This window comes from Chiloscyllium punctatum, chromosome 24 (assembly GCF_047496795.1).
Source record: "Chiloscyllium punctatum isolate Juve2018m chromosome 24, sChiPun1.3, whole genome shotgun sequence".
In the NCBI taxonomy this organism is placed as follows: domain Eukaryota; kingdom Metazoa; phylum Chordata; class Chondrichthyes; order Orectolobiformes; family Hemiscylliidae; genus Chiloscyllium; species Chiloscyllium punctatum.
Window position 1 is genome coordinate 81,571,847 of NC_092762.1, and position 129,117 is coordinate 81,700,963.

The 129,117-nt window shown below is 42.0% G+C and overlaps 1 protein-coding gene across 1 annotated transcript; it reads left to right on the forward strand.

Annotated features, from left to right (window-relative positions):
* Positions 1-42,243: 42,243 nt before the first annotated feature.
* LOC140494432 (semaphorin-4E-like) lies at positions 42,244-116,426 on the forward strand. Its single transcript, XM_072593615.1, has 15 exons — positions 42,244-42,258; positions 43,469-43,631; positions 44,934-45,079; positions 73,669-73,731; positions 84,024-84,122; positions 85,583-85,682; positions 88,149-88,259; positions 95,376-95,524; positions 97,219-97,394; positions 102,493-102,649; positions 103,776-103,998; positions 108,271-108,386; positions 108,471-108,637; positions 108,810-108,862; positions 114,900-116,426. Exons 1-15 carry the CDS (start codon positions 42,244-42,246, stop codon positions 115,691-115,693), a joined length of 2,532 nt encoding a protein of 843 aa, XP_072449716.1. The 3' UTR covers positions 115,694-116,426.
* Positions 116,427-129,117: the final 12,691 nt, after the last annotated feature.

Below are 129,117 nucleotides of genomic sequence, written 5' to 3' on the forward strand. Positions count from 1 at the left end.
CTTCATCTGCGTGCATGTTTAAAGTTCTCAGTCCGAATGCATCCAATATGTCAATTTTTATCCTACCCTAGAAGAGTCATAGAGTCAGAGAGATGTACAACATGGAAACAGCCCCTTAGGTTCAACTTGTCCATGCAGACCAGATATCTTAACCTAATCTAGTCACATTTGCCAGCACTTGACCCAAATCTCCTTAAACCCATCCTATTCATATACCCATCCAAATGTCTTTTAAATGTTACAACTGTACCAGCCTCCACCACTTCCTCTGGCAGCTCATTCCACACATGCACTGCCCTATGCATGAAAAAGTTACCCCTTAGGTTCCTTTTATATCTTTCCCTTCTCACCTTAAACCTATGCCCTCTAGTTCTTCACTCCCCAACCCCACAGAAAAAACTGTCTATTTACCTATCCATGCCCCTCACTATTTTATCAACCTCTGAGGTCACCCCGCAGCCTTCAACGCTCCAGGGAAAACAGCCCCAGCCTATTCAGCCTCTCCCCATAGCTCAAATCCTCCAACCCTGGCAACATCCTTGTAAATATTTTCTGAACCCTTTCTAGTTTCACAACATCTTTCCAATAGGAAGAAGACCAGAATTGCATGCAATATTCCAAAAGTAGCCTAACCAACGTCCTGTACAACCACATGACGTCCCAACTCTGACCAATGAAGAAAAGCACACCAACCGCCGCCTTCACTATCCTATCTAACTGTGACTGTACTTTCATGGGGCTATGAACCTGCACTCTAAGGTCTCTTTGTTCAGCAACACTCTCTAGGAGAAAGTGAGGTCTGCAGACGCTGGAGATCAGAGCTGAAAAATGTGTTGCTGGAAAAGCGCAACAGGTCAGGCAGCATTGAAGGAGCAAGAGAATCGACGTTTTGGGCATAAGCCCTTCTTCAGGAATGAGGAAGGTGTGCCAAGCAGGCTAAGATAAAAGGTAGGGGGGAGGGGCTTTGGGAATGTGATGGGTGGAAGGAGGTTAAGGTGAGGGTGATTGGCCGGAGAGGGGGTGGGGGCAGAGCGGTTGGGAAGAAAATTGCAGGTCAAGAAGGCGGTGCTGAGTCTGAGGGTTGGGACTGAGATAAGGATTTAGATTAGATTAGATTACTTACAGTGTGGAAACAGGCCCTTCAGCCCAACAAGTCCACACCGCCCCGCCAAAGGGCAACCCACCCATACCCCTACATCTACCCCTTACCTAACACTACGGGCAATTTAGCATGGCCAATTCACCTGACCTGCACATCTTTGGAGTGTGGGAGGAAACCGGAGCACCCGGAGGAAACCCACGCAGACACAGGGAGAATGTGCAAACTCCACACAGAGAGTCGCCTGACCCGGGATTTAAGGATTTAAATTCTTGGATCACTGGGGTATGTTTTGTGGTAAGCATAAATTATACAAGAGAGACGGTTTGCATCTTAATAGGTTAGGGACCAGCATTCTGGCAGGCAGGTTTGCTACTGCAACACAGCTATGTTTAAACTATGTAGTGGGGGGTAGGGGACAAACTGGATGTTTAAGAAGGAAATTGAAAGGAAAGTTAGAACAAGGGAAGTCAAGAAAGACAACTGTATCAATGAAGCAGAAAACTCAAAAAGGAATCATGCTGTAAGGTTGAGTGAAATAGGAGTTGATGGGAAGGGTGAGGGCAGTAAATTAAAAATACTATATATGAATGCACGAAGCATTAGAAATAAGATGGATGAGCTTGAGGCTCTTTTGGAAATTGGCAGATACGATATTGTGGGAATAACTGAGACGTGGCTTCAAGTGGACAGGGCCTGGGAAATGAATATTCAAGGCTACACGTGCTATCGTAAGGACAGACTGACGGGCAGAGGGGGTGGGGTGGCCATGTTGGTAAGGGATAATATTCAGTCCCTTGCACGGGGGGACCTAGAATCAGGGGATGTAGAGTCAGTATGGATAGAGCTGAGAAATCCTAAGACCCTCTTGGGAGTTATCTACAGACCCCCAAACAGTAGTCTGGATGTCGGATGTAAGTTGAATCAGGAGCTGAAATTGGCCTGTCGCAAAGATGTTACTACTGTTGTTATGGGGGATTTCAACATGCAGGTAGACTGGGAGAATCAGGATGGTATTGGACCTCAAGAAAGAGACTTTGTGGAGTGCCTCAGAGATGGATTCTTAGAGCAGCTGGTGCTGGAGCCTACCAGGGAGAAGGCAATTCTGGATCTGGTATTGTGCAACGAAGAGAATTGATCAGGGACCTCTAAGTGAAGGAGCCATTGGGAAGTAGTGACCATAATACAATAAGCTTCAATCTGCAATTTGAGAGGGAGAGGGTACAATCAGAAGTGACAATATTTCTGTTGAATAAAGGGAACTATGGAGCTATGAGGGAGGAGCTGGCCAAAATATAATGGTGCAATACCTTAGCAGGGATGACAGTGGAGGAACAATGGCAGATATTTCTGTGTATAATGCAGAAGATGCAGGAAGAAAGATCCTAGGAAGAGGCATGGGTGGCCGTGGCTGACGAGGGAAGTTAAGAAACATATAAAGTTAAAAGGGAAAAAGTATAACATAGCAAAGATAAGTGGGAAAACAGAGGACTGGGAAGCTTTTAAAGAACAACAGAGAATGAGTAAGAAGGAAATATGCAGAGAAAAAATGAGGTGCGAAGGTAAACTGGCCAAAAATATAAAGGAGGATAGTAAATGCTTTTTTAGGTATGTGAAAGGCAAAAAAATGGTTAAGACTAAAATTGGGCCCTTGAAGACAGAAACAGGGGAATATATTACAGGGAACAAAGAAATGCCAGAAGAATTGAATTGGTACTTCTGATCTGTGTTCACTGGGGAAGACACGAGCAATCTCCCTGAGGTAACAGTGGCTGAAGGACCTGAACTTATGGGAATTTATATTTGCCAGGAATTGGTGTTGGAGAGACTGTTAGGTCTGAAGGTTGATAAGTCCCCGGGGCCTGATGGTCTACATCCCAGGGTACTGAAGGAGGTGGCTCGAGAAATCGTGGATGCGTTGGTGATTATTTTCCAGAGTTTGATAGATTCGGGATCAGTTCCTGCGGATTGGAGGGTGGCTAATGTTGTACCACTTTTTTTAAGAAAGGTGGGAGAAAGAAAGCAGGAAATTATAGACCAGTTAGTCTGACTTCAGTGGTGGGAAAGATACTGGAGTCTATTACAAAGGCTGAAATTACGACATCTGGATAGTAGTAACAGGATAGGTCAGAGTCAGCATGGATTTATGAAGGGGAAATAATGCTTGACTAATCTGGAATTTTTTGAGGATGTAACTCTAAAGATGGACGAGGGAGATCCAGTAGATGTAGTGTACCTGGACTTTCAGAAAGCTTTTGATAAAGTCCCACACAGGAGTGAAGTGAGCAAAATTAGGGCGCATGGTATTGGGGGCAAAGTACTAACTTGGATTGAAAGTTGGTTGGCTGACAGGAAACAAAGAGTAGTGATAAACGGCTCCATTTCGGAATGGCAGGCAGTGACCAGTGGGGTACCGCAGGGATCAGTGCTGGGACTGCAGCTTTTTACAATATATATTAATGATATAGAAGATGGTATTAGTAATAACATTAGCAAATTTGTTAATGATACTAAGCTGGGTGGCAGGGTGAAATGTGAGGAGGATGTTAGGAGATTACAGGGTGACCTGGACAGGTTAGGTGAGATGCATGGCAAATGCAGTTTAATGTGGATAAATGTATGGTTATCCACTTTGATAGCAAGAACAGGAAGGAAGATTACTACCTAAATGGAATCAATTTAGGTAAAGGGGCAATACAAAGAGGTCTGGGTGTTCTTGTACACCAGTCAATGAAGGTAAGCATGCAGGTACAGCAGGTAGTGAAGAAGGCTAATAGCATGCTGGCCTTCATAACAAGAGGGATTGAGTATAGAAGCAAAGAGGTGCTTCTGCAGCTGTACAGGGCCCTGGTGAGACCACACCTGGAGTATTGTGTGCAGTTCTGGTCTCCAAATTTGAGGAAAGACATTCTGGCTATTGAGGGAGTGCAGCGTAGGTTCACGAGGTCAATTCCTGGAATGGCGGGACTACCTTACGCTGAAAGACTGGAGCGACTGGGCTTGTATACCCTTGAGTTTAGAAGACTGAGAGGGGATCTGATTGAGACATATAAGATTATTAAAGGATTGGACACTCTGGAGGCAGGAAACATGTTACCGCTGATGGGTGAGTCCCGAACCAGAGGCCACAGCTTAAAAATACGGGGTAGACCATTTAGGACAGAGATGAGGAGAAACTTCTTCACCCAGAGAGTGGTGGCTGCGTGGAATGCTCTGCCCCAGAGGGGAGTGGAGGCCCAGTCTCTGGATTCATTTAAGAAAGAGTTGGATAGAGCTCTCAAGGATAGTGGAATCAAGGGTTATGGAGATAAGGCAGGAATAGCATACTGATTAGGAATGATCAGCCATGATCATATTGAATGGTGGTGCAGGCTCGAAGGGCAGAATGGCCTACTCCTATTGTCTATTGTCTATAAGGTGGGGGGAAGGGAAGTGAGGAAGCTGGAGAAATCTGCATTCATCCCTTGTGGTTGGAGGGTTCCTAGGCAGAAGATGAGGTGCTATTCCTCCAGGCATCGTGTTGCTATGATCTGGCGATGGAGGAGGCCAAGGACCTGCATGTCCTTGGCGGACTGGGAGCGGGAGTTATAGTGTTCAGCCATGGGGCAGTTGGGTTGGTTGGTGTGGGTGTCCCAATGGTGTTCTCTGAAACATTCTGCAAGTAGGCAGCCTGTCTCCCCAATGTAGAGGAGGCCACATCAGGTGCAGTGGATGCAGTAAATGATGTGTGTGGACGTGCAGGTGAATTTGTGATGGATACGGAAGGATCCCTTGGGGCCTTGGAGGGAAGTGAGGGGTGAGGTGTGGGCGCAAGTTTTGCATTTCTTGCAGTTTCAGGGGAAGGTGCCGGGAATGAGAGGTTGGGTTGATGGGGGGTGTGGACCTGAGGATGGAGTTGTGGATGGAGTGGTTGCCCCCAACACCTTATCTTCACCGTGGACATCCAGTCCCTATACACCTCCATCCCCCATCACGAAGGCCTCAAAGCCCTCCGCTTCTTCCTTTCCCGCCGATCCAACCAGTACCCTTCCACTGACACTCTCCTTCGACTGACTGAACTGGTCCTCAATCTGAACAAGTTCTCTTTCCAATCCTCCCACTTCCTCCAAACCAAAGGAATAGCCATGGGCACCCACGTGGACCCCAGCTATACCTGCCTTTTCGTCGGATATGTGGAACAGTCCATCTTCCGCAGCTACACTGGCACCACCCATCACCTTTTCCTCTGCTACATCGATGACTGTATCGGCGCTACCTCGTGCTCCCACGAGGAGATTGAACAGTTCATCCACTTTACTAACACCTTCTACCCCGACCTCAAATTTATCTGGACTGTCTCACACTCCTCCCTCCCTTCCTAGACCTCTCCATTTCCATCTCGGGCGACCGACTCAACACGGACATTTACTATAAACCGACCGACTCCCAAAGCTACCTAGATTACACCTCCTCCCACCCTGCCCCCTGTAAAAACGCCACCCCATATTCCCAATTCCTTCGCCTCCGCCGCATCTGCTCCCAGGAGGACCAATTCCAATACCGAACAACGCCGATGGCCTCCTTCTTCAAAGACCGCAATTTCCCCTCAGACGTGGTTGACGATGCTCTCCACCGCATCTCCTCCACTTCCTGCTCCTCTGCCCTTGAACCCCGCCCCTCCAATCGCCACCAGGACAGAACCCCACTGGTCCTCACCTAACACCTCACCAACCTCCAGATACACCGTATCATCCTTCGTCATTTCCGCCACCTCCAAACAGGTCCCACCACCAAGAATATATTTTCCTCCCCTCCCCTATCAGCGTTCCGGAAAGACCACTCCCTCCGTGACTCCCTCGTCAGGTCCACACCCCCCACCAACCCAATGTCCACTCCCGGCACCTTCCCCTGTAACTGCAAGAAATGCAAAACTTATGCCCACACCTCACCCCTCACTTCCCTCCAAGACCCCAAGGGATCCTTCCATGTCCATCACAAATTCACCTGCACCTCCACACACATCAGTTACTGCATCCGCTGCACCCAATGTGGCCTCCTCTACATGGGGAGACAGGCCGCCTACTTGCGGAACTTTTCAGAGAACACCTCTGGGACACCCGCACCAACCAACCCAAACGCCCCATGGCTGAACACTTTAACTCCCCCTCCCACTCTGCCATGGACATGCAGGTCCTTGGCCTCCTCCATCACCAGACCATGGCAACGTGACGCCTGGAGGGAGAGCGCCTCACCTTCTGCCTTGGAACCCTCCAACCACAAGGGATGAATGCAGATTTCTCCAGCTTCCTCATTTCCCCTCCCCCCACCTTATCTCAGTCCCAACCCTCGGACTCAGCACCGCCTTCTTGACCTCCAATCTTCTTCCTGACCTCTCTGCCCCCACCCACTCCGGTCTATCAGCCTCGCATTAACCTCCTTCCACCTATCGCATTCCCAATGCCCCTCCCCAAGGATCTCCTCCCTACCTTTTATCTTAGCCCGCTTGGCACACCTTCCTCATTCCTGACGAAGGGCTTATGCTCGAAACGTCGATTCTCCAGCTCCTTGGATGCTGCCTGACGTGCTGCGCTTTTCCAGCAACACATTTTTCAACACTCTCTAGGCCCTTACCATTGAGTGTATAGGTCCTGCTAAGATTTGCTTTCCCACAATGCAGCACCTCTCATTTATCTAAATTAAACTCCATCTGCTACTCATCAGCCCATCTGATCAAGATCCTGTTGTAATCTGAGGTAACCTGCTTTGCTGTCCACTATATCTCCAATTTTGGTCTCACCTGCAACCTTACTAACCATACCTCCTATATTCATATCTAAGTCATTTCTCTGCTTTGTTCCTTTCCTCCATGACCATTTGACCAACACCCCCTCACTAGTTTAAGTCCTCCTGAGCAGCTCTGGCAAATCTCCCTGCCAGTATACTAGTCCCCTGGCAATTGAGGTGCAATCCGTCCTTCTTTACAGATCACTTCTACCCCAGAAGAAATTCCAATGATCCAAAAATGTGAATCCTTCTCCCACACACCAGCTCTTCAACCATGCATTCCCATCTGCTCTATCCTCCTATTCCTACCCTCACTAGCTTGTAGCACCAGGAGTAGTCCAGATATTACTATCTTCAAGGTTTTTAAAAAATTCCTGCCTAATTCTCTATATTCTCCCTTCAGAATCTCATCCTTTTCCCTTCCTATGTTGTTGGTACCAATGTGTAAAATGACTTCCTGCTGGTCCCTCTCCTCCTTGAGAACATTCTGCACCCTCTCTGAGACATCCTTGTTCTTGGCACCAGGGAGGCAACACACCATTCTGAGTTTTTGCTGTTGGCTGCAGAACTGTCTGTCTGTGCCCCTGACTGGAGAGTCCTCCAACACAATCGATTGCTTGGAACCCACCTTGGCTGTTCGTGCTACATTCCCCTGAAGGTCCATCACTCCCTACCTTTTCCAAAACAGCATCTTGTTTGAAATGGGGATAGACACAGGATACCTCTGTACTACCTGCCTACCTCTCCTACCTTTCTTGGAGTTAATCCACTAACCTGACTGCAATTGTGACATTTCTCCCTTCCTGTAAGTGCCATCCATCACACCCCTTTACTCTTGAGAATTATTCACTGCGTCTAACTGCCGCTCCAACTGATCCATTCAATCGGAAGCACCTGTAAAATTAGATTTCACCACAAAACCTCTCTCTAGTTCCATTATCATTCACCTATCCCTTTCTCTAATCTGCTGCCTCACAATCCTCTGATATCTGTGCTCCTCCAGTTCTGGTCTTTTGTGTGTTCCTAGTTTTAATTATTCCACCATTGATGGCTTTGCATTCCGTTGCCTCGGCCCCAAGTTCTGGGATTTCATGCCCAAACCCCTTTTGTCTCTCTTCCTTACCTTCGTCTTTTAAGACACCACTCTAAAACCTATCTATTTGACTAAGCTTGTGGCTTTGCATTATGCTTTGTTTTTAAATGCTGCAGTTATGCACCTTGGGATATTTCTTTGAGTTAATTGTACTACATAAATTATTGTTAAATATGCAATATGAATGCAAGTTTGATTTCTGGTAAGAGATTAGGAAGGCAGTATCTGTCTGGTAAAGTTAGTTAATGAGCGGCAGGGTGTCAATGTGTCTGATCTTGGCAGCGAAGTGTGTACGAGTTTTGTAATGTACAATGAACAGCTATAGAGGCAATTATGTTGTAGCAAACCATTATAAATAGGATTTCATCATTTTTTTTGAAATGCTAAGCCATCATATAACCATATTTGTGGATCAGGCACCAAAAATAACCCCTTCCTCAAAAATGGGGGCACCCAGAACATCAATGCAAAAGACTAGGCTAAAGCATTTCCAACTGACTTCAGCCAGGAGTGCCAAGTGGATGATCTGACTTGGCTTCCTCCTGAAATTTCCAATATCACAGATACTACTTTTTAACCAATTTAGTTCACTCCATGTGCTACCAGTGGATAGCTGAAGACACTGGATACTGAAAAAAAACTATTGAACCTGACACATTTCCAGCAATATCTTGAAGATGTGCTCCAAATCAAGTCTGTAGTCAAGCTGTTCAATAAAGCTATAACACTGGCATCAACCCAGAAGTATGGAAAATTACCCAGGCATGTCTTGAATGTGAAAAGCAGGACCAACCTGGCCATTTGACTCAACAGCAGTTGATTGTTGATCATCAGCAAAGTAATGGAAAGTATTGTTGACAGTGCTATGAAAGCAGTACTTACCTGCTCAGTGATTGGTGAGTGGTTTTTGAACTCACTACAGCCTTGATTCAAACAGAGGCAGAAGAGCTAACTCCAGAAATGAAGTGAGTGCCTCCCCAACCGCGTCCCTCACATCTCAAAACTGACATAAAGTTGGATTTGAACATTTGTAGTATTAAGTAGCCCTGGCAAAGTAGGCATTTCATAGGAATTAGGAAAGAACTGTCCAACAGTTGGGGCATATCTAGCACAAGGGAAATTGGTTGTAGTTCTTAAAGGTCAATCACCACAGGTCCAGGACATCATTGTTCTTCAGGTAGTGTCCAAAGCCAAAACATCTTCAGTTGCTTCATCAATGAACTTCCCTTCATGAGAAGAGAGATGTTCTCCGATGATTACACAACATGTTAATAACCTTTTGTGACAACTTGTACTCAAGCAGTATTGTGTCTTATTCCAGCAAGACTTTATTTAGGATTGGGCTGATAAGTGACAAGTAACAGTTAGCAGGCAATTGACCATCTCCCCATGACCTTTGTGGCATTGCCATAATTGAATCCCCCACTATCAACATCCTGTGGAGTTACCATTGAACAGAAACTGAATTGGACTAGCCATAAAAGATTGTGGCTACAAGAGTGGGTCAGAGGATAGGAATTCTGCAATGATTCACAAAGGCTTGTCCTCCATTCACAAATCAGGAGTGTGATGCAATGCTCTGCATTTCCCTGGATGAGTGCAGCTCTGACATCCTCAAAGCTGAACCCCTCATGACAAAGCAGCCCATTTGATTGGCAGCTCATTTGCTGCCTTAAATATTCACTCCTACTACTGACACACTGTGGCAGCAGTGTGTATAAAGATGCACTGCAACAGGACCTCCCAAACTTGCTAAGTCTACCACCCAGATGGACGAGGACAGCAAGCTCCCTCCAAACCTCAAACTTTTGATTTGGTATGATTATTACTATTCTTTCATTAGCAATGGGTGAAAATCCTGGAACTCTTCCTTACAGCAATGTGGGTACACCTACATCGCATGGACTCTAGCGGTTCAAGAAGGTTGTTTGTACCATTGTCTTGAAGGCAATTAAGGATAAGCAATACATGGTGGCCTTGCCATTCAATAAAAAAAGTGCTAATGTGGATCATTTGTTTTGAATATTTTATAAAAAAAGGTGTTGTGTTAGTACGTATTGCCAAGTGCAGGGAGAGAGCTGGTCAGTTCATATTTTCTGACAATGTATGGTGTATATTGACTATGTATCAGAGTTCTGTTATCTGTTGTATTATCTGCTCTTCAGCAAAAAATACATGTTTGGAAAATATTTGTCAAGATTCTACTAAGCATCAATCTAGGGTTGTAGAAAAGTCCATGAGTTAATGAAATAATTGGATCACACTATGTTCTGCTGCCACTCAATACTTCATCAAAGCAACAATCTTAATATGAGTAGTGTTACAACACAGATTAACCCCTCTGTTAATTAAACCAAACACCCAGTAAAGCTCTGTTAAAATGAGTGACAGAGAACTCTTAAATTCCACTATTAAAAGAAAATAGCATTTTTTTAACTCTAAAAGTGAACATTAAACAACTATTCACTTTTCTCTTAACTGCTTATTACCTGCATCCAACTCTACAATAATATGCTGTTCCAATGAGACACTTTTACATCAACTTAATTTCAAAACCACACAGCTGCTATCATCTTCTGTGACTTCACTCTTCCAGCTGCTGAATTCCCTGGGTCGTTGTCTTTCTTTATACTGCGAATATGTTTCACATGAAAAGGTACCTTTTGATAGAAATGTTCCTTTAATTTCTTGGATCTGTCATGATGGCAGTTGCTTTCTTTGCAATTTCCAAAATATCCACATTTTTATATCCCCAACATTGAATCGTCTCATTGGTTTGAAGTTGGCAAAACAATAAATTCAAACTCAATCGGGTTTTAGTACCCTGGGGCGTAAATTAAACTGGTTAAATTCAAATTATTGTCAAAACAGCAACCAATCCATTTCAAAACTAAATGTTACATATTTTCAATTTTCCAGTACACTCTGGGACTGCCAGCTAGTCATGTACAGGTGCTTGTATTCTCTGAGTTCAGAACAGTATTCACTCTCTCTTAAAGATACAGTATACACCTTCAACTTCATAACGGTAGTCCGGCTGTTTTACCACAGCATCATCATAGCTGTATCTCATCTTGCCTGGTCACCCCCTTCTATTCAACTTTCCATCAAGAATTGAATTTGTCCCCACCTTTTTTCCCTTCCTGAGCAAGGATCTAAGCTGTATTCTAATACTTCTCTTACTGTCAGTTTAAAAATAACTAATGGAATCTTAGATCTGAGACATAATCTGGAATCTTTTCAGCCTGTCCTCTATTATTGTATTATCTGGTTCATTCACCAAGCAATTGGCAAATCTTAACATTCCCAACTGACTTGGGTTATTTCATTAAAAAGAGAATTTGGGTTCATAATGGATTGATGGATAAAGGTAACTGACTCCTATTGTGGTAAGCCATAGGAACTAGTTCCCAAATGGGGAGCATTTGGAGTGCTGTAATTGATTTCAATGCTGCTGGACGAGGTGGAGGTTGTGCATCGACTCCCACTGATGCTGGCTAAGAGCAGGGTTTGCAATTCACTGATTTTCTCACTGTCTACGCTGATATGAGAATGTGTGGTTTGCGAGTCTTCAAACTCGCCTCCATCTCCCTAACTCTCTTTTCTATGCTTCTTGTTTTGACATCTCATGCAATACAACTTCATAGCTACAGCCTATACCTAAACCAAATGTTTATTACAAATTAGGTGCCAGACTATATGACAGTGAGAAGTTCTTGTCCTCTGATAATATCCACATATTTACTTCTTTCTTATTACCAGAAAGCAATCAGAAATTCCAATTACTTCTGAAAAGAGAAAACTGAAGAGCTTGCATTCTCCAAAATCTCCACTCTCACTGAAGTCAGTCCTCTCTCAGTTTAATTCACACTGTTTGATATCAAGAATTTGCTGAATGCTGTGGGGCCCCAACAAAATCCTGCATGTGCTTCTGAAGAATGATGCCTCTAGATCCAGCTGCACCTCTTTCCAAGCTGTTCCACTATGGAAACAGTACTGGCATTGATACATGGAAACAGAAAGTTATCAAGGTAAATACAGGCACAAAAGGTTGGACAATTTTAATGCAAGCAATTAGCCTACACTGACTTTCCATATTGCTGCTTAATAAAGGATCAGCAAATAGGCTATATTCCACTTGGACATTCATTTCTGGAGCTCTTTGTAGTTTTCGTCCAAACTTGAGCAAAAGAACAAAGTTTCAGAGGTGAAATGAAAGTGATTACCCTTGATGTAAGACAGCATTTGATAGAATGTGACAGCATACATGGATTTGTAAAGGTGAATCTCTGGATGTACTTTTAAATGGGCCTTCAGATGCCATTTGATGAAGTTCCTTCGAAGAGACTGTCAGCTAAAGTTAAAGCTCATGAAATTTTAAGGTAAATTATTGACTCTGGTAAGAGAATTAGCTGAGCAGCAGGAAACCGTGAGTACAGATAATGTCAGTTCAATTAATGTGAGTCCTGATGAAGGGTTTCAGTCCGGAATGTTGACTTTCCTGTTCCTCAGGTGCTGTTTGACCTGCTGTGTTTTTCTAGCTCCACATCTGGCTTCCAGTATCTGCAATCCTTACTGTCTCCTAATTGACAGGTATTCTGGTTAGTAGCATGGCTTGTCCCTTGCAAGGGTCTGTTTTGGGATCTCAATTATTAATGTATTTATTGTGTGCTTGTATAGATTCCAGACCAGACAGTCAATGTGCCTTTTTAAGACTGTAACACAACATCACAGCATGTGATACTCTGGTATAAAGGTTCTCTGTTTCAGTGCAATGGAATTAGTGTATTTCATTGGTCAGTTATGTTGAGCAAAATCTTGGGGTTTGTTTGATGTGGACGATGGCACACTTTGTGGCAGAATCAGATAAGAAGTCCAGTCAGGTTTATCTTTCCCCATCATTTACACTCTTGTCATATGACAAGGCAAGTTTATTACTAGGCAGTGGCAACTTACCATTAAGGGGGATCATTGCTAGTTAAATGCCTTGTTAATAGCCTAACTCACCTTGTTAATATTTAGCTTAAGAAATCTGGCAACATCCAATTCAATCCTTTGATGAGGTGTTGCACACAAGGCTGCTAAATGTGATAAACTGGATGTAGATTTGCTCACTGAGCCGGAAGGTTCATTTTCACCGAGCAAACCTACATCCAGAACCTCAACCTGAGCTACAAATCTTCTCAAAACTTGCTAATGATAAGAAGCTATAATATTAGGGGCAAGGCACTGACCTGGATAGAGGATTGGACGACTGCAAAATGCAGGGTGGGAATAAAAGGGTCTTCTTCAGGATGGCAGCAGTGGCGTTCTGCAGGGATCTGTGTTAGGGGCACAACTATTCACATTATACGTTAACAATCTGGATGAAGGAACTGAAGGCAAAGATGGGTGGGGAAGTACAGGTAGTGTTGAGGCAGTGGGGAGGCTGCAGAAGGACTTTGACAGGTTCAGAGAGTGGGCAAAAAAGTGGCAGATGAAATACAATATGGGCAAATGTGAATTTGTGCACTTTGTAGGAAGAATAGAGGTGTAGATTATTTTCTAGTTCGGAGAAATGGCTTCAGAAATCTGAAGCACGAAGGGACTTATGAGTCCTAGTTCAGGATTCTCTTGATGTTAATATGCAGGTTAAGTTGGCAGTTAGGAAGACAAATCAAATGTTAGCATTAATTTCAAGACAGCTGGGAAACATGAGCAGGATGTACTGCTGAGGTTGTATAAAGGTCTGGTCAGACCACATTTAGAATATTATGATCAATTATGGGCCCTGTATCTAAAGAATGATGTACTGGTATTGGAGGGGGTCCAGAGGAGTTTACAAGAATGATGGGCTTGCCATATGAGGAGTGGTTAAGGATTCTGGTTCTGTACCCATTGGAGTTTAGAAGGATGATGGGGAATCTAATTGAAAATTACTGAATACAATGAGGCTGGATAATATGGATGAGGAGAAAATGTGTCCATTGGTAGGAGAGATGAGAACCTAAGGGCACACCTCAGAGTGTAGGAGCAACCCTTTTAAAAATGAGATGAAGAAAATTTTTTTCAGGCAGTGGGTGATGAATCTGTGGAACTGATTGATTGATTGTCACGTGTACCCAGATATAGTGAAAAGTGTTGTTTTACATGGTCTACAGGCAGATCATGCCATATAAAGTGTATCTGGGTAGCAGAACAGAGAGCAGAATACAATGTTACAATTGCAGAGAGAGAGAGATTAGAATTAACATTTTGAGGTCCATTCAAAAGTCTGATAACAGCAGGGAAGAAGCTGTTCTTGAATCTATTCGTATGTGTAGTCAAAGTTTTCCAAACTCTTCTGTCAGGCAGAAGACATAAGAGAGTATAACCGGCTGGGAGGGGTCTTTGATTATATTGGTTGCTTTTCTGAGGCAGTGGGAAGTATAGATGAAGTCATTGATGGAAGGCTGGTTTGCATGATGGATTGGGCTGTGATCACAACCCTGTAGTTTCTTGTGGTCTTGGAAAGAACGCTTGTCAAACCATGCTGTGATGCATCCAAATAAGATGCTTTCTATGGTGCATCTACAAAAATTGGTCAGAGCCCTTGCGGAATGCCAAATTTCCTTAGCCTCCTGAGGAAGTAGAGATGTCGTAACAGTTGTAAAGATGGGTGGATCAGGATAGGTGGCTGGTGATCATCACTCCCAGTAACTTGATGCTTTCGACTATCTCCACTTCTGTATAATTGCAGACAGGGGTGTGCCATCCACTCTGCTTTCTGAAGTAGAGGGCTGTGGAGGTCAAGTTGTTAGGTTTATTGAAGATAGAGATAGATAGATAGATTCTTTATTTGTAAGAGGATGAAGGGTTATTGGGAGAAGGCTGGAGAATGGAATTGAGAAACATATCAGCCATGATCGAATGGCAGAGCACACCTGATGAGCTGACTGGTCTAATTCTGCTCCTATATATTTTGGTGCTTTTGTTTCGCTCATGGGCCGTGAGCATTGCTGATTGCGTCAACAATTATTGCTCATTCCTAGTTGCCCTTGAGAAGGCAAGTGGTTGGACCACTGCAGTCCATGTCCTTGCCCCAAGGGACCTCCATGCTGCTTCTCATCAAATGGTGTCTCCAGGCACAAACTAACATTGTAGGACACAGTTGCAAATAGCATTAGAAAGGTTGCAGCAGGGACACTTTGTGTGCAGACATCAACCCAGCTCATGGATTGGACCAAGCTGCATCTTGGGGCTGCTTGTTTGATCTCTTAGTGCCTTCCTGCTTGTTTGCAGCTTCCATACTTTGCATGTTATATCATACCAGTTAGCATATTGGCACTTGATCCAGAGCCAAAAACTGTCACTACAGCCCTGTTGACATGTTATTTTGTGTAGAGACACAGGCTGCTTGATACAGAGATCTGTCTGGTGGGGATGGATGCCTTGCTGTGCAGCACACCGAGATGCCAAATGGCCTTGTTGGAAACTGGGTGGGAACTTATCCTCAGTCCAGTCAAGTGTGGGAGACTACAATTGGTCGGGGGCCCTGGTACTATCAGTCAGGGGCAGAGTTTACATATCATCTGGGGACTTGGCCATGGACAGTTATCTTAGGACATCGCTGTCAAGGGATCTTTCCAACTGCAGTACAGGAAGGGAGGAATAGCCCTTCGTGTTGGGTTAATAGCAGCCTAGGGAATTGCACCTTATCAATTAGGGAGCTACAAAGATATGCGTCTGGCTAGTCATGTCTAGGACCTACTTGTCAAATCAAAGATCTGGGGGAAAATACCGTTCTGGGCTGGTCCATTGTTATGGAGGGTGATAGGGAAGTCTGTAGAGGCAGCAAGAAATCTGTGGAGGTGGACACAGTGGAAGCAGAGGCATTTGTGGAGTTGGGAACAAAGATGGTGACCAGGGAGTCCAGAGGTGGGTGAGGGGTATGTGAAACGGCATGGCAGGGCATGGTAAGCTATGGGAAGGGTGGTTTATTGGCAGCAACCACCACAGGGGCCTCGAAGGAGGGTGCCTGTAAACAGGAAGGTGGCTTGAAGTGTGTATACTTCAATGTGAGAAATATACAAAATTAGGTAGGTGAACTTCCAGCATGGGTTGGTACCTGGGGTTTCGATGTTGTGGCTATTACGGAGGCATGGGTAGAACAGGGACAGGATTGGCTGTTGCAGGTTCCAGGGTTTAAATGTTTTAGTAGGGTCAGAGGTGGGGTAAAACAGGGGGAGGTGTGGCATTGCTTGTCAAAGATAGTATTACAGCGGTGGAAAGGATGTTGGATGAAGACTCGCCATCTGAGGTAGTTTGGGCTGAGGTTAGAAATAGGAAAGGTGAGGTCACCCTGTTAGGAGTTTTCTACAGGCCTCCTAATAGTCCTAGAGACGTAGAAGAAAGGATTGCGAGGATGATTCAGGAGAAGAGTGAAAGTAATAGGGTGGTTGTTATGGGAGACTTTAACTTTCCAAATATTGACTGGGAAAGCTATAGCTCGAGTACGTTAGATGGGTCGGTGTTTGTCCAATGTGTGCAGGAGGGTTTCCTGACACAATATGTAGACAGACCAACAAGAGGTGAGGCCATACTGGATTTGGTTCTGGGTAACGAACCAGGCCAGGTGTTAGAATTGGAGGTAGGTGAGCACTTTGGGGACAGTGACCACAATTCGGTGACTTTTACTCTAGTGATGGAGAGGGATAAGTGTGCACTGCAGGGCAAGAGTTAAAGCTGGGGGCATGGAAATCATGATGCGGTGAGGCATGACTTAGGATGCGTGGATTGGAAAAGTAGGCTTCAAGGGAAGGGTGCAATCGATATGTGGAGCTTGTTCGAGGAGCAACTATTGAGTGTCCTTGATAAGTATATACCTGTCAGGCAGGGAGGAAAGGGTCGTGTGAGGGAGCCGTGGTTTAATAAGGAATTGGAATCCCTTGTTAAATGGAAGAGGGCGGCCTATGTAAAGATGAGGCGTGAAGGTTCAATTGGGGCGATTGAGTGTTATAAGGTGGCCAGGAAGGATCTAAAGAGAGAGCTAAGAGCAACAAGGAGGTGACATGAAAAGTCCTTGGTTGGTAGGATTAGGGAAAACCCAAAGGCTTTCTATAGATATGTCAGGAATAAAAGAATGACTAGGGTAGGAATAGGTCCAGTCAAGGATAGTAGTAGGAAGTTGCGTGTGGAGGCTGAAGAAATTGGGGAGATACTGAATGAATACTTTTTGTCAGTATTCACTCAGGAACAGGACATTGTTGCCGATGTGAATATTGAGTCACACTTAATTAGAATGGACGGCTTTGAGGTATGTAGGGAAGAGGTGTTGGAAATTCTGGAAAGGGTGAAAATAGATAAGTCCCCTGGGCCTGATGGCATTTATCCTAGGTTTCTCTGGGAAGCAAGGGAGGAGATTGCAGAGCCAATGGCCTTGATTTTTATGTCCTCGTTGTCTACAGGAATAGTGCCAGAAGACTGGAGGATAGCAAATGTGGTTCCCTTGTTCAAGAAGGGGAGTAGGGATAACCCTAGTAACTATAGGCCGGTGAGTCTCACTTCTATTGTGGGCAAAGTCTTAGAGAGAATTGTAAGGGATAGGATTTATGAACATCTGGATAGGAATAATGTGATCAAGGATAGTCAGCATGGTTTTGTGAAGGGCAGGTCGTGTCTCACAATCCTTATTGAATTCTTTGAGAAGGTGACTAAGGAGATGGACGAGGGTAAAGTGGTAGATGTGTATATGGATTTTAGTAAGGCGTTTGATAAGGTTCCACATGGTAGGCGACGGCAAAAAATACGGAGGTATGGCATTGAGGGTGAGTTGGAGGTTTGGATTAGGAATTAGCTGGCTGGAAGAAGACAGAGGGTAGTAGTTGATGGTAAAGGTTCATCTTGGAGTGCAGTTACTAGCGGTGTTCCGCAAGGATCTGTTTTGGGACCATTGCTGTTTGTCATTTTTATAAATGACCTGGAGGAGGGGCTAGAAGGTTGGGTGAGCAAGTTTGCGGATGATACGAAAGTCGGTGGAGTTGTTGACAGTGAGGAAGGATGTGGCAGGTTACAGCGGGATATAGACAAGCTGCAGAGCTGGGCAGAAAGGTGGCAAATGGAGTTCAATGAAGGTAAGTGTGAAGTGATTCACTTTGGTAAGAGTAACAAGAAGATGGGGTACTGGGCTAATGGGCGGATACTTGATAGTGTGAATGAGCAGCGGGATCTTGGTGTCCATGTACACAGATCTCTGAAAGTTGCCACCCAGGTAAATAGTGCTGTGAAGAAGGCATATGGTGTACTGGCTTTTATTGGTAGAGGAATTGAGTTCCGGAGTCCTGAGGTCATGTTGCAGTTGAATAAGACTCTGGTGCGGCCGCATCTGGAGTATTGTGTGCAGTTTTGGTTGCCATACTATAAGAAGGATAAGACCATAAGATCATAAGACATAGGAGTGGAAGTAAGGCCATTCGGCCCATCGATTCCACTCAGCCATTCAATCATGGCTGCTGGGCACTTCAACTCCACTTACCCGCATTCTCCCCGTAACCCTTAATTCCCCGAGACAACAAGAATCTATCAATCTCTGCCTTGAAGACATTTAGCATCCCGGCCTCCACTGCACTCTGCGGCAATGAATTCCACAGGCCCACCACTCTCTGGCTGAAGAAATGTCTCCGCATTTCTGTTCTGAATTTACCCCCTCTAATTCTAAGGCTATGTCCACGGGTCCTAGTCTCCTCACCTAATGGAAACAATTTCCTAGCGTCCACCCTTTCCAAGCCATGTATTATCTTGTACGTCTCTATTAAGTCTCCCCTTAATCTTCTAAACTCCAATGAATACAATCCCAAGATCCTCAGCCGTTCCTCATATGTTAGACCTACCATTCCAGGGATCATCCGTGTGAATCTCCGCTGGACACATTCCAGTGCCAGTATGTCCTCCCTGAGGTGTGGGGACCAAAACTGGACACAGTACTCCAAATGGGGCCTAACCAGAGCTTTATAAAGTCTCAGTAGCACAATGGTGTTTTTATATTCCAACCCTCTTGAGATAAGAGACAACATTGCATTCGCTTTCTTAACCACTCTCCCAAACTGTCTAGATCCTTCTGCAGCCTCCCCACTTCCTCAGTACTACCTGCCTGTCCACCTATCTTCATATCATCGGCAAACTTTGCTAGAATGCCCCCAGTCCCTTCATCCAGATCATTAATATATAATGTGAACAACTGCGGCCCCAACACTGAACCCTGCGGAACACCGCCCGTCACCGGCTGCCATTCTGAAAAAGAACATTTTTATCCCAACTCTCTGCCTTCTGTCAGACAGCCAATCCTCAATCCATCCCAGTAGCTCACCTCGAACACCATGGGCCCTCACCTTGCTCAGCAGCCTCCCGTGTGGCACCTTATCAAAGGCCTTTTGAAAGTCTAGATAGACCACATCCACTGGGTTTCCCTGGTCTAACCTGCTTGTCACCTCTTCAAACAATACCAACAGGTTTGTCAGGCACGACCTCCCCTTAGTAAATCCATGTTGACTTGTTCTAATCAGACTCTGCTCTTCTAAGAATTTAGAAACCTCATCCTTAATGATGGATTCTAGAATTTTACCAACAACTGAGGTTAGGCTAATTGGCCTATAATTTTCCATGTTTTGTCTTGATCCTTTCTTGAACAATGGGGTTAAAACCGCGATCTTCCAATCATCCGGGACTTTCCCTGACTCCAGTGACTCTTGAAAGATCTCAACCAATGCCTCCGCTATTTCCTCAGCCACCTCTCTCAGAACTCTAGGATGTATCCCATCGGGGCCAGGAGATTTATCAATTTTAAGACTTTTTAGCTTTTCTAGCACTATCTCTTTTGTAATGACAACCATACTCAACTCAGCCTCCTGACTCCCTTTAATTGTTGGGATATTACTCCTGTCTTCCACTGTGAAAACTGACGCAAAGTACTTGTTAAGTTCTCCTGCTATTTCCTTATCTCCCATCACTAGGCTTCCAGCGTCAGTTTGAAGTGGCCCAATGTCTACTTTTCTCTGTCATTTGTTTCTTATGTATTGAAGGAAACTTTTACTATCGTTTCTAATATTACTGGCTAGCCTACCTTCATATTTGATCCTCTCCTTTCTTATTACTCTCTTTGTTATCCTCTGTTTGTTTTTGTAGCCTTCCGAATCTTCCGATTTCCCACTGCTCTTGGCCACTTTATAGGATCTCTCTTTTTCTTTAATACATTTCCTGACTTCCTTTGTCAGCCATGGCTGTCTAATCCCTCCCTGGATAATCTTTCTTTTCTTGGGGATGAACTTCTGTACAGTGTCCTTAATTATACCCACAAACTCCTGCCATTTTTGCTCGACTGTCTTCCCTGCAAGCCTCTGCTTCCAGTCTATTTTTGTCAGGATGTGGAGGCACTGGAACGGGTGCAGAGGAGGTTTACCAGGATGTTGCCTGGTATGGTAGGAAGATCGAATGAGGAAAGGCTGAGGCACTTGGAGCTGTTTTCATTGGAGAAAAGAAGGTTTAGGGGTGACTTGATAGAGGTGTACAAGATGATTAGGGGTTTAGATAGGGTTGACCATGAGAACCTTTTTCCACGTATGGAGTCTTGGCTATTACGAGGGGATATAGCTTTAAATTAAGGGGTGGTAGGTTTAGGTCAGATGTTAGGGGTAGATTCTTTACTCAGCGAGTCGTGAGTTCATGGAATGCCCTGACAGTAGCAGTGGTGGATTCTCCCTCTATGGGCATTTAAACGGGCTTTGGATAGACATATGGAGGATAGTGGGCGAGTGTAGGTTAGGTGGGATTGGATCGGCGCAACATCGAGGGCCAAAGGGCCTGTACTGCACTGTATTTTTCTATGTTCTAAAATGGGGAGCTTAGAGGAGCATTGTTCAAGTGTAATTTCAGGGACGGGAGTATAGTTGCATATAGGTTCAGGGATAGGGAGTATACATATGTGGTGAGTCTCCACTTTGGGGCAGTGGGTGGAAATGGACTGTCTGGGTAGTACACAATACAAAGAAAATTGATGTCTGTGATTAGAGATGGGGAGTGGATGACCAGATTGTGTCATCCCATTTCTAACCACAGTCTTCAATTTTCCTTGCGTGTCTGTTGGGTAACTCAGCTCGGTGTGATCGCTTGTCACTCTGTAAGTGTGCAATGCAACTGAAAAAGGATTCGGGACAATGTCCAGATTGGGCAAAGTCAGAGTCACTTTTTGAGTGAACGCAAGATCCATTTCTGCTGAACATTAAGACATTGAAGGGGCAATATGTGAAGCGTGTTGTTTGCAAACTTTAGTTACATTTAATTTGCAAACACTTCTTTGCATTGCATATTGAGTGAACGTTTATGTGTATCCAATGTTGTTCAAAAGTGAATTGCACTATGCAATTAGTACTAACCAAATTGACATCCCATTTCAGTCAGAAGTTAGCAGCAGTAATGTAGCAAGAAGTGAATATTGGCAACTGTGCCGTATCATTTGTGAAACTACTAAGGATGGTGTGGGATGAGGAGAACCTCACCTCATCATAAATCATGGCTCTTTGATGATGGACTCTAATAAATGCATTAGAAAATGAGTGAGTCTGATGTATTTAAGGACAGTTAAACAGTGTACATGATTGTCATTTGGTGACCAGGTGAGGGAATAGGGTTGCAGGTGTGAGGGAGTGTCAACTATGCTATGTGTAGTTTGGCTTTGTGGTGCCAGTGAGGAGCAATGCTGGATTTCAGCATTTGTCTAGGTACACAGCAGCCTTTATTGTGTGCAGTTCCGGTCTCCAAATTTGAGGAAAGACATTCTGGCTATTGAGGGAGTGCAGCTTAGGTTCACGAGGTCAATTCCTGGAATGGCGGGACTATCTTATGTTGAAAGATTGGAGCAACTGGGCTTGTAAACCCTTGAGTTTCGAAGACTGAGAGGGGATCTGATTGAGACGTATAAGATTATTAAAGGATTGGACACTCTGGAGGCAGGAAACATGTTTCCGCTGATGGGTGAGTCCCGAACCAGAGGACACAGCTTAAAAATAAGGGGTAGGCCATTTAGGACAGAGATGAGAAGAAACTTCTTCACCCAGAAAGTGGTGGCTGTGTGGAATGCTCTGCCCCAGAAGGCAGTGGAGGCCCAGTCTCTGGATTCATTTAAGAAAGAGTTGGATAGAGCTCTCAAGGATAGTGGAATCAAGGGTTATGGAGATAAGGCAGGAATAGGATACTGATTAAGGATGATCAGCCATGATCATATTGAATGGTGGTGCAGGCTCGAAGGGCTGAATGGCCTACTCCTGCACTTATTGTCTATTGTCTTTCAAAGATATCACAGACATGAGGAATGCTGGTTTTTCCGCAATTGTCTGCAGAGTACTGAGTTCTGAGAATGACTTGGAGTGAGTTGGGAATACAATCAGATGTGAGAGATTACACAAATTGTATCCCCTGGAATTGATTTGATAGAAGCTGTTATTGTTGAAACTCTTACAATCAACCTTATGGACATGATTTAGAGGTGCCGGTGTTGGACTGGGGTGTACAATCTTATACTCATGATCTTCTACTCCATAACCACCTGATGAAGGAGTAGTGCTCCGAAAGTTAGTTTCCAAATAAACCTGTTAGACTATAACCTGGTGTTGTGTGATTTTTTTTTTAACATTATGGACAGTTTTAATTTCCTTAAGAAGTATACACTTGCCATAGTGGAAGTGCAAAAGAGGTTCACCAGAGTAATCCCTTGAATAGGAGGATTATTTTATGAGGAGAGATTGAGGAAATTGGCCTGTATTTGCAAGGGTTTTGAAGAATGAGAGATGATGATAATGAAACATATAAAATTCTTAGAGTGCGTGAGAGAGTGATGTAAGTAGAAACATTCCCCTGATTGGTGAGTCTAGAACCAGGAAACACTGTTTCGGAGAAAGGAGCAAGCATTTAAAACAAAGGAGGAATTTCTTCATTTAGAAGGTAGTGAATCTTTTGGAATTGTCTACCACAGTGAGCTTTGCAAGCTTAATCATTGAGCATATTCAAGCCAGAAATTGATATATTTCTGAAAACTAATTCCATCAAGGGATTTCGTGATAGTACAGGAAAGTGAAGTTGAGATGACCAGCCATGATCTGTTTTAATGGGGTGCAGGCTTGATGGACTGAATGACCTACATAACCTCCTATATTTCTGTTTCTAACATCATGAGAAGGTCATGATTGGGTAGAAACTTTATTGGGCCAGCCTCACAAATAATTGGGTTACCGGAGTAGGTTGCATATTCTGCAGCAGGTGAAGTATCTCCTGACTCTCTAGAATCATGCTGTCATCTTTAAGGTATATGTCTGCATGACAGAATACTGTAGGAGTTTGGCTAAGTCTAATACCAATAATAGTGAAGTTGTTAATTGTTCTCTTTCTGAAGCCCATCTTTTTTGGTCTATGAACTAAAATGGGAAACTGCTTCAAACTAAATAAACCACAAATTCTTTGCAGTTTAAAACAAATTATTGGAACACAACAATTGTTGTTTCTGCAGTGTTGCCTTATTCAAGTAACAAGGGGGAATTCTAGACAGAATGGTACACCACCTGTGTTGTTCAGGATAATTTTGCCCAGAAACAATCTTTTGATTTGGCTTTTTTGAATCGGGATATTTGGCTCAGGAGGGTTCAGCATACTAACAAATAGTTTCTGAGTGGTGGCTACAGCCTTGGTGTGGACAATATAGAAAAGTCCAACCAATGCAGAGAAAGCATCCATCTTCTTTCCCTTTTTGGCAAAGTAAAACAAAATCCCTCATAGTTAGCAATTCTTCTTTCACTTTCCTATGTTAACTGCTCTCTCTGTGAAATTTCATGCAACGAAGTAGGAGAAAAAAATACTTTTGAGAGGCACTGAGAGGGCAGATTCTTAACCTTGCATCATTAGCAAAGAATCAGAATCGAAAGAAGACCAAAATAAAACAACTTAACAACATTTATGATCGAGACTGGTGCCAGAACTAAACTTCTAATGTTCTTTTGTTCCTCCTTTTAACTCACCCACCATTTGTTTTTGTCTTTTCTCTTTTAGTTTGTTAGCTTGTATGTGAATGGGAATTTTGTTAAATGTTATTGTAACCAAAAATTCTGTTTTAGAGTTACAGATTGCCAATTTAATTTGTCTATTCTCTGTCATTAGTTAAACAAATTGATTACAATTAATAATTACCTTCTTGAAACTACTGTGCATATTCTTTTAACCTGAATTAGACAGTTGGGTAAAATTAGGCATTTTAATGATTTAATCAATGTGAGGACTCCAGGAAAAGTGGGGCTTGATTTCCAGTGCACTATCCCAGTGAGTTGTGACAATATAAAAACAAAGTGTCTGTCTGCTTTTGGTACTGGAGATCACATTGGCATTTCTAATTAAGAAGGGAAGCTAGTGATTTTCCCCTTCCATTTCATACTTCTTTGTGATATGCAAAAATTTGCAAGGCCTTAGTCCCTACAGAAACACCAGCAAACCGCAAGAATTTTGATCCTAAAATGTATGGTTCCTATTGATGTCCAGAATGTTTCAAGAAGTTTGTTGCGATCTTTGCCCCTGTCTTTTACATGTTATAAAAACATTAAATCTGTAAATGTAAATTTTGTTTCAAATTAGAGTTTAAAAATGTGAATATAACAATTGTAGAGTACAGAATGTTAGCAGGAAAACTAAAGATTAGTGTCTTAACTGATAAGACAAGTTCCGCCCAAGTTGCAAAACTGTTGTGGATTTCTTTGAATCTGATACTATTTAAGTTTCATTTTGGCAGGTCAGATTTTAGCTGGAACACCACTATTTTCTGGAACACCATCTGTCCTAGGGCATGCATCTGTTTCAAACATGAAGAAACCTTAGGTGAAAACTTGTTTAGCTGCCCATATTTCTTCTATGTTGGTAAAAGATAAATTTTCATTTATGTAAAATTGTACTGTGTTTTAAGTCTCCCAAAGTGCTTCACATAGAATGTTATACAGAATGTTAGAAATTTCTGAAATATTGGTTGAGGAAGCAATTTTATGAGATTACTAGAACTTCCTGTTCTTTGAACAGTTCAATAGATTCTTTAAAAAGCAATCAGATGGGCTTGGCTACGATGTTCCATCTGAAGGATGGACGAATAGACCTTTTTTTTTCAAGTACTCCTGAATTTGATCATGTAACTTATTGAAGATTCCCAAAGTATAATGGGAGGTGTTGAACAGTTCAGTTCAACTTGATATATCCCTGATACATTGCCTGCTGTATTAATGAGATGTACACACAAGGAAGGTCCCAAGTTAAACAGTTCCACAATAAAAATATCTATGTCAGGAAGTTGTGTTCTGATTTTAGGAAGTTAACATTTATGCTTTTTTGTTTTTACCCTTTGCATTGCAAAACATTCAATTTATATTATCTGCATGCTCACTAAGAACTTAATGTTGCTTTGGAAAGAGATACATCACCTTGTGCAAAATGCCAGAAGAACATACACAATATGACAGAAAAGCATTCAAAATATGTTGAAGTTTCACAATGTGCTAGAAGTAGTCAGGATGATAATCTTTCTCTAGACTAACCAGGAAATCGTCGATTTTGCTGCTCGTTGGATGCTGCCTGAACTGCTGTGCTCTTCCAGCACCACTAATCTAGTAACCAGGAAATCAGTTGGGTACACGCGAATATGCAACTGAGGCCACAGTTTCTGTTTGCTATCCATTGCTAGAAAGTGCACATAACTGGTTGTTGGGTTAGGAAAGGATTGGACCTGAAACATTTACTCATGGTGTAGCAGCGTGTGAGGAAAACAGTGTAGGTCTTATATCCTGCAATAGTTACAACGATACATCGTCTGACATCTAACTTCTTTGCCAAGTTGAATGTCTTTTTTGAGCCTCACTGAATTCTTTTATATCTTACTTTCAATTACTTCTATTTCCTCCCCTTACCCTACCCTAGTGATCTCTATTTGTGTCTACATACGCCATTCATTTCCATGAGACCGTTTACATTTACCTTCTCCACTTACTGTTCTTTCAATATACATGTTACAAATCAAAGATCATTCTTCTCTACTATTTGCAAGATATTGTACTTTACACAAGATTTTTAAAGTTTTTCTCGATGAGAACCTATTCCCTATTTTCAAAAATCCAACTTTAAAGAAAATAACATTCTTGTGCCTTAGTCGTTGCTCCATAACCATTTGTGTATCCTTTTATCTTCCTTTTGTTCAAAAAGCATTTTTCTGTATGTGAGGAGAGCTACAGAAGTGCAGATTATGATCCAGCTTTATATGCTAAAGGTGAGTAGGTTTTTTTAAAAAAACAGTTTTAAGCATTTGAAATTAAATTATTTTTTGTTCAGGTTAATGGACTGTATGAAACTTTATATATAGTATCAAAATTAAGATACTTCATATGCCAGAGACAGAAAAAGAATTTGCTGTACTCCAAGAATGTTCCTAACAAATTTCAGTTACCAGAAACCCCTATTATTATCAGTAGGATAATAGACCAGTAATTCCAGTAATCTTTGTTTTGTGGACTCCATGTGCAAAATTAAGCAAATTATTTGTGCTGTTAAACCCATTCCACTGAGAATAACATTGTGATTGACCATAAAAGCTAAATTTGGAATTATCCCATTGATTTGCATTGAATTTCAGACCAGCTCTTTTAAAGGAAAGCAGTAATTCCACCTAGTCATTGCTGATCTGCATTTGTTGCTGATCGATGTTAATATCAGACATAAGGCCAGTTAGGCCCATCTGTAAGTCTCTCATTCTGAATCAGAAGCTTATTGGTTTGAGCTCCATGTTAGGAGGTTTTAGAAGGTACAAGGAGTGCCCGTCCTAATTGTTGATGTATTTTATTATGGGAAGTTCAGCTGGATAGATGAACATGTGTTGAGATTTCCAGGATTTTGTGCCTGTCATAATTAGATTGCAGAGAAGCAAACAGCTTCTTCTGAAACTCTGCTTCATACCTGGTAGAACAATTGTTTTAATCAAGTGTGGACTCAGATTTTGTGTTGAGTTGTCTTGCATATCATCAGATTTTAGGCCAATCATAATATTTTGCAAACCAGTGACTATCATCCTTTGATTCATCCCTACTACTTGGAATCTAAAAAATTCCAAGATTACTATAATGGAAGACTTTGAACAATGTCAACCCTTTATCGGAAATCTGGTAACTAATTGTCTAAGAAAACAACTCTGCAGTACTCCAGACATAATTAGTAATTGGCCAGCGAGCCTGGGCGTTTGAGAGCTAAACATGGTAGGTTGGTTAGTAAGGTTAGGTCACATTGGCTAGTTCCCCCTGAATGCCATTGGATACAACATTGGCTTGAAGGTAGGAGACAGAGAGTGGTAGTGGATGGTTGTATTTCAAACTGGAGGCCTGTGACCACTGATTTGCTTCAAGGATCAGAACTGGGTTCATTATTTTTCTACATCTATATCAATGGTTTGGATGTGAATATAGGAGGTATGGTTAATAAGTTGCTGATGTCGCCAAAATAGGTGGTAATGTGGAAATTTGAAGAAGATTATCTCAGATGGGCAGGACCTTGATAAGATGGACTAATAGGTTGACTGGCAGATGGAGTTTAACTTAGATAAATGTGAGGTCTTGCATTTTGGTAAGGCAAACCAGGGCAGAACTTATACTGTTAATGGTAGGCCCCTGGGAGTGTTGCAAAACAAAGAGCTAGGGGTGCAGGTGCATAGTTCCTTGAAAATGGAGGCTGAGGTAGACAGGGCAGTGAAGAAGGTGTTTGATATGCTTGTCTTCATTGGTCATAACATTGAGTATAGGAGTTGGGATGTTATGTTGCAGCTGTAAAAAGCATTGGTGAGGCCGTTTTTGGAATACTGCGTACAATTCCAGATGTCATTTTACAGGAAGGATGTTGTTAAACTTGAGGGTGCAGAGAAGATTTACAAGAATCTTGCCAGGACTGGAGGGTTTGAGCTGTAGGGAGAGACTGGAGTGCAGACTAAGAGTGATCTTATAGAGGTTTACAAAATCATGAGGGGCATGGACAGGGTGAACAGCCAAGGTGGTTTTCCCAAGGTGGGGAATCCAAAACTAGAGGCTTTGGTTTAAGGTGAAAGGGGAAAGAATTAAGAAGGACCTGAGGGATAACTTTTACATGCAGAGGGTGGTGCATGTATGGAACAAGCTGCTGGAGAAAGTAGTGGAGGCTAGTATAATTACAACACTTAAAAGGCATCTGGAAGGGCACATGAATAGGAAGGGTTTAGAGAAAGTAGGAGCAAATCACTGCAGATGCTGGAATCTGTACTGAAAACAAAAAAAATGCTAGAAACCACAGTGGGTCAGGCAGCTCTGAGGAGGAGTCTTCTAGACTTGAAATGTTAGCTTGCTTTCTCTCCATGGATTTTGCTTGACTGCTGTGAATTTGAGCTTTTTTTTATTTTCAGGATTTGAAAAAGAGGCCAAATGCTGGCAAATGGAACTAGGTCGGATTGGGACATCTAGTTGATGCGGATGAGTTTCCGTGCTGTCTAACTCTGACTCTATTGTGGTCGAATGCTTCAAATTGGTGGTACATATATGTTGGTCAACTGCATGTTTTGTGATGAGCTAAGTCCATTGGCTATCTCTGTATGTACTTTATGGTAGTGGAGGGGTGTGTGGGGAAGAGTTCCTCAGCATTGCTTACAATCACTGAATTTAATTAAACTCTAGTCTGTCCCCAACACGCACCCTATGTCGGGCAAACTATGTTACTTGAGTTGATTTATTTCAGTCATTTTGGTTTGATTCTCATCATGAATGAGGCTACAAAATAATGACAGTATTTTCTTGAAGGTGAAAATGGAGAAGAGCTTTCAATTTATTTAGTGAAGAAAAGATATTGCAGATTATGGTTATAAATTGACTTTTGCAATCACAGTGCAAATGTCTTATTAGCAATCCTTCTGGATGAATGTCAACGGCACATGGGTTTCAAAAGCATGCTAGGGGACTTAAAATTGTTTGTGCGTTTATTTACATAAGAGTTTTCTTTGGCTATATTACTGGTGGGTGGAATTTTTAAATTTTGGAGGGGAATTTGCTGCACTATGATCAGAACACGCAGATTATTCGAAGGTTTTGCCAGTTCTATCGTAAGTTTACCCATAAACCGTCTTCATTTCTAAAATGGCGTATTAATGATTGATTTGGCTTGGAAAGTTAAGTGCTAAAATTCTACGATCAACAAAGTGAATGAAAACAGATGATCCAAAGACTTTAACCAAGTTAGAGCGGTGACCTAATTGAAACTCCCTTCCTGACAGCATAGTTAACCTACCTACAACACATGGACTGCAGTGATTCAAGAAGGCAGCTATCCATCACCATCTCAAGGGGCACCAATGGATGGAAAATAAATACTGGCCCTGCTAGTGATGGCCATGTCCCATGAATAGACAACAGAAATTAATGCTCATCATTTTCTGCGATCCATTTACTTTACCGAAATGGTATACTACAGTCTGCATATTGCTTAATATTGCATGCTCTTGCTGTTGAAATTAGTGAAGTAGAGTTGTCTATATATTTGTTTTTAAAAATTGTATCCACTCACCCTTACTTTTATCTTGCCCATTTATAACATCCGTGCCGATATTAACAGTAAAATCTGCCTACATTAGTTCTTCACTGAAAGTTGAAGTTGAAAAGTACAACAGTTTTAAATAAATCAGATTTTCGCCTTACAACCTTTGTAAAATCTGTAGTTATGTTCTATGGAACCTTTTGCATCGAAAAATAATTGAAACTTTTATACATTTGTAAGTTGAAATGCTGTGCATTCATACGCTTGTAAATGAAATAACAAATCAAAATAAACTCAAAGTATAAAAGAAATATGATAATTCATTCAATTTAACATTCTGCAATTGAAGTCACATACCTGCAGGCTGTGAGACACTCATTTAATCTTGAATCCCCTTGTATATTGCCACAGAATTTGCATTTCTTTAGCATGTTACACAATCCTGGAGTTTGCAAAGGTCTTTAAAATCAGTGAGTTACTCCTGAAGTATAATCACTGTAGTAATGTTGGGTTGTGACTTATGTTCATGTACATGCAAGGCTTCATTGTTCAATGATAAAAGATTCATTTTGATTATTTGCTCTGATACCAATTTAATAGCAGAATGTACATCTTTGATGAGTAGCTAATAATATTCTCTTGGCAGAAGACCAAATGGATAAAGGTACAGTACTAAGTTGTTTGAAATGAATTTGAACAGACCAGGTAATCCTTGGTTCAGTGACTGGATCTGGACTAAGGCTGATAACAGGAGAACAGCAGTTGCACTGTACAGTAAAATTAATTTGATAGTAGTGAATGTGGTCTATTGTTTGCATTGCTTTTAAGTTTGCTGAAGATTTTTCCCACCTGTATTCCACTTCTGAAGGTTCACTCTCATTTGGGTTTAGTTCTACAGATGCAGTAACTCCTCAGTGTTTCATCGAAGTGTGCCTCCATATTTCAGATGCATTGCATGGCTTGCTTTGCACACATCAGGTGGTAATTAGATTAGATTAGATTCCCTACAGTGTGGAAACAAGCCCTTTCGCCCAACCAGTCCACACCGACCCTCCGAAGTGTAACCCACCCAGACCCATTTCCCTCTGCCTAATGCACCTAACACTATGGGCAAATTAGCATGGTAGTTCACCTGACTTGCACATCTTTGGACTGTTGGAGGAAACTGGAGCACCCAGAGGAAACCCACACAGACATGGGGAGATTGTGCAAACTCCACACAGACAGTTGCTAGAGGATGGAATCGAACATGGGACCTTGGTGCTGTGAAGCAGCAGTTCTAACCACTGAGCAACCATGTCGCCCGGAAAGCCAGTGCTCTGAGTGAGGCTCGAACTCACAACCTCAGCATTGCCCACCGCCTGTACTGCTCTATAAGTACCATGCGCTAACCGATTGCGCCACTGGAGCTGCATCAGGACAAATTCAAGGTGCATTGGTGCATTTTGTAGTGGAGGTTTAACATACACCTTGCTGTCTGTCTCACTCTCTGTCTCACTCTCTGTCTCACTCTCTGTCTCACTCTCTGTCTCACTCTCTGTCTCACTCTCTGTCTCACTCTCTGTCTCACTCTCTGTCTCTCTCACACCTTTCCTTGGAGAAGCTTGGCTACATCAGCGCTGACTGCAGATTGAATGTAAAGCCTTCCTATTTGGCATGTCTCAGATGGTTGTTGTAAATGCACTTGAAATTTTAGCTGTCCAATACCCAACTCTGGTTAGAGACGAAAAAAACTTCAAATGCTAGAATCCAACATAGACAAGCAGGAGCAAGGCAGGAGGTGGAGAAATCACTGTTTTGGGTATAACCCTTCTTCATGCTTGCTGTGTTCTTCCAGCCTCCTGCTTGTGTACCTTCAATACCCAACTCTGACAATGATTTAGCAATCTTTTCAAAATTAAATTTGGCTTTCTACTGTTTCATAGCAACACAGTTATAGGAGTAAGCCATTAGCTCCTTGAGCCTGTTTCACCATTTAGTGAGATCATGGCTGAACTGTAGCCTAACACCATTAACCTGCCTTTGGCTTATATTCCTTAATATCAATGCTTAACAAAAATGACCTATTTCAGATTTCAAATTAACAACAGATCCAGCATCCATTGACACTTGTGGAAGAGAATTTCAAACGTCTACTACTCTTTACTTCCTAACATTGCTCCTGAATGATCTGGCCCTAATTCTCGGACTGTGCCCCGTAGTTCTGGAATCCTCAACTATTGGAAATAGTTTATTCTATCTACCCTGTCTTTTCACCATGACGTTTTCATTCTCGCCGATTATTTCTTCTAGCTTCAGTAGCTTTTTTGCTATTGGAAGAGTAGATTTGGTGCAATATGACATTGATCTTTTGTATTGGACTACTTTCCATTCCTTCAGCGCTGCTTCACTTGAGGATTGCCTTGTATACATCAGTGTGGGATTCGCTCTTTTTTTTAATGATTCCTTTGGCAATTTTTCATTACTGCCTCCACCCATCCACTTGACTAGGGATAGTGATAGTCTGTGTGATACATTTTGTCTTTACTTTTTCATGCTAAGTCATTATAAGGTTAATCATGCTGACTAAATCCTCTGGGATAGATAATTGATTTTATAAGTATTCTAGCCAATCCAGAGACTGCTTCTTAGCAGCAAAGTTGATGAATAAGAACTAAAATTTGAGTGAGATAGGCAATGAAATGCAGAACAGCATAGAATCTCATGATCTCTTAGAATTGATATAGGATCAATTCATAGAACTATTTTCTGTTTTACCAGTCATCATCTTTTCCTTGCTGGAGATGTAAACTTCTTCCTGAATTATTATTATTGGTAAAACTCTTTGTAGGTTGGGAAATATTTTTTGGCATCTTGTGTTTTATTCTTTGCCTTTTTATTGAAAAAGGTTTATCAAATGTTCTGTGTGACCAGTACATTGTCTCCTATCCATACTGCAGTACTGTAGCTGACTAAGAAGTTGTCAAACATAGAAATTCATTCATAAAATCATGAAGGACATGGATAGGGTGAAAAACCAAGGTCTTTTTCCCAAGGTAGGTGAGAGGGGAAAAAGTTTAAATGGGACCTGAGGGGCAACTTTTTCACGCAGAAGGTGGAATGTGAATGGAACTAGCTGCCAGAGAGGGTGGTGAAGGCAGGTACAGTTACAATATTTTCAAAGGCATGTGTATGGGTACATGAATAGGAAGCGTTTAGAGGGATTTGGGCCAAATGCTGGTAAATGGGGCTAAATCAGTTTAGGATATCAGGTTGGCACAGACAAGTTTGAGCAAAAGGTCTATTTCCATGCTGTATAATTCTATGACTCTATTTAGTTTGAATTCTGGCTTTTGTCCAACTGCACTGCTTTTTAAGAATCTGATTTTGTGCTGAAAGTTATTTTACAAGTTTGAGTAAGAACAGTCTTAACATTAACCCTTACAGGTACCAAGCTTTCAACTTCATAGATTTTTCAATATTTTCATAAGCTGAGATATTGCAGAACCAGTCTGATTATCTTTTGGTCAGTTTATCACTTGTGAACCAAACTGAGACAAACTGGGACATTTAATAATTGAACCAATCCATCTGTGTGACACATTTTGTCTTTACTAAGTTTAGCACCATGAAAGCCTCTTTCTCATGGTAAATCATTATAAGATTAATCACCCTAACTGCAGTACTTTATACTCTGTCATGAGCTTATTTTCATAACCTGAAAGTTGAACTTCTGTTCTTTTTTAGATAACTGCTTCAAATGTCTCCTATTTCACAACTCCTGTTCACCTAATTTGATGCACTATTCTGAGATGTTTTGAAGAATAATGGAATAAAAACAAGAACCTGGTAAACGTTTCTTTATAAACCAGGTTAGTAGTATTGGGGAAATAATCAGTTTTGAGAACATTACAGCTGCACAGTACTTCAGCATTTGACCAGGAAAGAGAATGACTTCAACTTTAAATAGGCCTGCTTAGCAAGTCAGTAGTCCTGCTTTCATTTGTGTCAGCATTTTGGACTAACATTCACATTTATGAATGTGGTGATAACCAGATAATCTGTTGTTGTAATATTGATTTGGGGGAAGGATGGGAATGTCTTCTCTGCTGTTCTTCTAAGTAGTGCCGTGGGTTGTTTTTGCAGTTGTATCTGCCCAAGCTGGTAAATGTTTTGTCCTGTTTCACACAACATTGACAAGGCAGCACATCCAACAGTTCATTGCATCCTCCATATTGTGTTGGAGTATCAGCCTGAAATTTTGTGGTTGGAGTTGGACTTGAACCCAGAACCATGTGGTGAGAACACTACCAACTTGGCTGCAGCTGGTGCACTGTGCCATTTCTAGCAAATTAACAGTGGCACCAATTGTAAGCTTGGCTTATTTAGTAACTTTCTGGGTCAAAGCTTAGGGGTTCAAGCCCACTATTGGACAGTGACATTAAACAGAGTGCTTTAGCCTGGCTACTGAGCAAGACATAAAACATCTTATGTTATATATACCCATAGATAAAATGTCCAATTCAAGCCAAACTTCCTCCCTAGAACAATGCTAGCAAAAATTGATCATCTGGTCATTCTATCGTTGTTGTGGGATCTTAATGTGTCCATGAGTTGGTTGCCATGTTTGTTTGCTGAATGGTGACTGAACCTCAAAGCGACCCTTCGCTGGAAATTGCTTTAGTATGTCTTTGGATATGAAAATGTTGAATCTGTTTAATAATCACAATATTGTTGAAATTAGAAGCAGAAAATGTGACTAGTCTTTGTAGAAACTTGAATTGTGAGATGAAGTTCCTATAACAATCTGGAGTGTAAATGGACTGTGTACATTTAGTTTCTTATTACTTCAACACTGATGCTGTAAAGTTTGAAAAGTTCAAGGTTTGTGTAAAGATTGTAGCTCGGGTGCCAGTTGTAGTTGTTGTGGGTATGTTTGCTGAGCTGTGAATTTGGTTTGCAAACGTATTGTTCTCTGTCTAGGTGACGTCCTCAGAGCAGTGGAGCCTCCTGTGAAGTGCTGCTGTACTGTCTGTTGGAATTTATTTGATTTTGTTCCCACTGCTTCCGATTGCCGGTTCAGGTTGTTTGTTGCAGTGGTCGGTATATTAGATCGAGGTTGATGTGTTTATTGAAGGAGTCTGGATGAATACCAAGCTTCGAGGAATTATCTGGCTGTTGTCTGTTTGGCTTGTCCTTTTATTGGTGTGCTGTTCCAGTTGAATTTGTTGTCTGTGTGTATAGATACTAAGGCTAGGTGGTAGTGACGTTTAGTGGCTAGTTGTCTGTCTCTCTCTATCCTTGATAGTGTTTCATGCAGCCACTGCATGGAATCGTGTACACTTCGTTTGTCTTGCACATGATGGGTATGGGTCTTTTGTTCTGTTGAGTTGTAAACTGACAGCCATGCTCAGATAATGTGCTGTCATAAATCTGGCAGACAACTAGCCATTCACATCCATGAACATCAACTAGCCACTAAATGTCACAACCAGCTGTCATTAGGATCTAGACACACAGATGACAAGTACCACAAATTTGGCTGTCCTCTCTTTGATTTGTCCTATTATTCTGGTGCTGTCCCAGTCAGAGAATTTCTAGAAGCTTGGCACTCATCCATGGACTCCATCAGTAAACACATTGACCTCGACCTAATATACCAATCACTGCAACAAACAACTGGAACCAGCAACTGGAAGTACCGGGAACAAAATCAAATAAATGCCAACAGATACAGTACAGCACTACATACAAGCCACCGTAGCACTGAGGATGTCACCTAGAAAGGGGATGAAAAAACTGCAAACCAAAATTCCCAGTTCAGCCATCATACCCACAACAACTGCAGTTTGAAAAGTCCATGTCAGCTCCAGCAGACCTTCTATCCTAACTATCCTGAAATTGAAGGTTCCGTGGAAACTGCCATACAGGGACTTCAGGGAAGTGTTTTAGAAAAACAAAGTAGATACTTGAATTGAATGAAAGATTTAGGTTAAAGCACACATCTCACCACTGACTGAGACATCTTGCCAAATTGCTACACTTGGGTGTACTCTGGCCAGTTCTTAAGAATCTGCTACAAGCTTTTTAACAGCTAACAGAATATGTCAGTTTATTCCTCAACTTTAAGGCTTTAAAGCATTTTAGTTCCTGTGCAATTTAAATGTTAAGGCATCTATCTTGTTTAAAGATCATTTAATGGGACACCCTTGATACTTCAAACGTTGAATAAATTTGCAGGGGTGTTGTTAATCAATACAGACAAGGTAGGTGTGAAGTTTCATTGTCACGTTGTATTGGTTTAACATAACCAATCTGGAACGAGGCAGTATTGAGGTCCCAACAGTTACCAACTTTGTCTTTGGGTCAGTTTTCTACATCACTTCTGTCTAGTAATGCTGGAAAATGAATTCATGATCAAATAGCCTGATAGCATTCATCTCAAATGTCACCGACAGTCACTTGGATTAGTAATAATATTCTGCTTGTATTTTGATTTGTGCTTAACCTGAATCACTGTCCCCAGTAGAGAACGGAGATTCAGGGAAAATACATTGAACATTGTGGATCTGTTGGTTTTCTAATATAATACCTTTTTTATATGATTTGGAGGTGCCGGAGTTGGACTGGGCTGTACAAAGTTAAAAATCACACAACATCAGGCTATAGTCCAACAGGTTAATTTGAAAGCACTAGCTTTCGGAGTGCTGCTCCTTCATCAGGTGGTTGTGGAGTATAGGATTGTAAGGCACAGGATTTATAGCAAAAGTTTAAGGTGTTATGCAACTGAAATTATCTATTGAAAAAGATCTGGATTGTTTAAGACACTCATCTTTTGGATTCAGTTCTTTTCATATGTAAATTCCAGAACTTTTTTTGAAAGTTACATTCTTCAAAGACTGCAATTTCCCCCCAGACGTGATCGACGATGCTCTCCACCGAATCTCCTCCACTTCCCGCTCCTCTGCCCTTGAGCCCCACCCTCCAATCGCCACCAGGACAGAACCCCACTGGTTCTCACCTACCACCCCACCAACCTCCATATACATCATATCATCCGTCGTCATTTCCGCCACCTCCAAACGGACCCCACCACCAGGGGTATATTTCCCTCCCCTCCCTATCAGCGTTCTGAAAAGACCACTCCCTCCGTGACTCCCTTGTCAGGTCCACACCCCCCACCAACCCATCCTCCACTCCCGGAACCTTCCCCTGCAACCGCAAGAAGTGCAAAACTTGCGCCCACACCCCCCCCCCCCCCCCACACCCCCTTACTTTCCTCCAAGGCCCCAAGGGATCCTTCCATATCTGCCACAAATTCACCTGCACCTCCACACACATCATTTACTGCATCTGCTACACCCGACGTGGCCTCCTCTATATTGGGGAGACAGGCCGCCTACTTGCGGAACGTTTCAGAGAACACCTCTGGGACACCTGGACCAACCAACCACCCCGTGGCTCAACACTTCAACTCCCCCTCCCACTCCACCAAGGACATGCAGGTCCTTGGACTCGTCCATTGCCAGACTATATCAACACGACGGCTGGAGGAAGAGCACTCATCTTCTGCCTCGGAACCCTCCAACCACAAGGGATGAACTCAGATTTCTCCAGTTTCCTCACTTCCCCTCCCCCCACCTTGTCTCAGTCCCAACCCTCGAACTCAGCACCACCTTCCTAACCTGCAATCTTCTTCCTGGCCTCTCCGCCCCCACCCCCACTCTGGCCTATCCCCCTCACCTTAACCTCCTTCCACCTATCGTATTTCCAACACCCCTCCCCCAAGTCCCTCCTCCCTACCTTTTATCTTAGCCTACTTGGCAAACTCTCCTCATTCCTGAAGAAGGGCTCATGCCCGAAACGTCGATTCTCCTGCACCTTGGATGCTGCCTGAACTGCTGCGCTTTTCCAGCAACACATTTTCAGCTCTGAACTTTACCTGATTCAACATGGCACCTATTGTTAATGCATTGAAAGTGTGAGGTGCCCTATGTGAAGCTGTCTGTGCCGAATGTACAGACTGATCCTATTTCTAAAAAAGAGACTTACAGAGTCTTACATGGATCCATGCAGTTTTCGAGCAAAATAAATTGTAATCCTGTGATTCAGCCAACACACCAGGACATCCCATCATATCAGGCAATGAGACCCTGTGTGAGAACATCTCTGGAAAGCATCTTGAAACTTGTTGTACAGGGGATCCGCAGCTTCTGTCGCAACACTACAGATTTCTTACAGAAACTTTAGCACCCACGGACCAGTCTAACAGGGAACATTCCTCGTCACAGTGGATGTTTCAGCACTTTACACCAGCATCCCCCATAATGATGGCTTTGCAGCAACAGCCTCAGTACTCAATACCAACAACTGCCATTCTTGGACACATGCATCTCCATCAAAGATGGGCACCTCGGCACCTCACTCTACCACAAACCACAGATAACCTCATGATGCCTTCCACATCCATCAAAGTTTTACCTGCACACCCACCAATATCATTTATTGTATCTGTTGCTCCTGATGCCATCTCCTCTACATTGGGGAGACTGGACGCCTCCTAGCAGAGCACTTTAGGGAACATCTCTGGGACACCAATCAACCACACCGCCCTGTGGCCCAACATTTCAACTTCCCCTCCCACTCTGCCGAGGACATGGAGGTCCTGGGTCTCCTTCACCGCTGCTCCCTCACCACCCGACGCCTGGAGGAAGAACGCTTCATCTTCCGCCTCTGAACACATCAACCCCAGGGCATCAATGTGGACTTCAACAGTTTCCTCATTTCCCCTTCCCCCACCTCACTGCAGTTCCAAACTTCCAGCTCAGCACTGTCCCAATGACTTGTCCTACCTGCCTGCCTTCTTTTCTACCTATCCACTCCACCCTCCTCCCTGACCTATCACCTTCATCCCCTCCCCCACTCACCCATTGTGCTCTGTGCTATTTTCTCACCCCCCCCCCCCCACCCTCCTCTGATTTATCTCTCCACCCTTCAGACACTCTGCCTGTATTCCTGATAAAGGGCTTTTGCCCAAAACGTCGATTTTACTGCTCCTCAGATGCTGCCTGAACTGCTGTGCTTTTCTAGCACCACTAATCCAGAATCTGGTTTCCAGCATCTGCAGTCATTGTTTTTATCCACTTCTCCAGCGTCCACCTGAAACATATTAAAACAGCCATCGCCTATGGACAAGACCTACGCATACACAGGATCTGTTCAGATGAGGAGGAATGTGATGGACTCTTGGAAGTACTCAAGAATGCCCTCATAAGAACGGGATACGATGCTCAACTCATCGACTGCCAGTTCCATAAGGACCTCCACAGGAGACAGACATGAGCTGCAACCAACAGGGTACCTTTCGTTGTCTAGTACTTCACAGGAGCCGAGAAACTATGCCATGTTTTTCACAGCCTGAAACAAATTATCAATGAGGATGAGCACCTGGCCAAGACCTTCCCCATGCCTCCACTTCTCTTTTTAAACAACCACCAAACCTCAAACAGATTGTTGTTCACACCAAACTGCCTGGCTTTCAGGACAACACTGTACTACCTTGTGGCAGACGCTGCAAGACATGTCAGTGTCGACGTGGATACCATCATTATGCATGAGGACACCACCCACCATGTACACGGCAGGTACTCGTGACTTGGCCAACATTGTCTCATACGCTGCAGGCAAGGATGCCCTGAGGCATGGTATATTGGCGAGGCCGAGCAGAGGCTACAGCAACAGATGAACAGACCCCGCAACAATTAACCGACAGGAGTGTACCCTCCAAGTCGGAGAACACTTCAGTGGTCCGGGATGTTCGACCTCTGACTTTTGGGTGACCATCCTCCAAGGCTGACTTCGGGACAGGCAAAGTGGCTGAGCAGAGGCTGATAGCCAAGTTTGGTACCTATGGGGAGGGCCTCAACCGGGTTCATGTCACACTACAGGTGACCCCACTGCACTATGCACTCTCGCACGCACACAGACACACACTCTCCTCGAGAATCAGTCTGAATACTGGGGCACAGGCAGCCTCACACCTCCAATGCATTATCTGGGCCAACATGGCTCTTATTGTGAAAGTTCACTTCAAAATGTTACTTTAGAATAAAATTTCTGGGATTTACATATGAAAGAACTGAAACCAACATGGTCATTCTAAAAGATGAGAGACTTAACAAACGATCCAGGTCTTTTCAATATATAATTTCAGTTCCATCACACTAAACTTTTGCTATAAATTCTAGTGATTACAAATAAACGTGTTGGACTAATACCTGACATTGTGATTTGTAACCTTTTACATGAAGTCTCTCAAAGCATTTGTGCAGAGAATTGCTAGGTATTTTAATGAGCAACAAACTTTAGCAACAAAGAAAAAGTGAAACATAAATTCATAATCTTAAATTGTAGAATTGAGCTTTTCTAAATGAAAATTTTTCCCTTAACATTTTTTGGTTAATTATTTGCAAAATAATGTCTAAATATAATGAAGTAACAAACTGCATGGAAAATAAATTGATTTTTCTAAATATATTTTTGGAAGTTTTTTTTACTCATTGCATATGAGTAATAATGTTCAATAGAAAGCCAGAAACATGTTGTGTATCTTTTGACCACTCTTTTTAAATATCCTTTTGATATGTAATGAATACTTGCTTTCTCTCCTCCTAACTTTCTTCCTCCATCCACACTAGATGAACACAGTTTTCAGCTAGAACCACTAAAATTGTAATCCTTACAAGACCAGAGATTTTATCCACATGCATGCAGTAGCTAACTACCTAAGGGCTTGTTTTAACTGGCCTGCTATGATTTTTTTGGGACTTTTAAAAATTCCTTTGGTGAATTGCCTGAATATGTAAAAGATGTTGCTGGGTATGTGCAGCTCAGAATCGAAACATACATCTGGGTCATTAAGGAATTGTCATTAGTTTCATTTAATTAATACTTTAACATTCAAATACCAAAGCATCAAACATAGAGTTAAAAATCACACAACACCAGGTGGTTGTGGAAGACACAATTGTAAGACACAGAATTTATAGCAAATGTTTACAGTGTGATGTAACTGAAATTACACATTAAAAAATACCTTGATTGTTTGTTGAGTCTCTCATCTGTTAGAATACTATGACAGTTTCATTTCTTTCATGTGTAAATCTCAAAACTTTATTTTAAAAGTTGCACTCTAGGTTAACTGTAACAATTGGTGTTAGCTAGACAATATGTTGAAGGTTATGGTTAAAGTGGTACTGGAAAAGCACAGCAGGTCAGGCAGCATCCGAGGAGCAGGAAAATTGACGTTTCGGGCAAAAGCCCTTCATCAGGAACACCGGTGGTTAGAGACATACCTGACACATAAGATCGTGGTTGTTGCAGGTCAGACATCTCAGTTCCAGAACATCTCTGCAGGAGTTCCTCAGGCTAGTGTCTTAGGCCCAACCATCTTCAGCTGCTTCATCAGTGACCTTCCCTCCATTATAAGCTCAGAAATGAGGATGTTCCCTGATTACGCAGTGTTCAGCATTATTTCACGATTTCTCAATAACTGAAGCAGTCCTAATGCAACAAGATCTGGACAATATCCAAGCTTAGGCTGACAAACAGCAAGCAACATTTGCGCCATACAAATGCCAGGCTATGACCATCACCAGCAAGAGACAACCTAACCACTGCCCTTGACATTCAGTGGTGTTACCATTCACTGAATCCGCCAACATCCTGGGAGTTATCATTTGATCAGAAATTCAACTGGACTCGCCACATACTTGCAGTGGCTACAAGGTCAGAGGTTAGGAGTACTGCAGCAAGTAACTCACCACCTACCTCCCCAAATCCTGCCTACCATCTACAAGGCAGAAATCAGGAGAATCCACAAGCATCCATTCCCTCCACCACTGATGCTCAGTTGCAGCAGTGTGTACAATTTAGAAGACGCCCTGCAGAAATTCATCAAAGATCCTCAGACAGCACTTCTAAACCCACAACCACTTCCCTCTAGAAGGACAAGGGCATCAGATATATGGGAACACCACCATCTTCAAGTTCTCCTCCAAGTCACTTACCATCCTGAAAATATCACCATTCCTTTACCATTTCTGGGTCAAAATGCTGGAATTCCCTCCCTAAGGGTATTGTGGGTCAACTCACAGCAGGTGGATTGCAACAGTTCAAGAAGGCAGCTCACCTCCACCCTCTCAAGGGCAACTAGGGACAGGCACTAAATGCCAGCCAGCCAGCAATGAGCACATCCCATAAAATTAATTTTTAAAAATTTATCTTGTTTCCCCTTAATGCATCTATCAAATTCACTCATTACTACCTGTGGTAAAACGTTTCATATTCTAACCACTGTACTCCTCTGAAGCCTGAGATGTCTAAGTATCCCAGACATTGGGAGAGGTGTGAGAGAATGAAATTCCAGCTGTTAACATACAGTTTTAAGTGAATATGAAATAAAATCTTACAGTTTGTAGACTTTATTTGGTCATAGAGCTCTTCAAGCAGTAGACTTTGTTAGTTGTCTAATGTTGCTCTTCCTCTTTCCCTCGTGTGAATCAGCATAAGTATTTGATGGGGGAGGGTAGGCTCCAATCAAGAGCATATTCTAAAGTTAATAATGGAGTGTTAAGTTACAAACTGTCCCCCATATAACAGGAATTAGAAGATAGTTTTTTACAATTTTACAGGTGAAGTTGAATTTAAATGTATTTCATCTAGAGATATCTGCATATAGACATAACACATGAAGGAGACAATGGTAACGTCATTGGACCAGTAATCCAGAGCCGAGGCTAATGCCTTGGCACATTGATTCAAAATCCATGGCAGCTGGTGGGATTTCAATTCAATGAATAAAATCTGGAATTGAAAGCTAGTCTGAGTAATGACTCACGAAATCATCGTCAATTGTTGAATGAATGATACTATCTGGTTCACAATCCAGGTCAGGCCTATGTGACTCCAGACCCACAACAATGTAGTTGACTCTTAACTGCCGTTAACAAGCCAAATAGTTCAAAGGAAATTATGATGGGCGATAAGTGGTGGCCTTTCCAGTGACACCAACTCCCCATTTTAAAATGAAAAGTAAGACCTTACAAAGGATCTTACACATATGTATTAAATCCATTGTACACCACATAAGTATCCAAAATCCAAATTAGCCAGACTCAAAAACCTAGGAGAATACATTTAGATTCTCTGATATTTGGAAAACAGCTAATGCTTTGCAATTTCTGAACTGAAAGAAATGTTTGAATGTCACTACAGATTTTAGAAAATATCATTGCCCCAATGTCATAGCAATTTCACCAATAATCTATTTATGGGATGAGCTGAAAGGATCTGTTCAGTGCCACATCAAGGCATTTGAAAAATTAAATGCTAATCTTTGGCTGCATACTGGAATCATCATTTATCATTCAGAAAGTCAATAGTTTAGCAGTAAGTTGGATTGATATTCAATGAAGATGACAGTAGCTTGTCTTTACTCTCTACTCTCTTTGTACCAGCAGGAGAGGCTCAGCAATGTTTTTGTTAGTCGGTCCTTATTGCATGCAGAAAATTTAAAACTGTCAAAATGTTTAAAATGACTACTTTGGGTTTATCATTGATGCGATAATGCTTAAAAAATTTACAGTAAAGGTTGCTGTAAAACTGGGATGTTTACACGATTTGTTTGGCAGGAGGAAGTAAGTTGTTACACTCAAGGATATCTAGTTGAGCAAAGATATTGAACTGCAACTTCTATTTCAGGTTAAAACTGTGCTTCATGAAGGCTTCTGTCAATCGTGTTGAAGGATACAACCTAGGAGATTCTTTCTTTTTACCACAAATGCATTTTACCTGATGATGTCGATTATTGTTGTGGACCCTGGTCTTGCAGTACAAAACTTTCTTCAGCAAAGTGGTTCTTGAAGCTTATCGAAGACATTCTAAGATATTCAATTAAGTATGTTTATCAGTAGCATCACTCCAAAACATTAAACATCCAAACATTGCTGCAAATCAACTTGTTAAAAATGCAAAAAGCTGCTGTGTTCCTATTTTCTAATCTGCTGATCAGATATCTACTCCATTCAGAAGCTTTTCTACCAGATTATACACCAAGAAAAACTGTGAATTTTGAAGGTAAGAAACCATGTGCTTTCATTATAAATTGTACTTTAATTTTAAATCGAGTAGCATTTGCTTCCAGTTTCCCCACAGCTTCCAAAATTAGAGGAGTAGAACTTAGTTTGGTTCCTTCTGTTTCCACTGTTTTCTTCAGTTGTCCTAGCATCTAGTGATCCTTACCAAAGCTGCAATAATTGCTGATCTCTTATTGCCCTGAAAATAGTGGTGGGCCTTTTACTCAAAACAAGTGAATTACTGGGCAATTTAGATTCCATTTCAGAGTCAACAATATTGTGTCAGACTGGTCTTGCTTGTACCCTTCTCCATTCACCCCACAAGTTCTCCTTCCTGAAAATCCATTTGTGTTTTTATTGGCACTCTGCAGATTTGCATGTTTTTTTTCTGCTGCTTCATTTATTGGTTAAATAATTTGCTTTAGTGATACTTAAACACTTATTTACTAGAATAGCACTATGAATTGCTGTACCCAAAATCTAATTTTTCTGTTCTATTAAAGGATTTTTTTATTGCTATCAGTCTATGTCTTGAATGTATCTCTTTTTTTTTGAAGGCATTGACCTCTGATAGAGTTGCAGCCAACAATCCTCCAATATTTTCTTCAAACAGTCAATGCTTCATTGAAAGCCAGCAAACTATTCAGTCCTGGAGAGATTTGGTTTTGCTGTAGCTGTTCAGTTCCATGAAGTAGATTTCCATACTCCACTTTCCTGTCACTAAATTATGTGTATGCAACTCCAAAATTCAATTTAGTTTAATTATATGATAGTTTCACATACGCAGTGGAGTTCCAAATAAAATTATTTTCAGGTTATAACTGGTTTGGATAAAACAGGTCGAGAAACTTGATCCTTCTTCTTGTGCATTGCTGTGCAGAAATTCTACCCGACAAGGTGCAAATCCGAGAGAAATGCACATCTAATTGTAGTTTCTAAAGGTTTCTGAGAAATGAGAGAGTGGTCACCCAGGAACCATTAGGAACACCTCTTTGTAAAATAGCTATAATTCTAAAATCTCATGTGAAACTAAGTCCAACTCTAATTGTCTTCTGACTCTCAAAGGTTCTGATAATGGCAGCAAGGATATTCAAAACTCTTGTCTTTTTTCTATGTCCGTAATTTGTTTGCACCTTTTTAAATAATCTAACTTGTTGATGGTGATTTTTTTATTGCAGATATCTGGTACAGTTCCAAGCACAAACCTGACTCTAATGTGCAGTGTATATCTGGAAATAGGGGATGACCTCTTCCTTAAATCTTTAATATTTTAACAGCTTTCCATACGGTTTTATCTTCATAGATGCAAATCTGAAAACGTTCGCTGAACAAAGAATCTCTAATTACTCAACATTGCTGCTTAGTGAGGAGCATAACCTATTGTTTGTAGGAGCCAGAGATGCAATCTTCGCACTCAATATTGACAATGTTTCAGATAGTATTTCGCAAGTAAGCATATTGAGAGAAATCTCCATATTTATTATATAAATCGTGTTTGTTGATGTGAATAAAACTGGTAATGTACTGGAAAATCTATAGTTCCACAATGCAAGACCTGTCTTTTAAAGATCATTCATTTCTAAATTGTTTCTCATGTTTACTTTTCTTTAACCCTGCTTTCAACTTTAGATCTTATCTTCCTGTGCTACTGTTTCTCACTGAAACCTATGCGAATGCTGCTTGTAGGAAATCCAAGGATCTTTCATGGCAACAGAAGAAAGAAACAGAAACAAAAATAAGTCATTCGGCATGTTACCATTTGATAAGATCATTGCTGATCTGATTGTGACCTGACCTGGATTTTCCACTTGATTTCCTCTCAACTACAACCTCATCTCCCTCATGAATCAAACAGTTTTCTATCTCAACATTGAATATATTCAATGACTCCACCTCCGTTCTCTCTTGAGGGATATACTGTACTGAATTTTTGATTCAAGTATGGCAACCAATAGAAAGCACTCTATTATGTTGTATCACCAATGCCTTGTACATATGTAACGAGACATAGAAACATACAAGATAGGACAAGGCCAGTCAGCCCTTCAAGCCTGCTCTGCTATTCATCGTCATCATGGCTGATTGTCCAACTCAATAGCTTAATTCTGCTTTTGCCCCATAATCTTTGATCCTATTCTTTTCAAGTGCTATATCTAGCTGTCTCTTAAATCCACAATGTTTTGGCATCAACTACTTCCTGTGGTAATGAATTCCAAAGGCTCACCACTCTTTGGGTGAAGAAATGTCTCCTCATCTCTAATCTAAATTGACCACCCTGAACCCTCAGACTGTGACCTCTGGTTCTGGACACACCCAGTATCGGGAAGATCTTTCCTGTTAGAATTTTGTAAGTCTCTGTGAGAGGGGAACCCCACCCCACCTCCCCAACTTGTCTGAACTCCAGTGAAAACAGTCCTAACCTAGTCAATCTCTTCTCGTACCTCAGTCCCGTCATCCCAAGAATCAGCCTGGTAAACCTTTGCTGTACTCCCTCGAGAGCAAGAGCATCCTACCTCGGAAAAAGACACCAAAACTGCACACAATATTCTCAGTGTGGCTCACCAAGATCCTGTATAACTGCAACAACACATTGTTGCACCTGTATTTGAAACTTGCAACGAAGGCCAACATACCATTTTCCTTCTTTACTGCCTGCTGCACCTGCATGCTTACATTCATCTATTGTACTATTGCTACCTTCTCCCCAGCCCCACCCTCCCCCCATTTATCTCTCCACCCTGGAGGCTTCCTGCCTCTATTCCTGATGAAGGGCTTTTGCTTGATATGTCAATTTTCCTGCTCCTTAGATGCTGCCTGACCTGTTGTACTTTTCCAGCACCACTCTGATCTAGACTCTGGTTTCCAGCATCTGCAGTCCTCACTTTTGCCCTGCTTACCTTCAGCGACTGGTGCCCAAGGACACCCAGGTCCTGCTGCACACTCTCCTCTCCCAATTTGCATCCATTCAGGTAGTAATCTCTCTTCTTGTTTTTGCTTCCAAAGTGAATAACTTCACATTTATCCAAATGAGATTACATCTGCGATTGATTTGTCCACTCACCCCAACCTCTCCAGATCATGCTGACAGATCTCTGCATCCTCATCAAAGTTCACCCTCCCGCTCACCTTGGTATCATCTGCAAACTTTGATAACCCTCTGTTATCCTACAATAAAGACCAGCATGTCTAGGATGCATGGGTTATTGCGGTAAGGCTGAGCAGATAAGGGTTGTACTTAGAATGAGAGATGATATTATTTAAGCATATAAGATCCTTAAGGGACTTTGATATGGGAGAATGTTTCCATTATGAGGAGAATTGGGAACTAGAAGACAGTTTCAAAATAAGGGGATCCTTTTAAAACACAGAGGAGAAATTTCTGCTCAGAAGGAGGAATTTCTACTCGTAAGGGTGGTTAATCTTCCTTAATAGTGGCTATGTTGAGTAAATTCAAGGCTGAGTCAGATGGATTTTTTTGAATAGCAAGGAGTCAAGCAGCAAAGTGAAGCTGGAGCCAGAATCTGATCAACTATGATTTTACTGAGTAATGGAGAGCGGTTCAAGAGTATGAATGACCTGCTTCTCTGATTTATTATGATCTGATCTGCTGAGGATTTTCAGTATCTGAAATAGTTTTCTTTTGTTCCATGTAATTTCATATCCCCTTTAATTTTATTCCTTCCTTTCCTGAGAATACAAACTTATATTTGGTATGACCTTGTGTTTTCTTTCCCAAGTCCCCTTTTTTACATATAAGCTCAGGCAGTGATGTTTGGCAAGGTAAAAACAATGACTGCAGATGCTGAAAACCAAATACTGGATTAGTGGTGCTGGAAGAGCACAGCAGTTCAGGCAGCATCCAACGAGCAGCCTGTTCAGTTAATGGGGCAGGAGTATCTCAGCCAATAGTTCTCATGTCCCTCTCTCATTGTCATTGGATGCTTACATATTTCAGCAATGTGTCATGCATTAGAGATTGAGTAGAAGTTCTCGTTGTGGCATTGTCACTTGCGTGGCATTTTTAAAAAGTGAAAGCAACATACTGCCGTTGCTGGAGATCTGAAATAAAAACAAAGTGCTGAAGAAACTCTCCAGTTTTTGCAGCATCTATTCAGAGAAGAGTTTTTGTATTTGATTAGTTGGACAGAATCTTATTGGGGCTTGAGCAACGCAAACTATGATGAGAAAATCACGTCTGATTGTAATCTGATTAAAACATTTTCAAAAATCACATGCAAAATTGGGCAAGGCCTTTCTTGATGTCAGGAGCAACTCGATGCATTTTCAAACAAAGACTTCCTGGCATCAAAGCAAGATTCTCACTAGGCAGTGGTGTGATCCCATTCATGCTGACTATTGTTTGTTGTTGGATTCATTAAAAACAAATGTCACCTTAGCAATATGCAACTTGCTGTTCTACCACTGTCCTGTGAAGAAACAAGATGTTGACAGTTCCTGATGTGAAAGTCAAAGTGAGTTCTTGAAGACATCAGGCCTGGCATATTGTCATGGTGGCTCAGTGGTTAACGCTGCAGCCTCACAGCACCCTGGACCCGGGTTCGCTTCCAGCTCAGCCACCTGTCTGGGTGGAGTTTGCACATTCTCCCCGTGTCTGCGTGGGTTTCCTCTGGGTGCTCCAGTTTCCACCCACAATCCAAAGATGTACAGGTTAGGTGGATTGACCATGGGATATGAAGGGTTACAAGATTTGGGTCAGTCTGGGTGGGATGCTATTTGGAGTGTTAGGTAGTGTTAGGTGCATTAGTCAGGGAAAATATAGAGAAATAAGGGTGGGTCTGGGTGGGTTACTCTTCGGAGGGTTGGTATGGACCTGTTGGGCCTGTTTCCACACTGCAGGAGTTCTAAGTTCGAAGTTGTTAGCAGTCCTTAGTTAAGTCAAGGAGGTCCACTTTCCATTGGGGGTTCCAGTTCAGGAAGGTAAGGCAAGCCTCTGATATCAATCAGTGGACCTTTCAGCCACTTGGGGCGATCAGACTTCCTTCATTGGGATGAGGAGTAAAATACTGGGTAGTACACCAACCGTCTTGACACTTTCTACTGTATTATGTGCTGTATTCTGCTGGAATGAGCAAAATGAAAGTAGGTGTCATAGCTGTTGGTGCTCATGCAGGTGGGGGTAAGAGTCAGTCCTTAGGCAGCGTAGAGTACCTGCAGAGTTTGTAACGTCATGTGTTAAGATGGGTGAGAGCTAATAGGGAAAATGTTGCATGCAATAGTGCAAGTGGTGGAGCTTGAGCCTTGATGGGATGCATGTGAAATAGCAGAGAAGTAGATGGCTGTTAGTCTGGCAGAGTGAAGAAGGTAATTGCCCTTCTTCCTGGACTGCTGCTTATGCTCTAGGTGGCTGAGACCACACTGACCTGGTGGCAACCTCAGACCACGCTAGCAGAGTTTGGTGGCCAGAGCTGGGTGAAGATAGTGGACAGGCTTTGGGGAGTCAGGCTGTGAGTTACTCGCTTCAGTATTCCTAGCCTCTGACCTGTCCTTGTAGCCACCTCATTATATAGTCATGATTTGGAGATGTCGGTGTTGGACTGGGGTGTACAAAGTTAAAAATCACACAACACCAGGTTATAGTCCAACAGGTTTAATTGGAAGCACACTAGCTTTTGGAGCCCTCCACTATCACCTAATGAAGGAGCGTCACTCCGAAAGGTAGTGTGCCTCCAATTAAACTTGTTGGACTATAACCTGGTGTTGTGTGATTTTTATCATTTATATAGTGAGTAAGTTAAGTTTCTGGTCAATGGTAACCCAGAGGATGCTGATGCTGAGAGATCCAATGATGGTAAATCACTGATTTCAGTGATGGTAAAATCTAACCCCTTAGATTTTCCCTTATTGGAGTCGGTCACTGTGCAGTGCAGTTCCAGACTAAAAGTGCTTGTCTATGCGCACAACAGCCTTTTAAACTTGGCACTGGTGCCAGGGATGGCATTCAACTGCAGGATATTTTCAACAGTGGCAAGTGCTTTCAAATACAATGAGTAATCAAATTGGGCTACTGTCTAATGACTGCATTGTTATGGGGTGGGGTAGGTAATTTAGCATGTTATGGATCTTGCAAGAGAAACTGTCCATGAAACTTGACAAAATTGACATTTAAACAAATTCAGCCCAATAACTCTGTTTCTCTCTTCACAGATGCAGCCAGACATTGTGAGCTTCTTCAGCATATTTTGTTTTCATTTCAGATTTTTAATATTTGACAAAATATGGCACATTTTTAAAATACTTTTTTTTTATCTCTGACAGATTAATTCAGCTCTGAATAATAAAGGGAGAATTTTTTAATTCACTTATGAGACATGGTGGTCAGCATTTCTTGCCTGTCCCGGTTACCCTTGAAGGTGGCAGTGAGCTGTCTTCGTGAACCCTGCAATCACGTGCTATGGGTAGATCCACATGCTGTGGTCAACCCATGGTGCCATTAGAGAGGGAGTTCCTGGATTTTGACCCAGCGACAGTAAAGGAATGCCAATATATTTCAAGTCAGGATGGTGAGTGGCTTGGAGGGAAATTTGCAGGTGGCGGTGTTCCCATGTATCTGCTGACCTTATCCTTCTAGATGGACGTAATCGGGGTTTTGGAAGGTGCTGTCTAAGGATTTTTGGTGAATTTCTGCATTGCATCTTGTAGGTGGCAAATTCTTCTGCTCTTGAGCATCAGTGGTGGAATGACCAAATATTTATGAATGTGCTGTCAGTCAAGCAGGCTACATTGTCCTGGATGGTGTCAAGCTCCTTGAGTGTTGTTGGAGCTGCACTCATTCAGGCAATGGAGAGTATTCCATCCCACTCCTGCCTTATAGATAGTGGACAGGCTTTGGAGAGTCAGGATGTGAATTACTCGCTTCAGTATTCCTAGCCTCTGACCTGCCCTTGGGTCAGTTAAGTTTCTGGTAAATAGTAACCCAGAGAATATTGAAAGTAAGAGATTCAGTGATAGTAACACCATTAAATGTTGAGGGGCGGTGGTTAGATCGTTCCTTATTGGAAATGGTCATTGTCTGGCATTGTCATGAATGTTACTTGCCACTTGTCAGTCCTAGGTAAAAGTGAGGACTGCAGTTGCTGGAAATTAGAGTCTAGATTAGAGTGGTGCTGGAAAAGCACAGCAGGTCAGTTTTTACAATTGGGGGAAGGGAAATTACGATGCTGTAAGACAGGATTTGAGGAGCATACGTTGGGAGCATAGGCTGTCAGGGAAGGATGTGGTGGAAATGTGGGACTTTTTCAAGGAGCAGATACGACGTGTCCTTGATATGTATGTACCGATCAGGCAGGAAAGAACTGGTCGTGTGAGGGAGCCTTGGTTGACGAGGGAGGTTGAATGTCTAGTAAAGAGGAAGAAGGAGGCTTACATAAGGTTGAGGAAACAAGGTTCAGACAGAGCAGTGGAGGGATACAGGATAGCCAGAAGGGACCTGAAGAAAGGGATTAGGAGAGCTAAGAGAGGGCATGAAAAATCCCTGGCGGATAGGATCAAGGATAACCCCAAGGCATTCTATGCGTATGTGAGAAACCTGAGAATGACGAGAACGAGGGTAGGTCCGATCAAGGACAGTGGTGGGAGACTGTGTATTGAGTCGGAAGAGATAGGAGAGGTCTTGAACAAGTACTTCTCTTCAGTATTTACGAACGAGAGGGACTGTATTGTTGAAGAGGAGAGTGTGAAACGGACTGATAAGCTAGAAGAGATATCTGTTAGGAAGGAAGATGTGTTGGACATTTTGAACAACTTGAGGATAGACAAGTCCCCCGGGCCTGACGGGATATATCCTAGGATTATGTGGGAAGCAAGAGAGGAAATTGCAGTACCGTTGGCAATGATCTTCTCGTCTTCACTGGCAACGGGGGTGGTACCAGGGGACTGGAGAGTAGCGAATGTTGTGCCCCTGTTCAAAAAAGGGAATAGGGATAACCCCGGGAATTACAGGCCAGTTAGTCTTACTTCTGTGGTAGGCAAAGTAATGGAAAGGGTACTGAGGGATAGGATTTACGAGTATCTGGAACGGCACTGCTTGATTAGGGACAGCCAGCACGGATTTGTGAAGGGTAGGTCTTGCCTTACAAGTCTTATTGAATTCTTCGAGGAGGTGACCAAGCATGTGGATGAGGGTAGAGCAGTGGATGTAGTGTACATGGATTTTAGTAAGGCATTTGATAAGGTTCCCCATGGTAGGCTTATGCGGAAAGTCAGGAGGCATGGGATAGAGGGAAATTTGGCCAATTGGATAGAAAACTGGCTAACCGGTCGAAGTCAGAGAGTGGTGGTAGATGGTAAATATTCAGCATGGAGTCCAGTTACAAGTGGAGTTCCGCAGGGATCAGTTCTGGGTCCTCTGCTGTTTGTAATTTTTATTAATGACTTAGATGAGGGAGTCGAAGGGTGGGTCAGTAAATTTGCAGATGATACAAAGATAGGTGGAGTTGTGGACAGTGAGGAGGGCTGTTGTCGGCTGCAGAGGGACTTAGATATGATGCAGAGCTGGGCTGAGGAGTGGCAGATGGAGTTCAACCCTGCCAAGTGTGAAGTTGTCCATTTTGGAAGAACAAATAAGAATGCGGAATACAGGGTTAATGGTAGGGTTCTTGGTCAGGTGGAGGAACAGAGGGATCTTGGGGTCTATGTACATAGATCTTTGAAGGTTGCCACTCAGGTGGATAGAGTTTGTAAGAAGGCCTATGGAGTATTATCGTTCATTAGCAGAGGGATTGAATTCAAGAGTCGTGAGGTGATGTTGCAGCTGTACAGGACTTTGGTTAGGCCACATTTGGAGTACTGTGTGCAGTTCTGGTCGCCTCACTTTAGGAAAGATGTGGAAGCTTTGGAGAGGGTGCAGAGAAGATTTACCAGGATGTTGCCTGGAATGGAGAGTAGGTCATACGAGGATAGGTTGAGAGTTCTCGGCCTTTTCTCGTTGGAACGGCGAAGGATGAGGGGTGACTTGATAGAGGTTTATAAGATGATCAGAGGAATAGATAGAGTAGACAGTCAGAAACTTTTTCCCCGGGTACAACAGAGTGTTACAAGGGGACATAAATTTAAGGTGAAGGGTGGAAGGTATAGGGGAGATGTCAGGGGTGGGTTCTTCACCCAGAGAGTGGTGGGGGCATGGAATGCGCTGCCCGTGGGAGTGGTAGAGTCAGATTCATTGGCGACCTTTAAGCGGCATTTGGATAGGTACATGGATGGGTGCTTAATCTAGGATAGAAGTTCGGCACAACATCGTGGGCCGAAGGGCCTGTTCTGTGCTGTATTGTTCTATGTCAGGCAGCATCTGAGGAGCAGGAAAATCGACATTTCGGGCAAAGCCATTCATTAGGAATTGTCTGTCCTAGCCTGGATATTGTCCAGGTCTTGTTGCATTTGAGCATTGACTGCTTCAGTAACTGAGGAGTCATGATTGGTGCTGAACATTGTGCAATCATTGATGAACATGCCTACTGCTGACCTTATGGAGGAAAGTTCATTATGAAGCAGTTGAAGATGGTTGGGCCTAGGATACTACCTTGAATGACACCTGCATTGATGTCCTGGAGCTGAGGGGACTAACCTGCAACAAAAATAACCATCTTCCTATGTGCCAGCTTTTGACTCCAAACAGCAAACAGTTTGTCTCCTCATTCCCATTAGTTCCAGCTTTGCTAGGGCTCCTTGACACCACACTCGATTGAATGCAGCCTTGCTGTCAAGGTCTGCCACTCTTGCTTCACCTCTGAATGTTTGAACCAAGGCTATAATGACATCAGGAGCTGAGTGGCCCCAGCAGAACCCAAACAGGGCATCATTGAGCAGTTTGTTGCTTAGCAGATGCTGCTTGATTGCACTGTTGACAACATCTTGCATCACTTTATTGATGATTGAGACTAGACTGATGGGGTGGTAATTGGCCATGGTGGATTCGTCCTGGTTTTTGTGTACAGGGCATACCTCAAAGTTCCCATGTTGTCTGGTAGATGTCAGTGTTGAAACTGTATTGGAACAGCTTTGCTAGAGTACAGGCAAATTCTGGAGCACAGATCTTCAGTAATATTGCCAGAATGTTCTATGCCATATCCTTTGCCATATTAAGTGCCTCCAACAGTTGCTTGACATCACGTGGAGTGAATCGAATTGGCTGAAGACTGGCATCTGTGAAAGTGGGGATTCTTGGAAGATCAAGATGGATCATCCACTCGGTGCTTGTGGCTGAAGATTGTTGTGAGTAGTTCAACCTTATCTTTGTACTAATGTGCTGGGCTCTTCCATCATTGTGGATGGGGATATTTGTGGAGCTGCCTGCTCCGGTGAGTTGTTTCATTATCTTGCTTGCACTGTTTGCGATTGGATGCAACAGGACTGCAGATTTCATTTGATTGGTTTGTGTGATTGCTGAACTCTATCACTGTCAATGCCATTTGGCATTGTTAGGTATGCCTAGTGCTACCCCCTAGCATGCTCTCCTGCATTGTCCATTGAAGCAGGGTTGATTCCCTGGGCTTAATTGTTTTGGTTGAGTGGGTTATATGCCAAGTAATGAGATCGCACATTCTTTCGGAGTTCAATTCTTCTCCTGTTGGTCCACAGTGCCCTCATGAATGCCCACTTTTGAGATGCTAGATCTGTTTGAAATTTGTCCCATTTAGCATGGTAATGGTACCATACTCCGATACACTGATAGTGTGCTCAGAAAGCACAGATCTGCATTGCACGGTGCATTAACAACGAGCACTGCAAGGCTGCAACAAGTACACTTTACATGCAAGGACTGACATCCAGCTCATGAATTGGAAGAGGCTGCATTTCAGGGCTGTTCACTTCCGCTCTTTGTATTTTTCTTCAGCATCTATCCGCAGACTCATAGCGTCCAATGACATGCCATAATCGTATGTTGCCATTTCACCCAAAGCTATCACCACTTTGAGGAACTCTTGCAGAGATGCACAGACAGGCTGCTTGTCAGGAAGGATCTGTCCAATGGTGGGGGCTGTGGATATCTTGCTGCCCTGGAGTGAGAGGGGAAACATATAAAAGAGACCTGAGGGGCAACTTTTTCACGTAGAGGGTGGTATGTGTATGGAATGAGCTGGATTAGTGGTGCTGGAAGAGCACAGCAGTTCAGTCAGCATCCAACGAGCAGCGAAATCAACGTTTTGGGCAAAAGCCCTTCATCAGGAATAAAGGCAGTGAGCCTGAAGCATGGAGAGATAAGCTAGAGGAGGGTGGGGGTGGGGAGAGAGTAGCATAGAGTACAATGGGTGAGTGGGGGAGGAGATGAAGGTGATAGGTCAAGCAGGAGAGGGTGGAGTGGATAGGTGGAAAAGAAGATAGGCAGGTCGGACAAGTCAAGGAGACAGTAACTGAGCTGGAAGTTTGAAACTAGGATGAGGTGGGGGAAGGGGAAATGAGGAAGCTGTTGAAGTCCACATTGATGCCCTGGGGTTGAAGTGTTCCGAGGCGGAATATGAGGCGTTCTTCCTCCAGGCGTCTGGTGGTGAGGGAGCGGCGGTGAAGGAGGCCCAGGACCTCCATGTCCTCAGCAGAGTGGGAGGGGGAGTTGAAATGTTGGGCCACGGGGCGGTTTGGTTGATTGGTGCGGGTGTCTCGGAGATGTTCCCTAAAGCGCTCTGCTAGGAGGCGCCCAGTCTCCCCAATGTAGAGGAGACCACATCGGGAGCAATGGATACAATAAATGATATTGGTGGATGTGCAGGTGAAACTTTGATGGATGTGGAAGGCTCCTTTAGGGCCTTGGATAGAGGTGAGGGAGGAGGTGTGGGCACAGGTTTTACAGTTCCTGCGGTGGCAGGGGAAAGTGCCAGAATGGGAGGGTGGGTCGTAGGGGGGTGTGGACCTGACCAGGTAGTCACGGAGGGAACGGTCTTTGCGGAAGGCGGAAAGGGGTGGGGAGGGAAATATTTCACTGGTGGTGGGGTCTTTTTGGAGGTGGCGGAAATGTCGGTGGATGATTTGGTTGATGCAAAGGTTTGTAGGGTGGAAGGTGAGCACCAGGGGCATTGAGCTGCCAGAGGATGTGGTGTAGGCTGGTACAATTGCAACATTTAAGAGGCATTTGGATAGGTATAAGAATAGGAAGGGTTTGGAGGGATATGGGCCAGGTGCTGGCAGGTGGGACTAGATTGGGTTGGGATATCTGGTCGGCATGGTCGGGTTGGACTGAAAGGTCTGTTTCCATACTGTACATCTCTATGACTCTATGACTGTATGATGTAGGATATTCTCAATGTGAAGGCAGGTCTTAGTCTCCACAGGGAATGTGTGGTGGTCAGTCTTACCAATACTATCATGAACAGATGCATCTACAGCCTGCAAATTGGTGAGGATGAGGTCAAGTTCCCCCAACACTGCTTCAGACCTAGTCTAGCAGCAATGTCCTTTAGGACCCAACCAGCTCAATCTGTAATGCTGCTCCACAGCATGTCTACTGTGGCTTAGTTGGTATCACACTCCACTTTATGTCCCAAAGTTCTGGATTCAAGCTCAATTCCAGGGCTTGAGTGCAAAACTTCATGCAGACTATTCAGCATAATATTGCCTGGGTGACCTACTGATGGAATGGGCTTTGTCCCAGATTTCATTTTTTTTGGCAGACCTTTTATTTTTCCACATGTTTGTTGCAGCAGATCTGTGTGCCGGGCTGTCCTGAGTGTGTATGGGGTAATGGTACTCAGCACTGGCAATGTCAAAATTCAGATTGGGCAAGGATCAATGGCTGCAGGACCCCCACCCCTTCCCCACTCTAAAGGGGTTGCTTGCAGTCCTCCTCACCTCTTGAGACTCCATCAGTCCCCACAGCATTCTAGGTTTTGCCAGCTAACTATGGCCCCCAATCCTGTTCTAAATGCTTCAGCAGTACTCCCTATGGCAATGTATCTGCTATTGTCTTCAACCAGAGGTTGGTTACCCTCTGGCTATTGGAGTGCCTTCTTTCAAATAAAACATGAAACAGTCTCTGTGTGGGTGAATAAAACATCCGCTGGCACTGGTTTGGAGGAGGGATATAATCCGCTGTGACCTGGGACAAACTTTATCCCACAGGCATCATAATTTAAAGACACAGATTACCTATCTGGTCATTTATCAAAATCTGTATAGTGGGAGTTTGCTGTGTGCAAAATTTATGACTGTAATGACTACTTCTCAATGAAGTACTTAATTGTTTGTAAAAACCTTTGAGAGCTAGGTGCTTGTGAAAAATACTAAATAAATGCAAGTCTTTTTTATCCCCCTTTTTTGTACCAACAAGGACAACTGGGAAGTGATCTTGCTGCAAGTTGGCCTGTCTTGGCAAGATTAAAAATTGCACAACATCAGGTTATAATCCAACAGGTTTATTTGGAGGCACTAGTTTTCGAAGTGCTGCTTCTTCATCAGGTGATTGTGGAGCAGCCACAACTAAAGCTAGTGCCTCCAAACAGACCTGTTGGATTATAACCTGGTGTTTTGTGATTTTTAAATTTATCCACCCCAATCCAACACCGGCACCTCCAAATCAATCTTGGTAAGGTAACACAAAGAGCTACCATCAACATCAGCCTCAAGAGTTTCAAATTCAGCAGCAAAACAAATTGGCTGGGGTCCCATTGCTGATGGCTATCTCGAACTGCTTGCTGGAAAGCATGTGTGCGGGTAATAGGTGTGTACGGAACTGTGCTTATCTATGACTTTCCTCTTGCCTAAAAGACACATTGCTACTGATATATTCTCTCTCTGGGATTGCTCACAAAGAATAACCACTTCGAATGCCATGTAACGAGTGCCTGCATAATGATTCCCGTGCGGTAAGTCAGAGAGGAATAAAGTGTCAGTTACAGAAATAAAATGTAACTTGCCAAAGGAACAGTTTTTCTTTTTTCATGTAAAAGAACTAATTGAATTGTCAGTAGCAGATTGTGTTTTCAGTCAATAAGCTTTTTAAGAAAAATCCCATTATTTGATTTAAGCAACATAAACGGTGCAAAATATTTAGCACTTGAAATAAGTTGTAATTCTCATTATTTGAATTAAAAATAGTTTGTTTACTCATGAAGGCAAAATTCCATTCTATTAAGTGTTCTTACTCTTCAAGTTAGCCATGTTGTAGATGTTAAACCTTCTTGATGAGTAGATTAAAAAAGATGAGTCAAAGAGATTAGATTAGATTACTTACAGTTTGGAACCAGGCCCTTCGGCCCAACAAGTCCACACCGACCTGCCGAAGCGCAACCCACCCAGACCCATTCCCCTACATTTACCACTTCACCTAACACTACGGGCAATTTCACTTGGCCAATTCACCTAACCTGCACACCTTTGGACTGTGGGAGGAAACCGGAGCGCCCAGAGGAAACCCACGCAGGCACTGGGAGAACGTGCAAACTCTACACAGAGAGTCGCCTGAGGCGGGAATTGAACGTGGGTCTCTGGCGCTGTGAGGCAGCAGTGCTTGCCACCGTGCCGCCCACAGATGTGCTAGAACACATTAACACTATTTTACGAGAAATGTCTGTTTCAAAACCTTTTACAACTATGCTGACATGGGCTGTCAGTTACCTACTGGATAATTGGCCTTGGACACTGACCCTTCGAAATAGGTTTGTTTATAGTTCATTTCTGCAATGAGAATAGTTTTTTTGTAACAGTGGGTGTGAGGCAACAATTAGCATTTCAAATTGTGTGGGAAAGCAGTCTTCGTGAAAGGAAAACTATTGTGTGTCAATAAACATATTAATGAAGCATCCTAATTTACAACTAGTGATTAATTGAATAAAAATAGGTTTTTCACTTCTGTTACAGAAGTCAGCTCAGAGACAATGTACCATGGGACTACTGTGTTACGTTTGTACAGCTGGCTGGGATGAGTCTTTCCTGTCGTGGGCAGGAAGTTGCTGTTCTGTTGATGTCTTTGTTTTGGAAAGTGTTTTTGACTTTGGCAGAGTTTCTTCGACTGAGGTCAGGCAGTTAGTGTCGGCTGTAATTCTGTGTCACGGGAAAGGTTTTATCCAGCAGGGAACAGGTTGTTTCTTTCAAGTTCAATCTGCACAAAGTGAGAAGTTCCTTAAAAGGGATCATTGCTTTAAAACGTTTTGGCAAATCTTGTGTTGCTTGGAAAAGGAATGGTGGAACAATAATTTCTGTCACTGTAGTATTCTAAGTTTCAATACCCTGTTGTTTACAAACAAGCACACATGAAAACCATGTTGCTTCATTCACTTTCAGACTGGAGGCCTGTGACCAGTGGAGAACCACAGGATCAGTTCTGGGTCCACTGCTTTTCATCATTTATATAAATGATTTGGATGTGAGCATAAGAGGTATAGTTAGTAAGTTTGCAGATGACACCAAAACTGGAGATGTAGTGGACAGCGACAAAAGTTACCTCAGATGACAATGGGATCTTGATCAGATGGGCCAATGGGCTGAGGAGTGACAGATGGAGTTTAATTTAGATAAATGTGAGGTGCTGCATTTTCGGAAAGCAAATCATTCCCAAGCAAATCTGAACAAGGAGACATTGGAGCGCAGGTTCATAGTTCCTTGAAAGTGGAGTTGCAGGTAGATAGGATAGTGAAGAAGGCGTTTGGTATGCTTTCCTTTATTGGTCAGAGTAAAGGAGTTGGGACATCATGTTGCGGCGGTACAGGACATTGGTTAGGCCACTGTTGGAATATTGTGTGCAATTCTGGTCTCCTTCCTATCGGAAGGATGTTGTGAAACTTGAAAGGGTTCAGAAAAGATTTACAAGGATGTTGCCAGGATTGGAGGATTTGAGCTATAGGGAGAGGTTGAATAGGCTAGGGCTGTTTTCCCTGGAGTGTTGGAGGCTGAGAGGTGACCTTATAGAGGTTTAAAAAATCATGAGGGGCATGGATAGGATAAATAGAAAAAGTCTTTTCCCTGGGGTCGGGGAGTCCAGAACTAGAGGGCATAGGTCTAGGGTGAGAGGGGAAAGATATATTAAGCGACCTAAGGGGCAACATTTTCATGCAGAGGGTGGTACGTGTGTGGAAAATGAGCTTCCAGAGGAAGTGGTGGAGGCTGGTACAATTACAGCATTTAAAAGATAGGCATATGAACAGGAAGGGTTTGGAGGGATATGGGCTGGGTGCTGGTAGGTGGGACTAGATTGGGTTAGGATATCTGGTCCGCATGGACGGGTTGGACCGATATCTCTGTGACTCTGTTTAAAAAGTGGTGGGAGAAAGTGAGCACTGCAGACTCTGGAGATAAGAGTCGAAGAGTGTGGTGCTGGAAAAGCACAGGTAATCAGGCAGCATCGAGGAGCAGGAGAATCGACATTTCGAGCATAATCTCTTCATTAGGAATGAGAGGGTGGCCCAAGGGGGCTGAGAGATAAATGGGAGGGGGGGGTGAGGCTGTAGTGAAGGTAGTTGAGAATGCGATAGGTCGATGAAGTTGGGGGTAAAGGTGATAGGTTGAAGAGGAGGGTGGAGTGGATAGGTGGGAATGAGGATAGACAAGTAGCATAGGTCAAGAGGGCTGTTCCGAATTGGAAAGTTAGATCTGGAATTAGGTGGGGGGAGGGGAAATGAGGAAACTGGTAAAATCCACATTGATCCCTTGTGGTTGGAGGGTCCCAAGGCGGAAGATGTGGAGTTCTTCCTCCAGGTATCAGGTGGTAAGGGTTTGCTGTTAGAGGAAACAAAGGACCTGCATGTCCTTGGCGGAGTGGGAAGGGGCCATCGGGTTGTTTTGTGTTTGTTCCGGAGATGTTCTGTGAAGCATTTCGCAAGATGCCATCCTGTCTCCCCACTGCAGAGGAGGCCACATCGGGAGCAATGGATACAGTAGATTTCATGTGTGGAAGTGCAGATATATCACTGGATGTGGAAGGCTCCTTTTGGGGCCTTGGATGGAGATAAGGGGGGAGGTGTGGGTGCATGTTTTGCAATTCTTGTAGTGGCAGGGGAAGGTGCCGGGACGGGAGGATGGGTTGGTGGGGTGCGTGGACCTAACAAGGGAGTTGCGGAGGGAATTGTCTTTATGGAATGCAGATAGGGGTGGGGAGGGTAATACATCCCTGGTGGTGGGGTCTGTTTGAAGGTGGTGGAAATGGCGGAGGATAATGCAATGTATCTGGAGGTTGGTGGAGTGGAAGGTGAGGACCGGGGTTGGGGGGAGATGTGTCCTTGTCGCGGTTTGAGGGCAGAGGTGCAGGAAGTAGATGAGATGAGCTGGAAGGCATCATCAACCACGTGGGAGGGGAAATTGTGGTCTTTGAAGAAGGAAACCATCTGATATGTTCTATGGTGGAATTGGTCCTCCTGGAAGCAGATGTGGTGGAGGCGGAGGAATTGGAAATCAGGGATAGCATTTTTACAGGAGGTAGGGTCGGAGGAGATGTAGTCCAGGTGGCTGTGGGAGTCTGTGGGTTTGTAGCAGATGTCTGTGTTGAGTCAGTCACTATTAATGGAGCTGGAGAGGTCCAGGAAGAGGAGGGAGATGTTCGAGAAGGTCCAGGTGAACTTAAGGTCGGAGTGGAAAGTGTTGTTTAAATTGATGAACTGTTCAACCTCCTTGTGGGAGCATGAGGTGGCGCCAATACAGTCATCAAATTAGCGGAGGAAAAGGTGAAGAATGGTGCGGATGTAGCTGCAGAAGATGGACTGTTCCACATACCTTACAAAGAGACAGGCATTGTTCAGGCCTATATGGGTGCCCGTGGCTACCCCTTTGGAGGAAGTGGTGTTAGCAAGGAGGGATTGGAAGGAGATGCAGAAAAGAAGATTGAATATCTAAGCAAGATTAACAGAATTATGGGTTGTTGGGGAGGGGATTGGGGAATAGAAGGAAATGGAGACCGAAATTTGGAGCCAAACATTTATTTTAGGAAGGAACATGATTGGAAATGAGTACAGTTTCCACTTGTATCCAGTACATAAAAGGATTTTTGTGGGTTCCTATTATGAAAGAGTGATGCCAATAGCTCCCATTAAAAAAAATCAGACTTTTAAAATGAGTGCAAGAGGTTTGTCCTCTCGCACTCCAGAACTAGAGGGCATAGGTTTAGGGTGAGAGGGGAAAGATATAAAAGAGACCTAAGGGCAACTTTTTCACGCAGAGGGTGGTATGTGTATGGAATGAGCTTCCAGAGGATGTGGTGGAGGCTGGTACAATTGCAACATTTAAGAGGCATTTGAATGGGTGTATGAATAGGAAGGGTTTGGAGGGATATGGGCCGGGTGCTGGCAGGTGGGACTAGATTGGGTTGGGACATCTGGTCGGCATGGACGGGTTGGACCAAAGGGTCTGTTTCTGTGCTGTGCATCTCTATAACTCTATGACTCTAAGTGACAAAGTTGATTGATGAGGGAAGGATTGTAGATGTCAGATTAGATTAGATTACAGTGTGGAAATAGGCCCTTCGGCCCAACAAGTTCACGCTGACCCTCCGAAGAGAAACCTACCCAGACCCATTCCCCTACATTTACCCCTTCACCTAACACTACGGGCAATTTAGCATGGCCAATTCATCTAACCTGCACATTTTTGGACTGTGGGAGGAAACCAGAGCACCCAGAGGAAACCCACGCAGACACGGGGAGAATGTGCAAAGTCCACACAGACAGTTGCCTGAGGCTGGATTTGAACCCAGGTCTCTGGTGCTGTGAGGCAAATGCATGGACTAAAGTAAGGCATTTGATAAGGTGCCCCATGATAGGCTGATGGGGAAGGTGATGTTGCATGGGGTCCAGGGTGTTCTAGCGAGATGGATAGAGAACTGGCTGGGCACTATGAGACAGAGTAGTAGTTGAAGGGAGTTTCTTAAAAAGGAGATCTGTGATCAGTGTGTTCCACAGGGATCCGTGCTGAGACCATGTTTTGGGATATACATAAATGATTTGGAGGAAGGTATAAGTGGTCTGATTAGCAAGTTTGCAGATGACACTAAGATTTGTGGAGTAGCAGATAGTGAAGGGGACTGTCAGCAAAATATAGATAGATTGGAGAATTGGGAAGAAGAATGGCAGATGGAATTCAATCCGGGTAAATGCGAGATGATGATGCATTTTGGAAGATCCAATTCAAGAGTGAACTCTACAGTAAATGGAAACGTCCTGGGGAACATCGATGTACAGAGAGATCTGGGTGTTCAGGCCCATTGTTTTCTGAAGATGGCAATGCAGGTCAATAGACTGGGCAAGAAGGCATGCGGAATGCTTTCCTTCTTCGCATGTGGTATTGAGTACAAGAGTTGGCAGGTCATGTTACATGTATAAGGCTTTGGTTCGGCCACATTTGGAATACTGTAGTTCTAGTCGCCACATTATCAAAAGTGTGTGGGTGCTTTGGAGAGGGTGCAGAGGAGGTTCACATGGATATTGCCTGGTATGGAGGGTGCTAGCTATGAAGGGAGGTTGAGTAGATTAGGATTATTTTCATTAGAAAGACTGAGATCGAGAGGGGAACTTGACTGAGGTCTACAAAATCATGAGAGGTATAGACAGGGTGGATACCAAGAAGTTTTTTTCCAGAGTGGGGGACACAATTACTGGGGGTCATGAATTCAAAGTGAGAGGGGAAAGGTTCTTTATGCAGAGGGTAGTGGGTGCCTGGAACACATTGCCAGAGGAGGTGGTAGAGGCGGGCACGATAGCATAATTTAAGATGTTTCTAGACAAATTCATGAATGGGCAGGGAGCAAAGGGATACAGACACTTAGAAAATAGGCGATTGGTTTACATAGAGGGTCTGGATCGGCGCAGGCTTGAAGGGCTGAAGTGCCTGTTCCTGTCCTTTAATTTTCTTTGTTTTTGTTTTACTCCTAGGAGAAAGTGAGGACTGCAGATGCTGGAGATCAGAGCTGAAAATGTGTTGCTGGAAAAGCGCAGCAGGTCAGGCAGCATCCAAGGAGCAGGAGAATCGATATTTCGGGCATGAGCCCTTCTTCAGGAATGAGGAAAGTGTGCCAAGCAGGCTAAGATAAAAGGTAGGGAGGAGGGACTTGGGGGAGGGGTGTTGGAAATGCGATAGGTGGAAGGAGGTTAAGGTGAGGGGGATAGGCCAGAGTGGGGGTAGGGGCGGAGAGGTCAGGAAGAAGATTGCAGGTTAGGAAGGTGGTGCTGAGTTCGAGGGTTGGGACTGAGACAAGGTGGGGGGAGGGGAAATAAGGAAACTGGAGAAGTCTGAGTTCATCCCTTGTGGTTGGAGGGTTCCTAGGCGGAAGATGAGGCGCTCTTCCTCTAGCCGTTGTGTTGCTATGGTCTGGCGATGGAGGAGTCCAAGGACCTGCATGTCCTTGGTGGATTGGGAGAGGGTGTTGAAGTGTTGAGCCACGGGGTGGTTGGGTTGGTTGGTCCCAGTGTCCCAGAGGTGTTCTCTGAAACGTTCCGCAAGTAGGCGGCCTGTCTCCCCAATATAGAGGAGGCCACGTCGGGTGCAGCGGATGCAGTAAATGATGTGTGTGGAGGTGCAGGTGAATTTGTGGCGGATATGGAAGGATCCCTTGGGGCCTTGGAGGGAAGTAAGGGGGGAGGTGTGGGTGCAAGTTTGTTGCGGTTGCAGGGGAAGATGCCGGGAGTGGAGGTTGGGTTGATGGGGGGTGTGGACCTGACGAAGGAGTCGGGGGGGTGGGGGAGTGGTCTTTTCGGAACGCTGATAGGGAAGGGGAGGGAAATATATCCCTGGTGGTGGGGTCCGTTTGGAGGTGGCGGAAATGACGACGGATGATATGATGTATATGGAGGCTGGTGGGGTGATAGGTGAGGACCAGTGGGGTTCTGTCCTGGTGGCAATTGGAGGGTGGGGCTCAAGGGCGGAGGAGTGGGAAGTGGAGGAGCTGCGGTGGAGAGCATCGTCAACCACGTCTGGGGGGAAATTGTGGTCTTTGAAGAAGGAGGCCATCTGGGTTGTTCGGTATTGGAACTGGTCCTCCTGGGAGCAGATGCGGCGGAGATGAAGGAATTGGGAATATGGGATGGCATTTTTACAGGGGACAGGGTGGGAGGAGGTGGAGTCTAGGTAGCTGTGGGAGTCGTTCGGTTTATAGTAAATGTCCGTGTTGATTCGGTCACCCTAGATAGAAATGGAGAGGTCTAGGAAGGGGAGGGAGGAGTCTGAGACGGTCCAGGTAAATTTGAGGTCAGGGTGGAAGGTGTTGGTAAAGTGGATGAACTTTTCAACCTCCCTACTCCCAGGGAGGACCAGTTCCAATAACGAACAACACAGAAGGCCTCCTTCTTCAATGACCGCAATTTCCTCCCAGACATGGTCGACGATGCTCTCCACCGCAGTTCCTCCGCCCTTGAGCCCTGCCCCTCCAATTGCCACCAGGACAGACCCCCACCGGTCCTCACCTACCATCCCACCAACCTCCATATACATCGTATCATCTGTCGTCATTTCCGCCACGTCCAAATGGACCCCACCACCAAGGATATATTTCCCTTCCCTCCCCTATCAGCGTTCCGAAAAGATCACTCCCTCCATGACTCCCTTGTCAGGTCCACACCCCCCACCAACCCAACCTCCACTCCCGGCGCCTTCCCCTGCAACCGCAAGAAATACAAAACTTGCGCCCACACCTCCCCCTTTACTTCCCTCCAAGGTCCCAAAGGATCCTTCCATATCCGCCACAAGTTCACCTGCACCTCCACACACATCATTTACTGCATCTGCTGCACCCGACGTGGCCTCCTCTATATTGGGGAGACAGGCCGCCGACTTGCGGAACGTTTCAGAGAACACCTCTGGGACACCCGGACCAACCACCCCGTGGCTCAACACTTCAACTCCCCATCCCACCCCACCAAGCACATGCAGGTCCTTGGACTCCTCCATCGCCAGACCATAGCAACACGACGGTTGGAGGAAGAGCGTCTCATCTTCCGCCTAGGAACCCTCCAACCACACAGGATGAACTCCGATTTCTCCAGTTTCCTCATTTCCCCTCCCCCCACCTTGTCTCAGTCCCAACCCTCGAACTCAGCACCACCTTCCTAACCTGCAATCTTCTTCCTGACCTCTCCGCCCCACCCCCACTCCGGCCTATCACCCTCACCTTAACCTCCTTCCACCTATCGTATTTCCAATGCCCTTCCCCCAAGTCCCTCCTTCCTACCTTTTATCTTAGCCTGCTGGACACACTTTCCTCATTCCTGAAGAAGGGCTCATGCCCGAAACGTCGATTCTCCTGCTCCTTGGATGCTGCCTGACCTGCTGCGCTTTTCCAGCAACACATTTTCAGCTCTGATCTCCAGCATCTGCAGTCCTCACTTTCTCCTCACATCTGTATGATCTGCAATGTTCAAAATTGCTGTAGTCCATTTAATTAACTGGATCCCATGGCTCAGCAGCAAGTGACTGTATTTCCTTCAGCAGGTGACATTCAGGTCAGACCGTCAGCTTGGTGACTGTAACTGCATCATTGTTGCTTGTCAAAAACAGAAGGTGAAGTGTGGGACTTCTAACATCAAGATCAACTTGACCAGATTTCTCACATATTTAGTCATTGTCCATGTCACTCGGGTCTGTGTAAGATTCTGTCCCATGTTGATCATTCACCTAGAATTCAAGAATCCAAACTTAGTACAGATGATATTAAAAATATATATAAATCTAAGTTTACATCACTTTTAGGGCTGGCAGAAGTTCTGAGTCGAGAGTGTGGTGCTGGAAAAGCTCAGCAGGTTAGGCAATATCCGAGGAGCAGGAGAATCAATGTTTTGGGCAAAAGCCCTTCATCAGAGGTTCTGAATCTACTGATAGCCAAGGACATGATTGAATTGGTGGTGGGGTGGGGAAGATGGAGGAGTACACTGAAACTAGCCAAGAAAACATTGAAATAGAACTCCCAGAGGTGCAAAAGTTGTAAATGAGGATTTCAGTAGAAAACAGTTTGAAGCGGGAGTTGAGTTGCACCATGATGCCGAGGTGGAAATATGATTTGGAGATGCCAGTGTTGGACTGGGGTGTACAAAGTTAAAAATCTCACAAAACCAGGTTATAGTCCAACAGGTTTAATTGGAAGCACACTAGCTTTCAGCACTACCACCTGATGAAGGAGCGACGCTCCGAAAGCTAGTGTGCTTCCAATTAAACCTGTTGGACTATAACCTGGTGAGGTGGAAATAGATATTCTTCCTCTGCTGAAATGTTTATGCAACTATGACATAGTTAAGCATCTTCCCACCTAAACTGGGCAGAAAATTTAATTCCACAAGCATTTTTGGTTCTCAGTTCTGAGGTTTTCTTCAATGATCAGAAAAACAGACCAAAAAAAAGAGAAAAATCATATTTCTTTATTGCTAACTGCAATTTTGGCAAAAGCTATAACAAAGTTCATGATATTTTAAAATTGTCAATGTAAACATCAACTGTTTATGTTGCAGTTTTCCTGTCAGCCTAAACACAGTATGACAGTATTTTCTTTCTGCTAATATAGTTTGATATTGATGTGGGAGTTATTGAGCTCTGTACACTATTTAAACACCATCATCAATTACTTCACACTCTCTTAAAATTAGCATAATGATTTACAAAGCCTTAACAGTTAACAGTTGATAAGAATTTAAATTCTTTCATCTTCTGTGACTCAGGCCAACTCAAAGAGAGTGAGTGAGTGGGTAAGGGAAGTGTGGCAAAACAGACCAATAATGTCTTGCTTTTTTCACTGACCTCTTTCCTCTGCTGTGTGCTTCCTCAAGGTGACGTTCCAGGTACTTGTAACATGCTGTCTTGACTACTACTTTTGGCGCAAATACTGTACTATCGTACAGCCTTGACAGTTTGCCAAGTTGTTTTGTGCTGAGATCTGATTTCTCATACTTTTACATTTTACTTGTCTGTGTGCTTTTGTCTTTTACATTCCGTGTTGTTCCTATGCTCCAATTTAAATCCGTTAAAAAGAGCACAATATATAGAATGTTTAAAGTTGAAAAATAGTTTACGCTTTTTGTTTAATGTCTAAGTCTTTCAGCGACCAGCTCAGCACATTTCCACAAAGTAAAAGAGAATCTTTGCAGGCAGCTGAACGGAAGCTGGTATTCTATATCCTTCAATGTCACTGAGTATTGCGAGACCTCTTTTGGTAATCAACCTGCAACGTGTTAAAGTGGCTGCAACAACATGATAACCAACTTGTCAATATTTGTAGTCTTATCCATTAAATTACCAGTTCAACGACAAATACGATGTCCAGCGAAGACGATTTAAAACTGTGCAAGCAATGGAGGTGTGCTTAGACATCCGGAATAATAAGTTGTTAACTGTTCGTTCCAACTGTGTTTCGATCCTGATCCAAGCACAATGTTGATACAATGTTCTGAATTGAGCATAAACTGTTGACTCATTTAAAGAGATAGTCAGTAAAGTGTGTGCTAGAAGTCAAGGACAACTCACAAAATGTTGTCATTCTACATCCAGGCCTTGAAAATGCTAAGATTATGGTAGTCTTAATCAAAAGTTAGGTGTAGAGTTTCTCTTTGCCTGTAAGTGGAACATTGTGTGATCAGAACATGGTCAAAATTGTAATGATTGAGTACAGTTTCAGTTTTTGCAAAAAATGAATATTTGGCAGACACAAACGTCAACCTTGGTGCAGCAGTCCAATCAGACAAAAGAATATTTTTTTCCATTTAAGTAGTATTTCTTTATATGTTTGAATTGGAGCCTGATTCAGCCTCTTCGATACAGCTGAAAGTAACTTTATCATAAAAAGTATGCATTTTTAAGAAGTGTCCAACCCTCCATCTGAGATTAACTTGATTTAAATTAAGTCAAAAGTACTTACAAAAACTATACTCAACGAGTTACTAGTTCAATTGGGTGTGCTCCAATATGTATCTTGGTATATTGTCTTTCCAAAACAGTTTTTTAAAAAATATACTGTGCCAATTTCAAAACCTGCACACCAAATTAAACTAGCCTAATTTTAAAAGCATTCTTGAACAAGCACAATTGGTAAAGTCTTGCAATTTATAATTGGGGATAGTATTTTGTTTTGTGCCTGATGAAGACAAATGGTATCTTAAATCAGCATAAAAGATCTCAGTCTCAAATGCAAGTGTATTTGGGAGTACCTTAAGATGTTTTTAAAGTCCCTGAACATCTACATCATTTAATCTAGATTATACTACTTTTGTTGGCGACAAGGAGTGGAATCTCTACCCCTCTATTTTCTTTATAACTAGAGGTCAGCTTTGTGTTTCAGATAAAACTCAAAATTTAGCTCTGGATGTATGTTATATTGAAATAATTCCCTTTTTATTTCAATTTTAATGCTCACTGATTTAATTAGGGATACAGTTTATTTATTTTATCAGAACTTTCTATTTTCAGTGTTGTGAATCTGGAATTTTCCTAATTTGAATACACACATACGAAATAGATGCAGGCACAGACCATTTAGTCCCTTGAGTCGTTCCCCCTTTCAGTAAGATTATAGCTAATCTGTTTATGTTTTGAATTCCACATTAATATTGTCGGGTAAGGGAATCTACCTCTGTTTTAAAATATTCACTGGTCCTGCCCTTCACTGTCGTTGGTACCAGTGGATTCTGAAGCTGCACAAATTGTCAGGGCAGGAAAAAATATTCTCCTCTTCTCTCTCCTGAAAGGACAATCCCTGATTTTGAAAGTGCCCCCAGTTCTGATCCACAAAAGGAAATATCCTTTTCAAATCTGCCTTATGCCCATTCAAGATTTTATACACTTCAACAAAGTCACTACTCAATCTTCTAAGCTCCAGCAGAGACAATGTTGGCCTGTCCAAGCTACCTAAAATAAACAGCTCAATCTTGGTATCATTTTAGTAAACCATCTCTGAACCTCCTCCATAGCTTTCACTTTGTGCAGTAACTTTTGATGTGGCATCTTATCAAGTATCTTCTGGAAATGCACATCTAATGTGTCCAAAGACTCCCATTTATCCATATCGCATCTGATTCCTTTGAAGAACTCATCAGTTGGTTAAACATGATTTCCTTTTGATGAAACCATGCTGTCTGTTCCTGATTAATTTGATGTTTTTCTAAGTACACAGCTAGAATTTCTTAATGATCGATTCTAACACTTTGTTCATAACAGACATCAAATTGACTAGGCTGCAGTCTCCTGTTTTCTGCCTCCTTGTACCTTGAATACGGGTGCCATATTTTCTATTATCTAATGCAGTTGAAATCCAGGGAGTTTTGGAAAATTAACATCAATGTATCTATGACCTCATTAGGATCCTAAGATGAAGTCCATCTGAACCCAGATACTTGTCTGCCTGTAGCTCCATTCATATGCTTAGTATTACATCTCTAATCACAGAGTCATAGAGATGTACAGCACAGAAACAGACCCTTTGGTCCAACTTGTCCATGCCAACCAGATAGCTCAACCCAATCTAGTCCCAACTGCCAGCACCTGGCCCATATTCCTCTAAACCCTTCCTATTCATATTCCCATCCAGATGCCGTTTAAATGTTGCAATTGTACCTGCCTCCACCACTTCCTCTGGCAGCTCATTCCATACATGTACCACCCTCTGCATGAGAAGTTGCCCCTTAGGTCTCTTTTATGTCTTTCCCTTCTCACCCTAAGCCTATGCCCTCTAGTTCTGGACCCCCCCCCAGGGAAAATACTTTGTCTATTTATCCTATCCATGCTCTTCATGATTTTATAAACTTCTATAAAGGTCACCCCTCAGCTTCCGACACTCCAGGAAAAACAGCCCCAGTCTATTCAACCTCTCCCTATAGCTCAAATCCTCCCACCTTGGCAACATCCTCATAAATCTTTTCCGAACCGTTTCAAGTTTCACAACATCTTACCGATAGGAAGGAGACCAGAACTGCATGCAATATTCCAACAGTGGCCTAACCAATGTCCTGTACAGCCGCAACATGACCTCCCAACTTCTGTACTCCGTATTCTGACCAATAAAGGAATATATACCAAAAGCCTTTTTCACTATCCTGTCTACTTGTGATTCCCCTTTCAAGGAGCTATGAACCTGCACTCCAAGATCTCTTTGTTCAGCAACACTCCTGAGGATCTTACCATTAAGTGTATAAGTCCTGCTAGGATTTGCTTTCCCAAAATGCAGCACCTGAAATTTATCTAAATTAAACTACATCTGCCACTTCTCAGTCCATTGGCCCATCTGATCAAGATCCCGTTGTAATTCTTTGCTGTCCAGGACATTTTCAATTTTGGAGTCAACTGCAAACTTACTAACTAAACCTTTTTATGCTCATATCTAAATCATTTGTATAAATGATAAAAAAGTAGTGGACCCAACACTGATCCCTGTGGCACTCCACTGGTCACGGGCCTCCAGTCTGAAAAACAACCCTCCCACCACCACCCTCTGTCTTCTACCTTTGAGCCAGTTCTGTATCCAAATGGCTAGTTCTCCCAGTACTCCATGAGATCTAACCTTCCTAACCTAATCGCCCATTGGAAACCTTGTCGACTGCTTTAATGAAGTCCATTTAGATCACGTCTACTGCTCTGCCCTCATCAATCCTCTTTGTTACTTCTTCAAAAAACTCACTTAAGTTTGTGAGAAATGACTTCCCAAGCGCAAAGCCATGTTGACTATCCCTAGTCAGTCCTTGCCTTTCCAAATACATATATATCCTTTCCCTCAGAATTCCCTCCAACGACTTGCCCACCACTGACATCAGGTTCACTGGTCTATAGTTCCCTGGCTTGTCCTTACCACCTTTTTTAAACAGTGGCACCATGTTAGACAATCTCCAGTCTTCCGGCACCTTACCTATGACTATCGATGATACAAATATCTCAGCAAGAGACCCAGCAATCACTTTCCTAGCTTCCCACAGAGTTCTAGGGTACACCTGATCAGGTCCTTGGGATTTATCCACTTTTATGCATTTCAAGACATCCAGCACTTGCTCCTCTGTAATCTGGACATTTTTCAAGATGTCACCATCTATTTCCCTACATTCTATATATTCCATGTCCTTCTCCGCAGTAAATACTGATGCAAAATACTCATTTAGTATCTCCCCGATCTCCTATGGCTCCACACAAAGGCCACCGTGCTGATATTTGAGGAGCCCTCTTCTCTCCCTAGTTACCCTTTTGTCCTTAATGTATTTGTAAAAAGTGTTCGGATGCTCCGTAACTCAATTTGCCAAAGTTATCTCATGTCCCCCTTTTGTCCTCCTGATTTCCCTCTTAAGTATACTCCTACTGCCTTTATGCTCTTCTAAGGATTCGCTTGATCTATCCTGTCTATACCTGACATATGCTTCCTTCTATTTCTTAACCATTCTCTCAATTTCTTTAGTTTTCCAGCATTCCCTATACTTACCAACCTTTCCTTTCACCCTAACAAGAATATACTTTCTCTGGATTCTTGTTATCTCATTTCTGTAGGCTTCCCATTTTCCAGCCGTTCCTTTACCTGCGAACATCTGCCCCCAGTCAGCTTTTGAAAGTTGATGCCTAATACTGTCAAAATTGGCCTTTCTCCAATTTAGAACTTCAACTTTTAGATCTCGTCTATCCTTTTCCATCACTATTTTAAAACTAATAGAATTATGGTCACTGGTCCCAAAGTGCTCCCCCACTGACACCTCAGTCACCTGCCCTGCCTTATTTCCCAAGAGCAGATCACGTTTTGCACCTTCTCACATACTCAACCTGAAAATTTTCTTATACACACTTAACAAATTCTTCTCCACCTAGTCTCTTAACACAATGGCAATCCCAGTCTATGTTTGGAAAGTTAAAATCCCCTACCATAACCACACTATTATTCTTACAGATAACTGAGATCTCCTTACAAATTTGTTTCTCAATTTCCCTCTGACTATTAGGAGATCTACAATACAATCCCAATAAGGTGATCAGCCCTTTCTTATTTCTCACTTCCACCCACATAACATCCCTGGGTGTATTTCTGGGAATATCCTCCCTCAGCACAGCTGTAATGCTATCCCTTATCAAAAATGCCACTCACCCTCCTCTCTTACCTCCCTTTCTGACCTTCCTGTAGCATTTGTATCCTGGTACATTAAGCTGCCAGTCGTCTCCATCCCTGAGCCATGTTTCTGTAATTGCTATGATATCCTAGTCCCATGCTTCTAACCATGCCCTGAGTTCATCTGTATTTCCTGTCAGGCCTCTTGTTTTGAAGTAAATGCAGTTTAATTTATCAGTCCTATCTTGTTCTCTGTTTTGTCCCCCCCCTGCCCTGATTGTTTGACTCACTTCTTTTCCAAACTGTACCAGTCTCCGATTGATCTCTCTTTCCTCACTATCTCCCTGGGTCCCACAATGTCCCCAACCCCCACCTTACTAGTTTAAATACTCCCAAGCAACTTTGGCAGCATGGTGGCTCAGTGGTTAGCACTGCTGTCTCACAGCACCAGGGTCCTGGGTTCGATTCCCGCCTGTCTGTGTAGAGTTTGCACATTCTCCCTTTGTCTGCATGGGTTTTCTCCGGGTGCTCCGGTTTCCTCCCACAATCCAAAGATGTGCAGGTCAGGTGAATTGGCCATAGTGTTAGGTGTGTTAGTCAGGGGTAAATGTAGGGTAGGGGAATGGGTTTAGGTGGGTTTCTCTTTGAAGGGGCGGTGTGGACTTGTTGGGCCGAAGGGCCTGTTTCCACACTATAGAGAATCTAATCTAACTCTAGCAAATCTCTCTGCCAGTATATTAGTCCCCTTCCAATTTAGGTGCAAACCATCCTTCTTGTACAGGTCACTTCTACCCCAAAAGAGCTTCCAATGAATCAAAAATTGTGAATCCTTCTCCCATACACCAGCTCCTCAGCCATATTTGTCTCTTTGGGAAAGGTCACTTTTTTGCCATGTCTTTCCCTATTCCCTTTTCCTTGTGTTCCTTCTTAAATGTGATTCATCTTTCTAATAATCTGTTCTGATGACTTGTCATAATGACTGAAAGATCAATTGGTTCATCTTTGCACAGATGGTGCAAGTCCTGCAGTACTTTCATTTTTAAATTTTGTTTAAAGCCTCCCAAGCTTTAATGACTCTGTGCTCATCTCTAATTGTACATGTTTACAAGACTTCCTCTCCATTTTTTTCCAGGCAGTATGGGCTGTTCCTGAAAGCAAACGGAATGAATGTATGTACAAAGGAAAGTCGAGAGAGGTATGTTCTACAATTAATACTGTATGCAGTGCTACCTTTATAGCTGTCTATAACTAACTACCTTTATAGCTGTCGTCAACAATGGTTTATAACAATGTGGAGCCCTAGCACATAGGAACATTCTGAAGGTTTATTAGAACGATCTACTATTTATTCAGAAATATACAACATAATTAAGATTTGTGACCAAAGACTTTCCATAAACTGTTAATTATCATTCGTCTGTTCCTGGCTATTTCCAAAGAAGTGAAAGATCTCAACTCTTGAAAATAAATGATATTCATTCATATCAGAAAAAACTTGCTTTGTAAAAACGAAAGCAAAATGTTGTTTTTGTGAGCGTCCCGAGTTTTTACAGCACATGAAAGGCCCTTTGGTCTTATCATGCCGGTGTTCAAAATCCATCCATTCCAATCCTATTTTCCAACATTTAACCCATAGCATTGTATGCTGTGGCATTTCAAGTGGATTCATCTGAATTAGTTTTTAAATGTCTTGAGAGTTCCTGCCTTTACCATCCTTTTAGACAGTGAGTTCCAGATGTTCTCAACCCTTTAAGTGAAATCAATTTTTCTCAGGTGTCCTCTGAACCTCCTGATCCTTACCTTAAAACACAGCCCTGGTTATTTACCCTTCTAATAAGGGACAAATCTCTCTATCTACTCTAATTTTGCCCATCAGAACTTTGTACAGCCCAATCAGATCACTCCTCAGTCTCTTCTGGTGTAACGAAAATAATCTCTATCTGAACTTGCTTCATAGCTGAAACACTCCAGTCCAGGCAACATCCTGCAGAATTTCTTCTGTATCCTTTCTAGTGCGATCACATCCCTCTTATAGTGTGGCACATAGAACTGCACACAGTTGTCCAACTGTGGTTTAACTAATGTTGTATGCAGCTCCATCGAGTCCTCCTTGTTCTTGTATTCGATGCCTTGATTAAGGCAAGTATCCCATATGCCTTCTTAACCACCTTATCTACCTGTCCTGCTCCCTTCAAGGATCTATGGACATGCACACCATGGTCCCTGTGATCCTCTGTATCTCCTTGGGGTCCTACCATTCAAATTTACCACCTTACCTGTTCACTGGTGTATGGTCACAAGTTGCCCACAGCAGTTTTTCATGTGTGAATATAGGTGGGGAATATCAGAAAGCTATTGAGGATAGCCATCAAGCTTAATTCCACCCTGCTTTTCAGTTTCACAATCCTATGTTATTGTGATGAAACCCAGGAGCCAAGAGTGATGTTTTTGCTTTTCATCCATACCACAGGGTTTCTGAGAGCAGACCCTGAATTTTCATTCCTGAGATTTCATATTTGTGAAAATTTCAGCTTCTCAAACCTGACTTGGAAGGTAAAGGGCCAGAAATTATCCTGCATAGCTGAATTTCAAGGAGATGTGTATTAACTGGAGTTATAAAAACAGATGGAGATAGGTTGGTTACTGGGTGCAAAGGTGGGTTGTGGGAATGGCCTGCTTTGGTGATCTAGGGTTTTGCTGCAGCTATTTGGAATTTAAATTATAAAACAAAAGACAGTCTCCATCCCTTTCACCCCATCACCTCTCCTTGCACTTCACATCTATCTCATGACCTCCACCCACCCAATGTCATCTCATTTCCACCGTATCAGCCTACGGTCTTTATCCATCCCATAGTCTTTTTATAGCCGCCATGTCATCTTAGTATCAACTCATGTCAACCCATAAGCCTCACTACTCTTTGCCCTTAGAACCTCCTTGCCAACACACCTAGTATTTACCATGGCCAATGCTGACATTAAATAAAATGTTATTAAGTACAATTAATGAATTCATTACTTAAGAAAAGAACACTTTAAAAAAAGGCATTCCGTGCATTTAAATTCTTTCAAGTACTTAATCCTTTATAAAATAATTCATTGTATTCATATCCCCACTTTCAAAACTTCAAGTACTTGATGTTTTCCGGCAAACTGAGAGTTTACAGGCACCCACTGTATATTGATAGTTTATGAAATCTGTCAAGCAGCTCAAATCCTGTAGTATTGGTCCTCAGATTTATGTTAGCTGATAAAGAAAATCTATTTTACTGCTATTTTATTGTAATTTTTTTTTCCAAAAGCTTAAAGCCAGCAGATTTAAAAGCTTTGACAAATAGATATTTTTTGTGAAATTACGCACATACTTTTCACAAGCTCATATCTGTTTTGGCCATCTTACAGAGCACCCTTTTGCCTTTTATGCCATCCAGCAAAGCTTATTTTGCCAAAACATGTATCTAAATTCAGTATGTCATATGTCTTTTTTAATTATTGCAATCTTGACTCCAGCATTACATTTTGTGAAATGAATAGATCATTTAAACTTTTTAATAAAATTATATTTTTGTTCTGGATTGATAACCATGTTGAAATTGATGCTCAATTTTACTTCTAGGAGAGATTGACGCCAGTTTCTCTAGTACAGCATAATCTTGGCATTCTCTAGAATGCGAGCTAGTTGCCCTTCAGTGATAATTTTGACACTTCATTGTCCTTTGATATTGTTATGAAGTTGAAGGTGTGTACAATACCTTTACGAAAGAGTGAATGCTGTTCTCATCTAAAAGATTACAATCACCTGTGTATATGACAAATGCCAGTCCCAGAGTGTACCGGAAAATTGAAAATATGTAACACTTGGCTGTGAAATGGATACCTGAATTGGTTGCTATCTTGATGACAATTTGAATTTAACCGATCAGTTTAAATTATGCCCCAGGATACTAAAGCCCAATAGAGTTTGAATTTATTGTTTAGCCAACATTGAACCAATGAGACAGTTCAATGTTGGGGATATAAAAATGCAGAAATTTTGAAAATTGCAGAAAGAGCAACTGCCATCGAGAGAGATCCAAGAAATTAGGAAACACTTTCTATTAAAGGTATCTCTTCATATGGAACATATTCGCAGTAAATAGAAAGATGATGACCCAGGGAATTCAGCAGCTGGAAGAGTGAAGTCACACAAGATGACTGCAGCTGTGTGGTTTTGAAATTAAATTGATGTAATTTTAATAAGTCTCTTATGAGTCATAGAGAAGTACAGCACAGTAACAGACCCTTCAGTCCAACTCATCTGTGCTGACCAGATAACCTAACCTAAACTAGTCCTATTTGCCAGCACTTGGCCCATATTGCTCCAAACCCTACCTATTCATATACCCATCCAAATGCCATTTAAATGTTGCAATTGTATCAGCCTCCACCACTTCCTCTGGCAGCTCATCCCATATATGTACCACCCTTGGCATGAAAAAGTTACCCCTTAGATCTCTTTTATATCTTTCCCCTCTCACCCTAAACCAATGCCCTCTAGTTCTGGACTCCCCCACCCCAGGGAAAAGACTTTGTCTATTTACCCTATCAATGCCCTTCATGATTTTATCAACCTTTATGAGGTCACCCCTCACCCTTGACACTCCAGGGAAAACAGCCCCAGCCTCTCCTTATAGCTAAAACCCTCAAACCCTGGCAACATCCTTGTAAATCTTTTCTGAACCCTTTTCAAGTTTCAAAACATTTTTCCGACAGGAAGGAGACCAGAATTGCACACAATATTCAAAGGTGGCCTAACCAATGTCCTGTACAGCTGCAACATGACCTCCCAACTCCTGTACTCAATACTCTGACCAATAAAGGAAAGCATACCAAATATCTTTACTCTCCTATCTATTTGTGACTCCACTTTCAAGAAACTATGAACCTGCACTCCAAGGTCTCTTTGTTCACTCCCTAGGACTTACCATTAAGTGTATAATAAGTCTTCGAACAGTATATTGTTATAGAATTGGAGGCAGATAATACATAGTTAAGAGAAAGGGATGTTTAGAGTTGTGAATAGTTATTGTTTAATGTTCACTTTTAGAGTAAAACAAATTGATATTAACTTTTTCAATAGTGGAATTTGGGAATTCTGTCACTTATTTTAGCAGATTACGAGGCAAGGTGAGCTTTTCTGGGTGTTTGGTTTAATTAACAGAAAGGTTCACCGCCATGTCATAACAGTATAACATGCGCCTAAGCTATAGCTCCTTGATCAGAAGAGTAGACCAATCTGTAAATCATACCTGTCCTTATGCTTATATAATATTTTATATCAATTTTAAAATACTTTTATGTTCTGTCATTGACTGAGGGAATAGTAATCACAAAATGAGTAAACCATATTGATATTGCATCTTACTTTGTAGCCCAACTGCAGCAGTAAAACTCCCTTTCAGTTTTCTATCCTTCTGAATTTCATATCACCCATAATTGGATCTGAATTCAGAGACATAGAGTCCTACAGCATGGAGACAGGCCCTTTGGCCCAAACTGGTCAATGCTGACCAAAATGGCCATCCACTCTAACTCTATTTCCCTGCACATATCTTTCTAAACCTTTCTTATCCATGTATTTTTCCAAATGCCTTTTAAATGTTGTTCATGTACCCGCCTCAACCACGTCCGCTGGCAGCTTATTTCATAAGCATAACCCCCTCTGTGTGTTTTAAAAAAAAGCTGCCCTTCAGGTTCCCATTTATTCTTTCCCCTCTAACTTCAACCTGATGCCCTCTAATCCTTGATTCCCAACTCTGGGAAAAAGACTGAGTGCATTCACCCTATCTGTACTTCTCATGATCTTCTACACTTCTTTAAAATCCCTGCTCAGTCTCCTATGCTCTAAAGAAAACACTCCTAGCTTGTCCAAACTCGACCTATAACTCACACTCTTCACTCCTGGCAACAACCTTGTAAGTTTCTTCTGCACTCTTTCTAATTTCATAACATCCTTTCTATAACAAGATGACCAAAACTGAACACAATTCTCCAAGTGTGGCCTCACTAATGTCCAGTACAACTGCAAATTCCCAACTTCTATATTCAATGCCCTGACTGATGAAGGCCAGTGTGCCAAAAGCCTTCTTCACTGCCCTACCTGTGACTTCACTTTCAGAGAACTATGCACCTGAACTCCAAGGTCTTTCTGTTCTACTACACTCTTTATGGCCCTGCCATTCACCGTGAAGCTCCTACCTTGATTTGACTTTCCAAAAGGAGAAAGTGAGGACTGCAGATGCTGGAGATCAGAGCTGAAAATGTGTTGCTGAAAAGCACAGCAGGTCAGGCAGCATCCAAGGAGCAGGAGAATTGACGTTTTGGGCATGAGCCCTTCTTCAGGACTTTCCAAAATGCAAGATCTCACACTTTCCTATATTAAACTCCATTTGCCATTTCTTGGCCTACTTTTCCAGCTGATCAAGGTCCTGCTGCAATTTCTGATATCCTTCCTCACTGTCCAAGATGCCTCATATTTTAGTGTCATCTGCAAACTTACTAATCATGCCTTGGATATTCTCATCCAAATCATTGATATAGATAACAAACAGCAAGGGGCCCAGCACCAACCCCTGAGGCACTCCACTAGTCACAGGCCTCCAGTCTAGCAAGCATTCTGCCAGTATTACACTCTGCTTCCTACCATCAAGCCAATTGTGTATCCAATTTGCTAGGTCCCCCTGGATTCCATGCATCTTCCAGACAGCCTACCCAGTGGTACTTTATCAAAGGCCTTACTGAAATCCAAATAGACTACATCTATCGCCCTACCCTTGTCAACATTCCTGATTACTTCACCAAAGAATAGACAATAGACAATAGATGCAGGAGTAGGCCATTCTGCCCTTCGAGCCTGCACCGCCATTCAATATGATCATGGCTGATCATTCCTAATCAGTATCCTGTTCCAGCCTTATCTCCATACCCCTTGACTCCACTATCTTTAAGAGCTCTATCCAATTCTTTCTTAAAAGAATCCAGAGACTGGGCCTCCACTGCCCTCTGGGGCAGAGCATTCCACACAGCCACCACTCTCTGGGTGAAGTAGTTTCTCCTCATCTCTGTCCTAAATGGTCTACCCCGTATTTTTAAGTTGTGTCCTCTGGTTCGGCACTCCCCCATCAACGGAAATATGTTCCCTCCTGCCAGAGTGTCCAGTCCTTTCATAAGCCTATACGTTTCAATCAGATCCCCTCTCAGTCTTCTAAACTCAAGGGTATACAAGCCCAGTCGCTTCAGTCTTTCCGTGTAAGGCAATCCTGCCATTCCAGGAATTGACCTCGTGAACCTACGCTGCACTCCCTCAATAGCCAGAATGTCTTTTCCTCAAATTTGGAGACCAGAACTGTACACAGTACTCCAGGTGTGGTCTCACCAGGGCCCTGTACAGCTGCAGAAGCACCTCTTTGCTTCTATACTCAATCCCTCTTGTTATGAAGGCCAGCATGCTATTAGCCTTCTTCACGACCTGCTGTACCTGCATGCTTGCCTTCATTGACTGGTGGACAAGAACACCCAGATCTCTCTGAACAGCCCCTTTACCTAATTTGATACCATTGAGGTAGTAATCTGCCTTCCTGTTCTTGCCACCAAAGTGGATAACCAGACATTTATCCACATTAAACTGCATCTGCCATGCATCTGCCCACTCACCTAACTTGTCCAGGTCACCCTGTAATCCCCTAACATCCTCATCACATTTCACCCTACCACCTAGCTTTGTGTCATCAGCAAATTTGCTAATGTTATTGCTGATACCATCTTCTATATCATTTACATATATTGTAAAAAGCTGCGGTCCCAGCACGGATCCCTGCGGTACCCCACTGGTCACTGCCTGCCATTTCGAAATGGAGCCGTTAATCACTACCCTTTGTTTCCTATTAGCCAACCAATTCTCTATCCAATCTAGTACTTTGCCCCCAATCCCGTGCGCCCTAATTTTACTCACTAACCTCTTGTGTGGGACTTTATCAAAAGCTTTCTGAAAGTCCAGGTACAGTACATCCACTGGATCTCCCTCGTCCATCTTCCGAGTTACATCCTCAAAAAATTCAAGAAGATTAGTCAAGCATGATTTCCCCTTCATAAATCCATGCTGACTCTGTCCTATCCTGTTACTATTATCCAGATGTGCCGTAATTTCATCCTTTATAATAGACTCCAGCATCTTTCCCACCACTGAGGTCAGACTAACTGGTCTATAATTTCCTGCTTTCTCCCGCCCACCCTTCTTAAAAAGTGGCACAACATTAGCCGCCCTCCAATCCTCAGGAACCAACCCCGATTCTATTGAACTCTGGAAAATAATCACCAGAGCATCCACGATTTCCCGAGCCACCTCCTTCAGTACCCTGGGATGCAGGCCATCAGGTCCCGGAGACTTATCAACCTTCAGACCTAACAGTCTCTCCAACACCAAATCCTGGCAAATAGAAATTCCCTTAAGTTCAGGTCCTTCAGCCACTGTTACCTCAGGGAGATTGCTTGTGTCTTCCCCAGTGAACACAGATCTGAAGTACCCATTTAATTCCTCTGCCATTTCTTCGTTCCCAGTAATATATTCCCCTGCTTCTGTCTTCAAGGGCCCAATTTTTGTCCTAACCATTTTTTTGCCTTGGACATACCTAAAAAAGCTTTTACTATCCTCCTTTATATTCTTGGCCAGTTTACCTTCGTACCTCATTTTTTCTCTGCGTATTTCCTTCTTACTAATCCTCTGTTGTTCTTTAAAAGCTTCCCAGTCCTCCGTTTTCCCGCTTATCTTCGCTAAGTTATACTTTTTCTCTTTTAACCTTATATGTTTCTTTACTTCCCTTGTCAGCCACGGCCGCCCATGTCTCCTCCTGGGATCTTTCTTCCTTTTCGGAATGAACTGATCCTGCATCTTCTGCATTATACACAGAAATATCCGCCATTGTTCCTCCACGGTCTTCCCTGTTAAGGTATTAAACCATTGAACTTTGGCCAGTTGCTCCCTCATAGCTCCATATTTCCCTTTATTCAACTGAAATATTGTCACTTCAGATTGTACCCACTCCCTCTCAAATTGCAGATTGAAGCTTATTGTATTATGGTCACTACTTCCCAATGGCTCCTTCACTTCGAGGTCACTGACCAATTCTGGTTCGTTACACAATACCAGATCCAGAATCGCCTTATCCCTGGTCGGCTCCAGCACCAGCTGCTCTAAAAATCCATCTCTGAGGCACTCCACAAAGTCTCTTTTTGAGGCCCGATACCATCCTGATTCACCCAGTCTACCTGCATGTTAAAATCCCCCATAACAACTGTAGTAACATCTTTGCGACAAGCCAATTTCAGCTCCTGATTCAACTTACCTCCAACATCCAGACTACTGTTTGGGGGCCTATAGATGACTCCCATGAGGGTCTTTTTACCCTTAGTGTTTCGAAGCTCTATCCACACTGACTCTACATCCCCTGACTCTAGGTCCGCCCGCGCAAGGGACTGAATATCCTCCCTTACTAACAAGGCCACCCCACCCTCTCTGCCCGTCAGTCTATCCTTACGATAACACGTGTAGCCTTGAATATTCATTTCCCAGGCCCTGTCCCCATGAAGCCACGTCTCAGTTATCCCCACAATATCGTATCTGCCAATTTCCAAAAGAGCCTCAAGCTCATCCACCTTGTGTCTAATGCTTCGTGCATTCAAATATAGAATTTTTAATTTGTTACTGCTCTCACCCTTCCCCTCAACCCTTATTTCACTCAACTTTACAGCATGATGCCTTTTCCAGTTTTCTGCCTCCTTGATACAGTTGTCTTTCTTGACTTCTCTTGTTCTAACTACCCCTTCAATTTCCTTTTTAAACATCCAGCTTGTCCCCTCCCCCCCGCTACTTAGTTTAAATGTAGCGGTGTTGCAGCAGAAAACCTGCCTGCCAGAATGCCGATCCCTGTTGTATTAAGGTGCAAGCCATCTCTCTTGTAGAATTTATGGTTACCATAAAATATACCCCAGTGATCCAAGAACTTGAAACCTTGCTTCCTGCACCAGTTCCCCAACCACACGTTCAAGTCCATTATCTCCCGGTTTCTGGCCACACTAGCCCGAGGAACTGGAAGCAAACTGGAGATAACCACCTTGGACGTCCTGCTTTTTAGCCTTCTTCCTAGTTCTGCGAAGTCTCGCTGTAGTATGTTCCTCCTCTTCTTCCCGACATCATTTGTGCCGACGTGTACCACCACCTCGGGCTCTTCACCCTCGTCCTTGAGGATGTCCTGCACTCTGTCCGCGATGTCTTTCACTCTAGCACCAGGAAAGCAACACACCATCCTTAAATCCCGTCTGCTGCCACAAAAACCCCGGTCAGTTCCTCTCACGATGGAGTCCCCTATTACCACGGCTCTATGTGATGTCCGACTCTTCCGCTCTGCTTCTGCGGCAACTTTTGATTGACAAACATGGCCACCTTGCGAACTGGTAGTGTCATCAGACTCTACTGTTTCCAAAAGCTTCAACTTGTTCCTGACAGGTACTTCTCCCGGCGTCTCTTGCACCTGTCTCCTCTCTGCCTTCCTCATCGTCTGCACTCTTCTGCTCTCTTCTGGCATGATTGGTGTAATAACATCACTGAAGGTCTTGTCCAGAAAGATCTCGTTCTCTCGGATGAGCCTAAGGTCTTCGAGTTCTTTCGTCAGTGCTGCAATATGCTCGGTCAATTGCTGAATGTGCGCACACTTTCCACACATATGCGAGCCAGACACACCAGAGTCGTTGACTTGCCACATCAAACACGTAGCACACTGAACCAGCTGAGCAGTCATGTCTTCACCCTCTTCAACTGTGGCGTAATCTCTTTACTCAACCTCTTTATCAAGATTCCTGAGCTGAAGCCTCACTCTTCGATCTAAACTTCCTTAGACCCTCTTCCTATGGCAACTCTGTGGACTCTTAATTAAGGTTAGAGGAGGAGGGAGGGAGGGAGACCCTACTTTGTAGGACCTGGGGTTTAGAACACACCCACTCTAATAACAATCACTTACCTACCCGACCAGCTTTGCGCTCCGTCTGAACTTCCGCCCAGCTCCCGCCGCTCTCTGCTGCGAAACGACCGTTGGCGTCGAGGTAAGTTCTTTATATAACAATCACTTACCTACCCGACCAGCTTTGCGCTCCGTCTGAACTTCCGCCCAGCTCCCGCCGCTCTCTGCTGCGAAACGACTGTTGGCGTCGAGAACTCTAACAAATTTATGAGGTATGATCTCCTACACACAAAGCCATGCTGGCTATTCCTAATCAAACCCTGTCTTTCCAAATGCATGTATATCTTGTCTCTCCGAATCTTCTCAAGTAACTGGTCTATACTTACTGGTCTATAGTTCGCAGCTTTGTCTGTTGACGTTAATCTGTGAGTTGTATTAGTTGGTAAAGGGCACCCATTGTCTTCAAGATTTTTAGCTAATTATTTTTTTCATTGTAGACTGATTGCCGTAACTACATACGCATTCTCCAACGTTTAACTGAAACTAGAATGTACGTTTGTGGAACAAATGCATTTCAGCCGACATGTGATTATATGGTCAGTACACCTGTAGAGATTAGCATCGCATTCATTGGATTAATATTTTAGTTTAGAATTTTGCACTGAAGTGAGATGTGAGTTCAGATCAATTCACATTATGAATTTTTTTCAGCTTATTTCATACCATACAATTTAACTGAAGTAAAATATGAACAAAGAATTGATATTGTAATTTATGTAAAAATTGATATGTGAAATCTTACCTGTACAGATCTTACTAGTAGCTAATCTAGTTCTACTTTGTGATAAAAATGAACAATATGAGATATAATCTGCAGCTCATTGCCACAGATTTTGTCATAGAAATACTAATTTTAATGTTATATTTTGTGAACAATAAACTTGGTTACTGAGTATTAAATTACCTTTATAAAGAAAGCTACATTATAGAACCTGTTCAATTACACTGAAACCTATAGAACATAAAAATGTATTGTGTAACCAAAGTAAAATTCGAAATGTACCTTACACATTGCTATTCTGTACTGAATGAGGTGGTATTGCTGAAGTGATATGCAGAAACAGTTTCAATATGTGACATAGATCTTCCTGATTCCTATCCCTTGTTTGTGGTTCGCCAGATACCACAACACTACAACACATCAGGCTGAGGTACTAGTGGAGGCAATGTAATTAATCAAGGCCACATTCTCTCTCCTTTTGAAGATTCCTTATACAATTGATTTTGAAATTTCTTTTAGTTAAAACTTCTCCTGTTCTCCTTGCCTTCTGTATATTTTGCTCATGTTTTTCCTTTTTCACCTTGCCCTCCACACTGATACTAAAGGATCTACTCCTGCAGATGTACAGTTTTCAGATAACTTGTTTCAAGTGGCCATTCTCACTTATATCCGAAGACAGTAAACATGGTTTTACACACATTGACTATGAATGTATGATATCTAACATCTCTCATTGCTCGTGCACTATTCCATCATCACAGTCATCACAGTTAAGCCAGATTTTGTTCCCATCAAAGTTCACACATCCATTTTCAAACAAGAATCACATGATAGTGATCCAGACTGAAATGTTTGATTTTTTTTTCACTGTCCCATTCCATTTCCTTATCCAGGAGATATGAAACTCAAGCTGGACCAAACCTGGGTCACAGGGCAGTTAAAATAGTGTGCTACTCTGCTGTGCATCTTGACTTCCTGGATTTATATCCTTGTAAATTTTGTGCTGGGGGAGGGAAAAAAGAGAATTTTGTACCAAAGTAACAAAAAAAATTATATCTGTGAATAAAATTGTATATTCTTTGCAAAGGATTAAAGTGAGCAACTAAATTGGCTTTCGTACTCTACTGTATAAGAACTCATTGAATGATTGGACTACCTGTCCTTTCTTTTGTTCCAAACTACAATGTTATAAGAAGTCCTGTTCACACATTGTCGTTGCAATCTTACCTCCATAGAATTTGACATACATAAAATAACACATCTGTTATTTGATAGGTAATTAACAATGGCAAAATTGAACTGGAAAACAAGCCAGAAGAGAGTAAAGGACAATGCCCATTTGATCCTACTCAGAGATATGCCTCTTTGATGGTTGGTATGTAATGTAAATGATCATCTTTGGAAATATTTTTGTTGATTTGTAGTTCTTGCACTGTAAGTAAGAGAGAATTTACATTTATTCCTGACCTTGAAGGGGAGGCAGTGGCATCTTGTTAATGTCACCAGACCAGCAATTCAGGCTAGTAATCCAAAAGTTCTAGGGTTAAAGGTTCAAGTCCCATTTGGGTAGTTGGTGAAATTTGGAAGTGAATTTAAACAAAAATCTGAAATTGGAGATTGCAATGTTCCATGTAACTGCAGTTGATTGTGGTAAAAACATATTTGGTTAACTAATATCCTTTAGAGAAGGACATCAACCTTGTTGTTTTCAATCTGATCTGGCCTACATGTCATTCCAGACCCATAGTAATATGGTTGCCTCTTAAATGCTCTCAGTAATTAGGGACAGGTAATAAATGCTGGCCTGGCTCACATCACATGAATGAATTAAACTAAAAATAAGCTTGTGTCTAAGGAATTACTTCTGTACAGTATTTAATGTTATGTAGATATACAGTCAGCACAATGCCAGAAACAACAGTTTAGATAAATGGTCTGTTAATATATTTTTGCTCATAGCCACAGAGGAAGAATGTTGACCAGGACACATGAACACCTTTTGTTCTTTGGAAAGTGCCATGAGATCTTTTACATGCACGTGAACAGGTGGAGGGCTTCAGTATAAAATAGCCGCCAAATGGCAGCAGCACAGAACCTGCAACACTTCGATAGTAATGTAATTAAATGTGAGATTAAAGATGCAATCATGTCTAGATGGAACCTTAAGCTACAGCTGATCAATAGGTTAATGGATTATGTGTTATCAATGCTGAGATAAGAGTGCAACATTAAAAATGTCCACTATGATCTATTTGCTTATGCATAGATGCACCAACGCTGCAGTTGTAACAAGAAGTGATTGAAACAATTTCAGTGGGTATTTGGGATGTAAAGCTGTAGTTACTTCTTGTAATACATTCTGTACACTTTATTGTTCTGAAATTCGATGGGGCTGAATTTCAAATGCCAGAGTTTCTAAATTTGGTGAAAGTCCTTATTGCAGAATAGACTTGTTTTCTGGATCTGATCAAGAATTAACTATTGTTCCTGTTTACTAGATTCCCATTATAATGGGAATGGTTCAGTTTGCAAGACGGCTGCTTTATGATGTAAAGTGTGCTAATATCGCAGGTTCGTTTCCCATCCCAGTGAGGTTATCTTGAATGTTCTGCGCTTCAATGTCTCCCCTCACCTGAAGCGCGGTGTCCTTTGGGTTAAACCACCATTAGTTGTCTCTAATGAGAGAGCAACCCTGTGGTCCTATGGAACTATAGCAACTTTACATTATCTGTACACCACATCTGAAGCAACATTGTGTTGCTCCACCTAGTAGTGGCATTATCCCCAAATGCAGAACCAACATGAGAAGCACCACTAATAATGGACGAAAACTTTATTGGAATTTAGGCTCCAAAACTGATAACATTTCTTTGCCCAGAAAATTGCTGACTCTGGAATTCTGAAATGAAACTTGAGAATAGTAGAGATCGAGGTTGTGCAGTATTTTGTTCAATACATTAGGTCCAGAAGCAATAAAACAAAATGGAGCAGATAAGTGAGCGAGTTCTGCCTGGTGTGGTATTGCACCAAGAAAACAATGTTTTTTTGAGATCAGCCCTGATGTTGGCTTGTCGTCAGCTAATATGATTGTAACATATAAAAGGCATCTGGAAGAGTATATGAATATGAAGGGTTTGGAGGGATATGGGCTGGGTGCTGGCAGGTGTGACTAGGTTGGGTTGTGATACCTGGTTGGCATGGATAAGTTGGACTGAAGGGTCTGTTTCTGTGCTGTACATCTCTATGACTCTATGAATAAGAAGAGTGGGAAGGTGTAATTACCTCAACATCCACCAGTTCTGTTGTGGAGCTGTTCCACTCCTCTATACATATATATATATATATCTCTCTCACACATGCATTTATACATACACATACACACACACATGCGCGCGTGTGAGCGGGCTCTCGTGCTCTCTGTCTTCCCAGCAGTCACGTAGACACCTTCTGTGCACCTACAGAGGACAGACAATCTGAATGACAGCATGTCAGATAGTACAGCATTCCCTGCACTGCAGTGGAGTCTCTGCTGTGCAGTTGGAACACATGCACTTTTGACCCCTCTAAGAGTCCTACTACAGAGTCATACCTGACACCTATTTCAACGTCAATTGCATGCTTCAAGAGAAATGAATAGAAAGAATGTGTGTCATTTAGATTGAAAGCTGGATAAAGCATGTAATGAGATTCAAACATTCAATTAGCCAGCTGGAAACAGTAGAATGATTAGAAATTGGAAATGTAACTCCCATTCTAATAAATTTGAATTTATTGACATTGCAAGGTGTGACAGCTGTAGTTTCTATTGATATTTAAATTAACATAATTTCATGTATTTTAGATGGAGAATTCTACTCTGCAACAGCCAATAACTTCCTTGGCACGGAGTATATTCTATTGCGTAGCCTGCAAAACAACCTGAGGTCTGAAAACTGGATTTCCTGGCTAAATGGTGAGCAGAATGCTTGTGTGTGATGCTGAAACTCCCCAGTGGGTTCTTTTCACCATTCTGAGTTTTTTTTCATTGTTTGGGCAGGAAGCACAGTGGAGAAGGTGTAAACTTTTGGTTTGTTATGTCAACTACAACATTGAAAGGAAAAAGCTAGAGGAATTTTGTTCACTGATTATTTGTTTTTATTTTGCTGCAGATAGACTGCTTAAGACAGTTAACCACTTTTTAAACAAAGTAAAAAATGAAACCAACCAATTTTTATTTGGTGCTTTTGGGAATTAAAGCACTTGTTTAAACATTCTTGGTTACTAATGATGCTGTTACAAATAGGATTATCTTGAACTTACTCAAAAGCTGAAACATAGGAGTTTGTGAAAATTCTCCCTGTATCATTAAAGTGAGAAGTATTTATTGAGAAGTGTGAGAAACGAAGCTCACTGTTCAATAATTTCAGTCCGAGTCAAATTCTGAAGCAGTCTTTATTCATACGTTCTTGCAAGCCCGGGTGACCACAAAGTCGGCACACTTCTGAATAATATTATTGCACATTTATACAGTTTACTATGAGCCTCCCTGTACCTCCCCTTTTACCTCATATGTGACAGTTGTATTGCTCTGTGCATCTGCTAATCTAATCGCCTTACCACATCTGTCTGTAGCCTGTTGTTAGTGTGCAACCCAACCCCGCCCTCCCCGCCCCTTGATAGCTGGGTCTTATTACTTTTGCTGATGCAACACTGGGTCTTATTTGGTTATCTTGTTCATACTAACTCCCTATGTGCATGACGATTGCAACTGTCATGCCAGTGCATCTATTTCGACCAGTCAACCACCTCCCTTTTCAGTTAGTTATTTCTTGGTATACACCCTCATGATTCCGCCTTGCGATTTCTGCAGAAGCAAGATGCAGCTACTTGTAGCTGTTTATGCAAGCATATGTAGCTTAACATACACCCCCCCCTCATGATTCAGCCTTATGATTTTTGCAGAAACAACAACATTTGCAAGCGCCTCTCACAATTTCCCCTTTTTAAAAATAATTGTTGTTTTCTGCATTTCTCTCATGTCATCCCCAAATTTGCAAGCATCATCCCTGAGACTTCGTCCATCTTGGCCTAAAGGTCACTCATCCCCTCATTGTTCAAGAGGTAGAGTTCCTCTGCCTGATTACCTTTTAGGGACATCTGTTTTTACAAGGCTGTCTCAATCAGCCTTTGGGTTAGTCCCCGTACACAAGGTATGATGCAACAGCCAATTGCTACCAGTACCCCTGCTATCACTATCAGGGAGGTGAGGATGGAGACTACCACTCCCTTCCATTCCCAACCCATGATTCCAGCCATCCCATGAGTGATATGTCTACTCCTGAATTCTCAGCCAGTTCTTCCGCCAAGGTGGTCAATCCTCGCAAGGCACGAGGGATTGACCCGTCAGATGCTGTATTATTTCAAATAAAAGTACAACAGCTCTCTCCTAACATCACGCATACACCCCCTTTTTCAGCTAAGATCACATCTAAGGCCATTCTGTTTTCCCAGGCCATTCTACTGGTTGTATCAAGCTGTTCTGCTATGCCTTTGACTGCATCCCTAGTGTAATTGATGCATCTTTGCTGATTATAGAAAATATAGTTTATCCAGTCCATATTCTTGTTGATCGTTACCCACCAGATTAGAGCCGATTCAAAACCTACTGCAATCTGGTTACGAGCCTTGTTCTCATCCGGTACCCCTCTAGGAACTCCTATAGGGTATTGATAAATCCTATCATCAAAAGAGGTGTCTAATAATGGTTTTTTACTCATCCCTCTTTTTATTGCTATCTTCACCTTTTCAAATGCCAAGGTGAATGGAATTGCCAATTGTACAATTGCACAATCCCTCTTCAATCTGGAGGTAGGGTGGATCTCAATATTTTGCCTCCATAGTACCACCACAGGTCCGCTCGGGGAACCTTCAGTGCTGAGTAGTTCTCTCCCTTGTCTGTTTCGGTGACATTATCAATTTCTATACATAAGTTCAGCTCCTCCGAGTCTCTGGACGGATTTGTACCTTGTCTCCGTACACACAACGTGTGATTTCCGACTGCAGCTGAAAACGTAGGGGAGCTTTTAAGTCTTTCTTCTCCACGGGACGGAACATTAGAGATAGGGAGGTAAAGTTCCTATCATTCCATGCAGTCTTATCCTGATACAGGGCTATCAAGGGCTATCATACATTTCATGCCCTTCCTGTCTCCCTTCCACTCGAGCGGAAAAGGGGATGACCTGGGCCACTGGTCTACCAGAGGCACATGCATAGCAATTGCTCTTATTCAGACATGTTACAGTATACTTTACCCATTCAACCCAGGCATTACCACCTTAGGGTCTTCGGGAGGGGTGAAATCTTGTATCTTATTATCCAGTTGTTCTGCCCGTTTCCCCTTTCCTACGCTAATTTGGAAACAACAGCCCGAGAAATCCTTCCCGTTTGTTTTCATTTCTATCCCAAATGTTTCATTTAATTGTGCCTGACAGGTGCCCCCCCCCCCCGAGAATCACTTTGTGTCATGTGGTTTTCTTTATCGTTAAGTATATTGGGTTACACTTTTTATCGGAACAATCGAGAGCTGGTCGGAAGGGGGCCTGGTGTACTGTGACAAGACCAGTATACCAAGACACCATCCCCAAGGCCATCCCCAAGAACTTAAGATGTATCTCTGAGCTGCTGGACTGTCTCTGATTATCTACATCCCCACAATTTACTGAGCTGCATGCATCGGCGTCTATTACTTGCAGATTATCAGACTCTGGGACCGTTAATAACAAGTATGAAGATGATGTCTGACAAAATCCCAATACTAAGAGAGCTAATATCATAACCCTAAGCATCCCCAGCATTCTACAATAGTATTGAAGCACTGAGAGACTTTACATGCAATCTATAAAAAAAAACATCCAGCACTCCTGTCGCCACGATATAATCAGTCATTCAAGACTTTTTAGCCTGAGTTTCAGTGGTTCTTGCATTGATTTGGCAGTCCAGACTTCTTTCTCAACCGGGGATTTCACTGGTTCCTTAATGTAGTGAGTCCAGCCTTTCTCTGCTGTTCTTATCGCTGTTTCGGTAGTTAAAAGAGCCTGGTACGGTCCTCCCAATCCGGTTGCAATTTAGTTTCTGTCCATGACTTAATTAGGACCCAATCTCCCAGGTGGATAGGATGAACAGTGAATTCATAGTTCCCAGATCCGGGATAGTGGCATGTATAGATTCGGATCAGGGAACTCACTTTACTTCCAAGGTACTCCAGGGAACAATGAAGGGGTTAGGAATCTCCTGGGAGTTCCACACCCCTTGGCACCCACCCTCATCAGGAAAGGTTGAGAGAATGAACCAGACACTAAAGAGGCAGTTATCTAAATTAATAATAGAAACCCTGTTTCCTGAGGCAAGGCAAAGAGGAGGACAAGCCCAGTATATACTTCTTTTAAGAACAAATCTCTAGTTTCTGGGATTGGCAGTTCCCCTTTTGTTCCGAGGTAGGGCAGGCCAAACAATATCTCATAAGGGGACAGCCCCAAATCTTTCCTTGAGGCCGTCCGTACTCACAAGAGGGTTATAGGTAAACACTCAGTCCAAGGGAGTCTGGTTTCTATTATTAATTTAGATAACTGCCTCTTGAGTGTCTGGTTCATTCTCTCAACCTTTCCTGATGAGGGTGGGTGCCAAGGGGTGTGGAACTCCCAGGAGATTCCTAACCCCTTCATCGTTCCTTGGAGTACCTTGGAAGTAAAGTGAGTGCCCTGATCCGAATCTATAAACTCCACTATCCCGTATCTGGGAACTATGTGTTCAAGTATTATCTTGGACACCCCACTTGCGGTGGCAGTGGCCAGAGGATACGCCTCCACCCATCCAGATAAATGATCAACTATTACCAATATATATCACAGTCTTCCCACTCTGGGTAATTTGGTATAATCTACCTGGATGCTGTGGAATGGTCATAGCCCAGGTTCTCTCCCTCCTGGGACTTGTTTCCTTAGCACCTTCTTGTTTTCCTTCCTGCATGTTATACATCCCTCACATATCTGTTGGCTATCGTATATATCCCTTTGCATCCATATTTCCTTAAGACTAAATTACACATTGCTTGCACTCCCCAATGATTCCCCTGATGTAGGACAGCCATAATCTCTTGCATCATTATTTTATTCAACATCTCCCTCCCATCGGGTAACATCCAGCATCCAACCACTGTCTTTGCAGCCCCTAAGTCTTTTAGTTCCTCCTCCTCCTTTGCAGTAAACAACAGGGTACCCTGAGGATCCGGAATTACAGGTATTAGGGAGTATATCGCTACTCCTTGTGGATTCAGGGCCGCTTCTTTAGCTACCTCATCGGCCAGTCTATTTCCTCTTACTTCCGGATCATTCCCCTTTTGATGTCCATTTATATGAACTATCGCTATTTCCCTCGGGAGTAATAGGGATTCTAGTACTCGTTCTATCAATTCCTCATGTGGTAGTTCTTTTCCTCGACTATTTATTAGTCCTCTTTCTTGCCAAATTTTTCCGAAGGTGTGCACCACTCCAAATGCATATTTGGAGTCTGTATACACCGTTCCTTCCTTGTCTTGTAAGGCTCTGAGAGCTCTTGCTAGGGCATAGAGTTCACAAGTTTGGGCTGCCTCCCGGCCTCGATAACACTTCCCTCTATCCAGTCTACTACAGCATATCCATTGTGCCTTTTACCCTCAATCGTCGGGGAGGACCCATCGATAAACAAACAAGCTCCCGCATGCAGCGGGGTGTCCCTTAAGTCCATCCGCACTCTCGTCTGATATTCAATAATATCAAGGCAGTCATGTACTGGATTACCAGGGGCCTCCCCCTCTCCCTACCATAGGAATGTGGCCGGATTTAAGCAACTATCTGTGACTAACACGAGTTCATTCTGCTCTATTAAGATTGCCTCATATTTCAAGGTCCTAAAGTCTGTGAGCCATCGTCCTGCTTTCTGATTTAATATGGTCCGTACCTGGTGTGGAGTGCTGACTATTAGGGCTCCTCCAAAGGTAAATTTCCAACTTTCTTCTACCAATAAGGCTGTTACTGCCACTGCCTGCACACACTCTGGCCACCCCTTGAAACCGGATCTAGTAATTTAGACAAGTAGGCAACAGATTGTTTCATTCCCCCCCCCCCCCCCATCTCTGGGTTAGGACCCCTAGAGCCACTCTCCTATCCATTGTGGCAAACAAGTAGAAGGGCTTGTCTAGGGAGGGTAATACAAGGACAGGGGCATGGATCAGGCTCTTCTTTAGTTCTTCGACCAATTTCCTCTCTTCATCTGTCCAATTCAATAATTCAGGTACTTCCTCCAATAGTTTCAGATATAATTTCTTTGTTTTCTGTGCATATGAGTCTATCCATAATCTACAGTACCATGTTAACCCCGAGAATTTCCGCAACTCCCTTTTGGACTTGGGCAGTGGCATTTCCACGATTCCCTTTATTCTTTCTGGGATTACTTTTCATTTTCCTTTACTGATTAGATGTCCCAAATACTGAACTTCCTTTTCTACATACTGTAATTTCTTCTTGGAGACCCTCAATCCTTGTTGTCCCAGAAAGCTTAGCAATTTGTTTGTAGCCTCTATTGCTTTGTCTCTCCTCTTGCCTGTTACCAGAAGATCATCCACATATTGTAACAGAGTAGTCCCTTCGGGACTACTGAATTCCTCCAAGACTTGTTCCAACACCTGACCATGTGGGAAAACTGTCCATCTGAACTGTTGTTTTCGTCCTGTCTTTGGATCCTCCCACTCAAAGGCAAACCTATTCCTTACTTCCTTCCGTCAGTAGACATGCCCAGAAGGCATCTTTTAGATCCACTAAACTGAACCATTTATGGTCATAGGGAATCTTACTCAATAGTGTATGGGGGTTAGGGACCACAGGGTGGCGGATTCAACGCCCTCAGGTCTTGTACCAGACGGTAAGTGCCGTCCGATTTCTTTACTGGAAGAATAGGGGTATTGTAAGGGGACATGCAGGGCTCCAATAATCCATCCTCCGTCAACCCCTCAATTACCAGCTGCAATCCCCTGCATCCCTCTGTTGAAATTGGGTACTGTCTTTCGCATACTACGTCTCCCTTTCTCTTTAAACTGATCTCCAAAGAAGGTATTTTTAATCCTCCGCGATTCCCTTCTTGAGCCCATACCATGGGTTCTATTTCTCTCTCCTCTTCCTCGGTCAGGATGGCCATTTGTGTCACTAATCTCCAGTCCCATACTCCAATTTCCAGTCCCAAGAGCATGATTAAATCCCTCCCCAATAAATTACTTCCCAGACGATTGAGGGTAAAACATACAATGGATCAATCCAAGCAAGATTTGAACTAAGTGTCTTGCTGCTTGATTACTCGAGGTTAAATTATGAAGAGTTTCCTGGCTTGCTTGAGAGTACATGCTAAGCTGATCAAATAACCAACTGGTAGTCTCCCAAATATTCAAATTTATTCACTAGCTAGTACATGAGTGACTCAGTGATGGTTCTCCTCAACCTTTATTTGCATTTCTTGTGTGTAGATGCCTGGTTTCTATTTAATCACCTCTGGTAATGCATTGAGATTGGAAACTGGGCAGACTGGGGAGATCAAATCTACATTTTACACTGTCTAATTTTTTTAACTTGGGGAACTCATGTCTAAGACCATAAATTATATTAGTAGCAACAAATTACATGAATTTTACGAATTAAATACTTATTTTGGATTGAACCAGATACTATACTTTGTAAAAAAAAAAATTTATGAAATATAGAACTGGGTTTATATTTGCTAACACTATAACATTACTGCCACATTTGCATCTTTTGAAGTGTTGTGTTTCAGGGCACACTTTCTTGTTGTCTACACAATATCATCAACTTGTTATACAGTTTGCAGATTTCCTAAGCACCAAGTATTGAAAAAACTCAGATCTGGCAGCATGTGTGGAAAACATTAATGTTTCAAGTACGAAATGCCCTCTTCTGTACTCTAAATTTCCCTTTGTGGAGCTGATCATTTTTCTTTGATAAATTGATCACTGGATTGTTGGATTAATGTGTTTTTTTAAAAAAAACAGATCCTAATTTCATTCACTTGGATGTGGTGCAAGAGAGTGAAAGTGCTGATGGCGATGATGATAAGATCTACCTTTTCTTCAGTGAAACTGCTGTTGAGTTTGAATTTTACAATAAACTTGTGGTTTCAAGAATTGCTCGAGTATGTAAGGTAGGTGCTGACATAAGGTAGTCTATAAAATTCTACTGTGGCAGAATTTAATTATGATTTAATATGCTCAGCAATATGATAGTATTGCCATGCGCTGCATTGAACACCTGGACATTCATGTAAATCAAGCCCTGACTGATGGGACAGAACTGACCTCAGTCCACTAAATCAGTTAAGTTGAATATTTACAGCTCCGTTTTAATTCAGTATGGATGCACAGCATTCATGCTTGTCCCTAATTGAATATCATGGCTACTAAACCAAACCAAGTCAAACTCAATGTTAACTCTTTTTTTTCTTCCCAAATGTTGCCAGACTTGCTGAGTTTCTCTAGCAGTTTCTGTGTTTGTTTAGTTCTTTTTTATATCATTGCCACTAATCCCAGAATGTAGGGTAAGGGGAGAGCTCATTTAGAATTGAGACAGGTCTTTGTGTTTGAGTAAATAAAACTTTATTCTGCATCTAATCTTGCTGTATAACACCTGTGAGTTGCTGAATGCTCAATTTCCCAGCATTGATATCCCTCCTTTCGAAGAATATAAGCAGCTAACAACATAAGGCAAGCTAGAAATACCGGGCAGTCCAATAAAATCAGACAACTCATCCATTGTATGCTGTGCAAAAGTGTACAGTTTTGATTTATCACTCAGGCTTCACAACCAATGTTAGAATGCACAACAGATGATTATTTGCATATAAGAAATGACAAACTTCAATAAAGAAGGAAAACCAACAACAGCAAATATCCCTCCGATAATTAAACAAGATCCCTTTTTAAGAAAAGCCGTAAAGCATCCTGTAGTTGTGTGTGATTGCCTGGTGGAGTAATTTAAACTTCAGAGTTGCACTGATTGCACACATTGCTCTTATTATATTTACTAGCAGTATAAGTGATCTTATAACAGGTTCACTGTGAGGAAGAAAATGGTGAATATAGGGGTGATCTTGACTCTTGAGAAGTCTATCTTCTGTTGCTAGTGATTAAGTAACACAAAAAGTTGAATTCAAGTATACCCACCCAACCAAAAGGGACTGAAGTGATTGTATACATTCCAAAAAAATGAATTGTTCCTCCCAGTAGATACAACTGGTCACTGCAGCTGTTTTCAGGATAACTGCTTAATTACATTAAACTAAATCATAAATGTGTGACTGAATTTATTTTAATCCAAACAAGAATGTGCTAAAAAATGTGCAGAAGTCAATAAACTATTTTGAAGTTAATTTCTTCGTTCTATTCAACTAGATTGTAAATCTGTGACCGAGTAGACTTTTTTCAAAACAAAGTGCTGAAAGCACAGAGTAGGCCAGTTAGCAACTGAAAATTTACCAATGATTAACAATGAGCTGACACATTTCATCAGAGATGGTCTCCTCATCACTAAGTGCCATAATGTTTAGTACCCACTGAACCAAATGGGACTCTTGATTAATTTTATTTTCTAAATCACATTGGACATTCTATTCACCCCATTCTTAAGACAGGTGGAAGAGACTTTATGGAAGTTAATATCACTGATCTTTTCCTCCTATTTGCTGGACCATTTCTCCACCTCAGCACTCTTAAATGTGAATCGCTCCACCAAGCATGCTAAGCAATACCCTGGGCCAAGATTGGACATTTGGATATGTTACCTACTGGTCAGTTATACAATGAGCTTCTGCTGATGTTTGCTTATTGTTTTTCATTTCAGGGTGATCGTGGTAGTCAGCGAATTCTCCAGAGGAAATGGACCACCTTCTTGAAAGCCAGCCTACTGTGCTCTTCCCCAGACTTGAAATGTCCATTTAACGTCATTCAAGATGTTTTCATGCTGAATACATCAAACTGGAGGAACAACATTTTCTATGCAGTTTTTATTTCTCAGTGGTAGGACGAAACAAAATTACGTACTTACAATCCAGAGGAATGATGTCGTCCAAGATTGTGTAATCCTAGTTTGTCACGAAAGTTTAAATACATCAGTGTCCTCAGTGGTTGTATTTCTCAACAGCTGTTTTTGTCATTTTAACTTGTGTTTGATGGACTCATCAGTGGCATTCACTGGACATGATGCTAACGAAAATGTTGAATGGGCTTTTTTTTAATATTTCAAAATTGAAGCAAAAAAGTTTTTAGCTGTACAGGAAATGCTTGATTGTTTTTACATTGGACCATTTATTCAATTTCAAAAAAAAATTCCTCTTTATTTACTCCTGCTATCCAAACAAAGCCTCATTTCTACTGAGGTAATATCTGTGGGGACTCAGCTATTTGCTGGTAACATGCCCAAATGATTATTGTGTTGCATTTATATAATAAAATATTCAGAACTGACCCTTAAGTATTTTTGGTGAAGTGCCAGTGGAGTTGAATATTTTTTGGATGACTTTTTAGCATGAGATCCAGCAGTGCTATCGTTGTGTCTTATCAACCTCACCTCATTAACTAATTATCCACCAGCATGATGTCCCTTTTGTCCAGTTTCCACCATGTCTTATTGCTTGCTATACCTGGAGGATATTGGAAAATTGACTGGCATCACTGGCAGTGATACCATCTTTAAAAGGCTGCTGTCCACTTGGACAAGAATTTAATCCATTTGCCTGTATGATTCCTGGCATTTGCCCTAGAATTGGCAGACAAGGGAACTTGGGGGCCCTCCAGGACAGGGTGGTGCACACGTAAGACTCCCTCTTCCCTCACAACAAGTACAAGAGTCCATGACACTAGATCATGCCAGCCTGGTCCAAGATGTCCTGCTGGGTCAGTGCAGTCTCAGCTGTCTGAAGGATTGCATAGAAATGTGAGAAGAAAGTCAATAGTCTCCTCCATTCCACCAGTGTGAGTGCCATTATCTTCTCTCTGATATCTCACATTCATTCTGTGTAAGCTTCTGTAGCCACCTCTTATCAAGGCTTACACTCTACCATTCTTATTGTTGCCTGCACTCTCTCACTCTCATCAGCTCAACTCCTGACACAACTAACCTTGTATGTCCTCTGCACTCCCTAATCACTAGCGCAGGACAACAAACCACCTGCAGTGAGCGTAACAACTGTGCCACCTAATTTCTTCTCCCATTATATCTGCCTGTCTGTCGTTCAGGAAGAAAAGACCCCACAGTAGAAAGAGTCTAGACGAATGATGGGTAGCCCAACATTTGGCTCCTCAACTCTAATGTGTAGAGAAACCTTACTGTGACCACCCCAAGTGGCTGGCTGATTGTGTGCAAGCCGCTAGACAGGAGCTGCCCTTTATTTACTGTGTAGGGACCCCCAGAGCAAAGACTATTTTCTTTGACTTGGTGAGGATGGTTGTCAACTATGAAAACCTTCCTGGCTTTGTGTCTGTGCTAAAATGGCAAGACAATGCAGCAGTACTGTGAGCCTGGTATCTCTGGCTGATGGGCACAGTGTACAAAGACAATGCACTGCAAGACAGGGTTGCTGTGAACATTGAGATTAATTGAACATTGTATGAAAGGAGAAAGTGAGGACTGCAGATGCACGAGATAAGTGTCAAAAAGTGTGGTGCTGGAAAAGCACAGCAGGTCAGTCAGCAACCGAGGAGCAGGAGAGTTGACGTTTTGGGCATAAGCCCTTTGTCAGGAATGTGTGGGGGAGCTGAGAGATAAATAGGAGGGGAAAGGTAGCTAGCAAGGTGATTGGTAGGTGCAGGTGGGGAGGGGTGATTATAGGTCTGAGTGGAGGATGGAGCAGATAGGTGGGAAGGAAGATGGACAGGTGGGACAGTTCAAGAGGGTGGTGCCTGGTCCAGCCCATGAGCACAGGGTTACTTTGCAGCATGAGTATTGCTCACGTGACCTGAACTACATCAATGAAGTGCAGAAATATTCTGTAAGTGAATCTGAGATGTGTCAAGAGGGTTCCTAGAGGCTGGCATATGTTGGATGCAAATATGTGTGGATATAAAGCGCATGTGACCATTACCATGCAGCTTGCCCTGAGATGTTGGTGCCTGGTATTCTTTTGAGCAAGTGACAGGATATCTGCTCTGACCTCCATGCCAAATTCTCAATATCTGGCTAATAGGAAGCTGAATATTCCTCTTAAACGAGGAATCAAGTGGGCGAAAAGGTGTCATGAAATAGCTTTAGTGAGCAGAATTAAGGAGAATCCCAAAGCATTTTATTCTTATATAAGAAGCAAGCGGGTAACTAGAGAAAAGATTCGTCCACTAAAGAATAATGAAAGAAGGCTGTGTGTTGAGCGAATGGGTGAGATTCTGAATGATTACTTTGCATTAGTGTTCATTGAGGAGAGGAACACGATGAATGTTGAGATTAGAGATAGAAGTTTGATTAGTCTGGATCACATTGACATAAGTAGGGAAGATGTGTTGGGTAGGCTAGAGGTTGTTAAGGTGGACAAATCCCCTGGATCAGATGGGATCTAACCCAGGTGGCTGAGGGAGGCAAGAGAGGAAATATCTGGGGCCCTGACAGATATCTTTGTGGCATCATTAAATACAGGTGAGTTGCCGAAGGATTGGAGGTTTGCTCATGTTGTCCCCCTGTACAAGAAGGGTAGAAGGGATTTTCCAGGTAATTACAGACCAGTGAGCCTGATGTCAGTGGTGGGAAAGTTGCTGGAGAAGGTACTGAGGGATAGGATCTATTTATATTTAGAAAAGAATGGGCTTATCAGTGATAGGAAACATGGTTTTGTGCGGGGGAGATCGTGCCTTACCAACTTAATAGAGTTCTTCGAGGAAGTGACCAAGTTGATGAAGATGAAGGAAGGGCTATTGATGTCGTATACATGGATTTTAGTAAGGCGTTTGATAAGATTCCCAATGGTAGACTAATGGACTAGTTTAAAATGGCATCATGGCTGGCACAGACATGGTGATCTGTTCCTGTATTTGAGAATTGGTTGATAGATAGGACAGAGAGAAGGAAACATAGAACAGTACAGGAACAGATCCCTCAGCTCACCATGTCTGTGCCAGTTATGATGCCATTCTAAACTAGTCCCATCTGCCTACACATGGTCCATATCCCTCTATTCCCTATCTGTGCGTGTGTCTGTCTAAATGCCTGTTAAACTTTGCTAATGTTTCTACTTCTACCACCTAGCCTGGCAGCAGGTTCCAGGCACCTACCACTCTGTGGGGGAAAAAAAACAACTCCCTCAAATTTTTCTCCTCACACCTTTAAACATACACCCTCTAGTATTTGACTCTGACTATCCGCCCTATCCATGCCACTCACAGTTTTATATATTTCTTTCAGGTCATCCCTCAGCCTTTGATGCTCCAGTGAAAACAATCCACATTTATCCAACCTCTCCTTATAGCCAATACATTCTAATCAGGGCAACATCCTGCTAGACCTCTTTTGCAACCTCTTCAGGGCCTCCACATCCTTCCTGTAGAATGGTGACCAGGACTGCATACAGTACTCCAAAGTGTTGCCCAACTAAGATCTTATATACAGTGTATATAAACGTTTTATAAATGGGTCTTACTTGAAGTGGCAGTGGCTAGTGGGTTATGGGAATGATCAGTGCATGGACCCCAGCTATTTACAATATGTAAATGACCTGCAGGAGAGAACCAAATTCAAAATTTCCAATTTTGCTGATTTGACAAAAATGGATGGGATTGTGAGGAGGGCAGAGGCTTTAAGGTGGTTAGATAAGATGAGTGAGTGGGCAAACTCAATGCAGATGCAGTACAACATGGCTAATTGCAAAGTTATACACTTTGGTGTGAAAAACAGAAAGGCAGAGCATTATTTAAATGGTGATATATTAATAAGTATGGAGGTACAAAGGGATCCTTGTACACCAGTCAGTTAAAGCAGACAGGCAGGTATAGGGAGCAGTTAGGGAGGCAAGTGCTGTGTTGGGCTTCATTGTAAAAGAATTTGAGTTCAGATATCTCACTGTAGTTTTACAGGCCTTGATGATACCACTCCTAGAGTATTGAGTGCAGCTGTGGTCTCTCAACCTAAGTGTTGATATATTTCTTATAAGAGGCAGTGTAGTGGAGGTTCACTAGGCTGATAGAGGGATGGCAGGATGAGCTTTGAGGAGAGATTGGTTCAACTGGCCTTGTATTCACGTGAACTTAGAAGGATGAAAGGGGATCTGATTGAAATGTTTAAAATTCTAACATAGCTGGTCACACTAGATTCAGGGAGGATGTTTCCCCTGGATAGAGAGTCCAGAACCATGGGGCACATCTCAAGTTGTTAGATCATTTAGGACTGAGATGAGGACACATTTCTTCATCTCAAATGAACCAATGCGATTCTCTACCACAAATGGCTGAGGAGAGCAAGTCACTGAATATATTCAAGAAAGAAATGTGTAGGGGTAAGGGGAGAAAGCAAGATTATGTCATTGAGCTAGAGGGTCAGCCGTGATCCTATTGATTGGCCAAGCAGACTCGAAGAACTGAGAATCCAAAGATGTGCAGGTTAGGTGGGTTTTCCTTGCTAAATTGTCCGTAGTTTTCAGGGATGTGGAGGTTATGTGCATTAATTAGGGGAAATGTCGAATAATAGGGTAAGGAAATAGGTCTGGGTGGGATGCTCTTCGGAGGGTTGGTAGACTTGTTGGGCCAAATGGCCTGTTTCCACACTAGGGATTCAATGGTTCTATTTAGAGTCATAGTCATACAGCATGGAAGCAGATGCTGACCACATCGAGTTACTGAGAAGAATTTATAGAAGAAAATAAGTTTGATTTAATAATTGAAAACAGTCTATCAGTAACTGTGACCTCTTGTTTTTTGTGTATCCAAACTGTGATATCATTGTTTTCTGTGGGTTGTCTCGTGACCAATGAGCATGATGCTGGATATGCAAGGATGTCCACAAAACTGGCAGCCACTTGTTTGGCCACAACAGGAGGAAAGGAAAGGTTTATAATCCAGGGGAATATATATATGTCTGTATCAGCATTTGTTAATTTTGTCCTATTAAAAAAGCAATAACTCAAAATTCTTATTTACATAGGGGAAAACAGGACATTTCTGCAATTTGTGCCTTCAGTATGGAAAAAATTCAGGAAGTGTTCAATGAAGGGAAATACAAATCACATGTAATGGTAGAACAGTCTGAAGTCAAATGGGTGATGTACAGAGGAACAGTCCCCAGTCCTCGTCCTGGAGCTGTAAGTATTAAATCTTTTGTTTTTAAAAGCCAGCAAGTTTATCAAAGTAACCTAGAACTGCAGTACATCTCTGTGCTTTCCATGCAGCTTTTTTAAAAATTCAGTAATGGTTTCATTTCACTGCAAGGCTATTCAGATGATAAAATTGACTCTGGCTTTGAATCATCATGACATGTAGTTTCTTCCCCTGTTTCTTTTCTTCTCTAAAAGGTACTGATTCATGCTGGGTCTATAGTTTCATTAGTCATGGAACTGCCCCCAGCCCCACATAAGTAGGTGTTATTCTATGAAGATAAATCCAAATTCTGGCACATTCTGTTAGGAAGATTTTGTTTAGGGTCACTAAATAGATATCAGGAACTGCAATTATGATGGTTTTTATTCCGCTCTATGTGCAGTGCTTATTTTTATTTCCCCAGCCATTCATTCAGCTGAAATCAGCTACTCGTGTATAGATCAGGGAAGTTTTAAAAAATTTTTGACAGTGAGGAGTCTTTTAGGATATCCTTTTAATAAACGCACCTTTTGATTCTCATTCTCATCACAGCCGGTTTCAATAAAGTGTACCTCAGTGATTTTCCAGTTGAGTGATTTGAACTTTGTGATTTATGCAACTTGGCTAGGCTCAAAACAGTTAATAATTTAATTTCATAAAAGCATTTTAATCATTTTAGTAGAGCTTCCCCCCCAAATAAAATTCTACAAACCATGAAAGTTGCAGGTCTGGTCATGAAATGAGCAAAGGGCTGTTCTATATGCCTAGTGGCCATCATGATAACTCCTGAATACTGGCCAGTAACTCCTCATATTTGGCTGAAATATGTGACTGTTTGGTGAGATCAAGATTTGTGCCCAGTTATGTTGGTTTCACAGCCAAATAGCCAGCCAAATGTCACCATCTAGGCTCTTGCAGTGGAATCTGTTGACACCTATGAAACTAACCTCTGGCTTGCATACTAACGTTTGGGAGAGGAAGCAAGAAAATTATATAATGACAAAAAGGAATATATCTGACAATAGTGGATTTTTCTTTGTTTAATGAGTAAAGTTCATACATGTTATCTCCAGGAAGTTCAGTATGCATTAAATTTGAAAGCCCAGCTAATACAGTTTTCTTTTCTCAAAGTGTATCAACAATAAAATTCGTTCAAATGGATTCAAGAGTTCTCTAGATCTGCCAGACACAACACTCCAGTTTGTAAGGGAACATCCTTTGATGGATGATGTCGTTACTCCTATCAACAATCAACCAAAGTTAATTAAAGAGGCAACAAAGTACACCCAAATTGTTGTGGATAGAGTTGTTGCTGCCAATCAAAAAGAATATGATATAATTTTTCTGGGAACAGGTAAAATATTTTTATGCACATACTACACTGTTGAGAACCTGTTTCATACAATGTATATTTGCATTACATTTTTACTGTTCTTTGAAAGGACTAAGAGAAAAGGGCCATTACACTTGGACCAATTGGCTCTTGAGAAAGTGAGGCTTACCGGCTCAGAAACTAAATTATAAAGAAAATGTGCAGAATAACTAGAGAAACATTGCATTATATCTGACATACAACCAATGACAATGGTTAGCTAACATTGAACTGCAGGGGAATGATTTATGTGAGTAAAACAAGCTGTGATATTTGGGGAGATTGAATATCTTGAAGATAAAGTAACATTAAGGAAGTAACTCGTCTCCCAGCTGGCTGTGCTTGCGTCCACTAAGATACGAGACATAAATGCTAGAGAATTAAATATTTTTGCATTCTTAAAACTCTATTTTAAGCATTAAGCATGCCTAAGACAAGCATAGAATGTAGATTAAAACTCATTTTGCATTGTTCAATTGGTGTACCCTTTCTTCAAGTCTCAATGAAACCAGTTTATTTCCATATCATCAGTGGATAGGATACACCATGCAGGCTTCCTGATGAAGGGCTTTCGCCCAAAACATTAATTTTCCTACTCCTCGGATGCTGCCTGACCTGTTGTGCTTTTCCAGCACCACTCTAATCTTGACTCTAATCGCCACCATCTGCCGTACCCACTTCCACCTTGCAGGCTGCTCTGTCCTCAACAGAGTTCAGTTTGTTGTGGGTTGTTGTTACTACTCCTCCAGGCAGGAACAAAATATTCCATTAAACTCCTTACTTGTGGCTGGTAGACAAGCTTTGGAGAGTCAAGAGCTGAGTTAACTGTTAGTTCCTAGCTGACCACCTGTGTAGCTGCAGTGTTACTAAGGCTGGTCCAGTTTAGTTTCAGGTCAGTTATAACTCATAGGTTTGAATAGTGGGATATTCAGCAATAATCATGCCATTGAATATCAAGGGGAAGTATTTGGATTTATATTGGAAATGGCCTGGCATCTGTTTGACATAAGTATTACATGTCACTTTCCTCCCAAGCCTGGATTTTTCCAGGTCTTCCAACTTGGTGGCACAGACTGCTTCAGTATCTGAGGAGTTGAGAATGGTATGAAACACTGTGTATTTCTTAGCAACCCATCTGTAACCTCATGATGGAGGGAAGGACATTGATGAAATAGCTGAAAATGCTTGGGCCTAGGATACTACCCTGAAGAACTCTGGAGGACCTTGTGGTGCAGTAGAAGTTCATAATTTATCGATAGTTGATTCAGAAATATCTGCTCTCAGCAACTCTTACAGCAATGTCTGAGAGATGAGATGACTAATCACCTCCAAACACAGCCATATTCCTTTGTGCTGGGTATGACTCCAACCAATGGAGAGTATTCACTAAAATCCAATGGACTTCAAGTTTTCCAAGTCTCCTGGATGCCTTACTCAGTCAAATGCTGCCTTGATGACAAGGGCAGTCACTGTTGCCTCCCCTCCTGAGTTCAGCTGTTTTGTCCATGTGTCTCAAGTTTGTCTTAATTGTAAATGGAAACATTTAATCTTCCTTGAATTTGAAAATGCCTCATTTAAGTATTGTGAATTTTCATTTGTAGCATGAAGTGCTATTTCATATTTTGGGTAAATACGAAGTAGTTGTTTCGTATCTCTGTACTCCAATTAGATGTGCTTTTTGGTGGGACATGGCTTCTAGGTGAATTGGCTTCTTCTGAGGTAATCAAGCTCTACGTGCTTGTAAAGTCCTGAAAGTGTGTCCATAAATGCAAAACTTGTTTTTAATATGGAATTCAAGGAAGTTAAATGCAGTGAATGGATTATTAAGGCTTTTTAAAAAAATAGTTCACTCATATATATATTTAAGACCTTTATTTGATCTCCAGTTTGGATCTTAAAGCCATAGTAGATAGTGGTTAAATTGCTTTGGAAGGTGAAAAGACAAAAGTTGTTAGGTGTGGGACATCAGTTGGTATGAAGTATATTAGGAGCCTTTGAGAGCATGAAGTGAAGAAGGGCCCAATAGATGGGGCCTCTGGAAAATATCAATGCACAAGGGACAAAGGTTGAAGGAATTTTTTTTGTTTTATTTCGTTCTTATTTTCACAAATGCCAAAACACAAGGCCAGCCTTTCCCACAACTTACTTTCACTCCTGGCAACTTCTTTGGCTTCCTCCAAACACTTTTCAAAGTGATAAATGTTACTTCTATTCTCATCCTCTGGATATAGTTTATGTCAGGATTCTTGTGACCTGAAGCTGAGGGGTCATTTGTTCAATGATACAAGAAAAATCGCCTGCCATTTGTTACTACTTCTGTTTCAATTTATTCTGGTACATCACAATGATTTTACATGTGCAATACTGGGATTGGAATAACAGTGGTCATTTTCTTTCAAAGTTTTCTGGGGAAATCTGGTAATGATGAGCATGCTCACTGAAGAACTTGATTTTGTTTAGCTGATAGTTGGCATTTTTCACAAAACAATTGAGGTGTGCATGGCTATCAAACAGGGCTGAAATTGCAATTGCAGATGCATTGAGCGTGCAGAAACTTCCAAATGTGTTCAGCTTTCATTTTAATAGATCCATTTGAAATGAGCAATTGAATGTAAGGGGGCTGTATTGTGGTGTCTGTTTGGAACAGGGAAGTGGTGGAGGCTGGTAAAATTATGACATTTCAAAGGGTATATGACTAGGAAGGGTTTAGAGGGAAATGGGCCAAAAGCTGGCAAATAGGACTAGGTCAGATTGGGATGTCAGTTTACATGGATGAATTGGACTAAAGGGTCTGTTTCCATGCTGTCTAACTCTAAAGATGTGAAATGTTCATTTAATCTGTCTGGAAACCTGCAAAGGGAATGGCATGAGTGACACAAGAGTCACTGCTGTTATGACAATGTAGGTGTGCTGTACCTTTAAGAGAGTAAAAAGATAGTAGAGACAGCACCAAGTGTTCTCAATAGGATGTAATGTAAACATATGGTCCAGCTACTGGGGTAGTTAGTTGCCTGGAGACAAAAACAGATTTGAATTAGGCCAATCAGTCTAAATATACCCCAAAACATATGCCAAACTCCAATCCAGTTTGGATCCAGTATATTGACGATCCTAAAAGCCAATGACATAATCCAAAGCTTTGGGCAGTATAAGACTGGGGAAATTGAACAGTTGAGAGGAGAACTGCCAAGATAGCAGCATGTAAAGACTGTCTGAAAAATAGCTTTCTTAAAGGTACCTTTATCGATCAGTAACCTGTGAAGCAGAATCCCGAAGAAGACAGGAATACAGAGAAAACTGAAAGCTGCCTAGTTTTGAGATAAGACGTTTTGTAAATCTTAATCAGGGGTTTTATCAGACTAGTATTGTAAAATGGTAAGATAAAAGATAGGTTAGAGGGCGGACTTGTAAATAGTTGTTAATTAATTATTCTCTGTTATACTTTAAGAAATAAAGTTGTTAATTTTTACTTTAAATAGTGCTTGGCCTCTCAAATTTTTTCAGATTACTGCACAGGATAAATCTTTTCTGCGTTGCTGTTTTAAATTAAGCAGGAGTGTTTACCACATGTCGTAACACTGCACAGAAGCCAATTCATAGAGATTTGTCAATTCTTTTCTCTCTTCTAGTCTTCTAATTTTGATAAAATCGAAAAAATTAGTTTGTTCTTAATAAATGGGTCCACAGTAACAGAAAAAGAACTTTTTCATTTAACAGATCCATTGACAATGTACACAGCAGATTTGCATTTTCTTACAGTTTGATTGCAAAATTCTTTTGAAACTTTTCACCTGGCTCTGGTAGGTTGCTGATAGGTTTGAGACATATTTTTACACTAGTTTCAAAAGATGCAACATTTGTTTTATTAACATTGTACATGTTTTGTTAAAAATGGTGAATATGGTGAATTGATCACCACAAGTTGAGTGAGCTTTCAAATTGTATCACCAAACAAAAAGGAATTAGAGTTAATACTCGCATCATTTCATATAGATCCTTTATAACAAGGAGTAAGAAGAAAGTTTCACCCCATGAAATGGACCAAACCCAAGACTAGACATTGGCTTCCTAATGCATTACATTCTAATTCCTCCTCATTGTAGTTTTAAACAATTTTCATATTTGTATCAGTAGGGTGAATTAATTGGTTTCTGGAAAAAATACGTGAGAATTTATAATTGTATATCTTGCACAATATTATTGTTTCGGTTTTCATAAAACTGTTGATCAAAAAGTTAATATACTGTTTTTCAGACAGTGGATACCTGCATAAGACACTCAGTTTGAAGACAGAAACATTTATTATTGAGCAGGTGCAGCTGTTTATTTCCGCAGAACCAGTTGAAAACCTACAGCTTTCTTCGCAAAGGGTAAAACAAGTGATTTTTTTCACTTTTAACATGCATTTCTTTATATATTTCATCAATTTTGTAATTGTATTTTTTCTCTGATAGGGTCAGTTATACATTGGATCTCCATCACAAGTTGTACAAGTGCCTGTGGCTGTTTGCACACAGTATGTTAATTGTTGGGACTGTGTGCTGGCAAGAGACCCTTACTGTGCATGGGACAAAAATACAAGGCATTGTATTGACATTTCAAAGAAAAAAACTGGTGTTCTGTAAGTAAACTATGCAACAATATGAGTATCTATAAGGCGAAAGTTTAAATGTATCATGCTAATTTGGCCAGGACAGTTTGCTGCACAATCTTGATTCATTTACCTAAGATATATTTGCACCAACAAATAATAGTCTATGGTCCATTTTAATGTTTACGTTTATATTCCTTAGGAACTTAATTCAAAATATAGAGAACGGAGATCCTTCAGAATGCTCCACCTATGGTATGATTTCCTTATTTACAGTTTCAGTAATGGGTTGCGCTCTTCTCGTTTCCCTCAAAAATTTAATGTTTTGATATATTGTGCTGCTTATTTCGTAATGCTGTGCCTTACGTGAACATAAATTCCTGTGTACAGAATAACAGATGGTAATTGAATGCCATAGACTTCTAATCATCCAAAGACATCAGATAAGCAAGGTGCTAATGGGAGAAAAAGTCCTGTAACTTTCTGTATCACGAGGAGTAGTGTATTTGACAAAATAATGGGACTGAAGGCAGACAAGTCACCAAGGCTTAATGGCCTGTATCCAAGAATTTAAAGGAAGTGACTGGTGATATAGTGGAGGCATTGGTTGAAATATTCCAGACTTACTGGATTCCTGAAGGATTTTAGCAGATTGGAAAACTAATGTGATGCCCTGTTCCAAGTTGAGAGGGAGACAGCAAGAAACTGTAGGCCAGTTTGCCTAACGTGTAAAATGGGAAATGCCACTTCATTATTAAGGAATAGTAGGATGTTTAGAAAAGGTAAACACAAACAGAGAGCACATGCTTTTGTGAAAGGCGAAATCACATTTGATAAAATTTGCTAGAGTTCTTTGAGGATACAACAAAGAGATTTGATAAAAGAGCATCAGTAGATGTGTATTTGGATTCTCAGAAGGCATTCAATAAGGTGTCATATGAAAAGTTGTTACAAAATAGATGGTATGGTGGCTCAGTGTTTAGCACTGCTGCCTCTCAGCACCAAGGACCCGGGGTTTAATTCCAGCCTTGGGTGACGGTGTGGAGTTTGCAAATTCTCCCCGTGTCAGTGTGGGTTTCCCCCCACAGTTCAAAGATGTGCAGGTCAGGTCGATTGACTATGTTAAATGGCCCCATAGTGTCCAGGGATATGAGGTTAGGTGAATTAGCCATGATGATGTGGGATTAGAGATTGAGTAGTGGGACAGGATCTAGGTTGGATGCACTTCAGGAGTTTGATGTAGACTCAGTGGACTGAATGGCCTCTTTTAAAAAGAAAGGATCTCACTCTAACACATAGAAAGATGTAACAAGTGGAATGCCACAAGGATCAGTCATAGAGTCATACAGCACAAAACAAACCCTTCAGTCCAGTTCATTCAATACTGACCACGTTTCCCAACCTGAACTAGTCCAACTTGCCTGCATTTGGCCAATACCCCTCTAAACCTTTTTTGATTTGTGTACCTAACTAAAATGTCTTTTAAATGTTATATCTGTACTTGCATCTACCACTTCTCCTGGCAGTACATTCCACATAAGAACCATCCTCTTGTGGAAAAAGTTGCCCCTCATTTACAACCCTTTGAAGGAATTAATTTCCCCTCATTGGATTTAAATCTGCTACCCTTATCCTAAAACTATGATCTTTTATTTTAGATTGCCCCACAAGAGGAAACATCCTGACTACTAGTAGTTTGTCAATCCCCTTTTGCACCTTATAAATCTCAATTAGATCTTCTCTCTCTAAATCTAGAGAGTAGTGGGCTCTTGTCAGTAGCAGTCAAAATTCCTAATGTATTCCTTAACCAATAGACCATTGCAAAACCGGAAGCTGATCTTTGACAGGAAAATCAATGCCTGGAGAATTAACCTTAAACTACACATTTGTCCCCTCTGCTGTATAGTGGAGATATTGCACTAAATCAGAAGTGCCTACAACAATTTATGATAAAGTAGTGCACGTAAAACAAGTGCAAATCCAAAGGTGTGCAGCTCAGGTGAATTGGCCATGCTCAATTGCCCATTGTGTTGGATGCATTTGTCAGGAATAAAAATAGAATAGGGGAATGGGTCTAAGGTGGGTTAGTCTTCGGAGGGTTGGTGTGGACTTGTTGGGCCGAAGGGCCTCTTTCCATACTGATGGGAATTTAATCTAATATTGATAAATGTCTCAAAATATTTTGCATAGCTGTAATTAAGAAAGGATACAAGGCCAGTCAAAGAGATATGAAGGAGAGTGATCAAATGTTTTTACCAAGAACCATGAAAGTGGAATAGAGTTTGAGAGGCAGTATTTAAAAAGATTAGTTCTGGAGTGCGGGTCAAGGCAAATGAAAGCATTCCTCAGTGTTGGGGATGGCTTTGGACTAGAGTAGGTGGAAGATAGGATCTTTACTTCTGCCAGTTATTGATTTACGTGGCTTGCTGTGACTGCATTGCTGAAATTTGGGACTTCTTTTTAAGTCAACAAACCGAACAGCGTATGTATAATCTGTGGCTGAGTTTAAATCTGGGTGTTTTGTATATTGATTATCTATGTCATTGTGCAGTATGGCATTTGTCAAGGTTGTGAATGCTGGTCTTTAAACACTGGTTAGAGGCAAAACGATTGCAGATGCTGGAATCCAAATTGACAGGCAGGAGGCTGAAAGAACACAGCAGGCCAGGCAGCAGGAGGTGGAGAAGTCGGCGTTTTGGGTGTAACCCTTCTTCAGGACTGGCAGTGAGCTTGGGGGAGCTACAGTTAAAGGGACTGGCGGGGGTAGGGTGGTGAAGTGGGGATAGGTGAAGACGGTAGAGGGAATGTCATGGTTGGTCAGTTGGAAGAATGAATCCAGTTGGTGGCAGGGAGCGGTGGAAGGGAGGGGTAGGGGCTGTAAGGGAGTCAGGGGATGGGAAGGGAGGTTATTTGAAATTGGACAACTCTATGTTGAGTCCTTTGGGCTATAGGCTCCCAGGCAGAAGATGAGGTGTTGTTTCTCCAATTTGTGCAGTGGTTCGTTGTGGCAATGGAGGAGGCCAAGGATGATCATGTCGGAAAGAGAGTGAGAAGAGGAATTAAAATGGACGGTGACTAGGTGGTCTGGTCAGCCCTTGCTGGCCCAGCTGTGATGCTCAGAGAACCGTTTCATGAGTTTACATTCAGTCTCCCCAAAGTAGAGAAGATCACACCAGGAGCACCTGATGCAGTAAACTAGGTTGGAAGAAAGGCAGGTCTACCTGTCTCATCTGGACCGCCCATTTCAATTCCTCCAACCATTCCCTTTCCGACATGACCATCCTTGGCCTCCTCCATTGCCAAAATGAACCACAGTGCAAATTGGAGGAACAACATCTCATCTTCCACCTGGGCAGCCTACAGCCTGGAGGACTCAACATTGAGCTCTCCAATTTCAAATAACCTCCCTTCCCAGCCCCTCCCCCTCCCTTCTACTGCTCCCTGCCACCAACCAAATTAATTCCTTCCAGTGACCAACCAAGTCATTGGACTGTTTCCATTGATGAAGGGGTTATCAAGAATGATGAAACAGGTTATGCCTTTATTCATTAGCATTTAGAAGAATCAAGTCTTATTGAAACATCGAAGATCCTGAGAGGACTTGACAAAGGAAATGTTGAAAAGATTTTCCACTAATGGGGGACTCTTGAAGTAGAGGACATAGTTACTGAATAAGGGACACTTGTTTTAAAACCAAAGACAAGGGAATTTCTTTTCTGAGTAGTGAATATCTAGAATTCTGAACTCCCAGAGAGTTGTAGCTGGACCACTGAAAGTAGTTTAAAGCGGAGGTGGATAGATTTTTGAAATATCGGGGAGTTGAGGGCGATGATGAACTGGTAAGAAAGAGGAGTTGAGGCTTGGGGCAAGTCAGCCATGATGTTATAGATTGTTGGGGCAGTCTTGAGAAGCTGAATTATCTATTCCTGTGCTAATAAGAGTAAGGCGGTATGTGAATGAGATTAAATATATTGTACAATTTCACCACTAACTGGAAATAAATTCTTCAGTAAGTCGGCAAGCAGTTGTCAGACATGTGAGTGAATAGATTAATTTAATTTGCAGAATGAACAGTATCATTTAGCTGTACAACTTTTTAAGCTGTTTTTCTGACTGAGTTAGATATATTTCTAATTATTTTATTGCTTCTTGGGATTGTTCAATTTGGAGAAAATGAGGACTGCAGATGCTGGAGTACCAGAGTTGAAAAATGTGGTGCTGGAAAAACACAGCAGGCCAGGCAGCATCCGAAGAGCAGGAGAATCAACGTTTCGGGCAAAAGCCCTTCTTCAGGATGCCCGAAACATCGATTCTCCTGCTCCTCGGATGGTGCCTGGCCTGCTGTGTTTTTCCAGCACCACATAGTGCATTTGAAACAATCCCAAATTGAACAAACCTGTAGAAACTGAATTGCCAACTTCTTAAGCCTAATATAAAGTTGAAATAATATAAATAGCTTCATAACCATTGGGCTAAGAAAAGAGAATTGGACAGGTTTCCTCTTGCAGATTGTCAATTAGCGGCCCTTCACTGGGAAGAACATCTACGCTGCACGCACTAGTCCAATGGCCTTATAATGCTCACCTGTTGAAAACTGCATATTCAAAAAAGAGATTTGTATTTGTTGCTGGAATCCCAGGGTACTGAAGGAGGTGGCTCGAGAAATCATGGATGCGTTGGTGATTATTTTCCAGAGTTCGATAGATTTGGGATCAGTTCATGCGGATTGGAGGGTGGCTAATGTTGTACCACTTTTTAAGAAAGGTGAGAGAGAGAAAGCAGGAAATTATAGACCAGTTAGTCTGACCTCAGTGGTGGGAAAGATGCTGGAGTCTATTATAAAGGATGAAATTACAACACATCTGGATAGTAGTAACAGGATAGGTCAGAGTCAGCATGGATTTATGAAAGGGAAATCATGCTTGACTAATCTTCTGGAATTTTTTGAGGATGTGACTCTGAAGATGGAGGAAGGTGATCCAGTAGACGTAGTGTACCTGGACTTTCAGAAAGCTTTTGATAAAGTCCCACATAGGAGGTTAGTGAGCAAAATTAGGGCTCATGGTATTGGGGGCAAAGTACTAACTTGGATTGAAAGTTGGTTGGCTGACAGGAAACAAAGAGTAGTGATAAACGGCCCCATTTCGGAATGGCAGGCAGTGACCAGTGGGGTACCGCAGGGATCAGTGCTGGGACTGCAGCTTTTTACAATATATATTAATGATATAGAAGATGGTATTATTAATAACATTAGCAAATTTGTTGATGATACTAAGCTGGGTGGCAGGGTGAAATGTGAGGAGGATGTTAGGAGATTACAGGGTGACCTGGACAAGTTAGGTGAGTGGTCAGATGCATGGCAGATGCAGTTTAATGTGGATAAATGTATGGTTATCCATTTTGGTGGCAAGAACAGGAAGGAAGATTACTACCTAAATGGAATCAATTTAGCTAAAGGGGCAGTACAGAGAGATCTGTGTGTTCTTGTACAGCAGTCAATGAAGGTAAGCATGCAGGTACAGCAGGTAGTGAAGAAGGCTAATAGCATGCTGGCCTTCATAACAAGAGGGATTGAGTATAGAAGCAAAGAGGTTCTTCTGCAGCTGTACAGGGCCCTGGTGAAACCACACCTGGAGCACTGTGTGCAGTTCTGGTCTCCAAATTTGAGGAAAGACATTCTGGCTATTGAGGGAGTGCAGCATAGGTTCACGAGGTCAATTCCTGGAATGGCAGGATTACCTTACACTGAAAGACTGGAGCGACTGGGCTTGTATACCCTTGAGTTTAGAAGACTGAGAGGGGATCTGATTGAGACATATAAGATTATTAAAGGATTGGACACTCTGGAGGCAGAAAACATGTTTCCGCTGATGGGTGAGTGCCGAACCAGCGGACACAGCTTGAAAATACGGGGTAGACCATTTGGGACAGAGATGAGGAGAAACATCTTTACCCAGAGAGTGGTGGCTGTGTGGAATGCTCTGCCCCAGAGGGCAGTGGAGGCCCAGTCTCTGGATTCATTTAAGAAAGAGTTGGATAGAGCTCTCAAGGATAGTGGAATCAAGGGTTATGGAGATAAGGCAGGAACAGGATACTGATTAAGGATGATCAGCCATGATCATATTGAATGGTGGCGCAGGCTCAAAGGGCTGAATGGCCTACTCCTGCACCTATTGTGTATTTGGCAAATGCCTGTTAAAATGTACAGTAGTCTTCAAAATTTTTAAAAATCTAAGTATTTCAACAGTGATATTATTTTTATTGTTAACACATATTGCTTTTATTTGTTCAGAAGAATTGAAAACAGAAATCCGAAACATTATTCCTGGAAACAATCTTATGTTGGATTGCCGGTCGACATCTAACTTGGCTCACATTCAATGGTTACGAAATGCTAGTGTGATTCCAGCAACAAATACAAAATATCTCTACTTCACTGGTGGGCTATTAATATATAATGTTTCTGCAGCAGATGAAGGACAATATGACTGCAGATCTGTTGAAACAGTGGCTGGGAAATCATTTGGGCAAGTCACGGCAAGATACCTCCTCCATTCTGTGCACAGATCTTACATGGGTCAACAACCAATTCCAACTGAAGCACTTACTGATGATAAACCTGCAATTTCCATTGTGCCAATCTCTGCAGGCAATACTGTTCGTGTGGGTAACTTGTCTATGACACGGAGTTACCTTCAGACTGAATTTACATTAAAGGGTTTCCTGGTACTTTTTGTCATGATGTTCATACTTCTCCTAGCATGGAATCTTTATAAAGGTCATGTGCCCTTGCCTTTACGTCCATCAAGGAATGGAAATACAAGAAGAATGCCAACAGCCCTTCCTAACAACTCAGTGCAACAATTAGAAGAGAAACCACCATCACCTAAGCCCCCTCAATTAGAAGCTGCAGTCAGCAATGTTGACCTCCCGCTTACTGCTGTTGTGAGTGAAGGTTCAGTTGAGAAGAATAGCAATAATAACTCTATACCACTAGAAAACGCTAACTCCAGCTTTGCAAGGCCATTGTTTGTCCTTGATGAGTTAGAATATATTGATGCGGATCACACTGAATCAAAAGCATAAGGACAGGATACTAATGGTTCAAGAAATCTCAAAGTGTGAATTGCTGTGTGAGAAGTACCGGGCAATGCTGTCGGATCTTTTTTAACTCTCCTATCCTGTACATCGCCTTTGGCAACCTTATGCACATCCTTTTGAAAGGAGCTACTTTATCTGGACTAATGTTAATGTGAGAAAATAAGTTATACGTTCAACAACAGATCATAGACTTAGATCTTACAAAAGATATGGAATTCTACTTTATATCATTTTACATTTAAAATTCTACAATTTTCAAATACTAAAACATTATATTGAAAAGGTACTATAAGTTAACTCAGTAGTCCAGCACTCCCAGCAAGGAAACCATAATTGAATGCACTATGGATTGGTAATAAAAATACAATTTCCAACTCTCTGACTCATTCTGTGTAGCTATCCTCTGGGAGCATGGATTCGCTGAATTTTCCCATCACTATTCTAAAAGGACCACATGATATCTATGCTGCTGTGATTCAGTCTTACTCTGTTTTTGTTTAATTTGTTTTCTCCCCTGTTGTTATGGCATACTTGTATTACTGATATTAACAGTCATATTATCAAATCCACAGTGACCACACATTTGTTGAGCTTTATACTCTTGTGAATGGCTTTGGTGAAAACCATTGTAATGTAAAACATAATGATTTTTATTCCCCCCCCCCCCCCCCAAATGTTCCTAGTACCATAATTCTCAAGTCCAGTAAGCCTCTTTATATTCCAGCTTTATCATTGTATTCCTCATTTTTTCTTGAACATATTTATATTATTCACGTCAATATCTTTCTTGTTATCCTGTTTTAAAATTGTTACATTTTAGTTTAAATTATTTTCCTAATTTCTGTATTTTTTTTATATCCTTTGAAGCTGAACAGTCACATGGCCCTGCAGTCTAAAACCATGAAAGAATCTTTTGGGGTCCCAGAGTAACCCCAAAATACTCTTGAGCAGTCACAATAGCATAGTTAGTCAGCATTTAGCTGAGTTGTACAGGGTAGAATGTACACATATTGTTATTAAGTAAGGCCAGTATCAGACTGATTGGGATTTCATGTGGTAAGTAATGAAATTATGCTCATGCACATAAAACAGCTTGACAAAGATACAGAAGAGAGATTGGAACTTTACCCCCAAAGTGTTCAGAAAATCAAAGCAACCAAAGAAAACACCATACATTTGATGTGGAGGAGCTGGTTTTGGACTTCGGTGGACAAAGTTAAAAATCACACAACACCAGGTTATAGTCCAACAGGCTTACTTGAAAGCACTAGCTTTCAAATAAACCTGTTGGACTATAACCTGGTGTTGTGTGATTTTTAACTTTGAACACCATACATTTCAACACACCACTCAATTTAATACAAACTATTAAATCATAGTGAAGAGATTAAATAGTATCCAATGACCTCCTTTAACTCTGATCTTACTGATCAACTATTTTCGTACTTATCAGGATAGTCTTTGGCATTACTGAAATTACAGACAAACCATATTCAGAATAACCCCAAGTGTATCCTATTTGTAAAGTCACCTTGCAAATCACTTTATTTACACAGCAATAACATTGGCATGATTTGAACAGCAGTGGCCTAAACTGCAGGGGTCAGTCTGCAAAATTAATAATTTTGTTTTGTGAAAAGTTCAAAGGTGTCAAATATTTCAAGCAATTCACCACATGAACTAATGAGCCTAATGTTTTTAGTAAAAGCAGGAATAATAATATTTGGTTTTAAAAGTTTCCCTTTGTTTTTGTTCAAAAAAGAGAAACAAAAAGTCCAAGAGCTTGATTGAGTAGCTTGTTGATTCAATCTGGTAGATTGTCCATTGACCCTGTCTGACACTCGTTCTTTTTCAACGGCTGAAGACAAATCTATAATTTCACCATCTCAGTTGGAAATGGCCACAGTCATACTCAGCATTCAATGTGTTGAGCACTGAGGTTATCTTTGAGACTTGTAGAAATGTTAAAAACAACCAGAGTTTCCTTGCCTGACCTGTCATGTAATTGTTGTGTACTGGGAAGTGATATCCCATTGGATTCTGCTGCCTCAGCTGAAACAGGATGAATGGGAATGCCAGTGAGGTGCGAGAAAAGTATTGTGGAAGTACAGCATAAATTGCTACTTCAAAAGGGGCGAGTTGATTTTCAAGATTAAGAGTTGAAGGATAGGAATTGGAGAACAAGAAAATATTGGCAGTGTGATTTTAAAAATTCATGGCTGATTGAATACAAAACAAAGTCTTGTCCCTGAACTGAGCAGCTTTCTTAATTTTAGTAAACATCAGACTTTTAAAAAATTGTCCATCAATCCAAAATCTTAAACATCTTCCTAGGCAGATCATTTAGTGCTACCTACATCCTAAATCACATGGCCCATTCACGGATCATCCCTATGCACAGTGACCAACATGGCTCCCTATCCTTCATTTTCAAATTCTTATCTTTGTTTTTAATCCCATTATAGACTCACCCGTCCAACTCTGTGACTTCATCTTACATAACTCCAATATATCCGCAATCTTCCAAATCTCGTGCTTACCGATTTTAATTATTACATCATTGGTGATCATGCTTTCTGTTGTCAAAGCCCTGAGCTCAGAAACTTCCTCCCTAAATCTCTTTGAACATGCCCTCTCCTTAAAGAGCCACATTCCATGAAACCTACCTCTTGTCTAAGCTTTTTATGGATCACCTCTTTATAGCTCGTATGGCTCAGTAACGAATTTTGTTTGGTAATAACTCTTGTTAAGTACCTAATTTACAATGTAAAAGGTTTCATGTAAACTCAAGTAGTTGTTGTTACATGATCTATGGTAGTGTCTTGACAGTATACTGAAGTTTTTTTTTAATGCAGATTTCCTTCACTTTTATTTCTAGTGAAGGAAAACTGGTTGTGTGTCACTAAATCTGTATTTTTTATGCATGCTTTAGCTAATGTTTGTAGCATTCTTTATAGTGAACTTGCACCTGACTGCTCAAATTCTTTATTGTACAGGCAAATTTATATTTTTGTACTTGATTATTTTTGTTTTCTGGCTGCTTTATTTGTTTGTGTGTTATACATACATTTTTCTAAGTTATCACTTTTTTTCAGCACATATTCATCCCTGTTTCATATAAAACCACGACAGCACAATGCTTGGTGTTTACTCCTCTTAGATTGTTTTAAATTGTATATCCCATTGAAAAGTTATGACCTGAGAGATCTCTGAAACGCTTTTGTTGACTTGGATAATTCTACAACCTGATCTGTATGTTTTTTTATCCTATTAATACACCTGGGGAACTGCTAGTAACCTCATCACCACACCCTTCCACCATCCCTACTGTTACTCTAAGTTTTTTGCTCCATATTCCTAACTTTATGGCTTCCTCTTTATGGTTCTCTGGGTCACGGGATGCTGATAGAACTGAGACTCATTGCATTTTTAAGAAATTTATTTGCTCTACAATAAGAGAAAAATCATAGCATCATCAACATTCTTGATGTCTTCAGAAAAGAATTACCTAAATCGAACTTTCTGATCCGATGGGATAGTTGCCCTTCTCTACCTGTATTCACTCACTGGCTACAGTGGCAGAGTTGAATTCAGGAACTTCGCATTAATATTATTAGCGTGACCCACTGATCAGCATTCTCAGAGCCATGCTGAGGTATCATTGTGAATGGCTTATAAGAGTGATAATTTGGCCCTCAACAAACATCTTGTGTGAATGTTTCCCTTTGCTTACTGTTTCCTTCCTTTCTGGACTGGGGAGGGAAAATGTAGAATGCTGTTCTATTGTGGGGCATAATGCACTACCTTAATAGTACAGAATATTATAAGTGGATGGTAGTTTGTAGCAAATACTGCACAGACCAGGCTGAATGAGTTTGTGCTGCAAGCAGGAATCAGGAGGTATAATCTGCCAAAAAGCTGGGAGAATGAGAAAAAGCAATTATTACAATATACTAGTTAAATCGGAAGGTGTACCTTATTTTAGAATGGGCTTTGCAATGCAAAAAGTAAAATCTCACTTTTTTGCCATGACTATAATCCTAACTGCATTTCATGCACTTAGAAATTTAAAAAAACTAAATTTCTCTCTGTTTACAAGCCAATAAAAAATTACCCCTTCAGAAATACCTTGCTTTAGAAACATGGAAAGGAGGCATTTCAAATATATCTTGTTGGACTGGATTGTGTTAAGTGATAATTTTTCATCAGATTACTGCAGCGACCAACAATACTAATAGACATCAATGGGATCACTTATCCACACCATTATTTATTAGAGGAAAGTTTTCTTTTGGCTAGATGTGTATATGCACCTGCCTTGGATGAGACCAAAAGATCCAAGCAAGTTTCCCATGTACCTAGAGTTAGCTGGTCACAACCAGACCTGTAATTGATCTCTCTATCACATGGTCAGGGAAATCTCAAGGGTGAGGGGAAAGAATGAGATGGTGGTTCTGTTCATTATCCTAGATTTTTGATTTTCTGGCAGTGGGTGATGAACAAGATTAAGGCTCGGGTTTGCTGTAATGGCCTCAACAATCAAAAAGCCAAATCGTTGAAAATTCCCATCAGAGAAATAACTACTTTGAAGTGCCCAAATGGACTGATGCTTGTGGAACTGTATCCCAGTCTTGAGTCTTTTGTTCAGAATAGCAGAAGGGGAATCTAGGTGGGAAGAGGGTAAGTCAGCCTTAATGTAATAAAAAAAATGAAACTGATATCCAAAAAGGATTTGATTTTAGGCACAAAGCTACCAAGAAGAAGTCACATTTAGAGTATCAGCTTTGTGATTCTTGTTGCATTTTATTGACTCTGGTCAACTCTAACTTACGACACGGACCCTTTCTGTATTGACATCTCTTAAAGGTTGTTCACTCTGTTTTGTCGAAGCTGTCAAAATCTTAGTGAGTGTTTCAATGTGCAACCAGCAAATATTCTGTTTTAAATTTTTTTTTGTTAAAACCAGCAAAGATTTTAAATGCCTTTTAAAAAGTATAGTAACAACCTAATGCCAAACAAAGTTAAAGTGGAATTGTAGGCAGAGATAGTGGAGACTCTGCATGAATAACATTTTTTGATAATTTACATGTAAGGTCGCTGGAGATAAGCTGTAGCCATTGATTATTAAACAGCATATGTTTCTTCCATCAAATACTATCAAATGCTATTTACTAATCTAGTATTGTTTTAAAAACAGCGTACTTTTCTTTTACATGTTACCAAACACTTGCAACATTCTTGTATAGAAATTGTGATTAAATGGGATTTTAAAACTTCTCCAGGTGTTGCTTTTTTTGTATCACTTTTTCAGTAACTGAATGGGAACTACATAAATGACCCTATCCACTCAGTTGTTTTCTACCTAGGCAGACTTATCTATCTATGGTTATCACTTTACAGTCACATAGATGGGTTAACTCTAGGAAAGGTAAGAGAGGTAGGCAGCTAGTCTTTTGTGACTATACCCATTTCAAGCAAGTATGCTGTTTTGGAAAATGTAGGAGGGGTTGGATTCTCAGGGAAACGTAGCACAAACAGCCAAGTTTCTAGTATTAAGACTGGCTCTAATGCAACAAGGGTACATCGGGTTCCAAGAGATCAATTGTTTTAGGGGATTCTCTAGTCCAAGGTATAGATAGACGTTTCTGTGGCCAGCAGCGAAAAATCAGAATGGTGTGTTGCCTCCCTGGTGCCAGGATCAAGGATGTCTCAGGGTGCAGAATGTTCTCATGTGGGAGTGAGACCAGCAAGAGGTAATTGTCCACATTGGAACCAATGAGATAGGAAGGGAAAACATTGAGATTTTGAAGGGAGATTACAAAGAGTTAGGCAGGAATTTAAAAAGGAGGTCCTCAAGAATAGTAATATCTGGATTACTCCCAGTGCTATGAGCTAGTGAGGGCAGGAATAAGAGGATACAGCAGATGAATGCATGGCTGAGGAGCTGGTGTATAGAAGAAGAATTCACATTTTTGGATGATTGGAATCTCTTTCAGGGTAGAAATGACCTATACAAGAAGGACTGATTGCACCTAAATTGGAAAGGGACTAACATACTGGCAGGGAAATTTGCTGGAGCGGCTTGGGAGGATTTAAACTAGTAAGGTGGGGGTGTGGGACCCAGGGAAATAGTGAGGAAAGAGGTCAATCTGAGACTGACACAGTTGAGAACAGAAGCGAGTCAAACAGTCAGGGCAGACCGAGACAAGGTAGGACAAATAAATTTATTTCAATGCAAGGGGCCTAACAGGGAAGGCAGATGAACTCAGGACATGGTTAGGAACATGGGACTGGGATATTACAGCAATTACAGAAATGTGGCTCAGGGATGGGCAGGACTGGCAGCTTAATGTTTCAGGATACAAATGCTACAGGAGGGATAGAAAGGGAGGCAAGAGAGGAGGGGGAGTGGTGTTTTTGATAAGGGATAGTATTACAGCTGAAAATACATCCAGGGAAGTTTTTTGGGTGGAACTGAGAAATAAGAAAGGGATGATCACCTTATTGGGATTGTATTATAGATCTCCTAATAGAGGGAAAATGAGAACAAATTTGTAAGAAGATCTCAGCTACCTAAGAATAATAGGGTGATTATGGTAGGGGATTTTAACTTCCCAAACATAGACTGAGACTGTCATAGTGTTAAGGGTTTAGATGGAGACGAATTTAAGTGTGTACAAGAAAAGTTTCTGATTCAGTACGTGGATGTACCTACTAGAGAAGGTGCAAAACTTGACCGACTCTTGGGAAGGCAGGCAGGGTAGGTGACTGAGTTGTCAGTGGGGGAGTACTTTGGGGCCAGCGACCATTATTCTCTTAGATTTAAAATAGTGATGGAAAAAGATAGACCAGTTCTAAAAGTTGAAGTTCTAAGTTGGAGAAAGGCCAATTTTGATGGTATTAGGTAGGAACTTTCGAAAGCTAATTGGGGACAGATGTTCGCAGGTAAAGGTACGGCTGGAAAATGGGAAGCCTTCAGAAATGAGATAATGAGAATCCAGAGAAAGTATTTTCCTGTTAGAGTGAAAGGAAAGGCTGGGTAGGTATATGGAATGCTGGATGACTAAAGAAATTGAGGGTTTGGTAAGAAAAAGAAGGAAGCATATGTAAGGTATAGACAGCATAGATCAAGTGAATCCTTAGAAGAGTTTAAAGGCATTAGGAGTATACTTAAGAGGGAAATCAGCAGGGCAAAAAGGAGACATGAGCTAGCTTTGGCAAATACAATTAAGAAGAATCCAAAGGGATTTTACAAATACGTTGAGGACAAAAGGGTAACTAGGGAGAAAATAGGGCACATCAAAGGTCAGCAAGGCGGCCTTTGTGTGGAGCCACAGAAAATGGGGAAGATACTAAACGAGTATTTTGCATCAATATATACTGTGGAAAAGGATATGGAAGATATAGACTGTCGGGAAATAGATGGTGACACCTTGAAAAATGTCCACATTACAGAGGAGGAAGTGCTGGATGTCTTGAAACAGTTAAAAGTGGATAAATCCCAGAACCTGACCAGGTGTACCGTAGAACTCTGTGGGAAGTTAGACAAGTGATTGCTGGGCCTCTTGCTGAGATATTTGTATCATCGATAATCACAGCTGAGATGCCAGAAGATTGGAGGTTGGCTAACGTGATGCCACTGTTTAAGAAGGGTAGTAAGGACAAGCCAGGGAACTATAGACCGGTGAGCCTGATATCAGTGATGGGCAGGTTGTTGGAGGGAATCCTGAGGAACAGGATGTACATGTATTTGGAAAGGCAAGGACTGATTAGGGATAGTCAATATGGCTTTGTGTGTAGGAAATCATGTCTCACAAACTTGATTGAGGTTTTTGAGGAAGTAACAAAGAGGATTGATGAGGGCAGAGCGGTAGATGTGATCTATATGGATTTCAGTAAAGCATTCGACAAGGTTCTCCATGGGAGATTGATTAGCAAGGTTAGATCTCAGAATATAAGGAGAACTAGCCATTTGGACACAGAACTGGCTCAAAGGTAGAAGACAGAGGGTGGTGGTGGAGGGTAATTTTTCAGACTAGAGGACTGTGACCAGTGGAGTACCACAAGGATCAGTGCTGGGTCCTCTACTTTTTGTCATTTACATAAATGATTTGGATGGGAGCATAAGAGGGACAGTTAGTAAGTTTGCAGATGATACCAAAATTGGCGTTGTAGTAGGTAGCGAAGAGGGTTACCTCAGATTACAACAGGATCTTGACCAGATGGGCCAATGGGCTGAGAAGTGGCAGATGGAGTTTAATTCAGATCAATGCAAAGTGCTGCATTTTGGGAAAGCAAATCAGAGCAGGACTTATACACTTAATGGTAAGGTCCCAAGAAGTGTTTCTGAACAAAGAGACCTTGGACTGCAGGTTCATAGCTCCTTAAAAGTGGAGTCGCAGGTAGATAGGATAGTGAAGAAGGTGTTTGGTATGCTTTCCTTTATTGGTCAGAGTATAAAGTACAGGAGTTGGGAGGTCATGTTGCGGCTGTACAGGAAATTGGTTAGGCCACTGTTGGAATATTGTGTGCAATTCTGGTCTTCTTCCTACCGGAAAGATGTTGTGAAACTTGAAAGTGTTCAGAAAATATTTACAAGGATGTTGCCGGGTTGGAGGATTTGAGCTATAGGGAGAGGCTGAACAGGCTGGGGCTGTTTTCCCTGGAGCGTCGGAGGCTGAGGGGGTAACCTTATAGAGGTTTACAAAATGATGAGGGGCATGGATCGGATAAATAGAGAAAGTTTTTTCCCTGGAGTTGGGGAGTCCAGAACTAGAGGGCATAGGTTTAGGGTGAGAGGGGAAAGATATAAAAGAGACCTAAGGGGCAACCTTTTCACACAGAGGGTGGTACATGTATGGAATGAGCTGCCAGAAGAAGTGGTGGAGGCTTGTAGAATTGCAACATTTAAGAGGCATTTGGATGGGTGTATGAGTAGGAGGGGTTTGGAGGAATATGGGCCGGAGGCTGGCAGGTGGGACTAGATTGGGTTAGGTTATCTGTTTGGCATGGACAGGTTGGACCGAACAGTCTGTTTCCATGCTGTACATCTCTATGACTCTATGACTTTGTTAAGACAGCAAATTTTATTTATTTCACAGATCTGCAGCAATAGTTGTAACAAGTACTCCCAAGATGAGGTTTTTCCTAAAGCCACTTGTAGATGTGATATTCAGGTCCATGGTTTTCAGTCAATGCTTTGCACAGCAGTATGGGCACAATAGTTTATCACAATAATGTTGTGCTAGAGATGGGAAAAATTAACCAGGATCTTGTTTCTGAATGGTATCTGGCGACCTCTACTGGAAAGTGTGTCTGACCATGTGAGGTGACTAGATTCAGCTGTGACGGTAAAATTGTTATATATATATAAAACAGTAAAGAGGAAATTAGAGACTGATATAAAGAATGGACTGCTCAGGCGAGGGAGGCTGTGAATTTACATCCCTGCACGAGTCAGTGCCTTAATCTTTTTGAAATTGTTACGTGGGTTAATATGAATCAGCAATGACGTCAATAATTTCAACAAAACTCCAAAGAGGCAATTTATGGGTTGCCTTGGTTATTACAATTTCAATGAAGCACCTTTCAGCAAAATACGCCAGCTTCAGTATATTTTGATTCTGAGGAAATATTAATGCGTGAACTCTCTTGCTTGTTCTGCCTCCTATACTTGAACAGGGTGTCACGCAGATCTCCAGATACCTGTATTAGAGGGTGTGAGGCCATAGATGAAAAACATACAACAGTTTTTAAAAAATCAATTTACAAGGGGGAAATTTTTTATCTGATTTGTTCAATAAACATCTATTTTACAGTGGTAAATCACGACTTCTCAATAGCAGGATGCATTTCATACTTTTTAACCACAACGAAGATATAGCATTTAGACATACCAGCAAGGAGATCATAACCATACAGATGTGTTTTCAGAGTTGGTTAAGAGTAAATGTTGACCAGGACGCTGGTGAGAAATCCTTTGCTCTTCCTTAAATAGTGCCAGAGTTTGCTGCCTTTGATAGCCCTTTTTCAGCTCAGCAAGCTGAATTTTTGCACTCATTTGCGCTTGTATTCTAGGGACAGGGCTCTGTGCTAACATTTATACTGACTCCCCATATGGTTTTGGGGTCATGCATGACTTTGGGCAACTTTGGAGTAAAGATGATTCTTGACATTATCTGGCACTCTCATTTCTCACTGACCGTATCGGACCTTTTTGACTGCGCTCCTGCTCCCAAAACAGGTAACTGTTATAAAATGTACTGCTCATGGAAAATGACCAAAACTTTATTGATGTTGGTAACCGTGCTGCTGATATGGCTGCAAAACAAGCAGCTTTCAACCGTCTTATAATTGTGCCTAAAATGATGGGTCAGACTGAAAGTTCTGACAAATGTAAGTCTACCTCAGATAAACTAAGGTCAACCATTCAAGATGTGGTTACCTTACAGAGGGATGCCTCTGAATCTGAGAGGCAGTTGTGGTCTAAAGCCAGCTGTTATTGTAATCCTGTTTGTAAACTATGGACCACTCCAGCTGGACAGATTTGTATTTCTGTTGAACTTGCTTTATGGGTAGTTGATTGTATTCATAATGCTACTCACTGTGGTGCTCACTCAACGTCTGACTTGCTTTTGAATACCTGGTGACATCTGCGCCTCCAGCAGATGGCTCAACAAGTAAGTGATGGACGCCTCACTTGTCAAGAACACAATCCTGGAAAAGGTATTCCTTGCCCTACGGGTCGGACGCCCCTCCCTGAGGAACCTTTTCAAACCCTTCAACAAGACTTTATTGATTAGAAAAGTGTCAAAATTATAAGTATGTTTTAGTTATTGTTGATTGTTTCTCTAAATGGGTTGAAGCTTATCCTACCTCCAAAACTACTGTAAAAACTGTTGTAAGTATCCTACTTAAGGAAATCGTTCCCTGCTTTGGTATTCCTCTTTGCCTCTTTTCAGAGAATGGTCCTCATTTTATAAATGAGGAATTGTGCTCTCAATTTGGCATCAGACGTCAACTTCATTATGCATATCACCCACAGGCTGCAGGCCTTGAGGACTGCTGTAACTAAACTCTGAAAACTAAACTTGCAAAATTAACTTCTGAGACAGGCCTTTCCTGGGTTAAACTATTGACTCTGGTTCTGTTTCACCTATGCTGCACTTCAGCTGGAAAAACTCGCTTATTCCCTGCCGAAATAGTTAATGGCCGAGTCTTTCGCACACCTTGGAACGACATCACTGCCCCTGTCCACTTTCACCACATGGCGAATGACATGTTCTTTCCTGAACTAAAATTTTGCAAGGGCTCCATTCTCGAGTACGTACAGGTTATGAAAAACTCCCCTCCCTTGAAGGAATTCACACTATTGAGCCAGGATCCTTTGTCCTTATCAAAAAGTGGACACACCGTGGCCTACAACCTCGATGGGAATGTCCCTTTCAGGTCCCCCTCACCATCCCAACTGCTGTCAAAGTGGCAGGGCGATCTGCATGGATTTATATCCATGATTGTAAGGTCATTGGAGATGTATCTAAGAAGGGCGGAGATGACAGATATGATGGAGATGATGAGAATTGATAGGAAGATGATGAAGACAATTAGAATGTAAGAAAACTGAGAAAGAAGTCAGAACCAGACTATTAGGTCATAGCTGCCTTTTCGAATTGTAATTTTCTTTCTGTTTTAGATATTCTAACCCTTGCTACAGAAATGACTGCCAGGATTAGAACCACTTTCATCCTAATATGTGGACTTGCCTTGACCAGCATTAGTACAAAAGAGGGAACCATCTAATGTGATCCTGAGCATTAAGAGACTGTATGTCGCCTATGCTAGGATGATGTTCTTGTGTGCCAAGAGACTGATTCCTTTGATGTATGGGGCATTACCCAGGATGATTGTCATAATGGACAACTGCATCAAAAAAATCGCACAGTCCTTTTACAGAACAACTCCCAATGGTCAAGGTGTTATTTGTCAATTTGATTTCAGTTGTACTGTGGGTATCCCTGGTAAGCCTTTCCCCATTCAAATAGATCACATAATAAAAGAGACAAAGGGGGGATGTTATCCTTCACTAACAATTTGGTTTTAGAAATCCATAATAAAATATTTGGAGAGGATGAAGTAGTTTGTTATGCCCCTACTTCGGCAAGAGACTCCTTGACCCCTTTTATCCTTCCAAATCCTAACATGGGGGTATGGAATAGTATTGAAGTATTTAAAGGACGTAATATCTCTTTTAGTTATTACCTAACCCCACCTACGACGTATTTATGGACTTCCGCAAAATAAATCCACGATATCCTATCCAAATTGCTACAATGGTAAGGGATGAGGATGCGCTTTTCTAAAAGTGCCTAGAATTATCCCCTGTGCTATGATTAAGTGTATTAATCATCACTGCTTCCCTGAAGGACCTCGGCATGACCTCTCAAAAATGGTTTAACGTACCATTTAACATATTAGAACCTGGTGTTGTGTGATTTTTAACTTTGTCCACCCCAGTCAAACACTGGCACCGCCACCTCCATATCATAACATACCATTCAAAAAGCAGCACCACTGATTATGCAGCACTCCCTCATTCCTGCAGTGGAGTTTCTACCTGGATTACCTGTTCAGATTTCCAAACTGGGATTTGAATCTACAATTTTAACCTGAGGTGAGACTTCTACCGCTGAGCCACATGAAATCCAAAGTGTTCACTTCAAGCAGTTTGAGCAATTTATTCAGTAGCTAAACGATTGGGAAATGTCGGGTTTGATCTTTGTAGAAGAGAAAAGTTAATCAATCTCAGCTAAGGCAGTGGCATTTGTTCTGAATTTGACCTCCATGTCAAATATTGGGAAAAGCAATATCATTCAACTGCTCACTTTTGCCTTATTAACTAGGGTTCTCAGATGGAAATAGACGTGTATAACAATGAGATAATGACCAGATTAGAGTTGGCTGCGAAGTTAGTTTTAGAAACAAAAGTATGTTGTATAAAGAAAATACTAATCCAAAATTTTACAAGTCACAGGATGACACATAATTTATGCTGCTGGTTAAGCATATGCATACATAGCAATAGCATAAATAGTAATTATTGTTGTGATTTTGCTGAAATGCATGACACTAATAATTTGGTTTCACATTTTATTCACTTCACCCCACCCCCTGACCTTATTCGTTCAAAACACAGTAAAGAAGCTATACTGGAACTACAAATTGAAACACAGATCCTGAGGGGATCTTTACAAAGTAGATGGTGAAGGGATCTATTCCCTTCTTAAAGAGACTACAACTAGGAGACATGGCTTAAAAGTAAGGAGTCTCCCGTTTAAGATTCCGATGAAAAGATATTCTTCAGAGGGCCATGTGAATTTTTATCCCCAGGGACCACTGGGGAGACATGTTCT

What these genes read in the sequence shown, in the direction of transcription:
- LOC140494432 (XM_072593615.1), top strand. An exon ending in AAAAACTGTGAATTTTGAAG is followed by an intron (nt 43,632 to 44,933) that starts GTAAGAAACCAT and finishes TTATCTTCATAG; the next exon opens with ATGCAAATCTGAAAACGTTC. An exon ending in AAGAAAAAAACTGGTGTTCT is followed by an intron (nt 108,638 to 108,809) that starts GTAAGTAAACTA and finishes TATATTCCTTAG; the next exon opens with GAACTTAATTCAAAATATAG.